At 38.6% G+C, this 117,044-nt stretch overlaps 2 protein-coding genes across 8 annotated transcripts; both read right to left on the bottom strand.

The window, feature by feature from the left end:
* Positions 1–3,852: 3,852 nt before the first annotated feature.
* LOC139728113 (membralin-like) lies at positions 3,853–19,430 on the bottom strand. Its single transcript, XM_071639072.1, has 11 exons — positions 19,212–19,430; positions 15,197–15,608; positions 14,554–14,731; positions 12,978–13,238; positions 12,150–12,260; positions 10,780–10,902; positions 10,185–10,343; positions 9,608–9,691; positions 9,009–9,141; positions 6,868–6,967; positions 3,853–5,928 (listed from the first exon to the last, which is right to left on the bottom strand). The coding sequence occupies exons 2-11, from the start codon at positions 15,569–15,571 to the stop codon at positions 5,128–5,130; spliced, it is 2,325 nt and encodes a 774-aa protein (XP_071495173.1). The 5' UTR covers positions 15,572–15,608; positions 19,212–19,430; the 3' UTR covers positions 3,853–5,127.
* Positions 19,431–26,394: 6,964 nt separating this feature from the next.
* On the bottom strand, positions 26,395–101,496 carry LOC139728138 (dual specificity protein phosphatase CDC14A-like). 7 transcript variants are annotated; one of them, XM_071639098.1, is made up of 18 exons: positions 100,997–101,496; positions 97,961–98,051; positions 94,799–94,874; positions 91,465–91,557; positions 90,642–90,721; positions 67,519–67,648; positions 60,100–60,187; positions 59,119–59,349; positions 54,073–54,211; positions 52,953–53,100; positions 48,884–49,008; positions 46,295–46,342; positions 45,260–45,286; positions 42,953–42,973; positions 39,978–40,103; positions 37,875–37,974; positions 31,772–31,833; positions 26,395–28,114 (listed from the first exon to the last, which is right to left on the bottom strand). In XM_071639098.1, the coding sequence occupies exons 1-18, from the start codon at positions 101,043–101,045 to the stop codon at positions 28,066–28,068; spliced, it is 1,683 nt and encodes a 560-aa protein (XP_071495199.1). In that variant the 5' UTR covers positions 101,046–101,496; the 3' UTR covers positions 26,395–28,065. The 7 variants fall into 7 exon arrangements, with proteins under 7 accessions (XP_071495199.1, XP_071495203.1, XP_071495200.1 ...); XM_071639102.1 differs by lacking the exon at positions 31,772–31,833; XM_071639099.1 differs by lacking the exon at positions 42,953–42,973.
* Positions 101,497–117,044: the final 15,548 nt, after the last annotated feature.

Raw genomic sequence — 117,044 nt, 5'->3', positions numbered from 1 at the left:
ATCAGTTGCAATATCAATATTATGGCATTAATGGTGTACAGAGATGATGACTGCACATGATGCAAAGTTTTTGTCTTTCAAAACCCCAGTCATTTCTCTGAGTAGCCAGTTATCTCAGCACTATCTGTTCACACTTGATTATACATACCTCCCTCCATGCAAATTTACACATACATGTGTATTGCATTTACTGCTGAGGCCATCTCAAATATGGTAATATGCACACTCACACACACACACACACACACACTTTTTTCAATAACCTTAATTTATTGGCATTCCAATCAATACAAACATAGTATTATCAGTTGATGCCGCTGCTCAGACAGAAAAAAAAAGCACACTTTTTTTGGCGCAAATAACAACAGTGTTCTACTTAGGAAGTACTACCACACACACACACACACACACACACACACAATTGTTCAGTTCTCTTCAGAGGCATCGTCAGCTGAAATTAGTGACTAAATGCAAACTCCATCACAAAAGTGGCCCTCAAAATTTGACAGTGACTAATTAAGAATGCTCCTGTAATTTCCCATTTTAACTGCAGTGAGCAGCATCAGAATTTCTTTGAGCCATGAACATCTGACAAAACTGTGAAGCAATGCCATCATGTCCCAGAAATACATTTTCCTGGTTGGGAACTATATCTCTGTAGTACATTTTATCCTGTGAAGTATCCATTTCTTTCGAGCAGTTTGTTGTTCATAATACTATTATAATTGTTTGTTTTGGTTGCAAAAAAACATTTAAATTGATACACTTTATAACTCATTGGATTGGCAACGCATTTAGGTAGATTAATGTTCCTCATTCTTTTACACTGCCTATTTGAAAGAAAAAAGTGACTTTGTGCAGATTGAATTAATCCAACCATTTTAATCTAATCCTTCAACAGCATAATCTATGTTATGAAATCAAGCGACTCAATCTCATGACAAGATACGTTATTGTACGTTTGTTTTTTTGGGCATTAAATTTTGAGAAGACTTAATGGCCTGAATTCACAAAGGTGGTTTAAATTTAGTCCATGGACTAAAATAAGCGTGAAATAGGTATAACTTTGACTTGCATGTATCAAGGTGCAATTGTTTTTGGGCAACTCTTGGCATACACAGTCTGTCACACACACTTATGCAGAAGAAATTTGCACATACAACTGTACCATGGCCTAAATTGATACCATCTTCATGAACTTTGGTCTATAAGGCTAAAACCCTATACATGTACAAGGCCTTTTGTCAGCCACATGAATAAACGTTGTATTACATTACTTTACAAACATAATACAGGAATAGATGCTTGCAAAGGTTGTTTTGGGGTTTTGTTTTGTTTTGTTTTGTTTTGTTTTGTTTTGTTTTGTTTTTGGTAGCTTCACAAACCTATATCTGTGGCGTTGGGAATAGCTTAATCCACATTAACAAGATCTTAATAATCAAATAGGCTCTGAACAGGACAATGCAAAGTCTGACATGGTGAATCTGTAGCGGTTTTAGATTTTTGCCCATAGCTAATGTCTGTTTTGTTCACTTACTTCACTTGATATTCGCTTTTCTCCTCTTTAAGAGGGTAAAATATCTGTACAAAATGGTAAATTCAAAGAATATGGGGTAAAAACTTTTGCTGGAATATAGTCAGACTTCTAAACTTACAGGACTTAGGCATTCCTGATTAAATATCATGCACAAAAGTACAACCTAAATGTAAGTACAAGTTTGTCCTCATGGCAGCACAGTATCTTTCAGCATGCAGCTGACATTTTGCAAATTATATCTTTCTGGTCACACATCCTTACTTCTCACTTCAACATAAGACAAGTCACAGTTGCATACAACTTGCAAATAACAACAGCAGTCAGTTTTCATTTTATTCCAGAGGACTAATTGTTCACAGAGCTGTCATTTACTTTTTCATTTCCCACAAGTTGTAGAAAGTGTTGTTTACTCTTGGACATAAATTGTGAGAAGCTTTAGAACACTGCTGAAGAATGTATCCGTATCATGTCACACAGCCATTTGACAGGATATCTTGGAAAGCTCATTCATAATATATTTTTATACACACGAGCAATGAACGTCTTTTATACGAAATACTGAAACAAGTTGACGTACTGTCTGAAGTGGTGTAATAAAAGAGACCAGACAAATGGTGTAGTTACATAGTTCACAATGAAATACACAGGAAGAAATGAGCCCATATATTCACAAATGGTATGAGGAGTAGATGCTTAGAAGACATAATGAAATGGTTTAGAAACCAAGACTGGACAGAAACAAATGTGACTTTGACACGACAGGAAAATAATGATGTTGTCACTCGGCACATAATACTATCAAAGTGAAAATTTTCCCAATCAAATAAGCGCAGACACAAAAGCGCATGAATATATTTGCTTGTAACAACGTGTAACAATATCTAATCTCTCTGATTCTGCAGGATTATAAACATGTGAAATTCATTTCACCATACTGAGTATGAAAAATTACTTATGTGAAAATTTCCAGTTTGAGAGTAGCCTGGGTTCCTTTCAGCTTCCATACTAGGGACAACAGCAGCATACCGGTACACAGAAAAGTGTGACATAAGCCATGTGAAAGCAACAGCATGGAAAAGAGCTCCTCCTACTCCTACTATTACTCCATGATGTAATGCATAAAGAATACTGTAAAAGTGGAAATTTTCGTGGTGTTGAAATTTTCGTGCATTTCGCGCATCCACAAACTAGCGCGAAAATAAAAGCACGCGAATATTTTTGCTTGCCATATGTTCCTGTGCGTGATGTCTTGATTCCGCGGAATTAAAAACACGCGAAACTCTTCTTACCCGGCCAAGCGCGAAAAATTAGTCATGCGAAAATATCCACTTATACAGTAGCACAATTAGGAGTGTTGAATGGTCGATCATTCATGCATAAAATTGGTTCACAGTTGCAACAGTCAAATTTCTCATTCAAAGGAGATATGCTTTAGACAACACTGAACAACTGAAGTTTGAATCCCACATATTAAAACACCCTTGGCTTTGACAAGTTATCAGGTAAATTCTTAAGTGCCTGATTAATTCTCACATAAAAATCAAATTACAGCAATACAATCTAAACATATAATATTGAACTATGGGGTCCCTTTTTTCAGTTGCAAAGAACCCTAAAATATTGAAATGTTTATATATATATATATATATATATATATATATATATATATATATATATATATATACATATACATATATATATTGACTAAGAATCACTTGAAGAAGAAAAAAAAACAGCTACTAAGAAGTAACCAAACGCATAACAGGGTGTAAGGTCAAAATATGGGAAACACAGTTAACGGCTAGATATGTCCTTGTTGGAAGCTTTTGTGAAGCAATATGACACAAAATAATTCAGCAAGCTTCATATCTATATGCACTGAAAATACAACCTCTTCACTCTCATCTGTGCCTTCAATTTCTTAGCATTACAGAGAACCGACTTGCAATTGTTAAAGATTTGAATTTCCAATCAATCCAAATACACTTAAGTTTCAATTTACCACTCTGAAAATGTCTTGAACTCAACTCTCTAATTGTTTTATGAAAATCTTAAGCATATTTTTATTACAACGGTTATCAGCAGGAACTCCTACAATTGCTTCAAATTTTTAAAATGCTTACCTGATATCTAAAACTGGCAGTAATGTTACGTGTCAAATGAATCTGCCTCAAACATGCCAGATTGAAAGAGGAAGGCAGAATATTCACCTAAGTAGCTATACTGGGGTCAGAAACATCCTCAAATAATGACACTTCCTACATATATTAATCTGTATATCTCCCCCCCCCCCCCATTTTATCATTTACCTTTAACCATGTGATTGGCGTACCAGCATATTTTTAGAGAATGGAGGAAGGAATGTGTTGCAATGATGGCCTAAACAATGCTAGCAAGAGCAACAATTAAGACTGGACACATTGGCACTGACTAGCAAAGGGTCTAATCTTGGGTTGGATAAGCAGCAATTTGAACTCACACCAAAAAGATATCTTCACAACTTCATCACTTGTTTTTGATAAAGTACATTAAAATTATTAATCAGATATTGGAACAAATGTGAACCTAGACATATCATTCCTGTTAGGGGCAGACAAAGAAGAAAATTGCTTTTGTGAAAGATATAGACAAGATATTGAAAGGGTTTGAAATTCTTGCATCTTTCAGAACTTCATAACTACCACTGCAGCAGTTTGACAGTGTACAGTGGGATTAATATCACTTCTCACATGTCCCAGGTAATTCTCTGTTGCAGATAATGGGAGAAAAAAAATACCTGTAGGCATGCCAACGAAGCACATTTCTACACCCTAACATCCCTAAAACTTACACACATATCAACTTAACTTATTGCATTCTGAAATTTTATTAACTGCATTTGTGTCTGGAATTTTCTCTGCGTACCTTTTATCTTTAAATTATTGATTCCAACAAATTTGGGTGAAGAAAGTAACATAACAACACTCCAAAAACAATACTGAGGAAAGAATAGTCAGTAATAAGCCAAGGTGGGCACAATTCTCACTATGGGTCTGACAGAGGTCAGAGGTCACTATGGATCTGACAGACGTCAGAGGTCACTATGGGTCTGACAGAGGTCAGATGTTAATGCAATCCTAAGTTTGCATCACTCTTTCTTGTGTACCTTTTATTTCTGCAGTTGCTGAGGTAAAAATCAATTTCATTGTGTAATACAAAAAAAAAAGAATTAGAGCAATTTTTCTTTATGTGAGTTGCTCTAAACATACTAATTGTCATATCTGCTTAGTTTTGGCTTTGGAGATGATAGAAAGAAGTTAGTTATACAACAACTTTAACACCTTTCAAATGGTAAAAGAGAAATCTGACTTCTGTGGTATTTTGGTTAATGAATTCGCACAAGATATCAACATCTATAGTAATAGACAAATGACTTTCCTTTGTCATAATAATTAGAAGCTTTATTTTTTCCAAGTAAATAAGGTGAATTAGGCTATAATGGTAGCTCATCTCTGTTTCTTAAAAGTCAAATTTCAATACAATACCAGATATTTACAATATAAGGGAAAAGCATAAATTCACTATCTAGCCTATTTCTGAACAACTGAGTACTATCGGCTACTATCAGCTTCAAGCTCTGAAGAAGCCGTGCTTTTGGGCAAAGATATACTCTGTGGCAATACACTGTTATCATTTGAATTACTTGGCTTGTATTGAGTTGTAGGTACGTCATTTTCACTGGCTGGCAAGTTACCAAAACTATTCTCTCTCGCGGTGTTGGAAAAAGAAGAGTCCGCAGTGCTCACTTCACTCTGTGAAGCACTTTGCACGCTTTCATTGGTGCTCGGCACTTCACTCCCCCCTGGTGGTGGCTCTTCATGAATTTGGAGCATGCCATCCTCGTGCGGATCATTGCTACTACTTGGGTTTCTGGCGATTAAATCATTGTCTGTGTTTGTAGTAGCATGACTTGCTGTGGTTGTTGAAGGCGTGGTGGCGGCGGCACTCGGTGTTGGCGCTGCTGCCTGCTGGCTGCTTGATGCTGCGGCAGCCGCCTGCCGACGATTGAGCAGGGTCCCCAGGTAGAGCCCAAAGAGAGTGCGACGTTGTCGCCACACTGGTTGCTGCTGAATGGCTGCAACATTCACAGCTGGCAAGGGTTGAGCAGCCTGCTGCTGCTGTTGTGGCTCTTGTTGATTCTGTGTTGTCTCCACTGCAACGTTTCTCCTGTCTTGGGTTGCTCCTTCCCTGGCACCATTGCCTTGCTGCTGGGCGTTCTCTCCGAGGTTGATGTTGATGTTGATTCGCCCATGCATGCCACCATGTTGGTTGCGTTGCAGCAACACCTGTAACCTGGCTTGCTGAAGAATCGCTGGCAGCTCATAATGATGAAAGAAGTATATCATAGAGTGCTGAAAAGAAACAATGCAATACAGCGCAGAAGTGAGTACACAGCTACTTTAACACAATACGTTTGATGATAAACTTACAAGTCCTTACAATGACCCTGTCACCTCTCACAGCAACAGGAATCAAGACAAAAATAATCTTTAAAACAAAAGCCTTATAAACAGAGCTTAATTGGTGCAACATTTTTGTACCACTTTGTTTCCAAAAGACAAAGTTAACTCCTCACTAGGAAGTGTGCATAGGGATTGCACAAGGCTACCATACCTACATGTAATTGCATATTAACCCAGGAAAAAGCTGAATGCATGTGCTTGACTGCATGAATGACAAACAGTGGAAGGTGAAAGTCTGTGCGTAGTAGGTGCAAATGGGATCCACATGACCAGAGTGATATTTACTGTCAAACACTTTTAGCCCGTTGAGGACGAGTCCCAAGTATACTCGGGCAGGTTTCTATGGAAAATGTGTGTTGTAGGAAAATAAAAACCGCCCTCAACAGGTTAACACTATGAACTGGTAAGAAGGCATTGTACATACAGAATGATCAATGAAATACTCCTTCAATTCAATAAGTTGATGATGATGATGATGACAATGATAACTGTTGGTACGTTTCATTATCAAAATGTGAATGTCTCTGCTATTCACCCACATTTCATCATTCTTGGGAGAGATTTACTTGCTATTTTCCCTTCTCCATACTATCATCATCAGCTGCCAAGTTCTAACTGGAAATTTTGTCTGGAGAAGGTCCCTTTATTTTGAGAAAAAATTAAAAATTGACACTTGATTGGCATTACATGACTCTACATTATATTTCAAATAAGACTACACAAGGACTGGTAAAACCATCACTCAATCGAACATAAGGTCATAAGGAGCAACTATCTCTGACACATCGACATATGATACAAAATCTACATCACATTGATTGACATTACCTGAATAAAGAGCCATGATGTAATTAGAGCTAGACCGCTGTACTGGCCGTTAAAGCGATAGTGGTATGCGTAGAATGCGAAGTGGTAGAGATAGAAGAACCTGCGTGATACAAAAAAGAGACAATATATTCAAAGAAAAGTCACAGGAATAAACAGATAACATGTAACAACATGCACACATGTATTTACCTCAAAGTAAGTCACACATGTCATGAACTATTGGCAGTTCACAGAGTACTAGCTAATCAATATTGGTGAGACTGCAAATGCTGGCCAGTACAGTTGTAAATGAATCACACATGGACTATCAAAGATAAAGGCAATGTGCTGCATATAAGACAACATATGTATCAAATAAGCAATTCAAATTATTTATCTACAAATATTTCAAAATGTTTTCTTTCTTTCTGCTCAGTGCACCATTAAAATTTAATATACATGTAAGACCATGAGCTCATAGACTTCCAATAATAAAACATCATTCTGTTATCCCCAACCACCTTTTCACAGACATATTTCTGCATGTATCTCAAAGGTAATATATTTAAAGGTAGTATTTAAAGGTAATATATTTAAAGGTAGTACATTTAAACTTGGCTACTTCTTAGGCACAACACAGTTAAACTTATCAATGCCATCATGCACAGATGTGGCTGCATTAACTTATTGTAAACAAGGAAAAGTAGAAATTACGCGGTGCGTAACATATGTCCCCGCCGGAAGTAGCATTTTGTAACAAAATGTGCAATATAGGTAAAAAATCAAGGTCAAAGGTCAAAGAAGTCAAAGGTCAAAATTCTGTGTAGAAGTTTTGAAGCCCTCACCTAGTGCCATCACATAAAGCAAATGGAATCGAAATTGGGTTAGAAATGGCGAAGGAGTAGCATTTTGTAGCCAATGTACAATATAGGTCAAAAATCAAGGTCAAAGGTCAAAGAAGACAAAGGTCAAAATTCTGTGCAGAAGTTTTGAAGCCCTCACCTAGTGCTATCACATAAAGCAAACGGAATCGAAATCGGGTTAGAAATGGCGAAGGAGTAGCATTCTGTAGCAAAATGCACAATATAGGTCGAAAATCAAGGTCAAAGGTCAAAGAGGTCAAAGGTCAAAATTCTGTGTAGAAGTTTTAAAGCCCTCAACTAGTGCCATCATATAAAGCAAACGGAATCGAAATCGGGTTAAAAATGGCGAAGGAGTAGCATTTCGTAGCAAAATGTACAATATGGGTCAAAAATCAAGGTCAAAGGTCAAAGAAGTCAAAGGTCAAAATTCTGTGTAGAAGTTTTGAAGCCCTCACATAGTGCCATCACATAAAGCAAACGGAATCGAAATCGGGTTAGAAATGGCGAAGGAGTAGCATTTTGTAGCAAAATGTACAATATAGGTCAAAAAATCAAGGTCAAAGGTCAAAGAAGTCAAAGGTCAAAATTCTGTGTAGAAGTTTTGAAGCCCTCACCTAGTGCCATCACATAAAGCAAACGGAATCGAAATCAGGTTAGAAATGGCGAAGGAGTAGCATTTTGTAGCAAAATGTACAATATAGGTCAAAGGTCAAGGTCAAAGGTCACGACTGAAATTCTGTGTAGAAGTTTCAAAGCTCCCATGTAGTGCTATCATATAAAGCAAACAGAATCAAAATTGGCTCATAAATGACAGAGAAGTAGCAAATTGAAGATTTTGATCACACACGGACGCACACACGGACACACGGACGGACGGACGGACGGACACACGGACGGACACACGGACACACACACGTACGGAGCCCGTTTCATAGTCCCCTGCTCGAACTCGTTCGGCGGGGACAACTAATGAAATCAACTTCTGGTCTTTGTATTGTATACAGCTGGTCTCAATATCAAGCTGATCATCACATCAGGTTTACTGATTACCAAACAAATCATCTCCAGATATAAGGCAATGTCTGATAAACAAACAAACAAACAAACAAACAAACAAACAAACAAACAAGAGCCAACACTAGATACTGCATGACATATGTGGGGGTGGGGTTGGGGAAGGGAGAAAGGATTAGCGATATTGAGTCTTGGATTCTCTTCTCATCAATAAAAGAAGTTGAAGATTAGGATTAGGATTAGGATTAGGAAAGAAAGCTGTAGAGGGAGGATGACAGAACTCACCGTAGCCAGTGTCTCTTGGTGATCTGTGTGTGGCAGCAGATTGCATCGTACTGGTCAGCCACCCACACAATCAGAATGATGTAGAAGGCCGTCGTCGTGTCATTGAAAAACTCGGACATGATAGCCTCCATTCCTGGGCAGAGAGATGAAGCAAAGTTTTGTTACGTTCAATACATCAGCACATCAGTAATGCGAACACACAAACTTTACTACTGATTATAAATTCTGTGATCTAAAATAAGCTTGTGATCTTTAGCACCATCACTGAAATCCATCTTCCTATTCACCATATATTGATAAACATCTACTGTATTCATCCAAAAAGAACATGAATCCAATATATTCCCTAAGTGGGACATCATCACATCAGCACTTGGTCCCAGCTAAAGCCCACCCCACAAAGTGCCTGTACAAAATCAGGGTACCACAAAATCAGCAGCCTGCAAGCAGACATTGCATTGCAAGCTCAAGGCTAAAACTCACACTCGAAAACCACCATAGCATCAAGATCTTGTGAAAGTCTATGAACAAACACAGGAAGTAGCCCTTGACTCTGCCACAAGTCAAAGGTCAAAGGTCAAACTGATGGCTGGACTCACCAACCAAGGCCAAGATGACAGTCAGCAGAGGGGCGGCTGGGAAGGCAATGGTTGTATTCATCTCCAGCATCTGCAGCAGGTCAACTGGACAGAGATGAAGGAGAAATCACAACATTCAAGTTGAGTACCACTTTCTTAAAGGTACTGTTTACCATTGGGAGCAGTGATTTTAAAAATGTTCAAGATAACACATTTGATGCATATGTGGAGTTCAGTTGTATCACAAAACATCCTACCATACAATAATTTTGCAATAAAGCCCAAAATATTTATAAGGAGATATCACTATTTTTCTCAATAAACCATAACTGTAGATGGTTTACTCTGCAAACAATTTTATTATAACTATAGTTCTGATTTTGTATATTAAACAATACTTAACCTTGATAATGCTGATTAACATTTTTACATTGGTTGCTTCTATCCGTAAATCACATTTAAGGACTATGTTGAAGCACTAAATTTGGGTCTTTGTTTCATCTGCAAATGGTAAATGCTGCCTTTAGATATACAGATTATTGTTCAATGAGGACAGCAGACAAATGTCTACACATGTCTTAATGTCCAAAGGACTGACCTATGAAGACGAATATCTGGTGATGGGAGTATCTGAGGAGCATGGAGATAGAAATGGTGAAGATGAGCATGATGAAACCAGCTGCAATGTATGACGAGCGTGCCATCCACATGCTGACAAAACGGTAGTGCTCTCCAGTAACAACATTCCTCAAATAACCTGGGGGTTTCAGCGGAGAAAAGTTGCAACAAAAACACAGAATATTGATTTTTGCCTCTAAGCACAAAACAAAAATATGGTCTACATTTCACAGAGTATCAATTCATGACACACACACAATGTATCTGGAAAAACAATAATAATACTAAACTAATTCCAAATTAAGCTCCAAACCTATCATTCCTGAATATAGCTATCATAAGACAATATCAAAATTTCAATCTCATTGTTAATTAATAACTTTGTAAGAAATAAAATGAAGTAAACACACCACACGAAAAGTAACAAATTACAGCAAAAATAAAATTCTGTTATATTCATGCTACTTTGGAAACTCAATTTTTACCACCACCTCTCCATACTATACCTTCCTGCGGTATGAAAAAATGGGTAGATTTCGGAGAAACGATTAAAGATACATAGAAGAGTATGGTACCTTTATTATCTTCATATTCTGCCAGGCTCTTGACGCTAGACATCAGAATGTCATCATAGCCCAAGAACTCATCCAGGAGGAACCTACTCAAGGCATCACCAAAGCACTCATCTTGTGCTGGGTCTGGAAAAGAATTGGGAGGAAAAAAATGAACACATCCAGGGTGCTACATAAGCACTGATTGCCCGGGGCAAGTGAAAATCAAATTCGGGCAAAGTGTTTTTGAACAGTAAGAACAAATGCTTGCCCTAATTGGCAAGCAAAAACTTTTGAAAACACCTTTTTTTTCCCTTATTCCCCCAAACAAACCCACAAAGTCAACCATACAGAAGCCCAAAGATAATGGCTGTTTAGTGATGCAATGCACTTTATATTTCATTTCAGCAACTTTCCAACACATACGTCTAGAAGCCCCAACGCAAAGCAACGGCAACACTTGATCGGACAGAGTTGGTTACTACAAAGTGTTTAAGCGTGTGAATCAATGTGTGCTGTTTATTCAAATGATTGTGTCTTATTAAGCCCTTGACCTACACAAGATTTTCTATATCATTTCCTTATATTTGGACTTTCTTTTCAGGCAAGTGTTTTGCAGCAATTTTGATAATCTGTTACCCCACCGCGCAAGTGGTATATAAAGTTATGTAGCACCCAGACATCTGAAAGGACCTGGACCTAATATACCAAGACTAATCAGACCAGAGCCTAACAGACAAGACATTGTAATTCTAGACCAAAGTTGACTGGGAGATCTCTACAAGAAAGCAGGTCACATTACTGTTATGATGGAGAGGCATGCCTAAGTAAAAACAGGGGGTCTAGGGGGAAACCCTGTGCCCCAAGTCCTTCTGGTACCGAGCCCTTATGTCATGCCTTGGAACCACCAACAGGGTAATTCTGTATCAAGTTTTGTATCCACATATGACATGCCATCATAGTCTCTAACTAAAAACGTGCCATTACGGTAGAATCTGTTCTTTTTTTTTTACATAGAGTATTTGTTCTACACGAGAACTGTAAGTGCCCAAGTACATGTCAAATTACAGTCAGAGACTAGTCTGTTCAACATGTGCTACTTTGAAGTGACAATGAGCAAATTGAGACATCCAAGATGGTTTGAATTTACTGTTTTTACAGCAAGTCAAACTACTACTAGTAGTATCATTGTCAACTTGTATACATAGTATCAATCATTCCAACCTGCACATTAAAATTAGTTGCTACAGTCACAAAGGGAAATGAGAATGCTGAAACAACAACTGAAATAACAGTTCCTCCTGTAATCTTTGAAGACAAAAACCTCCTATGAAAGCTTCTGATATTACAGCCTCGGAGGGTGAAGTCTCTATCCTGTAGTCCCACATACTCACCTAGCTGTATGACCATGACAGGTATCCCAAGCCGTTCTCTAGTGCTAGGGGATAGTCGCAGAAATCCATACTCCAGAGAATACTCCATAATGTACTCATCCACTGGCCAGACTGTATTATGGAATAGACCACAGTTGGATTGATATATTCATTTTATTTCATTTATTAATTTTTTATTTTTTATTTTTTTTTTTTTTTGGGGGGGGGGGGGGGGGGGGTTGAAGAGGAGAGGTTGACAAAAGAATGAAAAATGCTGAACACTTCCATAACAAAGAATCCACTGTCACAGCATGTACTTATGTAGGGCTTGATAAGAGCAGTGGTCAGGTGGCCAGGGGCCACTAAAAATTTATGTAGAGCCACCAAATTTCCAAAAAGGTTATCTTTTGGTAGCCCAATTGGGCAGCTGATATTCAAAATAAAGTTTTATACTTCACTTTATTTTGGGCTCCTACATTTCTTTTTCAGGTCACCAGAGAAAAAAATGTTAATGCTGAGCCCTGATTTATGTATTTAGATTGTTTGTTACCAACCTGATACATTCGAGGATTTTATAAACACGTGTCTTGGTCTGAGAGACATGTTTCATTTCACACATTCTATGCATCATATAAATCATCTCCATTTTACAGGCAGCTCCTGGTGTTATTTTATTTTTAAGTCATCTGGGCCCCGTTTTATCAAAAGATAAAATCGATTTTAAATTTCCTCACTACACAGGCTGCCATAGACTTACAGTTGAAATCAACTATATAATCAATTTTAACTCTTCATAAACAGGGCCCTGAGTACTGAGACAGAGGTGACAACATGGCCACTTGTACCCACCTGCCCTGGTGAACATCTCAAATTCAGAGACCGTCTCTCGGAAGGGCTGCATGTTCTTCTCCAACGAGTGAGTGTTCGGCAAGTCGCCCACGGTTGAGTTGATGGCCGTCCACAGGATGCCCTGCCAGAGTGACCCCTTGACCATGTCCTCTTTTTCTTCCTTGACCACCTCCTCCCCTTTGACCACATCAGGGTACTCCCAGTAGGTGGGCATCAGACTGACGTTAGCATACTGGGGGTCATCCTCCACTTTAGTCACTCCTGCATCAAAGTCAAATCATATTTAGCAGAATTCCTGAATTACAAATGATGAGATATTGGCAGGGCTGCCAACATTCATCCATCAGAATCAGGAAGATTCCAGAAAGAAATCAGTAAGATACTTGTGTGATATACATATGCATCTCAATGAGAGAAATAATTCTTGAATCAGGTAGATTTGTATATTCTCTAATCTAGACATGAAGAGATCTTGAAATTTTCAGGAAGCCTCATGCAAAATCATGTAGACTTGGCATCTCTGTATTCATATATGGCAGATTCAACCCAACCTCATTTAAAAGAAGTCAAATTTACTTGAACAGAGCATTTCAATTCATTGGGGGGGGGGGGGGGGGGTCAACAACTACCTTCAGAAGGTACAAAGTATATTGAAGCTCAGTGATAAGAAGAGTTTCTCATATATGCAAGACCTCCAATTTTATATCCTACCCATGGAACATAGTGTTTTGGCTCCACGAGATAAAATGGCATGATAACATGCAACAATGTTCAGCTAGACTCTGTGGGACTCTAGCTGATTGTAGCACCAATTGGTACCACTGTAAGTCATGTACACCAATATCTGAAATATGCTCAGGGACCAGGGCTCTTGGTGCGCAGTTCTTTGCAGATTAAAATGAGGGCTCAGTAAATAAGACTTTGAGAGACACCCCAAAGTTTCTTTCTTAAAATATATTACAGGTCAAAATTCCACACCTAGACATGATGTAATTGGCATTTCAAATATATTGATCTAATTGACAACAGTTGAAACATCTTCCTTAGTCATCCAGAAAGTCCACAATAAGACTAGAGCAGGCATGAAATATTACCTCCATCAAGGAGAATATGCTTTAGCTGGCATTGGTTTGTCTGTCTGTTTGTTTGCAAAATAATTTAAAGTTGTGAATGGATTCGGATGAAACTTACATGACAAGTTGATAATACCACAAGGAGCGGATTATCAAACTCTGGAAGTGAACCAGACCAGCATTGGATCCAGGATTCTTAAAGAATATATAATACACTGTATATATTTTTCAAGGATTGCCACTGGAAAAAAAGAGTAACAAAATGAAGGGAGTTCAAGCTGCACATATATGAGGTGTGAATACAAGCACTGAATGTGCGCTAGAAGGGCAACATGCAGGAAGCTGATGAGGGGGCTTTTTCATCATTTGGAGATAGGGCAATTTTCAACATGCGCGTATGGGTGGAAATGAGCTGCTTGGCGGAGGTCTGCACTCTCAAAGTGCTTTTCTAAGTTCATCTTTTTTTCTATCATTAAATTGAATATTTATCCAAAATATCTCACCCTGTATCCTCCTTCCATAGGACACCTCATAGATGGGGCCGTCCGTGCGGTTCCGCACGATCTCCACACGAAGGATGCCCTCTCTTGGCCACTTGTCACGGTAGTCAGCCAGACAGTTGATAGGCGAGCGGGAGAAGGTGCGATGAATGTACGCAAGTACAAATAGTGCAGTCAAAGCCTTTGGATAAGAAAAACAAGGAGTACTGCAATATGATATGAGGAGAGACTGAATGTCTGTAAGCATATCATCCAGACTGGACTTTTGTTTCTTTGTGGGACTTTCATCTTGACCAAACATGTATATTATGTACATAAAATGCATTATGCAAACACTGCACTACACCCAAGGAATGGGGACATGCTGTAAAAACAAAGAAACAAAATTAATCAGAGAATTAAGCTACCAAACCATTTAAATGTTTAAAAATTCTTTAGCAAGTACAGTATTGTAACTCTTCTTGTAACATTTCCTCGAATGCATGCTGGGGAAATTAGACATTGCTCAAAAAGCTGGCCCAAACAAATAGAAAACTATGCAAGCAATGAAGTATTGTAACAGATTTATATGGGAGATGATGATGTAAAGAACAAATAAACAAACAAACGAAACAAATGTGGTCATCTAAGCTGATTGAGCAGATACCTTGAGAAGAATGGCAAATTCAAAAAATCTCCTGATGGGTGGAGGGAATGCCCTGGCATAGGTGATGGCAATCTTGAAGAAGAGGGCATGAAAGAGTCTGTCTCGGACGTTGAGCAAGGGGTTGTTGTTATTGTTGTTGTTGCCACGGCCGTTGTTGACATTCTGGGTGCCTGCTGGAAGATTGGGCAGAGGCTGGTCTTCCTGATGTGGCTGTGCTTGCTGCTGCGGCTGCGGCTGAGGCTGCTGCTGTTGCTGCTGCTGTGGTACTTGTGGCTGCGGTTGATCACTGTCTTGAGGATCCCCTGCTTGCTGTTGTTGTGAAGGTGGTTGCACCCCAGACAGAGGGCCAGCAGGGATGTCAGCAGTGGTAGACATTGTCGAAGACAAGGATTTCAGGAGAGCTCACTAGTTCCTACGTGTAGACAAAGTTACAACAGTATAGAAATTGCACAAATTTGTTAACAATTCATATACAATTTTATACATCTTTCCACTCATGTGAATATAAATTATGCCTTTCTGCTGTATCAGTATACTAAGCAAAGACTTGCAATCATACATGCAAGACTCAATAATAACTCTTTCTCTGGTGGCCAGAAAAAGAAATGTAGTGGCCAACAATAAACGAAACATAACATTTAACAATCCATTTTCAATCTTGAGTGCCTGATCAAGCCATCAAGAGATAGCCTTTTGGTAGCCCATCATAGATTTTTAGTGGCAATGGGCCATTGCTAATTCTCACTATCGCCAATGACGTAAAAAGTACCCGGATGTGGCTTTTTCGTCAAGATGTAGTACACTTGGTAGCAAGGGCACTTCCGGCGCGGAGCATAATTTGCACAACGCTAGCGTGCGCGTACGTATACCTTACCTATAGCGCAGCGCCGACCACGGGTAAAGTACAGTAGGCCCCTGTACCGCCCGAGCCAGCGAGTGGCCAGGCCTGTCATACTCGTACACTGTATAGTCCCCTCCGGCGGCCGGCCGGCCTTGCAGCATTAGCATGCACCACTCTGCACGCAGCGCATAAGCTCACACATACCAGTAGCGTACTGCTTGATCATGCGATCGATGTGCACATCACAGATCAGTCATCTCTGCATACGCTGAAAATATGCTGGAAAATATTCACCCACCTGGATATACAGTATATCGTCATGGAATGCCCATCTTTTTTTTTTATTTGTTCTCTGTCGAAATGTCGCGAACACAATCGGGAACGAACAGTGATGTCGAATTTATCCTGTCTCCGAAGCAACTTCTTCCAAGTAAGTACGTACAATGTACGTAGGCACTAGGCCTACTACTGAGTACATATACTACTAAGTACCACTACTAGCAGCTAGTAAGTCGCGCGTGCACATACTGCGCTGTGGAGTCACCCGCAAACTTCACCCACGCGGCCACGTCACGTCTCGCATGCCAGTAAGGGTCCTATTTCTGCAGATTTTTTTCATTTATTGTCGTGCGAACAACACATGGCAGCTTCGCAGCAACAACCAAAAGTCGTATGAACAGCAATTTCTTAAGAATGGAGAAATTTCAAATCATATTAAAGCTGTAATTCAAGTCGAGAAAACCGGAAGTACACATAGAATACAGTCGGTTGTGTGTGTAAATAGCATTTGTCACGTATCACGCGCGTACGAACGGAAGTGACTTTGCTACCGGACTATCCCATAATGCACCGTAAATGACGCATAAATCAACATCCGGGTACTTTTTACGTCATTGGCGATAGCGAGAATTTCGAGCCCTTCATGGGTTTCCTGTCTACTAGATTATGTGGATACATTCTCTTCATATGTGTTGTGACACCTGGCTTTGGAGTATGGCAAACTCGGGATGCGTTCAAGGGCTCTCCTTAAGCGAACCAAATTGTGCCAAAACCATGCCAGAGGAGCGTTCAAACGCTCCTAAAGCTAAGAAGAGTAAAGTGTGCCTTACTGATAGCTGAATTGAACCAAACCAAAAAAGTGGACCATTTCCCTCGTGCCAAAACCGTGCCAGAGGAGCGCTCAAATGCTCCTAAAGCTAAGAAGAGTAAAGTGTGCCTTACTGATAGCTGAATCGAACCAAGCCAAAAAAGTGGACCATTTCCCGATGTACTCCAAAAGCGTACCGAAAGCATACCAACAGTTTGCATGTGAAGAATGCGCGTAGACATTGCACATCATATAATGCAAAGTCACAAAGAGTTTATTCTCTTTGTTCGGGACATCTGTAAAGTAGTTTAAGTGCACCAGGTGAATCAACGACCCTGTTGCTACAAAATGTGTGACCCCCCCCCCTCTAAAAATAACTCATGAGGTATGCTTTCTTTAGAGACCAGCCAGCATGAGCTTGAACACTCCAAACCTGGCACGACAGTATTATCATACAGAAGTATGGTTCGCTTTGCCTTTGGTGCTTTTGAGCCCTTGAGTGAATGCACACACCAGTTGATTAGTTCACTTGACACTTCCCATCATGTATAGTATTGCCTTACCTTACCTAATACAATCTTGTTTCTATGCAGCTATCATGTCATGCCAATGCAAAAGGATGTGGAGCTTGCCCAATCCCATTTCTGGATTTCTCTAACATTACAGTAGACTTTTAGAGTACATGGTAACCCTACTACATATCGACCGCCCTTATTGAAAGTGACCGCGAAGTACTGGCGCACAGAACGCTTAATAGTACCGGTACACACTTCACTGCGCGCAGAGCACATAAAAATGGATTGGCTTTGACTGTTGATGAGGATGTGTGGGAAAACACGAAAATTCACTGTTCATTAATTGTTTAAATCAAGGACATAATTTCGAATGAATATTTTAACCGAATCGTATATGTAACGTCTACCGGGGTATGAAAGTTCCTAAAAAGCCTCGTACAACACGGTGTTCAATACAACTCGGTTTGTGTGCATTGTCAATGCAAAAACAGCGGTCGATCTCAATAAGGAGTGGTACCACGGGGAGCTGAAACGAGGCCACGCAAGTTCGACGGCGATATTTTTGCACTGAAACTTCGAATTGAAAAGGGAACAACGGCATTTGATAGTGCTGGATTTTCTCAATCACGTAGGTCAAGTTTTTACATGAATTTCAGTGTTAGATATTCTTATCAAGCAAACGGATATTAGGCGGTCGATGAGTAGTAGGTCCAACCATACTAAACGACAGTAACGTGTGTCAAATATAATAGGTCTCGATGCTACACTGTTGACTGTAAATTTAGATGTATGATGGGGGGTTGTTTTTCTGGACACTTAAGTTCGCACGTGAAAACTTGCCTATCTTACATAGAATATGCCCCCTTCTTTACCTCAAAGACTTGATATAGACTCCTCATATACTAGACAACATACTCTGAAAACGGCGTGAGAACCTACTAAATTGTTGGATTTTCCCCTTCAAAGTGACTCCATGTAGGAATGTATCAAAGAGAGTTGTGCACGCGTTGATCTTGTACGGGAAATATATGGGGAGCGAGCGTGCACGGTGTTTACATTCTCGCCGTACGATCGATGCTATCGAACATTCGATCGAACTGGCCTAATGACATATGTGTGTATAAATGTTAAACTCGTAACACCTTGTGAGACTTTCACAGCGTCATTTTCATTACAGACGCACTAAATACACACACTTACATTTTACAATACGCGTCCAGTCCCACAACCTGTCTGGTCCCACAACGCTTGGCCAGTTGGTGATAACATTTTTGGAACAGCAACAGAAGACCATCAATCAGCCCAGCGATTAGTTAAAGTTTCAGGTGCCCAGATGCTATCTGGGCAGGAAATAATTCAATATCCCCATATACTGATATAGGGGACGACTGACACTTAATTATTAATGTGGTTGCTTTACTCAGTTTTACGTTAAAGTACTCTACGCAAAAAGTGTAATGTTAGTGTAGGCAGGCACGGCGTCGTACCATGCGACATTACTTGTGTACACACTTGCGCCCATGACTTTACATTGTGACTTTGTCAATGCGTTATAATGCTGTGTTTACGTACCCTGCGGTATAAAGGGTGAGAATAACCGATGTCCGCTCTCTGCTCCAAAGTTTCGTCAGCTATCGATAAAAATGACGGACAAATGGCGAAAAACCCACGCTAATTATGAGCATTTCCTTCGTCAGTATTTCGTCAGTAGATGATAAGGAAGGGCGATGCAATTTCACCAGACTCTGTCTTCACTAAATTTCCTTCGCTAATTTCTCAATGTGTGTTCTATAGTGGCCATTTTGCGAGTATGAAGAGGACGAGTCCAAGTTGTGTCAAAGGGGAGGACGGGCTTTGCGCTTCGATACTTCGAATATCTTTTGTTTATGAGTAGCGAGCATTTCATTTACTGAGTAATTCGCATGGAGGGTTTTAGGAGCGACTGAACATTTTTGCTTGATGCCAGTTGGACTAAATCACAAACTAGGGGAAAGCACTTCTTGAACTGCCAGTTGCAATGAGAATTAAGGAAAAAAGAGAGAGCGAGAGAGGAAAAAAATACAACCTATAGTATTTGCTGGTAGGGATTGACAGTTGCAATTCCCTTTTATACCTGGCCCTCATAAAAGTTTGGGCTTGATTGCCATTTAGTGATAATTATGTTGATCATATTGACAGCACTCTCAAGGCTTTGCAAAATCTATACTTTCTTAATATTTTACGCAGTGTAGACAATGTATTGTTATAAATTTTTATAATGTACTGTGTATATGACCACAAAAAAAAAATCAAAAGGGTTTGCAGCAAGGGGGACTACACATAGCGCCTAGAGCCATTACAATATATTTCATTAGTTATCTACCAATACTGAGTATTTGATAATGCATTTAATCTATCATTAACTTCTACATTACTAATCTCCAGGTATAGATCTACTTATTGATTTAGTTACATGTAGGCCCTACTGTTTAATTTTTTTTTTTCATTCATCCACTTCTCTTGTTTATCTCTCTATTCATTATCATAACTTTTCCATTTGGATTTTATATTTATTCATTCATCTGTTATTCATTCACTTCCTTATCTACTAATATTTTCTTTCTTTCTTTCTTTCTTTCTTCTTTATACATCTATTTATGATTCATTAATTTCCTTATTCACTTATAAATTTACAAATAGCCTATATTTTGTTTATTCTGCTGATGAAAGTAGCAAACATGCTAATGAACAGTGTGTCATACACACACAGAAATGAAGGTGCAATCTCTTCAGTCTATACCTGCACCAATGGAAAAGTGCCAGGACATGTCAAAAGGATGCCATCAAAAAATAAGTAGCAAAATCTTGTAATGACAAGTTTTATACTCATTAACTGAAACAAAGATTTCAAAACAAACAACAAATTACATGAGCACTTCTGTGGTTCATTTGTCAACCTGAATATTGCACAAAGTAAAGGTTAAACCAAACTCAATTTGCCAATGAAATTAACAAACTAACTTAAAAAATGAATATTCAAGGCTAATAGACACACACACACACACACACACACATACACATACATACAGATGTAAATGTTAAAATGAATAAATATATACAGTTGTACGTATGTATGTATGTATGTATACAATGTATACATACATATCAAATGTATGCCCTAAGTGTGAGGTGTGTTAACAGTGTCATTCTTTCTCCACTCAATTAAATATAAAATAGAAACAAAGGTGTCCACACTCATAATATGCTGGTAGAACAATCTAGGCAGGTCACCCGAATGTGAGAGGGTTACGCCCTTGCTGGATTGGTGGAGGTGTGTGGTTTTTTACTGATGGACTTTACATGGAGGAAATGCAGGTTGTGATGTATATGTAATCTCTTATATTCTTGCCATTTCTGCAATGCAAATACCACTGGTACAGTCAGACAGACAGACAGACACATACTCATACACACCCACACATGCATGACCACAAAAGCACATTCAAATTCTCACCAAAGCCTCAATAGCATTTGTGTAACATGCTCTGGAGGGTTGACTGTGCCAAACTGCAAAGCGGCAGATTATGTCTGCTATAACTAACCTGCACGAAAAGGGGTATGTTGTAATTGTTAATTACAATCACTAATATTCCCCAAACTGCTACTGAACAGTCAATATGAACATGCAAAAAGCGCGCCAATATCAATTTAACTCACAACTTGCCGTATCTTGCCATATAGCTTTTACACAAATGACAAAATCATGAAATTCCTTTTTTTTTTCCAAACACAACTACTTCCCAGACTCAAATATTACTTCTGAATTTGAGTACATTTTCACTAGTGTGATTGTAAAATATTACTTTCTCTTTTTAGAAATTATCTTTAGCTGGTCAAGAATTCCCCTTTAGTAGCATAATGATTTTTGTTCACAAATAAATTTAAAGGGATGTTGTCATTTTCAAAATCTTCATAATCCGCGGGGCTGGCTTTGTATTTTCAATTTATTTGAAAGTCGTAATACAGCTCAGAGAGCCGAGGTCCACTGGTTGTGCTTTTTTTCCCCCTAATAGCGCAACCATATTGGCTAGTCGTATCTTCCAAGCATTTGAGGAGAGGCTGAAAATAAGGACTTTAATACAGACGAGGATTAAACTGAAGACAAGACAGCCTGCACTTTGACAAACACAGCAATGATATTGTACACCTTCTATGAAGTAATTCACAAAACACAAACAGATGAGTCGCTAGGATTTCATGGTTTCTCTTGTAAGATTTAGACCACAAAGTATTTAATAACGCTGCTGTAGCAAGAGTGACATTCTTACACTTTGGCCACATCAATTTGCCACTGCTGAAACCAATACAGAATACGTCTTCCCCCATAAAATCCAACGCCTCTCTCGTGACATGGCATTTGGAGATAAAGCCAATAATTTTCTGACAGATTCTTCCACTGAAATGAAAAACCAGGTTACAAATACTTTCAAAAACTATTCAACATGTACAATGAAAACCATCATAATCTCATAGCATCATTACAGTCAATTCACATTCCTATATACAGGTACACACAATATATATGTCTTTACTTTTGGTTGTTAATTCATAGATACAAAAATAACCTATTTGTGATTAATTCTTCATCTCCTCTTAAACAATACATGTTTTAGTTTCAAGACGCATATACAAGCATAATAGTGGCCAAGCAGGGATGGAAAGCACTAATAAAAAGAAACCTATACAGCCACGTCACACATAAACATGAAATTAGAAGATAAAAATGGTCCCCATATCTGAATGTTCATGCCGAGTCTTCAGTCTCAAGGCCCGGGGTATCATCTTAGGAGAGCCACACAACAAAGAACCTACAGCAATAGAGTGAGCCAAGTGTCATCAAAACACACTTTTAAAAACACAGAGTACCAATAAACCAGAACATCATGCTAAAATGACTACACACAAAGCCAAATTCAGGAAAGAAAAACACAGTTATTTTCAAGATACACGAAATCATCCTTGTGCCCTGTTTTTCTTCGTACAAAGCCAGACATGAGACTGAGGCCGCATTCACTTTAACTTGGGTTGACCGGAATAAAATCAATTTGGACAAACCACTCAATAGCTGGTGTTCCCTAAAAAACAACAACAAACAAACAAACAATAAAACTGGAAATGGGAACCTAATGTTTAGCAGTCACTAAAATGACAAGTCAATTCATACTTCTCACTATTAATTTTCCTGTCTTTTTTTTCCTGTTATATTTGCAAACTTCTCTTTTACAACTACCACACTTGTCATAAATTTGCCTTGAAAAGAAAATATGAACACTTCTGAATAAACTTCCTAGTATTACAAATGTAAATTCAAAACATACCAACAAAATTCGCACCAACACCAGTGAAGCATTGACTGCCTGACATGCACACAGTAGTTTTCTGAGAAGATTTGTTACATTGATTACCAATTACTTGAAATGATGTATGTTATTTGCTTGCTCAAATCAAATGAGTCCATTTCTTGCCTAACCCTGTACCACACCAACATGGTTTTTGAGGGGCCAGTCTATTTTGACAGACAGATATTAAAGAGATATGAAATCAGGGTCATTGAGACACACCATCAGTCCACTACTGTATTATTGAATAAATGTCCTTCACAGTCTATGCAACATACTTTCTGGTGATCAGCACACAGCTATGTGACAACAGATGATCAAATGGGACACCTATGAGCTGTTGTAACAAAACCAGCAATATCATGAGGTGCTAAGACAATAAAAACAAATCCAAATGACACACTTTACCATCACTAACATATTTCTCATCATGTTCTCAATGATACATCACTTTGCAAAATTATATCCTAGAACACAGATTTTACTAAAAAACTGAGCAAAGTTTTACAATCATCTACAGGAATGTTTGCTGCTTTGGCAACATGGAAACTCAAGAATAAATATGTGTATTATTTCCACTTGTTTTGTATTTTGTTTGTTCAGTATGTATCTGGCCATGCAAATAATGGTAACAAGATATAGTAAGTGAATCTACCTGAATAAGTGTCTTATCATGTGATAAACAAATTTGACTGTTTTTGTTAGAAATTGTCTACATTATAACAAAGGAATTATCTTTGACAGGATAGGCAAGACACTGTGTGTTCAATGCAGAAGAGACAAATGTCTTTAAGGATTTTCTTAAACCACTGTAAGTACATTAATGACAAGGGAACAGTGTACTTCAAAATTCTGGCCTTGCAGAAACCTTTATATTAGCTCTGAAGCACAGCTGAAGACAAGAATACGCTCTCATGAACGTACCAATCATGATCGCTCAGGAAGAACAATTCTACACTGTAAATGTTAAAATCTAAACTGTAATTTGTTGAGAATTGCTTAATTTGACAGCTATTGACCGACCTGGATTATTTACTGAAGGAAAGGGTGTCAGCTGTTGTGTAATTAAAGGAAAAAGGATTGTGTGGTTTAAAGAAGACAACTGCTGGTTAAATGAGATACTAGTATACTGTGATTGTAGTCCATGGAACATGGTTACAACACACTGTAATCTCAACGAGTGTAATAACATGGTCACATTGAAAAAGTAAGAAATACATTCTGAAAATTTTAAATGAAAACATGATTACGAGGCAGCAAAGTAAGGTATATCTCATTCCAAATTAAAAAGCATCAAAATACAAAATAGCTTCAAAAGCCATGACAACAGTAAAATTTTCCACACAATCATGAAATCATCTGACATAATAAACAAACAAGTTTACTGAACTGAAAATTGAAACTCATAATTGATCAGGTTCTCAAGTGACAGCAATTAATTTTCCATCACAAACAAACTTTAAAGCATTACATAATGGAAGGAGATATATTTGGTTTTCTTTAAAAGAATACTTGTGTGAGCGTGAATTAGTATCAGTTAAGCATGGATACAAATACTAATTAACTGGCTCTTTTTAATCTCACAAATGCTGAATAATCTCTACAACTGACTTCTTATTGAAAAAGAAAAGAAAAACTCTTACTTCAAACTCAACATAGCATCAACTTAATTCACTGAACATTATTCCACAAATGAAGTGCTATCTTAATCATATACTCTCTCTGAAATATGAACAGCTGATACTACTGGGATATGATTGATTCAAACTGCGATAACTTAGGGGAAAAACGTTGGTCTCATATACATGTACATAAGATGACCCTCTTGAATAAAATCCAGCTGATATAAGAACACGACACCACTGCTACCTGAGAGTATATGCGCTGATGAAGGACTATACTACATCAAAAGCTAATACAAACACACTAGATGAGCAGATCTCAAAGTACAGCTTCATAACAGAAATAAAACCTACATAATAGTGAAAATTCAAAAACTACAGAAACATACAATCAACACTTAGCCACTCTTTTTTTTTTAATATGAGCATTGCAACAGTTAGGTTTTTATCGTATTTCATAGACGAGCAATGCACATCAGTTTGTTGCGCACATTCAAAATACAGCAATTGCTAACTGCTATATGGAATGACCTAAAGTTGCTAGCGATCTAATATTCTGTCTCTCTACTGTCTACGTGGATTGCATTGATCTCTCAGAATTCTGTGTACACGTTTCACACTTCTTACTCTTTACTTCTCCAACTTTGGTACGGTATAAAAATATGTATCACAAGCTCTTTAGAAATATACAACCCTAGGTTCTCTTAGTAGTAAAAGTGTGCAAGACGGACCCACGAAGAGGAGTTACTTGTGTGCATAGACTACAAAGCTGCTCTGGATATATCCTAAATGGTTGTGCCTATACAACAGGCAGAAAGAGAGAGAAACTGAGAGAGCCACACAAAACAAGAACCACATGTATACCATGGTAGGTTTTGCAAAGGACATGGAAAGTTTAGAGCATTGTAGAGACTTAGAATGTAAACATGAGAGTGCATTCATCAACAATCCACATCCTAGGTACATGAAAATAGAATGCTACGTAATTGGTTCACGCATAGGCTCTAATGTGGAAATGAAGACAGAGAATAATGGAATACTAGGAGAGGAAATTAGCTTACAAAAGAGAAAGGAAAATACAAGACAATTACTCAGGATCCTTTCAAAACTTTTCTTCACTTCAAACCTTGGCACATTCATCTCAAATCCTAACAGAGAAAAAAAATCAACAACAAAGAGTTTCTGAATAAAATGTTAAAATCACCCTAAAACTGCAAATTTCCCTATACTCATATTCGACAGCATTGTAAGAAAACTCAACTCCAAGAGTCATCTTGCTTATGTTCTATACTGGAATGACTGTATCTAAAGGCACTCAGTCGTGTATTTCAACTGTCTGCAACAATGATCACAACTAATGACAATATCTTGATATATATATCTCATACCTTACATTTAACAATATTTCATTATCAACAATAACAATTTACCTTGCTGTGTACCTTTTAGAGAATATATGCATTTCCTGTCACATTTCAAAGTTCCCTTAACATTCACTTCATGAAATGCTTGTGCACTGTGGAAAATAGTGATTTTAAAACTAAAACAACAACAGCAATGCTCTAACACAATCTTTGGGTGCTCAAAACTTGTGACTTCTACTTCACTTAATGTAAATTTTGCAGGTCATAAATATTTTAACTGAATAAAGTCAATGGGGATGGCACATGCTTGCACAGGACAAGTGAACATTTTTCACCTCAAAGTATCATTCCTTTCATTAAAGATCAAAGATCAAGTCATGAAATCAGAAACACAAGATGATGACTGTCAAAATCTTTCCTTACAATTATTTTGATATGCACCGAAATGGAAACCAAGTCAGCCTCACTGACAATTTCTCATGTTTCTGTTTTGCACTGCGAGTGACAAAGAAAGCATTATATTAGATGACCACACTCCCTGAAACAGTTGTTTCAGTTGTTTGAACTGCAAACTCAAATGACAAGGAATATCCAATGAATGGAGAGGTAAATAAACTGTTTTGTTCGTAAGTGTACAGAATGGGGAAATTTGGTCAAAAGAAGAGCTTCATTCATCAATGAGTAAAAAACAAAAACAAAATACTTTCACATGACTGGGCACTACACAGCACTCAGCAAAATATCTGGTAAATGAAGGACCAACATTCCTCAGTGTGACTCTTAAAAGTGTGACATATTTGGTCCACCAAGAAATTAGGGGAAACATGCAATGTGTAATTATCAAAAACTTCACTGTACATTTCTACCTGTGTCTCATTACAGAATTGATATAATTGATATATTGATATAATATGCAAAATGTCAGATTTTGGAGTATTATGAGAATTGTAACCTGTAGGTAAGCAATCGCAGGACTAATGACTAATCTCCTCACACAGTACGCACATGCAGTCTGTGACACACGTATACATACAGACTAGGCTAATTGGAGCAATTCCTAAATCTTACTCGTAGGGTTGGAATGTGGTAGCAACATAAAATGTATATTACAATAAGGCTGGACAGCAATTTGATACACTCTGCATTGAAGCAGTACTTGCAAACTCAATCACACCAATATATACTATAAGTTTCTAGTAGAGTCCAGCAACTCTCAATTTGTTGAAACAGAAGAATCGGGACTACTGTATTGTGAACTTACAAGATTCAAACGTTTAACATTGCTGTGATATTACGAGAAATTTTTGAGTAGCATATTTCGAATACTACAAAGCAGTTACCACAACTAATGCAACAAAATTATCTCTTTTTATGAAGAATTTCAGGCCAAAGATTCTTATGGTTGAACATGCAGAGTACGTTTGATATTATATTTGTTCATATCATAGCAATAGACACGTGTCCTGTTAATCCATAATAATTCACAAGGACAAACCAAGGGAATGCGGAAAGAATGTACATTTATTACATGGATGTATTCAACTAAAAACATCCTGGCACAATAAAGGGGAAAAAATTAAGGACTTCAGAAAGAGAATACGTAAGGCTGATAAATTAGCTCAGGTCTCCCATTAAAAATCATAACTTAATCTACTATGTACAGAGCATATATAAAAAGGCAAAAATTAAATAGAAAGGCTATGAGCTGAAATAAAAGTTTGCAGAAAGATCTAGTAAAACAGGGGACAACGAACCCGACAGAAGGACATATACAAGTCAATGGTGTTCAGCTGTTCTACTCTGAGAACATTCACAAGGCACTTTGGGCATAGAATACATCAGCGAGTAGGAAAGAAGATGTGAAAAAGTTGTTGTTTTTTTTTCTCTCTTTCTCTGAAATCCTTGTCAGAGTGTGAACTCTCTCCATCAAAATTCCTGAGAAGATTGTGTGATGTGTGAACGCGAGTCTTGTTCCTCGTCGTCATTGTCTGGAAGGCCACAGCAAGGGTGAAGGAGGAGTGGAGGGAACGCTTAGGAGAGGAGACGGGTCACGGGATCAGGATCAGCGAAGCGCTGCCGACTTAGTAGAATGAATACGAGGGCTTGTACGACTGTGGCATGGTGAGAAAAACATGAAAAGAAAGAAAAAAAATACTTCAGTTAGCCTCTTAATATTATCATACTCTAGTTCATTGATGCTACAGAATTTCCAAAATAATTCTGATAAATGCAATACATAGGCCACTTCTTGGGCCCATTCACATATTACTGATATGTTCTGTTGAAAGTGCTTACTTGTGATATGCAGCACATTTTCTACTTCGATCTAACCTCAAATGCACATACTTTTAATGTCTTTTCACAACTTAATCTTGAGGCATATACACATTGTACAATGTAGCTTTTACTGGTCAATCACAGCAGAGCACAAATAAAACACAACTTCTCCTAGTTGGCTCTGAGACATGATTTCACTAAAAACAACAGATTTTACCAATTTTAAATTTTTTTTTTTTCAGTATAAAAACAAATCAACATCTTTTTCAGTAGAAAAGAAATGAAAAAAAAAAGAAGAATGATAATAAGTTACATGCTTCTGTATTAAAGGTGCATCTTTAAAGGAACTGAGTACACTGACAGCACATCAATCATGCCTGGAAATGACATTTTCTTGTACTTGCCAATCACTCAGTTGGATGGCATGTGAATATGTTACATTGTGCTTATGATAAAGCATAAATGAATAAATGAATACAGAGAAACGGCTGAGGAATCGTGTAAAAAAAAAATCAAAAGGTATGTCTGACATTAGTCAAAGAGATGCAATGCGGCACAAGGAGAGATTTTAAAAAAAGAGAATGACATGTCTTGAAGCTGCGTAAAGAAGAATGCTGAAATGACCTCAAACGAGGAAAACAAAAAGTGTATAATGGCAGCAGAATCTTGTAGCTGAAATGAAGAAATAAATATTGAATGAAGATAAATATTGAATGTAGATGACACATATGAAAACTGGAAGAAAAATAAACTTGGAGGCAAGGCAATGATCAATTGCAACTTGCAGGAACAGTCATTAAAATAGAGGAGAGAGAAAAAATAATAATCGATGGGCAATGTTGCAGCTGTAATTTGCAAAATTATCATGAGAACATCAAACAGATATGCACTCACTGCAATTTTAATGATGACTTAAGTTGTGTAAATGAGTTTTAACATCCAGCTGAGTCTGAAAGGGATATTGACATCAGATACAGTTCATTTTTCAAAGCCAACTGGAAGATGCTTTGAGCATTTAAACAAAAACAAAAGAGAATCCGAGCAATCATATCAATTCACACGTAAACATGCAAAGGGTTGCTCCATTTGGCAATTTGTGCAAGCTACACATTTCGAATGGTCAATGTTATCCACAAACCAACTCAACAGAGTTGACAAGCTTGCTCACAAGAGCTACACTGTACTTCAGTAATCTCAAGTGACAGACGTATGGCTGGTGACTAATCAAATGACACTTAACAAGTGAGCCAATAGGGGACACTCGACTAGTGAGCCATAAGGTGATGCCTAACTAGAGACCAATCAAGTGACACCTGGTTTGTCATCATTCACGTGTCCCCTGACCTATGACCCTTCGCGGTAAGACCTGAAGGGTCACCCATTTCATGCAGATTCAGACTGAATTTAAAAAAATGAAAAACACACACAAAACAAAGCAGAAGTGGCTTGCATTTTCTGAGGGAGGGAGCAAGTTTTCAAGGGAACTAATCATGCAACTACACTAAAGGAAAAAAAAAATCACATCACATCCTGAAAAAGTGGAAATTTTTGCGGATTTCGCGCAACTAGAAAACTAGCGCGAAAATAAAAGCAAGCAAATATTCTTGCTAGCCATCCGTTCCAGTAGTTGACGTCTCGATTCCGCTGAACTAAAAACATGCAAAACTCTTCATACCTTGCCAAGCGCGATAAATTAGTCGGGCGAAAATATCCACTTTTACAGTAGGTTCTAAACATGCATTTGAGTAATTACAGCCAGGTTACACACAAAAATCATGGCCAAAGGTAGCATTGTACACATGCATTTTTTGTCAGTGGAAGCTTTTAAGTATAACACAAGAATGCTTCTAAAGTCAAAGGCATAATACATTTCTCTTTCTCTTTCTTTCTTCCTCTATTCTTTGAATGTTTCATCGACTGGATCAAATTCACCTCAATCAATGCAGTGAACTTGCCCATAGATAGGAGTGGTCGAGTGTATATATAATCAGTTGTGAGCTGGATGAGATAATATATTGGAATGTGGATGAATTTCTGGAGATCCTTCCCAGTTTAAAGGACAAGTTCACCTTCATAAACATAAGGATTGAGAGAATGTAGCAATATTAGTAGAACACATCATTGAAATTTTGAGGAAAATCAGACAATCCGTTCAAAAGTTATGAATTTTTGAAGTTTTTGTGCAGTACCCGCTGGATGAGAAGACTACTGCAGTGTACGAATAACTTAGATGTCACATGCGTACAACAATATAAGGAAAATATAAAGAGAATTTCACAAAACTCCATCTTTTCGAAAAAGTACACATTCCCCTGCCTCGTTACCGACAAATGTTATGGGTAATACTATTCCCCCTGCCTTTAGAAAGAGGCAAGTCAAGTGCTCTTTTATTGTGCGAAAAAAGTGAAAATATGTTGAATTTTCTTTTACATTTTCTTTATACTGTTGTACGCATATGACTCACAAGCTGTAGTAGTCTCCTCATCCAGCGGTTCCAACACAAAAATTTAAAAAATTCATAACTTTTGCATCGATTGTCCAATTTTCCTCAAACTTTCACTGATGTGCTCTACTTATATTGTTGCATTTTCTCAATCCTTATGTTTGTGAAGGTGAACTTGTCCTTTAAGCACTTGATGTAGAGAAAATGATTTTCGTTGAGGTAATGGGGCAATGCGCATACCATACGGCCTTTGATGTGTGTAAAACTACAAAGCAGCCTATGGGCAGCCCTCCCCAAAGTCCCTTTTCAGCTACATGTAACTGTCATGCATGGCTTGTGCAGTCTTTATCACAAATATAATGAGGTAGCCCTTTCGGGAACACATCTTTCTACTTCACTGTAGCTTTTTTTGAATCTGTATCACTTTTATGATTCTAGTAGCAATGTAAACAACCACTCTTATATCCTCTTGTTTATCATTGATAATTAAAAATTGTTTAAAGAAATAGGTGAAATTGACGGTGATAAAAGTGGTGTGAAAATATTCTTATTTAAAATCTCATGTATTGAAAGATTTCTTTTGATCAGATTTGGCAACGAGAGGACTTTGTTAAAAACCTAGCTACTTGCTAAAATCAATACAGACCTTCTGACTGACTTGAAGTGAATTTTGAATACTATGAAGCCTTATTTTGTGGCTCCTCCAGGAAGAACCATGAAGAATGTGTGACATTTCTTTGTGGGAATGATGCACAAGCAAAGAGAGGAGTAATTGGTAGAAATTTTCAGTGTAGATCCTTTTTATGAATCTGAAACTAGGAAGGCATAAGATGTAAGTGAGCTCAGCAGTCAATAAATCAGAGTGAAGCAGGATGCTAAAAGATGTTGGGTTATTTGAAATCATTATGATTGAGATGTAGCTCACTCACTACCTGACTCACTGAATGGAAGCTTGTCAAGTTTGGATGTTGTTGAATCGGAAGATAAATATAGGTGGAAAGGAGGATGAAGGAGGCAGGATTTCCTCCCGTCATTTGATTCCACTCACCCCGGGTACGAGACAGAATATACTTTGTCTCGGGTTGTGCTGGAGTATAACTGTTGGATTACCTGGGAGGATATGACGGGCATTTCAACTCTCTGGTTTCAGATCACAATCGAAATGGTTTCATTATCAAAAGTTGGATAGGTTTGGATACATACATACACATACACACACACACACACACAGATACTTATTGACTGAACAACTGCATGTCAGAATAGTACAAAGTGGATCATATTAAATGGAGTAAATTCTGTGTTAGGGATGATCATTAATGACAATGGAAAATTGATGAGTGACATAATAGAAGGATTGACTATTCTGTTTGCATTTCCTTCAAAGCAAGGTAAATCAAGAGATTTGTGTTGATGAATCGGTACAATAGCTGAAAAAAAAAGAAGCAAATCATATACTGTAAGGATTGCACATTCAAGAATGACTAAATCAACTTAAGCAGAATCTCAAGGTTGAATCGACATGCATACATCCAATTTTGAGAATAGATTTACAGGGCCATGAAATAAAAAAAAATAAAAAATGATGGGCAAAATAAATCACTGGCATCTAATTTTAGCTTAAATGAAATTCTGCAACTTATTGTGAAATAGAGAGAGTAGACACAATACTTGTGATCTTGTGATCATCAACAAGAATACAATGTAGTTTGGAACTCAATGGAAAATAATTACTTCTTCAAATTGCTGCATACATGTACATGTATCACTTCCCATTTAAACCTCCATCAAATGCTTGGCCTTCTTTGAAATAAGGGAACCCCGGGAACTCCAATTCAGAAAACAGAATCAAATTCATTCATCCAAATACTTGAGAAGAGTTCCATAGACAAATGCATTGTAGGTAGCATGTCATTTCCTCTTTTTCTCATAAGCAAAAATCTTTGGACAAAAAAATCATATGTAAGAACACTCATTGTAAATGTTTAACAGAGAATAAAGGAGCAATGTATGCTTACTAAAGAAGTATCAGGCTTTAAAGAAAAGAAAGAGCTCACATTCTCAAAAGGGCAGATTATTTCATAACTGTTGAAGGCATAATTCTTATGTGACAATAAAAAGTGGCCATGCACTTCCACGGACATGAGCACATTAGAATATGTGAGAGGCATTCATGGACACTTCATAAATTTGTCAGTAATATATGAAAACATGTATGGTTACATGTAATGCACCATTTCCTATTTAAAGAAAAAACTGGGGAAGCATGCTCAACCGATGTGTGAGAACAACTCGTTGTAAAACACACATGTACAGTGCAAGCCTTTCTCATGTCAGCTGAGCTTCATGCATGCAGTTGCCATGCAAGGCAAGCCGTGCCTCTTTTACCAAACTTGGACCATTTCGTAGCAGCGGCAAATGGCGGGAGCAACCCGTGATCGGCGCGAGGCCTGCATTGTCCACAAAAGGAAAGGAGCAGTACGGAAAGCATGTACATGTAAGGGGCCACCTCACAGTAATATTTCTGGTAGCAGAAATATTAGCATACAGCAGTCTCTTGCACAGTCAAGACAAACAGGTTGAGTAGGGCTAGCAAAAATTAACAGGACAGCTCCAACTAATCACAATATTCAAGATTTGACAACTGAAACAGAATTCAAGATACCAAGATCAACACTTTGCACGCACACAGATAGATGAAAAAACACAACGATAACAATTCTACACACACAGCCACTGGATTGCCTCTGCCATCTCATGCAGTCAGTCACTAACCATTCTCCTACACACGCGACCCTTTATTCATGTCAGATAAAATTCATAACTCTTGACCTCTGACCTTTGTTCCTATTCAGAAGCACAAAAGAAAAGTGTTCCAGTCTATTTCTGTCTATCATACAGAATAACAACTGACTGAATTTTCTTTTCTACCTGAAGGCTTGGCTGGAAAATTATATCTTCTAATGTTTACTGATTTCTAGCAAACAATCATGGAAAACACATTCTTAAATCATATGAACAAAATCTGGAACATACACAGAGATGAATGGCCCTCTTGGCAGCTTGAAAACGTATACCTCTGACAACTGTCTGTTAAGTTTTCTTCTTTTTATCTTTTCTTTTTTTTGTGGGAGTGGGGGCTGAAGCATGATTACATGATCACGTGGCCATGCTTGAAAGCCACTTCTCTGGTGACGGGGTTCCAGCTTCCTAAAACTACTGCTTGCACCTTCTGATGAATCTAGTACTGAAACTGCTAAATTTGGGTTTAAAAAGCAACAATACATCAATCAACTGGGAGCCTTCTATGATAGGACTCAACTAACAATTTTGACTTTAATTCTTTCATTTCATTTTGTTTCAAAATTTCAACACTACTGTTTGCCTCATCTCCCTAAAGTTTAGGCAGCAAATGTACGATTTCACTGCAGCAAAGCTTTCCAGGCAAGGTTAGATTGTTTTCATCTCCTCTTAGTCAGTTCTCTAGCCATACCTGCATTCATACCTGAGACAAACAACGGAATTAACTTCAGTACAACATCTGACACCAAGCAAGAAGCTGCAAACAAGCCAATAATGAAACGGTGATAATAATGCTTTGCCACAGATATGAGGCTGACCTTCTGAAACACAAAGTATACAGTGCCGAGCGAGAGGGCTATGTAACCAAAGACGAGTGTAATGAGGAAAGACAGTCTACAGAATGGGGGAAAAAATCAAAAGTAGGGATTCTCAGGCAGCGAGACCTTCAAAGCTAAAATCAAAGTGAGCTCGACACAAAAACATGTCCACGAGAAAACAAGGACGACGCCAGATGTACATTTATAGCTCTCTGGCACGCAAGCAAACGTGCCCAACTCATTAGGCAACTGTGATGGCGTACCACAAAGACACAAAACTGGGAGTTTACATAATCTGGGTAGACAGGCTGTCCTGGGTCGTACATGTATATGTATCTCCTTGGGTGGTTGGCTAAGTTGGCCTCGAGATATCTCAACCTGCCACTAGCTATTAGTGCCTTTGTCAGGTAGCGGAGGGAAGGAGAATGTATTTGAAAAAGAAAACGGGTGATGGTTAGAACATAATCTCATACCACGTTGGAGCTTTATTCTTAAATTGCTTTTTTGTTTTTTGTTTTTCTACTGCTTTATATGGCTTTACATTTCTGTTTGAGAGATGCACATGTTATAAACAGCACTGCATTGTTCTGAGGGGTGAAAATTCTATTATTTGGTTTTTTAAAAATGCTTACTTTCCTGCAATGGATATGTGAAGTAATACAATTTGGGAAAGACAGTATTATGGATGAAAGCTGCAGTAATTTTGGAAAAAAAAAATAGTACAAATACTGAAAAAAAGGAAAAATGAACGAGATGGCATCCCTGAGGATGGTTTTACATTTCTGTTCAGATATAAAGTGACAGCTGTTTTATTCATGCATCCTATGCTAAATATCACATGATTCTGGCTAAATATGCGTAGGCTAAGGACTGACACGAATCAGTGTCAAATGCATGCATTTTGGTGATCTACATAAAGCTTGTGGACTTATATGCCTACACAATAAGGAGTGCATATCACACTAACAACATTCATAATACATACATCTACATAAGAGCATTTGAAAATGCTCACGATGGATTGATTCAAGATTTATCTATCAATAGATGATGTTGCCACAATAGGACTGTTCAGTTTTTGGGGGAGTTTTTTCACGATTCATGCACGTTAATCAGTACATACAGGTACAGTGTCTGTTTGAATACAAGGTAGAAATATGTAAATAAACAACAGATGCAGGCCGATGAAAGACTCTAGCAAACTTTACAGTCTTTCAGTTTTGTGCAGGTCAGTGTTTTGATTCCTTAAATCATTCTGCCAGTAATCAGAGCAAAAATGTGATACATGAAGTGATAAAATTGCTAAACTACAATCAACTTCTTTATCTACCACCAACTCATACCGCAGTATATGAACTCTAAAATGTAATCACTGTGACATACAAAGCCACGTGTTGCTCTTAGTAAGCAGTACTGGGAAGGGAGGTATAGGTGACATACCAGCAAAAGAAAAAAGAAAGAAATGTGTATCAAAGATACTTACACAATCTTATCAAGCCTTCATTTATTTTGTCAAATGTTATACCATACAAATTTTTAAAAAGTACATGATCATTTCTCTCTTGCCAACCAAAGCTAAATCACATTGTTATATTCACAGGCAGACCTCCTAACCTTTCTGACTGAAAAATAGGTTTGGGTTTACATGTAGCTCAAAAGTAGGAAAAGAAGAGCACTTCCCATAGGAGTGTGTGGTAAAATTATCAAGAAAAATATGAAAATCCTACTGAAACAAGAGCTGGGAATGGTCAAAATTTAGATTCTTTCCTCCAAATTCAGATTGGTTGGAAAGTCTGATTTTTGTCAGAAATATTTATTCAAATCATCATGGATGCAGGGGTTGGTACTCCTGTAATAAGCACCCTGTAAAACAGATTCAAAACATGGTTGTATACATACACATGGCAGCCAAATAAAATGACAAATCATCAAAATTACAACAAAAATTAATCCGTAGTTAGTGAAACATTATAATTTGTACTTTACAACAGTATAACTGTGCTATATTTCTCCATGGATGCATTCTGTTGTCCTGTTTGGAAAGAAATGCATTGACAATATCAAGATGAACCATCTCCATTTGTTTGGTACAATTCACACATCATAACACATGCAATGTTATCTGTAAGTTAGGCATGGCATATGACTTGAGGAGAGGAGTTAGGAATGAAAGCTTCACACAGGAACTGGATATTAACTCTCTTGTTCAGAAACAATGAAAGAATGGGTGGTGATAAAGGGAAAACAAGTGCATGCAAGATTCAAACATGAAACAAGTGGAATGTTAACTCTACATGTTTTCGTTTGTTAGAATGAAAATAAATGCCATGTCTAGGCAAAATATGTTAATGTACACACAAAAGGATAGATGATTATTGACAAATCTTTTTGGCTATGTTAGGATGATCTTCACAGTGAACAACACTATTAACAAAAAGAGACCCTTAAATAGAAAGGCTTAGATGAAGAAAGTACTGGTAAGAAATAAAGAGACAGAACCATCAAGTCTGAAAAAGCCAAGAAGTACACAGCTGAAGTTGCTTTGTCCATTTTACAACATTAAAAAGGTATGGCATTATTGCCACCACATTAGTTGCAATATTGTCCAGTACAGAGTGTTGCATAGTCAGAAAAAAAAGACTTATCATAGCAACCATCTTAGAGTTAAAGTGGTCCCCCCCCCCCCCTCCCCACAAACACACATACACCTCCAACAGGTTGAATTTTGAAGATGCAATAAGATCCTCAGTTTATTAACCCCATTAAGAAAGCAAAGGAACAATGAAAATCATATTCTCAATGTCTTGTTGCTACTCACTTATCATTTGGCCAATTGACCAAGCCCCACATAATGTTTCCCTTCTGTTTAGTTTTAGTTTAGTTTAGTTTAGCTTACATACTGATTCTTTTTTTTTAATCCTATAGGCCCATTCATCTTGCAATCTAAAGGAGATCATAAAGATTGGATATTGAGCAACAGACATCTGTTCTGTGAAGATTAATGGAAGGAAATGTACATGTATTGTACACAGACAGACAAGAAGACTTTGATAACGGTCTCCTCCACCTGTACACTTTAAGATCTGAAAGGATATTTATGTATTATTTCACATGATTATATATTTGTAATGCGAAATTTTGTTTATATTTTCATGACTTGTGATTAATATGTTCGATATTCTTATATTATTTTCTGTTATGTACAAGTGGAGAAATAAAACTTACTGAAACTGAAACTGAAACTTTGTGTCTAGAGACAAACATGGATGAGACTAAACACCAAAAATAGATATGGTTGAAGGAGGAAGTTTTTCAGACAAAGAGCTCAGATGTGTTAGATATCTAGAAGAATCATGGTTGATACAGCAACACATGCAGTCAGAACAGAAAGGAAGAAATCATCAGAAACATGAACATTAGTGAACACAGCACGAGACAGGATAACCACAGGGGAGTCTTTTGTTAGCTACAAGTAGATGAAAGAGGGTGGGGATGACTGAGGAGGGATGGATGGGCGAGAGGACCACTTACTGGTGTGGAACGGGTGTATTTCAGTGATGAGGACGTGGTACTGGTGGTGTAGTCGCCCGCATTATGTCCTGTGCTATACTCTTTGCTAATCCGGACCGAGCTGTGGCAGAGGGCGCGGGGCGGGGTCGGGTGGAGCGGTACAAAGAAGTTATTCCTTTGTTAATGACAAAGCTCTCACAAAAAATGGTACAACAAGAATGACACTGACAAGATGACGAGAGATTCTTAGATTAGCTGGATGGTTTGCTGAAGAGCAATTAACAGTTTTCACAAGCAAAGGGATAGTCAAACACAAAACACCGTATCTATATTTCAATTTCTTGACAGAAAAACACTAAATGATTCTTTGTTTGCAAGGAGTCACAACAGGTACGGAGGTAAAACTGGTTATAACTTTAGAAGATGACAAAAAATTTGCACATGACGAGTAATAAATGTGGAATGTTTATACACAGCAGCATTTTAATCACTGTTGTATACCCTATATACTGGTCCTTATTACAAGCTTAAGAAAACCTGTCAGTTTTGTGTGAGTTGCATCAAACCATCCAATGTGCTACAGAACACATACATCCATCTAATTATTCTCTGTTAATGTGCTGAGACTCAACATGTTATTAAAAATTTAATGCTAATCAATTATGTTGTGTGCAAAATGTGCATAGACAGGATGTAGACACATTTGTGTTTTTTTTTTAAATAAGAGTGTATTTATCAACACAACACTTAAATTCAGAGGTCAAACTTGAATTTAATACCACCACCACAATCCCATTTCAATCACAAAGGGTAACAGCACTGAAAATGTAATAAGGGAATGGACATGTCAATTTTCCCACACCACACCAACCCACTATTGACAAGACTATCTGGAGTATTTTTCTTTCAGTGGTAAAGCCACTGATGATGCAGAAATATGGAGAAACAGCAAGTTCTGAAAACAGAGTTCACGTTTCATCTCAATACAGAACAGTGTGGGCAGACTGGTCATTGGGAAGAACCACAAAGAAACTATCACTTTGCTGAGCAGCTTGATTCACTTTTCTTTGCAATGCTCTTTCAGCTTTGTAAATGTACATTCTGTTCAAACTGCAATCATTTCAACGCAGGTGGGGTTTTCTTTCTTTCTTTTTTTCATAAAAGGCTGGTGCTGGTTGATAGCAGTGTGCAAATTGAAGCACGAGGTGAATGTCTCATTGCATTTCAACACAGGTGGTGTCAGGCCGAGTTCTGGGCCCCGTTTCATTAAAAATTGATATGATAGCAACTCTTGCTGGGATGGCAATTGTCGTGGTAACGACAAGAATCCAGCTTCCTGATTGGCTGCTGCTATTGGAAGTTGTCATTCCAGCAAGAGTTGCTATCCTAACATCTTTTATGAAACGGGGCCCTGAAGTGCTACGGTGGGAAAGCGCTGGAAAGCTTAAAGGCTTGGAATGAGTGCTGGATTGGGTGTGCATGTGTGTTTAGGGTTTGCAGCACAGTGTGTGAATGAACCTGGTGTTTGGTGATATTGTGCACCATGCCCCCAAGCTGTGTTCGACTAGTGTCTGCATTAATACAAATTTGTTTGTCTTTTTTCCCCCTTTTATCCACTAAGAGTCGGATTTCAAGACTTCATCTCCATACTTTTCTTTTCATTTCTTTGTTACCACTTGCTAACTTTGACATTGCAACTGATTGACAAGTTGCTCTTCTACAACATCGATAAGCACCGATTATTTACTGTTCATAGCAATAGCCATGACAAAAATCATGGACATCATACTCGAGTATGTACTAGAGTACATATGGCCATGATTTTTTTCATGGCTATAACTCTTCACACTGGATTATTGGTGTGTATTCACGTCAACGAAGGGCAGTTTGTCAATCAGTTGCAATAAAACAACTCAATGCAAGAAAGATTAATCAGGATAAGCATATGGCGGGGAGCCGTAGAACTCCCCCACCCCCCCCAAAAAAAAAAACACCTCTCTTTCTCCCTCAATACCCCTCCCCTCCCTCTTGTTAGATAGTAATCATAATGTCATCAATATCTTGTCAGATTGACATTCATAACTGGAAGCATCTGCTGATGCCATATTTTTTTTTCTTTCTTACCTTTTGAGGGCTGAGTTTGCAGCCGCAGAGTGCCTGGTTGACCGCCGCACACTGGACACGTGGGTGGACGGGATGGCCTTGGAAGATTTGGCAGGAGAGGTCGCAGAGGTTGTGGCTGAGGAAATCCTGGATAAGTTGTGAAAAGAAGAAGACAAATGATTTGTAAAAAATTGTTTTACTTCTTTTTAAAGGCAAAGGGGAAACTACAAAATGTACAGATGTTCTAGAACACATTCCACCATAGATTCCATTTTATTGTACACAGAAAACTCTTTCTCTGTAACAGTTCATTTCGATTTCATTGGTACATGTACTCTTCAAATTGATATCAATGCTTAGATGCACATTCTTTGTGGCATTTTATCTGAACTGCTTACAGCTTGTGCTCAGGGAGTTATCGTATCCGTAGCCTAAAACACTTTCTCTGTTCCCTCCAAGAATTCTTCAGTAGCCTGAATTACTTTTTTTTGTTAATTACAAAATGTTAACATATAAACATGTAAACCTTTTTCACACTTAGCCAGCCAATACTATAGGCACAATGAAACATCAGTGAAGTGGAATTAATGGTGAAATATTCTGCAATGAATGTAATGTCCTTACCATACAAGTTATACATCTTTGGCATTTCTTTTCATTAGGCAGTATCAAGTACACTATCACCACGATGACAGATTGATAAATATATGCATATGGATATATATAATTGTATCTTTCTTTGAATGAGAATGGTCAACATATTAAGAGTATTGTCAAATCTTAATGGTGATTTGATAATAATGATATGTATAAATATGCATGCATTTCTCCGTTTACTTTACTTTACCTATGACAAATAAAAATGATGATCTGTGCACAGAATGACACAATGCTCAACAAATGAGAAAAATTATTCATTACAATGTGTAAGTGGAGTTGTTAGAAATGGTAAGGGATGACACAGTATGTTATCTCTAGAAAGAGGCCATCTTTAGGTTTAGGTTTCCATAAAGTGCAAAAAACCAAAACAAAACAAAACAAAACCAACTGATTTTTGCTCAGATACAGACTCAGACATGCTCTGATTGCTATAACACAAATTTGCTACACGCAAGATAAACTAACACTCCAGCTCAGAGCTTGCAGCACATTTTCTCTTTTTCTTTTAAAATTCTATATCAAGATTAATAGAAGTGAACAAACACAAACACACAATTACAAAATAGAAGCAATGTTATTTTTGGCAACTTTTAAGGCACTTTTGCATGCAGCATTTTTTCTTTGCTGTTGTGGTAACATTCAAAAAGGATAACCTGCATGTAAATTTTTTCCTCCTAATTCACACAGACACAGAAACAGCTCCTCTACAAATCTTTCATAAGCTGAAATCAAACACTCAGGACCTTTCTTGTTAAGGTGTTCCTTTATTAGGTTTATACTCATCGTGTATGACATTCAATAAGTATTGTCTCCACCCCCTCCCCCCCCCCAAAAAAAAAAGAAGAATGAATAAATAAATGTATACCTGAGAATCCACAACGACGACTAAAATTTCCCCCATAATTTTTCTCACCTACACTTTCCCTAAGATAAGTGGATAATTTTCTTCCTCAGGAAAGATTAACTGTCACTGTAATAGTTAATTTCTCAGAGTATTAGAGGCCTTCAGAACATTAGATAAACTGGATAGAACTATGTTGTACTATCCTTGGAGATGTTGCCTTTCCCTGTCTGCATCACCTCAAATTTTTCCTAAAATGGGTCAAATCACTCCATCCATTGGTCAACTGACCTCTATTCCTGCTCCTGCACAACCCATAATATAAATCATGTTCAGACGACAAATCCTAACCTCGAGGTTATGAAACCTCAATGTTAAGCTCTTGCCCCCTAACTACGACGTGTGTCCACACGACGAATCTTAACCTCGCGGTTACGAAACCTCGAGGTCAAATTCCTGCCCCTTTGAGTGCGTTGATTTTTGTGTCCACATGGTGCTTAACTACGAGTGGGGACCCCCCGCGGCTCATGGTTAGAGCGATAATCATAAGATTTCTTGTGGCTCTTAACATCGAGCAAACCTCGAGGTTAGCTAACTACGAGTGCATCTTCACGGCCCCTAACTACAAGCGCTAACCTCAAGGTTTCCTACCCTCGAGGTTAAAGGGGAAGGCTAGTAACTGATCAGTGGGAATCAGTGGAAATGCTGGGAGTTGATTGTTCCAATCCTTATGGGATTCATTCAAGAGTTCATTGTATATCTATTGTTGTGTGAAAATGATTTGCTTCAGAATGGTCTCATATTCAAGTAATGTGCAGTTTAATGCTTCCAGGTTAGCGTCCCTGGTCAGTGACGGAGCATTAATCTGCACATTACTTGAATATGAGACCGTTCTGAAGCAAATCATTTTCACACAACAAGAGATATACAATGAACTCTTGAATGAATCCCATAAGGATTGGAACAATCATCTCCCAGCATTTCCACTGATTCCCACTGATCAGTTACTAGCCTTCCCCTTTAAGGCTTGTCGTCTGAACGTAACTATAGATAGATAAACATGATAGAGGATTCATTAAGAAGACCAGTCTAACAACCAGTAGGTTTTGTATATGTTATCCCCAATCAGGCCGGGCCTTTTTGGCTATGCTAAATCAGGGGAAGGCAGATCCCATCCCCCCCCCCCCCCCCAGCCATTTTAGGGTTAATGGTACAGAAATTGTGACAATACTGTTTTTCTGGTGGCAATATACAATTTTGCTCTCCTAAATCTTAAAACTGCCAATAATGTGTAGAGCGAAGATAAATGCAAACCAGCAATGAAATGCATACACAAACAACAGAATTTAAACAAACAATGAAGGCTCACCAAGCAAGATGCTGTATTAATATGAAGCAGCAAACTTTTACAACTTGCACAGCAACCAACCATTTTTGCCCTTTGTGACATACCACAGCAGAATCTAGACGTGACAATCCAAACATTCATTCTTACTTTTTACTACTTGCTTTGCTCCTGTTGCCATGGCGACATCATCGTTCAGAAGGGAAGCAGGGGTATAAGTGATGTAAAGATGATACAATGAGGGGTGTGTGGTGTATGTTGGAAGGTATATGAAATCAACAAGGGGACAAAGGTTTTAAGGTATGTTTGGGGATTATAAAATAGTGAAAGGCATGGTTGAGAAATGGGGGAGGGGGTAAGACAAAAATATTCATGTTACGCCATTTGCAAAACCATTTCCAGACAAAATAGTACTTGATAATTCCTGTTGACAAACACCAATTGAGGTAAAGGTCATGAAAGTAGGTAACAAGAATTAAGTTCTAACTCAAATCCACGCATTGTACCATTTCTTGTTCATGTTTCTTGTTCATAATGAGCAAATAGAGCCATACTGATATTTACTACACATACTGCTAGTGTGTTGGGATGTCAGAAACATAGTTCACTGGAAGCAGAACACTATGTGACATGGAAACATGTCTGTGGATTTAAAAATGGCTAGCAATAACTTACCTACTGTGTCTGCCTTTTGCCATGAAAGCAAATGCAATATTGTCAAAAGGGAAACTGTCTATTGTAAGTTCTGGTACACTGATTAGCGCTAGACTACATTAATTCCAAACCCAGAGTAAAGTTCATCATTAGTTATATTAGGACTGGACATTGTACAATTTTATACACATCACACACTTGCATTCCAACAAAGGGGGATTACAAGTAACCTATGGGTGACTAATGACAGATCTCAAATACGTCAAAGGCATGCTTGGAATTTTATGGTCACTTTTGAGTAGTGAAAGTAGAAGACATTATTTCTTCAAGTGTACAGAAACAATCATTCTCTCCATTAAAATCTCTATTAAATGCAAGAAAGAGAGTATACGTGTTAATAGTATACAAAATGCATTTATATTGTAAACACTAAGCACACACTTGCATGCTACTCTTAATAATCAATAACAAGACTATTCAAACATAACATTCTCCCGTTCATTTACTCTTGTCTTTCTTAACTCTCTGTTAGGAAACACAGATGCCCAAACTCAGATCCAACTAAGCGTAAATCTGAAGGGATGAGATTCTTACAGTCAACTCCCAGGATCCCATATTACATCATGCAAGAATTTGATAGATATATAGATTATACACCACATATATCAATATCTTTACATATAAATAAAGGAAGCTAAACAAAAATATGTACATTCTGTTCAATGACAAAATTAGTGCATTATCAGAATATCCATTTTTTCTTTTTACGTGCTATAATTTGACTCTGGTCACGTAACCATCACTATCGCTCCTTTTCAAAAGAAATATACAAGCAAGATAATTTCTACTTTTAGTGATAAATCCTTCCCAAGCTTTATAAGATATACAATGTAGTTTTAGTAGAGATGCAGGCTTCTCTAAATCTCCTCACTTTCTTCCATTATTGCATTGCTTTGTTTTGTTTTGTATTGGTGTGTGTGTGTGTAAGGGGCTCTTTCTTTGTACAACGGCATATTGAGTAATCATTTCTGTTCTAGGCAAACATGTCTTCATAAATGTGTGTGTTAGCACTCCTGTATGACATTATGTCTGACATTATGTCTGAAATAAAATTGGGATATTTTTCCAGGAAGAGTCGAACAAGAACTCATTTGAGATTTTAGGTCCCTTTCATTTCATCCGTAACCCTGTCCTACGCAGAATAAAGTCTAATGACACACTGAGCTGGGAAGTAAACAGAACGGGTGCTGAGCTGATAGAGACGTATCATGTTAACCTAGCACACCCATTACCACTGTGCTTATAAGTGGTTGTTAAGTCTTTAGTAGATGGTACTGACATATAACTATCTCTTAAACGACATCATTAAAGGTTATTAAAGGAATCTCCACTGTGCCTCTCATGGAATGGTCTCCATTACTTGACATCTACTACCACTATTATGCTGACAATCTACTCTTGAGGGTAATTCTATTCAAAACTCTGCTTAAATTACAAATGGAATTCCACACTTTTACACAGTTCCTCTTCACTGACAGGAAAATGTTATAACTGTAAGTTGAGCATAGACAAAATTTCTCACATATGGCAGTTTGGCCTGTTAGCAAGTTTGATCTAACTTTTATTCAGCATTTTGTCAGTGAGGCTGGCTGCAGTTTATCACTCTACTACATCAAGACTATAATTACCAATCAACACTTGCTGATCAATTTTCAGGGAGTGTGGTGAGTTAAGAGAGTGAGGGTCAGTAAGATGCAAACGAGAAAAATTATTTCCAAACACTTGAGATGCAAAATACAATACCTCAGAAAAGTGCGCAGAACTTGAGGACTGTTATCAAAATCAAATATTTTGTTCAAAGTAGAAAAAAATAACAACAGCAAATCAAAGCATGATTTCACAAAATTCAATTTATGAGTTCTCTGAATACTTTGTGCTGCCATAGGGCATAAATATAACAGAGTGAGCGTTGCAAGAGATGTGAGTACACAAAAAGAAAAGTATCAATGTCAGCAATTGTAATGGATTTGAATTGAAGATTTGATGTAAAGTAATAAGAGAGTAATAACTGCTATTAGACATAGGTAATGACCTTTATAGAAACTAAAAGCATCAAAAATAAAATTGGATGCTATTATAAAACGTCAAATTCCCAATAGCCCATTAACAACTGGCCATCAAATCGAATTAGAAACTGGCCATCAAACCGAATTAGAAACATGTGCAACACACGAATCAGTTTACACAAAGGAATATTGTGAGAATTATTCATATCTTGTGGCCTGCAGTGTTATTCCTGGAGTATCTTCCTCACAGAAAGAAAGAACATTTGGTGAATAATGAGCAATACACACAAAGCAAACAAAAAATAATAATGATAATAATAAGTTGTCCCTTTTCCCCAGGTGCACAGCACTATCAAAACTGTCATGTGCTCAACTCATTTTTAAAATTGTTATTAAGCAATGAAAGTGCAGCCACAATTTTATAGGTCCCATGACTGAAAGGCTTTTATGTTCTCCGTCATCTTCTTTTTTGATGGATGCATAATGACACATGTTCTATCAATACCTCTGAAAATTATCAGTATTTTGTATTCTCAAATAATTTTTTTTTTTTTCTGTGATTAGTGGACAGCACTTAATCAAAAAAATGCATGGTCATTAAGTGCCAAACACTGCATGGTGCAGTAAATGACTGGTGTCAACTAAAATTGAATTCTGCACATTCAGGGCAGACAGCCAATCATAAGCACACCCAACAACAAAGATTCACTGTATTCCACCAGACACTTTACACCACGTAGGCTCGACTACTGACCAACAAATCAATACTAACCTGATGGGCTGCGTGGTTGACCTTGTGTGGATTTTACCGTCCTCCATCCTGGGGAAAAAAACAACATGGATGAAACAATTGAGAGGCTTGTAGTATTCAGTTATGATGGGATACTGCCACTGGAGGAAGCTTAAGCCATGGCAGACTCAATCAGAGTACTTAATACGGTAATGCGAGTAAAAGACTGGGCTTCACATGGTATTGAGAGATAATGAATGGACTTGAAGGTATTTATCAATGAGATTTGGGGGCACACACAAGCTCAGACACAGATAAAAGTGAAGAAGTACATTAATTTATCTTGACTTAACAGACAAAAAAGGAATCTCTTTTGGGCTGTTCTCAGAATTATTCTGACATCACAACACTAAGTCCTGTCATACTGAATGGCAATCACATTTAAAAAAGCATTTTAAAATCTTGCCTAACCTTTCAAAACAAAATCTAAGACACTATTCACAAGATATGAGCCAAAAAGTGCAGAAAGACGTCTATTCAAGATTATCTATATTTTGGTGACTACATATCTGACCTCACATTTCCATTAACCACAAAGATCAGTACTACTTCAAAAGACCTACAGCCTCTCTGTTCTTGTGAGCATATTATGCATGATATTTAAGTATTGCGTAAATTGTTTTTCAGTACCACTGGTCTGAAATCGAACGAACTAAACCACTGAGGGGAATGCGTATACTCCCAACATCTAGAACACTGAAGCATGCTACTCATGTTTGTAGCATCAAATGCCACTGTATCCTTACGTGAACAATACAAATTTCTGCATATCACGATCACAAATGCGATTATAAATTGTGGGAGCAAGTCAGTATTAATTTCTCATCGCCAAAAGATTCTATAATATAACAAACAGTTACCCTTTGATTTTTAGTTCCAATCCATGCTGTCATGTTGCCGTATTTCATTTCTCTCTCTTATTCTTTTCTCTATAACAGTTCTTCTGAGGTGTCTGAGCATGTTGGGGTACTCATGGGAATATGCACTCCGCAAAACATGTGCACTATCACTAATATCACTGTCATTATATTCATGGTCATAGTAACAAATTGTATAATTACCATTATCATTACTACTACCATCATCATTTTCATTATTCCTACCGTTCTCATTATCATTATCGCCATACTGTAAACACAGACATTTTAGTGTGAGAATTTTTCGCTCTGTGTCAGGTAAGATAAAGACAGGTGTGTTTTTAATTCTGTGGAATCAAAGTATAAGATAGTACATATAGTACAAATATATATCAAGCAAAAATATTTGCATGCTGAAATATTTTTCTGTTGTGCAAAGTGCAGGAAAATTGTCACTTTCATCACTGTCACTATTTCTATTATCACTGTTATTTCTATTCTCATCATCATTTCTATTACTATAATTTGGTACACAGAGGCCCGAATTTCATGAAGGTGGTACAATCTTGTCCATGGTTAAAACCATGGACAAAGACCATGCAGTGCCAAGCATCGCATGGAATATTTTGTTACGAAATCAGTAATTTCACCGACGAATTTTGTAATGAAATGATAATGTCGTTAACGAAATGGTCATTTCATCAACGAAATGATTGATTTCATAACAAAATATCCCATGTGACCCTTGGCGCCCAACGGTCTTTGTTCATGGTATAAACCATGGACAAAATTGTACCACCTTCACGAATTCAGGCCAAAGAGTGTAATGCAGCCCAGAGTTTTACCTGCCGAGATGTAACCTCTTCCCAATTATTCCCAGGCCCACAAATATTATTTTCCCAGGCCTAGGGGTAACAGGAGGAAACAGCAACAGATGAGAAAAGGAGAAGAGAATAGAAGAGGTTGAGAGAAAGGAGTGGGATAAACCAGGATGGTTAAAAAGAAAAAACATTTGTACATATGCCAGACTGAACAGAGTCTCCCAATCAATTAACCCTTTCTGTGTCAGGGACCTTAGACAAAGTGTACAAAGCTATGTTGTTACATTTTTTCCATGCCAATCAGAGCTCAAAACACTCAAAAGGTTGTATGAATGAAAACTGCAGGTAATGCTGCAATGAATATGCCATGAGAATATCACAAAGACATCTAATGGAACACTGAGCTATAAAATGAGCTAATTGTAGCATCAGCTTTGGATATTGGACACAGTATAAATCATAGTATAATGTCACTTGCAAAAATCAATTTCAGGGTATCAATATTTATTGGTCAAGCCTTAATAAACAGACTTTGGTTTCTTTGTGAGTGCATTCATATCACTAAGTGTTGGGATGGGGTTATCAGGAACCACTACATTTCACTTGTCATGAAATTGACTATGTTTTTTGTTTTCAACTGCAATATTGTACATGTGTTGAATATATATATACAACATAAAATTACATAAAATCACACTTTACAAGAAAGGAAAGATATGCCACACTTCAACATGGCAATATCACGAAACTGGACATGAAAGGAAAATACAAAACGTGTGATGAAGATTGTGCTTTTAAAAAGAGATATGATGACTGAGACAGAATAAGTTTGCATTTACTTTGAGGAAGAAGCATAACACAAGGTCTGGTTTATATCTCTTCTTCTCTCTTACTTGAGACTTCCTGTGGTCGCCGACCTCGCCTTCCTTGAAACCTTGAGCTGCCGCAGCTTGTCGCCCTGCGTCATCGTCTGCGAGGAGCTGATGGAGGAGCGGAGTTTGTAGGACTCACCAGGTTGCTATGGAGACAAAGGCAAAGGATGACATGGCATAAGGTCACGATGACAATCAGACTTTGCCAATTATCACTTGGCGTTTACGGGCCCCTAATGCACCATGGACAAGGCTCACATGGAGGTGTATCATTGTCCGTTCATCCACACGGGAAGGATTAGTACTACAGGTCAAGGGTAGCATCATCTTGCTGATCTACTCTGGGAATGACTGCAAACTCATTGCAGGTGATACACTGATCATTTCAAGCAAAATATGGTACCAGGTAGAATTAATCTTGTGATAGAGGCATGTACTTTAGTAATAGAAAATAAAATGAAGTTGTTCTCTGAGTTTTTTCTTCTATCTTTTATTTGTGAAATTCTGTTTTCAAGATTTTTGTTCTTGTTGTTCCTACAGCGATGTGTATTACCATAAATTGGGGGTCAAAGGTCATATGACAGGAAACGATGAATCAATCACTCACTACAGGCTTGTAACTCCCACAAGATGGCACACATGCAAGCTGCAACTGGTGTTTTATAGGACATAATTCAAAACTACAGCTACATGGGAGATTAAAGCCCTTGTCACCCGAGCGGACCAACCAAACCTCAAAACATTTCTGGAGTCAGGAGAAAAACACTTCAGAGATACTGACTGAAGAAAAAACTTTTGACATGACATTTGTACATCAAATGAAGTGTTCTCTGCCTCTATCTATCTCTCTTTTGCCCAAGTTATTCACATATTCCAAATGTAAGTAGCAGCAATATTTTTGAAAGATGAAAATTTTGAGTAGGTGACATTGTCACTTGATGTTTATAAAAACAGAATGAATAATTTGATATCTCAATCTCATCAAGACATCAAGGTGGGGTCAAAAACAGAAGGCCTTGCTCTGCATGCAGAATAGTGAAGGATCAGAAGGATCTTGCAGGGCTCCATTTCATGAAATTTGTCGGCCCTGACAAGTTGCCAGTCTCTGAAAATCACCATAGTATTACAGTCAGTGACCAGAACTTCTCAGCCGATCAAAACCCAAGAACTTTACTGACATTGTCAAAAACTGGCAACTTGTCAGGGCTGAAAACTTTTAGGAAACGCTGTCCAGGAGTATGGAGTAACTAGTGTGGTAATATCAGTTGAGGAAAATCAATGAATGACTTGGAAGGGTACAGCAGTGTTCTATTCCCTACCCCACCCCACCTCCACCCCTCCTGCTTGTTTGTTAGACAACTCCAGCTTTGTCTCCCTCTCTACCCTCTTCTCAAGGTAAAATGAAAATGAATGTCATGCACATGTGTGCACCCATTTCTCAGAATAATTCGGTCTCCGTAGTCAGTGCTGTCATCACACTGAGTTCTCCCCATAGGTGTTCTGCATGAGTTAACTCTTCAAGGCTGGATGCACCAAAGACATATCTTCCCCTCTCCTTTGTTCAAACAATGGCATCTTGACCCTCCCCTACAGTTGGAGGCGCCCGCTTGGATGGTATAAAGCACCTGCCTGCTTTTGTTCCCTCACCACTGAAGATCAATGGCTTGCATTCAAAGGGCCCAGTCTGGGGCTATATCATGGTGTGGATGGGTGAGTATGAATGGAAGATATCCCCAGTCTGGTCAGAATAGATAAAGTATGGATTACTTTCCATTGTGTCACAAAGCTGAAGATGCTATCCTGTGTGCCTGAAGATGATTAAGGATGGGTGAAGTGGCACAAGGAGAGGAAAAAACGCATGAGTTCAAAAGGTGTCTCGCTCTGTACAGTGGCTCTCAATAGTGCAACAGATACTTAACCTGTTGAGGAAGAGTCCTGAGTATACTCGGGCAGGTGTCTATGGGAAATGCGTGTTGTAGCAAAATCATACCGTCCTCAATGGGTTTAAACTATGCAGACGGGGACCAAACATTTTTCTTGTTTTTTTCTCCATTTCTCGCGTTAATTCTACACTTCTTCCTTTTCAAGAAATACACACACACAAAATGCAAACTCTTACACACATACGCAGACACAAACAATGCCTGTAATAAACTAATGCTTGCCAAGCCTACTTTGTATCTCTAATCAGTTCTTCATTGTGAATGTGTGACATGTATTAGAGATATCCTACAGTCCTCATTTCAACCCTACCTATTTTGCAACAAGACACCACAGACCTTACTCATACAATTACGCAATCTGCATTTGAGACCATACCAACACTACCTACAAATTTCTGAAAGGTCACATCTAATAGCATGTTTTACAGTCGGTGAACAATGTTGATGTCCCATAATAATACTTCCTGAAGAAATAATCCCTTTTTGCATCTTACCCTCAAGTTGGAAGCATGAATATGGATGAAGATTCTACAGGCTTTTTAGACACATTTTTCTTCTCACTTTTCTCCATCTTTTGCCCTCGAGAAACGTGAAATCCTTGCAAGTTTTCAAAAACAGCCATCAGTAACACTGACACTTTGCAATAATCCTGAATAGAGTGTGCTTTAATGAATATGCCAAGTACCAGGATTATCTGAAAAACACTTCATAGTGGTTGCTATGGATTTCTAAATCCATAATGGATTTCTAAATCCCCTTTTGTGTGGACAAAACATGAAGCCTAACTGAGTCAGCAATGAACCACTCAGTTTACAACACGTTTTCACAGAAGTAAATTCCTACAATTTTTTTTTTCATTTATTTCAGTGGGTTAGGAATGTTCCCATTTTGACGAGTTACGAAGTGTATGCATAACGTCAAAGCTGGCTGTTTCTTCTTTCCAAATGTGACCTAAAGGAAGGTTCGCCATGCCACCTACTGCTGATTTTGTAATACAAGGTCGCTTGTGTGGATCCCTGCCGAGTCCTATGCCCTTGCCAATGTGGGTCTACAGATCACCATACATTTCTCTACATTGCCTAATGCACCTATTCAGCAACCAAGGTTGCAAGCGTTCTATGCCAGGTGCACATTCTTGGAACAGCTTGCATCTGAAGGCTTCGACGTTTTACATACTGTCTCCTATCTTTCTACAGATCCATCAACTGAGTATATCTTTTTTTCAGGTGTGAATGTTTTTCTGAGCATTTCCACTGAATCTCTTCATCTCTCTCCATTTGAATTTCTTTTCATTTCTGCCCATCCATCTTCTTTCCAGCTTGCTTTCCCTATTCTGCATTTCAATTTCTTTGTTCAAGGCTCTCACACGTATTTAAGAACTTGTTGGTTTAAAAACATATACAGAAACGTGTGCCCAAATGTGTATGCTATCAATATAACTTTAATGGGTCTGAAAGCAAAGTTTCATCACATTTTTCCAAAACATGGTCTCTACAGAGGTCTTTTCCATCAATTTGTACGTAATCACGGGTGGCAGGTTTATACTCTGAATGGTTTGACCTCTGTAAGGTGACTAAGGGGTGGAGTTTGACATGACTGCATTATTACTTTCTCCATGGTACATTCACATAGTATACTACTGCCAAGTGTAAGTGTATTCTTCATTGCATATTTTGATTTACAGATTAAAGTTTGTGAGGCAGCTATTATATCTATTTATTTCAACATAATTATTCTGACTAGATTACAAGATCAGCAAATGAATGGTGTTTTACTCCTACTGTAGGTCCTGTACAATGGAAAGTGTAATGTCATGTGCAGTTAGCAGTCAGAAGAAGAGAATTGATTTCAGTGTGTGAACACTCCATAACTCTATACACATTTAGAAATGTGTTTCACATATGTAATTCCACAATGCATTCTGTCGTTCAAAGTGTAAACCCCCTCTTTGGTTCAATATATTTAATTCATTTATTTAGCCTATCAGTGGTATACTAACTACTATTCTTGGGGGTCCTGCAACACTATGAAAAAGTAATAATTTATCAAAAATACACAAATTAATAAATCAAGATTCCATCAGAATTCCAAAGAGTGAATACTAGTATTCCACTGTTTGAATATATTCCCTCCCCTCCTCCACTCACCCCGTACGGCATCGTCCGGTCGTTGTCGTTGATGGTGATGTCGTCCACAGCGCTGAGTATCCTCGACACGCTGTTCTTATTTGCAACCTGTCCCTCTCTAGCCTTCTTCCTAAAGATGTCACCTTGTACCCACATACTGGCTTGCTTCCTGAGAGGGAGAAAAACACACAAGAACAATTACACACACTGTTATAGCAAGCTAAGGTCAGAATACACAGATTTCATTCCCATGCTTCAGAGAGATAATATATTTGTACTCCAGTTTCTTTTTGGGTAGATTTAAGGCATGTTATGACGGAACAGGGAAAACTGTATTCCAGATGACTTTGATAAAAGTGTGCAATCAAACGGTAGTAGAATTACATTTCATTCAAAGTAAACACACTGTAAATTGTTACAATGTATAGTATCATATGTTTTCACTAGGGGCAAAATGTAAGTGGAAACCATACAAGCAAATCACATGCAATGTTATTGCCTCAAAAATCATCAATTGGAGTGTATGCTGTTCTCTAAAAAAAACACCATTCATTTCAAGAAACTGATTAAAAAAGGAGAAAATGCATCCCCTACATCAAATTCATCAAGAGTTACATGAATTCGCAACAATGACTCTACGTTGAGAGAGGTTCACAGTTGCTTTAGAGTCTTTGAAAAAAGTGATTATCCTTTTTAACAGTGAGAAGAAAGATGAGGGGCATTCATTTCCTTGTCTAACTGAATGGCACAAGGTCAGCTGTATCACTGTTGCATAACAATGAGAAAATACCGTACATCATTTAAAGATGTCAACATTTTGCTCTGATTTGTTTGAATTTATACTGTTTCATGTGCTACAGTTATATCATCCCTATAAATAAACCCCAAATAGACTCGTTTACAAACACATTCAAATTCCATGCATATCTTTTACACAAGGATTGTTCCTGGCAACCATAAAGTTTGCCCAAGGCTTGCCCAACATTACAACAATTAATGCATACAGGATGGATACCAAGTACTGAAGTTTATCCATTAGGAACAGTTTAATGGGAAAGCTTGTTACTTGGACCAAATAAACGAAACAATAATAAATTTGACTACATTTGATAGTAAATCAGTCAATTGTATGGATACTCACTCCTCCATATAGTGCTGCTGAGGCCCAATGACAGAGCCTGGCCTACATATCCTAATCCAGGCAATGGTCTCAGCCGCCGTGAACCGGTAGTGCTTCATGATGTAGCAGCCTATCAGTGTGCCTGTCCGCCCAAGGCCGGCTGGAAACCATGGCAACCAAAGAAAAAAAGGAGGGAAAATTCTAACGTCATCCAGAGTTTTGACGTATATCATCAAAGTCGGATAAAATGACCAAACTACAGAATAACCTTGCTCATTGCATTATCCCCTCAATCTCTGCATTTCATCACAGAACTTTGTTATAGACACACTACTGTCACCGCTATATTTTGCAGGGTTTTCTCGCACAAATTTTGCATGCTGTGTGCTATTTGTGAATTAAATAACCAAAAAAAATTACTAGCTCTTATCCAGTTTGTGTAAAATACATATTAAATTGATAAACAGCACAAGAGGTTCTCTGCTGTGTAAACTTTTTGTAATCACCATCCATTAACGAGACTACCAAATCATACTACATAGAATACATAACATTATCGTTTGTGGAAGATTCCCATGCATCTTCTACTCAAGTAATTTAAACAGTTGTGGGCTTACAACAATATACCAATTTATTTGTTCACTTATCACTTATAAACGATGGTCACCTCCCCGTTTTCATAATAAATCACAACCTAAAAATTATTGGCAAACTTGGTAACATACAGGTCTTAATACATTGTTGGAATAAACTCTGCAGCATAAAGTTCTAAAGTTTATACTGATGACATAGTCTGGCTTTGAAGGTAATATTTCTTATCTCAATACAGTGGTACTTCAGATTAGTATCTACTACAATATAGCAAAATACACAATCCAATATTAGTGGAAATAAAAGTAATAACAGCCAGGGTGCTTTAAGCACCCATTTGACCGACAGGGCAGCTACAACTTATTGTCAGGCAATACTCAAAAAATGAATGGGCTCTTGTCTGTTTTAATAAAGTATGGGGCCCTTGCCTGTTTTGATGAAGTATGGGGCCCTTTCCTGTTCCAATACATTATGAGGACCTTGCCCACCTTTACAGTGGGACTTATGCCTATACAATTTTGTACATGTATATTCCACGGGGACCAGTGAAGAAATACACTTGTATTCTTTGTATTGCCAAGTATTAAGCAATGCAATGATAAGTGACCATATCACACCAATTGGATTGCGAGTTACCACAATACACAACTCAAAGAATGGGTGACCAAACAAAAGAAACAATAGAAGGAATTCCAAGAGAACACATACAAGGTCGTTCAGAGAGATTTATACTATTGATTTCGCACATCAAAATCAATGGGTATTTCTCTTGGGATTTCTCACCGATGGGGTGATGCCCAGCATTCTCCTCTAACACTGCAATACAGTGGATGCTAGTGTGCTGGCTTCTAAATATTAAGGTCCAGGACTGCCACTAGATATAAACATGACGGTCAAGTTCCATGCCTTGCTACTCACAGGGAAAGATTCATTTCCAATTCCAAGCGATAAACTATTGAGAATTTCTCAGGTCAATGTTTGTAATAGAGCTGTTGATATCACAAAGATTTTACCCTGAAGGAAACCAGAAACTCTGACCTACTTTGATCATGACCTACAACAGCCTACAAAGAAAAACAAATAACATCTAGCATAGACTGTAATAATGAAGAAAGTTTGCATGGTAACCAACAAACTCAAAGAAGCAACACTATCACAGTGTCAGAAACATGCAAAGATACTTTGATGCTACATTGCACCCCTACAAACGTCTTACATGTGGGCAGAGTATGACATACAAATAGGTTCTGTCAACAATTGAATAGAAATGGAGTTTGGAAACAAAAGAAGGAATAGACTGGAGAGATGCATATTTTCCTATGTGGCAGACAACTGTAGTATCACTTCAACTATATGCCGTTAAAGAATAAGTTACATCATTGTTATGATGATTGCAAACAAGACTGAGAATGGAAATCTTTCATAAGTAAGCGATACTTGCACATTCTTTATTTGATTGACATCTATTCATAGTTTATATTGAGGAATTCTACTTCATGGCACTTAATATTGTATTACTTATATAAATACAAAATGTTTCTATTCACATATTTACGCGAAACTAGGAGGAAAAATAAACTGACACTATCAAATTTAGTATCATGACTAATTTTGTATGTGCTTACATGCACAATAGATGCCCGTATATTTTCCCTCACTCAGGCAGAGGTTGAATTTACTGCTGAGCATCATGCTACACACGGCACACATGTACGGGTATTACACCGCGGTGCATTAATCACACAGCCATTCAGCCTCGTAATGATCAAATTGTGTCACTACATTAGCTCTGTAAAACTCATCTGTGATCTAATGCTTCCCTAATGACAGGAGAAAATACAGAGAGTTGGCGGAGGTTGTGGGAATTATGATTCCCTCGAGATCGTCAAGTTAGCCTGTCCTTCACCTGATGTAAGGTATTAAGCAACTTATGTGAGGTAATACAGCATAACTCAAACTTCTGACACATCAAATCTGTAATTTACAATTATCACTACTATTTTTTAAATGGTCTTCTAAAATGATTACAGTCATAATTTCAATGTTACCTTTCATGATCTTTAAAACCATGTCACATGCATATCAAAGGGCTCTGAAAATCCAATCAGTTTCAATGCCTCTTAATAATTATAGTGTTCCGGTTGCAATTTAAGCTATGACCATTTTTCTATCAAAAAGCTTTAAATTCTGCATTGCTGAGAGTCAGTAGGTTGACCCTAAATTTTGAGGGTAATTGAAATGTCAATTTCATGCAATTGTAATACTTTTCTACACTATGATGCACATGCAAAAGTGTTTCTGATCTTGTTTTAAACCTAACCAGTCAAAAACAATTTCACCCAAGTGCAAACAAGACCCTACTCACTCTAACATGAAGTGTACTATCTCAAGAGATTTGAGCAATCGAACAGCACTAAAATATGGTAAGGCATTAAATACTACGAAGTACCCCAAACACAAGATCAAGAAAGTGTGATATGCAAATATACACTCGTGAGCAATATCCCATGATGCAATTTATGGGGAATCCCAGCTTTGCAGTAGTCTCATTTCAGCTGTAACTTAATTTCTCCAGTCCACCTCTCTCTCTCTCCTCTCTCTCTCTTTCTTCAATTACAAGTTTGTATTTTCCTATCCCTCAACTTCTCATCCTTTTTGTCTTTTAGTCACAGTCTCCTCTTTCCGAAGCCTCTTCGTTTTCCTGTCTGTACACATCAACTTTCTCCATCCATTTCTTTCGTTCTCAATTGCTGAAGACCAGCTGTTCAGTCTGGTTCAGCTATCTTTAGTGACTGGCATTTCCTTACTCATTAATTCTTGTGTCTTTGTCTGGTTACGTTCCTCCACAACTCCACTCCTTGCTATCAATCAACCCTCATCCCGAAGTTTTGTACATGCAGACATGACATTCAAAAGGCTGCATATGATGCGAATGTAGCTACCCCTGTGTCCTTCAGGAAGGGTTGGAGAGGAGTGGAGTATGTGTTAAGACAGTTAACCCGTTGAAGACGAGTCCCGAGTATACTCAAGCAGGGGTCAATGGGAAATGCATGTTGTAGCAAAGTCAGTCTGTCCTCAACGGGTTACTGTAAAAGTGGATATTTTCGCGCGACTAATTTTTCGCGCTTGCCCACGTAAGAAGAGTTTCGCGTGTTATTAATTCCGCGGAATCAAGACATCAACAACTGGGACATATGGCACGCAAAAATATTCGCGTGCTTTTATTTTCGCGCTAGCTTGCGGTTGCGCGAAATGCGCGAAAATTTCAACACTGCGAAAATTTCCACTTTTACAGTATAATGAAGGGGGGGGGGGGGGTCCCCGAAGCGTGTAAGACCCTTTGTCGTAATTATACTACAGAATCCTTGACTGCAGATTTAGAAGTAGCCTAACTTTTGGCTCGACATATATGTATGGGTAATTCCGTGAAGTTGGGACACAAAGTGTTACATATTAGCATACCTCAATACTAATTATGCTATCTTTATAGGCTTTACATTTGTATTGAGACCATACATTTTCCTGGAAATTTTGTGCCATTCACACTCAATTTTGATGAAGTTATTTTTAAAAAATGTAACAGTGTCCTGTAGCATCGTGACGTGTCCATGTAGCATCGTGATAGTTAAAATCTGGTCCTAAACGACAAATTAATGCAATTAGCTCGACCAAAATTTGATATAATATGCATAATTACTAGATTGGTCAGATAGCTAAATATCTTAACTCTATTTTCCACAGTTTTACTTATACAAGAAAATTACACAATGTGTCACTATGCTACACGGTGTCAACCTAATGTAACAAAAAAGGACACCGCGTAGCATCGTGATACATTTTGTAATTTTCTTTTAGAATTAAAACTGTGTACAGGAAATTTGAGATATTTAGCTATCTGACTAATCTAATAAATATGCATATTGCATCAAATTTTGGTCAAGCTAATTGCCATAATTTGTCTCTTAGGACCAAATGTTAAAATTTCACGATGCTACATGGACACGTCACGATGCTACAGGACACCGTTACATATTGTTTAATAACCTCATCAAAATTGAGTCTGAATGGCACAAAATTTCCAGGAAAATGTGTGGCCTCAATGCAAATGTAAAGTCTACAAACAATAAATGTATAGCATAATTAATATTGAGTTATGCTGAAATGTATTTTTCAAATATCATGATGCTACATGGACACTGCCCCAACTTCATGGAATTACCCGTATACATGCATCCCCTCTGGGCACTTGCTTGTTTCATATGTCAGAATCATCCTCTGGTGCTCATTACCCACAAACTAAAAATGAATACTTTGGCTAAATATATGAGCTAGTGAAGTTATCACCCAAGCACTGACTTTCCAAATAGATATATCTCATGAACTTCTGCCATTACACAGTTGAACTGAACCCTATACAACTCAGTGTTAGAGAAGACATCACACATACATGATATAAGAACATCACACCAGCCTCACCTTTACAATGGACTGCAAGGGCTCCCTCAGCATTCTCTGATAACGTGAGGAACTTCTGGAGGATGGCGTCGCTGGGCGTGCTGCCGTCGATGAAGAACAGATCGTAGTGGTCGAAGCCGGCGTCGGTGAACCGCCTGGCGTCGTAGATCTTCTTGTTCAGCCGGACTATCGCTGTGATGTTGTGTTTTCTGAAGTAGGGAAAGTATGCCTCCGGTGCATGGTAGGGATAGCCTATCATAAAGAAAGACGTTTAATGGATACATGGAGAGTCACCTATTACTTCTCGGGACTTGATGTCAGGATCTGACAGAAGTTAATGTATGTCAGTAGTTAGTCTAGTATCCAGGCTGTGGGCTGATCAAGCTCCAATAAATGTCATGCTAATTCAATTTGCATACTTAAATATATTTACAAGTCTTTTTACTTATAAGCCCCTACATATACTAGGTGAGTGGATGACAAAGATGCTCTAGTGTTGTAAATAATGGTAGTGCTCCCCACCTTGACTATGAATGCATTCATTGTAACTTGGGTAAAGAATAAGGTAAATAATTATCTAAAGAAGAAAAAAAAAACCAAGATGAGTCTGGATACTGAGCTGCAACATGGCAAAGACAGTACACATTGGAAAAGGAGTACTCTAGCTTTGTACCCCACTATTCTGCCTCATTCAAAACGATCTCAAAGCATCCTACACAAACAACTCAACATTTTCTATGCATAATAGTTCACTGCCCCATCATGAAAAAGCACTTTGATAATTAAGTAAAAATATGACCCAAGGTTATGACTCTTTGAAATTGAGTTGGAAAAAAAAAAAGACATCCAAATTTACTCTCAGTTGTTGGTACTGCACCCAAACTTCCATTCCTTCATGTCCTCATTCAACCAAGAAATAATCGGGATGATACAACTCAATCTCGATTTCTTTTTCTTTTTCTTTGTAAATATTTGTTGCTGTGTGTGCTTGTTTTTTTTTACCATTTTCAATCTTGCTCTTTGGGTGGGGTCCACTGAAGGCCAGAAATTTATTTGGTACAATCCAGTTGAAGTCGCCATTCTCCACTCTCTGCAAAAGAGCAAGGTCAAAAACAGAGATGATTAGTTATATTGTCCAAAGGATGTAAATTAATTGCTTGAGGTAAAAGGCTGCAATACCATCCAGCACTCAGTCAAGCCATCAAAACACATTATCTATTCAGTTGTTCCCCTAGCTGCTTCCAAATATATAATGCGGACGTCACATTCTAGGTATGCAATCCAATAGAGTGTGATAAAATGAAGAATACAATCAATGGCTTTTGTAGATGGTATCTACACAGCACAATAACTCCACATGCCAGACAGCTTGGTGCAAACCAAACTCAATGCTAGACCTTGAAATCTGAACTGAAGACCTGTTTTTTTCCAGCAACTTTGTGAAAGATGTGTGACACTCTGTGAGAGCCGGGCACCTTTGAATATTATACAGATAAATAGTGAAACATACAAAGCTGTTCATCATCATTATTATCATCCACATTTGTGCACAAACCCAAAGAAGAGTTTTGAGTTTTGGTACATACAGGTCTATTTTTCACTGTAGCAACTATATGTAAATCTTTTTTACCTTACATTTGAAGTAATTGCAAACTTATATTGCACCCTCGTGTAAGTTTATTCATCTATGTTTCCCTGAGAAGATGAGAGAAATTCATGTCGCCACTCTCAATCAAATTTGCCCTGTTGTCCACTGTCACTAGAATTATGTACTGGGCATTCAATGAAATTCAAGAATATTCCAGCACCTGTCTATTTCTTCTAGATCTATGTCACAGCAGTAGTTTGACACTAATTGGTCATATGTTGTATCAGTGATAACCATTAGTATTTAGAGTGCCCCAGAAACTTTAATGGTTCACAGATTTGGGGGGGGGGGGGGAATCATTCTTGAATGCCATTGTGCACTCTAATCACTGTCATACAGAGTATTTTCTTTTAAATGTGTGGTGAAGTACGTGCTAAAGTCAAGGTATGGAGGGTATAAAAAGCATTGTTTACAACTCGGCACATAAACTGCATTTAAAAGCAGTTGAGGGTGGCACTATCTATTCCAGCACTTTTGTTACTGTTGTTGTTGACTTGTCCAATCTCAAGAAAAGGATTTTCTGAATCCCTGCCATGGAATAAGAGTCAAGTGTGGGATTGGAAAGAGAGAGAGAAAAGAAAGGACTGTTATTTGGCATGACAGTTTGTGCAAAATCTTGACATAGTGTGGGAAAGTTTACACAATGCCACCGAATCACCAACACGACAGTGTTTATCTTGAACTGTAGACATGCCTGCTATGAATGAGTGGGCACCAACAATGCAGTGGAAACCAGCAAATTTGACAATTGCTATCCACACATACTGTCCCATAGAAGCTTTGATTGCAAGCAAACCCAAGCGTTGACATCATGTAGAAAAAAAAAAAGGATATACTGGCAAATGTACATTGTTTGTAGTATGGAGCATGTGTGATCTTTATAGGATGTCATCATGCATGCCATAGATGTAGTGCCTATCAACTATAAACATGCCACTTTCAGGTTTTGTGTGGGAGGAAAGATTTCACGTCTTTCCACCATCTCTCAACATAAAATTAGAATGTCTCCTTTGAAGCTCATTATCATACATTGTACATGCTGTGCACATGTGGTGTGTGCTGAATGTGTGTATGCGTGTGTATTTTATATGTGTGTTATACCAAGGAGGTTTTATACATGGAGTTCCAACTGGCTGTAATTTATTCAAACAGTTGTCAGATTTCTATTGATGTACAAAAGAATTCCACCGGTGCACTTGTGCCTTTGATGATCGTTGTTCCAAGCCGCCCTCTTGCTGAGCAATCTGAAGATTCATTTTGAACATTATCATAATGTTGGCTATATTTTGCTTATAAATCTATTTATTACATGAAATGAAATTTCACTTAATAATAAAGCATGTAAAACAAAAATCAATTCCTTTCAGAAATTTGCGCAAAAATGTCAATCAGAGCTGTATTATGTGAAAATGTTTAAAACTGTATCATCCTGGAAAGCTGATTTTATCACTTTTCGACTTTATTTCCCCAAATGAAACTAACATGTAATAATCTTCAAGTATAATTCTTTACTGATAGATATATCAGATTAGTGCCCGCATATGCCCAGTTGAATAATTTTCATTTTCATTTCAGCATTTTTTCCTCAATTTCTGTTCCCGCCTTGTTGAATAGACCAGTGGCTTATCTCGCGCCTCGTGCGATATTCGTGCCCTAATGCACTCACAACTCATAAATTATTCGTATACTGTAAAAGTGGAAATTTTCGCGGTGTTCAAATTTTCGCGCATTTCGCGCAACCAGAAACTAGCGCGAAAATAAAAGCATGCGAATATTTTTGCTTGCAATATGTGCCTGTGCGTGATGTCTTGATTCCGCGGAATTAAAAACACGCGAAACTCTTCCGACCCGGCCAAGCGCGAAAAATTAGTCACACGAAAATATCCACTTTTACAGTACTACACCTTATACGGGAGTTTGGTAAGTTACTACAGTGTACATTGACATTATGTCTGGACCCTAGAGATCAACTGCAGGGTTCTGTGCAAGCATGTCCATGTGTCTTTGTTACTGGGTGAGATTTAAAGACATGTTTTCCTTAGCATACATGAGTTGATTGAGTGAATGTATACCGTTCAGCAATATATGTATTACACATGTATACGTGAAAGTTTGATGAAAATTGAATTATCTGTTCAAAAGTTATGATTTTTCAAAGTTTAAGTGCTGCCATAGCTGGTTGAGAAACAACTACTACAGTTTGTGATGCCACATGCGTAGAAGGGTTTTTAAGAAAATAAAAAGAGAATTCCACCAAATTCAATTTTGTTGTTGTTGAAAAGTACACATTCCCTCGACTCGTTACCGACATGTGTTAAGGGTAATATTATTTCTCCCGCCTTCTGAAAGAGAGAAGTCAAGTGCTCTTGTATTATGCCAGAAAAGTGAAACATAAATTAAGGTGAACTTGTCCTTTAAGGATGGAATCTAGATGCAGAAACACTGGGTGTGCTTACAGTGCTGCAGCACAACAAAACTTTCTAAACTGCATTGATACATCAGCATCAAAGTGATAACCTCAACTGTCCCTGGAACAATATCATCACTAATTCTTTCATTCATTTGAAAGATCAATGTAAAAAAAAACAAAAAAAAAAACAATAGCACAATCAACACAGGTACATTTCAAAATTTGAGTGACACATACATGTGTATTTTGAATATTTCTGAATTTTCTGCATTATCTATAACAGGTACCGCTGTACAAAGTTTCGATCACACTGTGATCGAGATATTTCCCTGATTGATCAACTATACCAGTTTCAACAAGCTTCATTCACAAAACCACTGATAATGCAATGCATGCAGGCCAATACCAGACATGGCTAAGGCCCTCCCAGAGTTCAACGACCAATTACAGTGGGATGACTTCTCCAACAAAATTGCCCTGGGAGGAACCAGCAGTATGCATTCAGCCCCCAGGAAGCGGGATCCGGAGTAGAGACAGCGATGAGGAAACGATGCTGTAGCCAGGGAGTGGGGTTTGATTGTAAAATACTGGAGGAAGGAAATCATCTCAAAATTGGATGCTCATGCACCTTCCCGCATTCCTACACAGCAATCGAGAATTAATTGCGCTGCGCACTTGGGATGGAACGGAAATCAGATTCAGATGCATATCACTCAGCTGGCTGGAGAGGGCATATTTGTGAAATTAACTTGCAATATTTGGGGGCACGTGCAGATTATATGCTAAGGAATGACCGTCTGTAGCAAAATGCACAGTTTGATATTGACTCCTCTGAGGATGTGTAATAGGAATCTGTATGAATCATGAATACAGCCCTGCAGTGGATGGTGTTTTCAAAGAAGCAATCGAACAGGACCATAGATTTGAGGCACTTATTGTAAATGCTTCCTGGGTTGAAAACATGATCACGTTTCAGATGTCTTTTGGTAGTCACATCCACAAATAGCAGAGCAATTTCAACTGACATTATGGGCCATGTTAAAGTATGTGACACATCTTACGATACAAGGTAATTGTGCTACCCTGTACTATGGAAGTGATGCAGTCAAAAAAATCCCCCTTCTTTATACACACTACACATGTAGTAACACCCCATCTACTTTGTCTTTTGATCTATCCTGATCAATTGATTAAATCAATCAAACAATCAATCAACCACTAATCAATACCTCTCTTTCCATGTTCTAGTATGTATGCATCGTGTATAACTATTGAACACATCTATCTCTTTTCCTCTGTCTCTCCTTATAATAATTTTAGCATTTTACATTTTGGCCTCTAGATACATGTACCATTTTTACCCATCTATAGGAGCCAGAATATAGGAGCCAGAATCTTAAATGCTGTGTTGTTCAATAATTCTGATGAAAGTTCAAGTAATTTGATTTAGGCCCTATATGAAATTAACTTGATTATGATGAACGACTGTATCCCTGCATTTGACATTTTATCTCCGTCATCGATGCAGGGTGATACAGGATATTGAATGTAGTGATTAATGAAGCAAAAAAATACATGTTAAGCCCTCAGGCATGATGGGATAAATCCAATGAGGAACATCAAAATAAGAGTTGCCTACTTAGGGATCATTGGGCACAGAAAGTGTAAAGGTGGGTCACAGGGCAGAGAATACTTGGGGGGGGGGGGGGACATAAATTCTTTTTGAAGACTGCTTGAATGTGTCTGGCTGTCTCTGGCATGACTGTAATCTGGTATATTGACCTCTCCTTGTCCACAGGCAGAAGATTCCCGTTTCATTTTGGCAGGATCAGACTCATCCTCTAAATCCATCACCAAAAAATATACTTCATAATGGTTCGATCAAAACACTTCACCCTCTTAATAAAGCTACAGCGTACCTCTACTCATATTTCAGCGGGCACTTATGGGTACAGTAGCATGCACCCTGCAATGATATTTTTGTGACTTTATGAAGTGCTATTTTCAAAGGTAGCTCCCTTGATACTTTTATTACATTTTCCAAGATTTTAGTTATTGCTACAGGCAAAGTGACTCCATCAATGTCCATTTCTGTTGAGGTCCTAACATACTTTTAGTACTGAACATGCACCTCAAAGTCTAAACTATGCAGTGTTTGAAGTCTGTTGTATGAATTGCGTACGACATGTAAATATAGGTCAATAACTATTCTCCATACGTCTTGAGATTACATTAATTTTGAATGAATATATACTTCATACCCACACTTTAGAATAAAAAGCCAAAATGCATAATTAGTCTCCAGTACTAAAAAACAAACAAAACAAACTATAATAACTTCCTATTCTGACACAAAAGTCAAGAGAAGTATCAAATAAAGTCCTTTAATTGTAGTTGATTCCATATTGACATAAATGCCGAGATCGATAGTTTTACATAATTATGTATACTAGAAAAGCAACACGAGATATGAAACTCGTCACTTTAAGATGGCATACGCGCATGTCATGATAACCTAACAAGTATTGTGCAAGAAGACTAGCCGTCACATGAACATTTTCTCCACTAAAAATGATAAAGATATGACATTTAGGACGACGATATGATTGATCATTGGACATCATCTCTAAATCACAAAATGGCGCCTAAATGACGTCGCATATAAGTTAATGCTATGACAAGTTTTCTTTATCGATATATTGACATGAGATCAAATGACTGAAACTTTCATGTTACAGTAATTGGTCAAGTCATTGTAGAGATATAGCATTGACAAAATACGTCAGAAAGAAAGAAGAAAAAAGATAAAACGGAAGATTTATGACAAATGCAAATAGGTGATAAGCTGTAAGCGTATCACCAAACAAGTCATAACCATTAAGTGACCGCAAATAGCTCACTATATGACATGTAAACTGACCTATCTTCATTTATGCTACTATGCAGCATAATATCTAAATGTGCAACAATGGCAGCTCTTCACTTTTCTTCAATAACTTGTGATCATTATTGTGCGTTACGAAACAGAAACTAAACATGAAAACCAAATGCCTTCATTAATGGCCAACACAGAAACTTCTAAAGTCTATGTGTAGAGGGTACAGGTTTCAACCTACAATCTATCAACTTGCATTCTCTATTGGAAAGTGCTCTGCAAAATTATATTTGTATGCTTGCAAGTATGTACAGCAGTTTCCCTATAACAGGGTACTACTCTACTGTAAAAGTGGAAATTTTCACGGTGTTGAAATTTTCGCGCATTTTGCGCAATCGGAAACTAGAGCGAAAATAAAAGCACGCGAATATTTTTGCTTGCCATACGTTCCTGTGCATGATGTCTTGATTCCGCGGAATTAAAAACACGCGAAACTCTTCTGACCCGGCGAAGCGCGAAAAATTAGTCGCACGAAAATATCCACTTTTACAGTAGTTTTAAATGGGGCGCTTCTGTGGGGATAAACCTTGTGTGTAATATTCCTTTGAACAAAATTCAATTTTTCATCTCTTCATCACATATTTGCTTTCACTGATGGAGCAAGTGGAGTACCATACTATATGATCACGGGATAAAGAAACCGCACAGAGTGTATATACCTCTCCCCCCCCCCCCCCAAAAAAAAAGCAAATCTTCCAGTAGTGTGTTGCCAATTTCATAATCTGTTGTTATGTTAGAGGATTATGAAGATTCTGCAACAACACAAAGAATTATATCTTATGAACAAGAATAAAAATGAAAGAACATTTTTGTTTTGATTTATCCTGTGAAACATGTATACATAATGATTATTGTAAAGAGAATATGATTAAATGTACTACGTATTGTACATAAAATCTTGAAAATCAAAATGTACATGTACAGTACCATGTGCACACAAATGCAATGCACTGAAATGCAATTTCTGGGGCTTGCTAGGTTCAACATCACTACTTGCAATGCACAGAAATGCAATTTCTGGGGCTTGCTAGGTTCAACATCACTACTTTTGCATTAGAAATGAAACTGTTCCGCTTGTCCAAATCACAATAGATGGGCCCTAGCCAAGCAGGTTCACTGTACAACCCCTGTGTACTTGCAAGTCACTACACTGTTCCAAGTCTATAATTACTGATAACTTTGAGTTAAATTGTCTGAGGGTAGAAAATGAGAACTTGGAATTCTATCAGTTAGGGTGAGCACATAAACCTGCCACATCACGAGTTAAAGTACTGCAAATTGTTATAGTGTGATGTAATAGTACTAACATCTCTAGCTGGGCAGGGAAAACATGGAAGATATAAGGACAAGTCCACCTTAATATACATATGGATTGAGTGAATACAGCAATATTAAGGTGAACTTGTCCTTTGGAGAGCAAGCCCTCACCTCATAATGTTCATATTCTTCAATGTCAAAGTTCTCAAAGTCCAGGAAGCCGTGGGTGACTGCCTTGTCAATTCCCTTGAGGCAGTCCAGTAACGTGAGGTTGTAGGTACAGGCACCAAACGAAGCATCTCTGCAGTAAAAGAAACAGAATGAAGCACAGTACAAAATGAGCCTTACTATAAAACTTCCAGCACATACGATTTCATTCAACCCCTTAGCAAAGGAAGAGAATGAAGTTTGTGTGCAACTGAACAATAAAACTTGCCAGTCTTGTTTTAGTAGCATCATTTATTTTTTAACAAAACAAAAAAGCAAATGAGTATTGAGTCAGCTGCATAGATTACACTGACAACTGACATAAAGAAGGATTATGTCAATGTTTATTAGAATGTGTACATGACATTTGACTAGGGGTGACTTTTTACATCTCTTTTGATTTTGACTTGCCTTGCACTCTACATTGTATAAAGTCTATCAATCAAAAGTTTGGCATCATCTCTGCTTATAAAAATCCTGAAGTCAAGTGCCAAAAGAAATATATTTGTGTTGGAACATTTCTATAAAATCATTTAGGCATCATACGTGAAGTTTGTGCTTCTTTTGAAAGAGAAAACTGCACATTACATTCCCAACATAAAATCAACATACACACAAACACACACTCCAAATACATTGTAAGTTGATGGCATAGAATATAGTGGAATATTGACCAACAGTGAGTAATAAGCCCAATCAAAAGTCACACAGTTCAAGGAGCAAGCCAGGGAAAACTCCAATGTATTTTATACCATTATGCACCAATAATTATGATTTATGCCAAACACACAAACCATTTCCTGTGCATCTGGAATAAACTACTCTGTCTAGGAAGAGATGTTGACTGGAGTACAGTGTGAATAGATATATTTAATTTCATATTTTTCTTTCATGCTTTTGTGGCACTAAAAATGCACCTGGGTTTGACAAAGGCTAACAAATGATCAAGGATCATTTTGAACAAAACAAGTATGATTGGCACTTCTGGAAACTGATCTACCCATCTAAAAAAAGAAAAAAGAAAAAAAAAAAGGCAGCAATTACAAACAGGTTATTTGGAGAGCTACCATAAGATACAATGTATAATATTCCATGATGGATCCATTGTACATACTTTGTACATGATACTGCAAAGTCAATTCTCCATGTTAAAAGAGAACAGGTGAATAAAACCATAAGAAACAATGTTTTTATTTTGAAGGGATAGCATACATCGTAGTATAGTATTGGCTGAGGTGAGAATTTCAAAGCTTTTAACTTTTCACAATATACTTTGAAACCACTTTATAAATGTTAGAAAGCATACAGTTCTGAGAGGATTTCAATATATATTTCAAGAGAATCCATTTTGAAATGGATATATCCAAAACAAAGTAAAACAAAGCGACCCTAATAAAAGGTGGGTTCCACCTTTTATCTTTTATTAGGATCGCTTTGTTTTAGACATCTCAGCCATTTTCAAACCAATTTTAATCAAATAAACTTTGAATTTCTCTCAGAATCATAAAATGCTTTTTCATATTTCATAAGGTTTCCCATTATGTTTAAAAAAAAATCATCATAAAAAAAAAATTTGAAAACCTCAAGCTCTATCTGAAGCGAAACTGTATCATTCTTTTTTTTAATCTTCCTGACTTTTCTGTAGGACCTGTCAAGATTCAGAAATAATCCATAAAGATCATTTAACATGGCATTTGTTTATTCAATGAACAACATGCTACCTATCTAGATGCCCCAAAGGTGTAACTGAAATGAAACTCTTTAATATTTTACGATCCTCTAGCTGAATTGTAATACATCAACTGCAAGAGGAAATTTATCCCTTATACTTTGTAGATATCATAGTAAAAGTCAATATTTTCGCGTGATTATTTTTTCATGCTGAACAGCTTAAAAACATATTAGTGGGTTCTTGAATTCGTGCTGTGCGCTTGTCAACCCATTCAAAATGTGCAGATAAAATTGTGAAGATATTTTTGTGGGTTTTAGAATCCGCGCTATTCAGAAGTAGCACAAAATATGCGAAAATAAATGTACTGTGAACATTTATGCATTTACAGTATTGACCAAATAGCAAATTGTATGTCATATAAATGATATTTAGAGCTGTAACTGATGCAGCTCCTGTTTGAATCCCATACCATGCACTCAACTGTAGAATTCTAAAATGACACCACTTGATATTTCTTCTTACAAAACCTATTAGCGCATGAAAAAAAAAAATACTTCTCCCGCTGAAAATGAGCATTCAGAGCAAGATCCAATGCTTTCTGCAGGCGGGTGCCAATTCATGTTACTTGCCGAATTGTTATTTCAGGTCACCTCAGACAAAATGGCAATTAGGTTTGTCGCGCCTTTGGTTTGAAGTGCATCTGCAGGCCCTGTGGATTTACAAACTCTTTTGAGGATTTAAATGTGAAATACTATTGACATCCGCTCATGTAGGATGTACAGCTTGTTGGTAATGAGACAGCTAGGAGAAGTGTTTGGCATCAGGGAGCAGCTCCCTGCCTCATCAATATCACTTTGGTATGACGAAAAGAAATACATGGAGTGAATTTTTCCCCCTACCTAAACAAGACGTATTGCTACCAGAAACGGGCCAAGCAGAGTAAAGTTGGGTTGGAAAAAGCATCGCAAGGCAAGCCAGTCTAAGGTGATTGATGCGAGACTAAGGGATTATGTCAACAAGTCTGTGAAAAGAGGCCTATCTGTCAGGAAAACAGATCACAAGATTAATCGTTTCTCAGAGTCTGGTTGGGCCCCATCCTTGAAGACACTGCCAGGATACATTTTGTACACTTATAAATACATGCACTAGACTTTTGCACTGCTTGTCTTACCATGTACTAGTAGTCAATTACTTTTTTTCCTATCAATGTGGATAAACTGGATAAATCAATCATAAGATGTTCCATTCAAGAATACATTTTTTGCTCTTTTGTCCAACTTTAGCCAATTATATCTGGGTGCTGGTATACACAGTGAATGTCCCAAAAAAGGAAACTCCTGTACATACAAAAATATAATTTATGGGCGATTCTTGTGTGAACATGCTTGCTGACAAGACATGAATATCCGTAATCAAATCAAAGAGCTACACATAGCTCCTTGATCCCATCAAGTCTTGGTTTGATATTCTAGCAGAAATTACTATCTTGTTCATTAATTTGGAAAATCATATATTTAGTGAATTTCCTATATATAAAATACATGGAATCGATAGAATTCACTGAATCTGCACAAATTCACAAAAAAGACAAATGTGCCAATTTGAGAGAGAAGTATTGAAATCAATCCTCCACATTATGTTACTGAATTTACTGTAATTGAAACGTTACTAAAATACTGCTACTGTACATGACGAAAACACAGCTCAAATGAAATAAGTTTTACCTTACCCAATGAAATAGTAACAATAAGTTAAAGTAGTAAATTTTGGAACAAATACAAACTGTTCAAAAACACAGAATTCTTTATCTTTGAGACGAAATATGTTAAGGCATAAACAAGCAATATTGCACAAAAATGCTGAGTCATTGCCCTCATTACCGGTATTTCTTTCTCAAAACTCAAACCTTAGCACTGCCAATGAAGCATATTAATGTTTCTTGCATCGATATGTGATTGGCAATAACTGACAATAATTCTGCAGGTTTCTTAGTCAACTAGAAATACAAGATTGAAAGTCTGTGCACAGACGATCTAAAGAAAAAGTAACTATGTGACTACATATTTAATCCTACCATATTAAAAGGTCAAGGTACAGGAGTATGTAAGCCTTAGTTATACACCATGTAGACTGTAGGGTTCTATTACCACATGATACATCGACACTACAGTGCAAGTTTTTGTTTAATGTGTTCTTGTAGATGCCCTTCCACTGACTCTGTGTATTTATGTGTTTACTATTAATAAGATAGAAAACCAACATTCAGAACAGCACTAGGATATTCCCCATTTTGATAATATGCCAAGGAGGAAAAGCCAGGGCTGGCATGGGTGCCAAGAGACATCATCCAGGGTTGGGTACAGGGCAGGTGCACGCCCACCAGATGAACCCAGTCATATCCATTCCTCATTGATTCTGAATACATTCTGAATGCATCCATAGCCATTTCTATCAATGCAGGATATTTGGGTGGGTCAGACAGACTCCACAATCTCAACTGTAACCTGTAGCATATGACCTTTAAACCTTAGTCTGTGTTTAGCCTTAACAACTTTTCTTGTACTGCAACTTTGCTCAATATCAGCTCGCACTTTCTCCCACATCATCCAAGGTCAAGAACACAGTGTGAATGTCATCTTCATTCACATCTGAATGTGAAGAACACATGTACTGTATTCCATATATGTGAAATTGTAATCCATTTTGCTAACTGGAACTAGCAAGACAAGTCACAAGTGGTTTGAATTTGGAATTAGAACCACAATGTTATCTTAAATTTTTAACTTCAAATTTACAGAGGTTTCTGCATTGAACATATCACAAATGAAATAGCAAATTTTTCCATTAAAAAAGAATAAGACATGTACACAGCTACTACATTCAAGCACAACTAAAATTACAAAGATACAGTACAATATTAACAGAATGGAAAGATATGTTGATTATTGAGGGCTATTCAGGATAGCAAAGAAACATTAATCTGACTGAATTACTGTAAAATGGGTTGGTGGATTACAGTAGGCCTAATTGGTGTGAAAATGAGAGTAATTTCTTTCAACAACTCAATTCTCTAAGTTCAGGATGTTATCAAAGCAACTTGTTCTAGTGTGAAGACATCTTCCTGAAAAGTTTTACACATCCTGTTTCCTCAATAGAAAGGCTTTCTGCAATGTGAGCTGCTAATTTGAGTATTTGATTTTCATCTTTCTTCAAAGTTATGGCACCAGTACAATTGGTGAACATGGGAGCACTTGCATAACTTGTTACTGTGGAGAGGTGGCTGCTGTGTGCAGAGTCAAACAACAAAAACAATTGCAGCTGATTGACAAATTGCCCATCATCAATGTAGATAAGGGTTTTGTAGTAGCCATGATAAAAATCATGGGCAAACATGGGCATATTTACATCAATGTACATTGAAGGGCACTTTGTCGATCAGTTGCGATAAAATCACCATGACGCAAGAATTTCAATAATTTGAACAGAAATAACGACCTTATGTTTCCTATTAACCAGTAGCCTCTCGCACTTCAAAATACCACTTAATGTTCACTAAAGAAGTGTGAAGGGGTCTTTGAGAGTGAAGAGTGATAGAGAATTACACCTGCTACATGACTCCAAAGAACGATTAGTTGACAGGTTGTTTGGTACCTCTGTACTTTCCATGACAATAAAAGTGGATCTTCAGGAGGGAAAGGATTGTCTCTGGTGAATGCATTGGCACAAAGGGACTGTTGATGTAAAGCAATCACTCTTTCCTTCATCATCATACTCACGAGGTGTATCAAGTTTTGTTTCATTCATTGCAACTGACATTCAGCGCATAAAATGCTGTTGGATTTTTGCTTCATGTTTGTTGTGTGATGAGTAAACTTTGCCCATCAGCACTCGTTTCTTGTTGCTAATGGGGAGGGAAATCACTACTGATCTACTATATGGCATCAGTAATGCAGAATCAATCTTGCTATCGATACCAGACAATACAGCATGTATTAAAGGAAACCAAAACCCAACTTAGAGAAATGTGGATTGAGCGAAAGCAGTGACATTAGTAGAGCACATCAATGAAAGTTTGAGGAAAATCGGATAATCGATGCAAAAGTTATGAACTTAAAAAGTTTTGGTGTTGAAACCACTGGATAAGGAAACTACTTGAGTTTATAGCATCATGCGTGGACAACAATATAAAGAAAATATAAAGAAAATTCAACATGCTTTCACTTCCCTAGCGTAATGAAAGAGCACTTGACTAACCGCTTTCAGAAAGCAGGGGGAATAATTACTACCCTTAACATATGTCAGTATCAAGTTGATAGAATGTGTAATTTTCATGAAAAATGAATTTTTGTGGAATTCTCTCTATATTTTCTTTATATTGCTGTCCACAGATGACATCATGAACTCTAGAAGTCTCCTTATCCAGTCATTACAACACCAAAACTTTAGAAATTAATAACTTTTTGCACTGACAGTACGATTTTCCTCAAACTTTCACTGATGTGTTCTACTTATGTTGCTGCTTTCACTCAATCCACATTGTTCTTTGTGTTTTGGTTTCCTTGTGTACAATAGTATGACAAGAGGAAAAGACTCTGGGAAAACCACACAATTATGCATTCTGCAAGCAAGCACCAATGCCATTAACATTGAGAACTCATAAGGTGAGCTATCAGTTCTTAAAGGCTCTGCTGTATAATCTGGTACAAGCCGATACTTTTCCTTCACGTTCAAACTATGGCGAGTAGGAAAAGTGCCAGCGGCCAGGAAAGAAAGAAAGACAAGTGAACAGCCATGGGGCCCACAGGGGAGTCAGTGTGTCAGCTACTCCACATCAGTGATTGAGCTGTACCCGTGATTCCATTGCCATGGAAACATAAGTACAGCGGGCAGGACTGGCTGCCAAATATGTCAGATTCGTTTCTGAGAACAGCATCAACAATGCAAGCTTCCATGATCCCTGTGTAGTGTTGTGGTATACTGTTTGCGGTTTCAGAATATCGCCACATTTCCAGACTCAGTTTCCCAGTTACCACATTTGGAGGCCAAAAGCATAATGTTCTGAACAGAGTACCTCGAGCCATTTGTGACTTTTTGGTACTCTCGATTAGAATGTCCATGCATGCCCTCAGTTGTAAAGGAACTGGAGTTCATACAGTAAATTGTCAAGTGTTTTGTTGATAGATATTAGGCCTACTAGGTATACCGCTGAACTGCTGGACTTCACTAGTTGCTAAGTTACTGTTTAATTTGGACATGCCCTCAATGAGGTCAAAATCAAGGCTTGTATGGTCAATTTATCAATTCATATTGGGTCAAACTAAAAACCTGAAGTTCCGTTATGGTTAATGCTAGCGCTGAGGTTAAACCACACTAATTAAAAACCTTGTTTATGTTGTAAAATACATCCTAGCAACCAGTGACTGAGGCATTAGAACCACCACCAACAATTCCAATGATTTGACTGATCTCTTGAAGTCACTGGACCATATTTACCACCACATCAATTGCCACAATGCTCTCCGGATAAGCTAATTTGCCAAGACCTCGGTCTGACAAAGCGCCCCTAGTTAAGTAGCTACTCAAACACTGCATTACAGGGTTGCAGAACACAGGGTAAGCATACGATTACATGCCATTACACAGGTCGTATTAATCGCACACAAGATTTCAAACAGACATTGGCACTTTCCTCAAGGAAGATAAGCCTAATGAAGACATGACATGTTAGCATCGAAATTAGATTAACTGTGCCCTTTCAATGTCAGAACACCATCAATCAACTGAACGGCAGAATCCTTCTCTCTCTCTCTCTCTCTCTCTCGCTCTCTCCTTTCGACCTTGTGCTAATGAAATAAATAGTTAATGTGGAAAATTTAATTTACATATTGCATTAACACCACAGTGTGCGGAAAAAAAGGAACTAAAAGTACTGAAAAAAGTACAAACGACGAGTTGTGGCTTACCATACACTGTAGTTTGCTTGTTCCCCTCCCCCCCCCCCCCCCCCCCACCAACTGATTCCAAGAGCAAAACACTTTCCTTGCTTGAGACATGTAAGGGCTTTTTACACTTGTGTTTCTTAACCCCGGACTTTCTCTGACCCAGGACTATCGTTAGTCCCGTACCAATTTTTTCAGCTTTTTACACTAGCCAATTAGTCCCGTACTATCTCTTGTCCGGGGCTAAGGAGAAAACTGACCTTTTTACACTCGTATTTCTTAGCCCCGGACTTTCCAAACCACATGAATATTCATAATTACGCTGTGTACTGTACGCGTACACGCACGCACCGGCAGCACTTGATTACCTCGTTTCTGATTGGTCAGTGAGGGTCGGACTTCGTCTCCGTCGCTTAGCCCAGGATTATTTTTTCGTTCTGTTTACACTCACTTGCTTGGCACCGCAATTGCGGTGCTAACCCCTGCTATTTTGCAGGGCCAGATAGTACCGTACTATCGGTGGGGCTAGCCCACTTTGGCAAAAACGAGTGTAAACAGAAAGTGGGCTAAGGACAGTCCCGTACCAACGGTGGGGCTAAGGCCCCCCCCCCCCCCCCTTAGCCCCACCGTTGGTCCAGGGCTAAGCAAAAATTTACAAATGTAAAAAGCCCTGAAGTGTCTTCTTACCAGACCGTTGACAACCTCAGCTGGTGAGGTAATCTTATGTCTGACATGACACAAAATACCTAGTATCAACAGGCAGGAATGTAAACATGGGGTTGGATTACAGGTTTCAAGAGTGTCTTATAGCAGCACATTGCAACATTATTCTTACTAATGTGTTTGCCGTATTAACTAACGGTTTTCACATAGGCCTACCTCTTTTATACTGTGAACAACTTTAGCTAGCTTCTAAAGCAAGATAAATTTACACCGCGCTCAGACTTTTTATACTGCCATTCTAGATCATCTGAGTTACGTGCAAGACCAGAATATTTGTCATGGTAACCATCTCCCCACCACCCCCCCCCCCCCACATCAGCCTGCTGTGCTTCCCATGAGCACAAACATTCAGTGGCAGTATGCAAGCTTACTTGTGAGTATGAATGCAGTTCAGTTGTTACATTCTATGCAAAATTCAACCTGTCATCAGCATAATCCAGTATGTACTACACTGATCTATACTTTATACACAATCTTAATAATAATGTCAATATGTTGGCTATGTCCAAAGAGTGAAAAAAAAAAGTTTTCTCAAACAGTGAACAGTGACTGCATAGAATACTGTATGTGTTATACACTATAATGCGGTATAGCGAGGTACCCGCACCTCGTCAGGGGCCCGAATACCGTCACCCCGCTTAAAATTGTTTTAAGCGCACTAAACAAAAATTTAAGCCCGGGACTGTGTTCAGTATGCCTGAAACTTGGCAGGGCAAAGCAAATTTTTGGTGAAAACCGAACAGTTTTTCGCGAAAATCGGAAATTTTAATCGGAATAGGACCCTACGTACGGTATCACCACTGTCCCCGCACGCATCTTTTACGTGTATGTCTATGGGAGCATCACGGTCACCCGCACACGTCTTTTACGTGCTTTGTCTGTGGGAGCGCGGGTGACGAGTTGCGGGCCCCTTCCTTAGCGCACAGCTATTTCGTATCGTTCGCGTTTGACGACGATAGCTGCAAATTTTCGATATCGATCAGTGAGCTTGTGATTCCATTGGAATTTTCAGCATTTTTCCTGTATGTGAGTTGAATTTCAAAGAATTTCAGTGGCGAAATGTGATTCAAATACGCGCAAACATTAACTAGAGAGGGGCCGTCAAAGGCGGCAGACCCACGCCTTAGTACAAAGTCGGGGTAAACATAATGTGCATTCGGTCATCTACCAGAATTCGGCCACTTAATTGCCAGTGTGCTTTATCACCAGCCAGTGAGTTCTACCAAAGATCGTACACTGAAGTGTACGATCTTTGGTTCTACAGTCACATCACACGCAAATCACATCATTACACATACGGTATTAACACTCATTCAAGTACAGGAAAGTCCTTAAGTCTCCTCCAAAAATCCATCGAAAATCCCAAATTCCACCGTCAAAAGTGCAGAATCGGAACTTTTCCAAGCGCGCGCGAATTAAGTCCAGTTTTAAGAGTATTGTCTACGCGACGGGTCGTGGAAAAAGCGCTAAAAATCGAGAAATACGCCGTTACTTTTTCTTGCGGGATATTTTGATTATAGCAAGCCGAGAGTGTGATGATATCAAAGGTCGTATGAGTGTACGATCTTTGATGGTATCCACAAAAGCAAAAAAGAAAAACAAAATTTACGTACCCACTAGGCAATTACCCCTATGATTAGTGTCTACGGGAATTATTCAATGCAAGGGTTGAATGCAAATGTCTACTGCACCAGTATTCGGCCACCAACGAGCGCCGCAACGTCCCCGGTGCAATTTTGCACCAACAGTGTAGAGCGCGATGCATTTTCAGCGGCCTTGCACACGCATTGACATTGAGCACGCATATCGTGCAGTGTGACTGCGACCGAGCAAAATGCTCCTCCAACGAAAAAAACAATCAATGTTAATTTGAAAAATCATCAAATATCAAAGGTCGTATGAGTGTACGATCTTTGATGGTATCCACAAAAGCAAAAAAGAAAAACAAAATTTACGTACCCCCTAGGCAATTACCCCTATGATTAGTGTCTACGGGAATTATTCAATGCAAGGGTTGAATGCAAATGTCTACTGCACCAGTATTCGGCCACCAACGAGCGCCGCAACGTCCCCGGTGCAATTTTGCACCAACAGTGTAGAGCGCGATGCATTTTCAGCGGCCTTGCACACGCATTGACATTGAGCACGCATATCGTGCAGTGTGACTGCGACCGAGCAAAATGCTCCTCCAACGAAAAAAACAATCAATGTTAATTTGAAAAATCATCAAAATACGGGCCAGTTTGTGATGACGGAGAACGAACTTTCATAAATCTAGAAGGACATAGTCCCTCAAATAGGCCTAAACGTAAATTTCGGAATTCTTACGAACATTTGAGCAGCGAAGTCGGATCGTTGGGAAGTTTATGTGTTCGTATGGTAGCGGAAAATCGCAAAGTGAGAAACGGGAAATTTTCGGAATGGTCACTATACCATGAGGTCAAAACTTCAAGGTCACACAGAATTTGCAAGGGTCAACCGATTATCACCAAAATCTAATCGATTCTTTCCTGTCATTATCCAAACATTCCCTGAACATTTCGTGCAAATCCGTTTACCCATTCTCTTGTTATCTTGTACACAAACAAACAAACAAACAAACAAACAAACAAACATACAAACAAATAAACAAACAAACAAACAAACAAACAAACAAACAAACAAACAAACAAACAAACATACGGAACTCTTTACATAACCCCCTGCCGATTTTCATCGGCGTGGGTAACTATGACGAGGTGCGGGTCACCCAAGTATACATACATGTAATGCACAGCACACTGGTGGCAACAGGGAAGTGCCAGATTAGACACGCTTTCTTTGATTATGGGTCAGTGAATTTAGCCCTAGATAAAATCTACATACCTTTTATACTGATGTTAGCTTGGGCCTGAAGCGGACCCAATCTACAACCTACCGAGAGTGGGCTAACTTTAGCTCAGACTACATAGTTTTTGACCTTTTATACTGAGAGATAGGTTAGCTTGCTTCAGGTTTGGACCTGAAGCGAGTTAAGTCCCTGTATAACAGGGGTATCACACGGTTTGGTACAGCGCAGGATTCTACAAGCCACAAGTGCCTTTGAACACAACAGTAAGTGACGAAAGACTGTGATTTTACATGTACATTGAATTCTTGAAATTGACAACCCTTTCCCCAGAATCTGATGAAAAAGTGAAAAATCTGAAATAAACAAAAAGTGACACATTATATGTAATCTAACACACAGTGAACACGAGTACAAATACATCACCTCATCTGTTTAACTTGGCATAAATTCCACCACTGCTAGCGCTAGTGAACACGCTGTACAAAATTCTACCATGTACACTTGAAATTTCATCATCTTTACTATTCAAACAAATTTCATTTATAGGACCATTTTTTATTTTTTATTTTTTTTGCTAAGGCCTTCTGAAATTCCAGTTCTGCAGACTTTTCCTGCATGTATAGTTTTAAACTCACAACTACTACTTGGATCTCTGTAATAATTTCAACAGAATGCAGCAAAACCAAGTATTTGAGACATTCCACAGGATATTCAGAGCTTGATAGTGTCTCTGAATTGTAACTCGTAGGAAAGGCCCGGCTTGAGGTCGAGAGAGGAAATTGACATCTTGGGGCCTTTATTACCACCCCGTGCAGTCTGTCACAAATCTGCTGCAATTTGAGGCCAGGATTAGTCTGACTACAGACAGAGAAACGAGAAATTGAAAGAAGGGAAGGAGATAGAAGGAGAAATAGAGAAAGAAGGGAAGATGCGACTGATGAACTCTATCCCTCTGTGGGGAAGGGTTTGTTCTCAGGGACATCCTCCGGCCATTTCCCTTTGCCCTAGCACCCATCAACCAATATCAAAATGAATCCTTCGCACTGGTCACTCTGGCATTATAGCTTTTATACCCTGTTTAGCCCACCAAGTCTTAAAGGTCATTTGGCCCCAAATGTTTATTAGTAGGACTTGTCTGTGTCATAGAAAATAAGATAGTCATACAATCCATTTCACTAGGTTTAGTGCAGGCTCTACAGCCAAGAAACATCAGTACCAATACATAAAAGAATTTCAAGTCACTCCTTGGACATATTTGATTTAATAGTCACACAATTAAATCTCTTACCATTCTACACCATAGGTAATGCATTTCTACCACCTTTAGAGGGAGCAGGTATCAAATTCACGAAAACACTTTGGTTATTTCCATTCTAATTAACATTTCATTGTTTGTGTTTGGTGGTCAATCATGACAGAATTAACAAATAAAATGTGTCCAGGCATTCGAAAAAAAAAAGAGTGACCACTTCACAGGAATCATGAAAATAACTAGTTGTTTCATCTGGCAAAGTAGTATGACTATTCACACAGTCTGTCAGGTGCTTCTTATTCCTGGCACTGCAGAAGTATTAAAGGGGAAGTCCGGACGATTATCAGCCGTTTCGTGTGTAAAGAACAATATTTCATGAACCTATTACCCTTTTCCCGACGAGAAAAGACCATCAGATACATTTACTATGATTTTTTTTTTAAATAAGGTAATTCTTCATGTTCGAATCCGTCGCGAGCTGCCCTTCGTACTATCTGTCCCAGGATGCACTGCGCGTGACGTATCGGGCGCAGTTTCCTCAGCTGAGAGCACCGCGAGCGAAGCCCAGCTACGCATCGATCTCCCATTGCACTGCTGACTGCGGGCGGTATCTGCATGCCTGCATAGGTGTGCCTTGTCGGCGCTACTGCAGGAGACCGTACACCGATTTAGGAGTGCTGTTGCCAAACGCTGTATTCCTTTATTCAAATAATCTTCGTTATATATCTATATAAAATCTTCAAAGATTAATGTAAAATAGTTGCAATGCTATAACATTTTCGTTTAAATTGAAATATGTATATATATGTATTATAATACTGCCGTACTTATTAGTGTCCACCCCATCACTTACAATGCATTAGCTGTTGTCGGGCTGTGCAGGCATACATTTACGTCTGCTGCTGCCAAGTGCTATCACAATCCGCGATCGTTTTTTCGACTTCTGAGTGTGAACAATCTGAAATCCGTCTGTCAATGTCAGAATTATTGCCTCTTTTGTTGTCCGAGACTGTTGAAAAGTGTGTCTGACGGTGATAAAATACGACAGTATACATGTAACTTGAACCGAGGAAGAAACGCCAGCGCCAGCTTGGTACCGCCGCCGCGCCGCGCCGGTAACTACGACCAGCAGCCCAATACACACAGCGTAATCGGGCTGCGTGTTGTAGCATTCAGGATCATGTAAAGGTAGTATCGTGGATAGATATCAATTTAAAATCGAAATATTTCTTCAATTTGAAGACTTACTAGTAAAGTTGAAGTATTGACAACACCCTAACACTTGACACATCGGCATTTTTTTAATGAAGCAATAGATCATGCCGCGTGCATCCGCTGTGTGGTCAGAGACTGTTGAGCGGTACGCTACTACCGCTTGCTTGGCCCGTATCACCGTTGCTCAAGCAGGGCTCCCCCGAGCCAGCTGACGCTCCAAGCAAAAAGCAATGTGAGGATGAAACGTCACGCTGTCACGTGATCTTTCTCGCCGGCGTACAGAAATCGAACGGTTACGATTCAAAATTAGTGATGCTAAAAAATCGATTGTGGCGAGTTGGGAGGGTCTTTTTCAATGAAACTTAGTCATTATGGTCCTTTATTTATGTAGATTTTGGTTATTTTTTTTCAAAAACGTCCGGACTTCTCCTTTAAAAGAAGCATACATACAAGTATTCTACTTGAACCTCTGTTTTGGCCTTTTCTTTTGACGAAATTCTGACATTTCCTTTTATTTTGGCAATACTAGCATCCCCATGACAGTGACAACCTGAAAAACAATGGTAACACCACAGACAAATCCCAATTTATGGTTCTGTTCACATACTACACTTTTAATACAACATCGCTGGACAGACACAGGGTCTGAACATCAACTAGCTTTTGGAGCTCCGTGGCTAGAGGCAAAATCTTGCTCGCATCTTTTCTCTGTACTTTAATCTGTCAGGCAAAGGCAATGCATCCTAGATTCCATAATTACTGTACTTCCTTCCCTTACTAAATCTGAGCAGGATAGCAGTAGAGGCCGGCATGACAGCAATGACTCTCATTGAAATTAAAATACCAGGTGAAGACAGATTTACTGGCCAATGCAGTTTGCTTTTGTTTTGCTTTTGTTTTGTTTTTTGTTTTTCCACTGTAAAATGGTCAGTATATCTACACTTGTATGAGACTGTCCACATGTCAAATCTAACCTGCGGAAACGTGAGTTTAGAAAAACAAATTAACCAAAAAAATAAATTTATACAAAAGAAACAGATCCGTGAACACATGAACAGAATCAGACGATGCATGTAAATGTTCCTAATATCATAATCTGATGTGGCATTCATTTCGCGCCTCAAAGCAGCTCTTACTAATATAACAATTCAAGACATACTGTAGGAATATCTATGAAGGCAACATCATGGCCACATGGCCAAGATGAAGAGTTCAGTACAATGACATTGCTCACACACTCCTTTCCTCAGTCTCTCACAGGGCACATACAATGTATGCAGTTTTCTGATTGTTACAAATGTGCACTAGAGCTTGCTATGTCTACCGCATTGAGAATACTTTTCACGGATGTCAGATCATTGTATGTCTTTAAAGTGCCTTACCCCCCCCCCCCCCCACAATATGACCTTTTAGAACAATGATAGAGATACTTTGTCCCAAACTTGCTTCAAACAAACAATCCTTTAAAAAAAAATATAACAAAATTAAAGATATTTGGTGAATGTACACGAGGCCTATAGGGTTGTATGCAATGCTGCAGACTACAATACAACACGTACGCCTAAACTTACTGCAAAAGTAGATAGTTTTGCGAGACTAACTTTTCGCACTCACCCAGGTAAGAAGAGTTTCGCGTGTTTTTAATTCTGCAGAATCAAAACTACTGGAACATATGGCAGGCAAAAACATTTGTGTGATTTTATTTTTGCGCTAGTTTCTGGTTGCGCAGAATGTGCGAAAATTTCAATACCACAAAATTTCCACTTTTACAGTACATGTGCTTGAAGGTTATAAATGTTCACTGAAAATTTGTTGTTCTTCAACTGAATGGCCCATTGACTAGAAAAGATGATAATAATAGCCCTTAAAGGGATAGTACAGTATTGGTGGAGATGAGAATTGGGCTTTTAACTTTTTGCGAGATACCAAGAAAACACTTATTATATAGTACAGAGTATACCATTTTAAGAGGAATTCAAAGTTTATTTGACGAAAATCGGGTTTGGAATGACTGAAACATCCAAAAACAAAGTAAAACAAAGCGATCGTGATAAAGTGTGGGTCCCACACTTTAGTAGAATCGCTCTTTTTTGATATCTCAGCCATTTCAAAACCAATTTTCATCAAATAAACGTTGAATTCCTCATAGAATTGCATGCTCTTTCATATTTCATAAGAGGTTTCTGATTATCTCACCAAAAAATGTTAGAAACCTGAAATTAGGTCTCAACCAAAACTATATGATCCCTTTAAACTCTATTGAACACTGTTTCTATTTCTAGACTTAGTGGGGAATGTTACTTGGGAGTGACCAAACTGTCACATTTTGGTCAAGACTGCAAAAACACTTCGCCAAAAGACATTGTGCAAAAAGTCATGGTAGTCATGCTACAGTTGTATGTTTCAATTCAGTTCTTCTTCTAAAGACATCCTTTATGAATTATGACACTCACGAATATCACAAAATTTACCCTTTTACATTTTCCAGTTTGATCACCGTTCCTGAGCAACAATTCATTTCGCTAGAGAATAAAAATTCAATGAGATGGAGTTTTAAAGTCTTGAAAAATAAAAATGAAAGCCATTCAACATTTTCAAAGCATGCACAAGCCCTGTGCTTGCCCGTGGAGCTACTCGTTTGTAGCTCCATGGCTTGCGTATCATTTCAGAGTTGAGTATGCTGCACAAAACACCTACAGCACGGGGGGAAAAATGTAAATAGGCACTGTGTCACAACAATTACGGGGTAGAATTTCATAACTCCAATCTCTCTCAGAGGGCTGAAGGTATACAACTGCCTCAGACAGCCTTTTGTACTGTCAGGCCTGAGAGAAAGGTCACTATCTTCTCCTGACATTTCCAGCACAGGAGCTGTTCTCCCGTATCCCTGGCAGTCTTTGTGGGCATATATCTTCAGAGTATTTGTACAACATTGCAAGCAATCCACAATCCAATCATTATCATATTTGTACCAACATGTATCACTTCTTGTGAGTCCTACAAATTCAAACTGGATATCACGTATTGTGGTTAGTTTTTGTTTGTATTTGTTTTTTTTTTATGTTTGGTTGGTTTTGTTTTTTTATAAAGTGAGAGTGACAGAAAGATATTTTGCAGTTCACTATGCATTTTAGGCCTATTTCCACTTCTCTTAATCTCAGGTTCCTTTTTGAAAGTGAAAATATTTTTACTAAAGAATCTAAAAGTTATATTTCAGCACAGGGGTGAGAGGAACCACCTCCCTGCTTTCAGCAATGGAAAAAAAACACCTTACAGCAGGCCATGTTCTCATGTTGTGGATAATTCTACAAAGTATATGCAATCAACAAAAAAGCAATGCCTACATTTTTCTTTGAGTCAACACTTCCCTGTTTCCATTCCTTTTCAAATCTTGTGAAGGAGTGAAAGATGAGAAAGAGAATTCAGACTCTTTACTTCTATTCAAAATAATGATTCTTATGTCAACTTGTTTTTATTGCAAAAGAGTACAACAAATTACCTTCACTGATGTAAATAAAGTTAAGCACCTATTCAGTGCTAGTATCAATAGTCATCAATGCTAAAAATCATGGGCATTTTAGAAACCCACAACCTGACCGCTAGAGAGGTGTCATTTAGCCAGTAATGGTTCTTATCCGGTGTAAAAAAGGTACTGCATATTTTATTCAAATGAATGATTCTTGCATTGACTGGTTTTTATTACAACTGATTGACAAATTGCCCTTCATTGCCGTAAACGTAAATGAGGGCGGGTCCTCACGCTTAAGTACACTGTATGTATGCATATGATTTTCATCATAGCTATTACTATAAACAATGAATAATCTGTAGGCCCTATGTATTTACAGTTGATGACAGGCAAATTTGTCAATCAATTTGTTTATCTTTACTTCTGCCAGTGCTCATAGCAAAACAGGTTATCCTTGCATTCTTTCCTTTCATACATCATGTGGTTCAAGGACAAAGGAACATGTTATTCCAGTTGTCATGAGAACAAGAAGCTGTGTAGGCTCCAGGATTGACATGTTACAAGGTGAATAATCCATTCTCTGGGGGCCCTGAACGGAGATGGGTAGCCAGTCTCAGGTCTCCCTCACAGGGTGTTCAGACGCAAAAAATTTATTCTAGAACGGTATAGCCATAAGATGAATTTATAAGTCTGAACGCTGACTAGTGAAAAGATGTTTAACGCAACCAATGTCAGAGCATCGTTTCGAACTTAGAACTCAATAATGAATCAGCATTCCATCGTGTCTATTGTGCATCTGAATGTATGGCGACCATAGAACGGTATAACTAAGCAGGGTTTAATGGGAGCGCGCACGAAAGGTGACCCCATAGCTGTTACTCATGAGCACAACAGCATGCGCAGTGGGGAAACTGCACATCTCTGCGACATTTTCCAGAACGGTCGAGATAAGCAATAAGCATCTGAACGGTCTGTAGGCTATACGATGGTTCTTTAAACGTTGTTTCCTTATCGAGTTTTGGTATAAACTGGCTTGCGTCTGAACAGGGGGTCAGTTTATACTCAAGTGGGGAATGTCAACTTGACTCACCTTGACAATAACACATCCGGAAGGGCTCAGGAACACATAATACACATCTAATGGCTGCCTGAGTTATCCTTACACTTTTCTAGCCTCTTATAACCCTTTCTCTCATTGACACGCTTTTAAAGAGCTTGTATTTAGGTATGAAAAACATGGAAATATCATGAATTTTTACTTCTGATGAGTTTGGCATAACATGATTTGTACATCTGAAATTATTAACCATGTTTGATAAACCCTATACATGTATATTTGGAAAGATGTGAGAAAAAAAAAGTTCTATCTTTATGAGGTTAAAAAAAATTGTATGATTCATTTTTCACATTATTCGCCTTAGAGAAAGTTCAGAAAGTAACCTACCAATATCAGCTACAATTTGTTCCACTCTCAGCTTTGAGGAACAGACATTGACTGGAAGTTTATGACAATGTGTGAACTGTTTGTTGCCTGTTGTATCTCGTCAATGTCACTGCCAAATGAGGGGGTGATCACCCAAAAAGCATCATACTCCAAAAATAAATCTCGAAGAATCACGTAGGACTTGAGTTTGTTTATGACTTCAATCTACATTGTATGTCAGCTAAAAGAGTCCTAAGAATAAGCTGGAAGGTTGTTAATCTATCATTGCACATGACAATATTGGTTAATCCAAGTCTATTCCTGTCTAGATTGACGACATTCTTCATGCATGTCTGACAATGACACATGACATTACAAACTCCTTTCTCCATTGTCTACCCTCCCACATAATTCCTACCCATCCCCACCCTATTAAAATGCCGGTACTAAATGCCTGCTGTCTCCTGCCATGCAGTAATTCAAAACTTCTCAGTTCCCTGAAGTAACTGAAAACAAAGCAATTACATTCTTTACATTAAATAACTTTTGAATACATTGTGCATGAAAGAAGCCACAGTGGTATTTAAATGCCAAAGTCTTTTTCAATGGCAATTGCACAAAGTCATTACAGATACATCTATAATCCATGCATTCCTTTGAATATTTCTAAATGGTTTCCAAACTGGACTTACATGTTTCCACTCAAAATGCAGGCTTGATTGTTCATTACACTCCTTTCCTGGAAATTGTTCAACTCACTGCATGATCAGATGGCACATTTCATTAATGCATGCATCTTAAAATTTTCAGCACAAAGCTTCTCCAAAATTCAGTGTACATACAAAGTCATTTGCAAAATCCACAAAGCAAAATGTTACAAGACTGTATGGTCAAATAATGGTCATCCAATTTAACAGTTTTGCCAGCACAATCAGTACATACACAATGTGTATTTCCTTGAAGTGTATCTCATATTCTCACGTGATATGTGAAGAGTCTGTCTTGAACACATCCACACACCCCTCTGCTGTCTTTCACCCTAACAGAACACACATGCCACCCACCTCGCAACACCGACATGATCAGTTATTTTTAGACCTCAGAGACAAATCTGTCCCCACACTACTGCCAATACACTCTGCAAAAAAATCCTAATCCTAAGATCAAGGGATGGACAATACAACGAAGGGCGTGTCACAGCTCCCTGATTATCAGCCTAAAGAAGAATCACAAGGATTGGTCTTCTCAACAGGATGTACAAAGTACATGAACAAACTTAAAGTGTAATGCCATTAATGTAAAAAAATATATGATATGAATATTAAATACGTTGTATAATGTAAGTGTACATAAATGTACAATGTTACAAGTGCTGTAAATTTTCTCACTTTGGCATAATATGTATACACCTGGAAATGCAGTTCTAACCATGTATCACAATTTTTTTTTCTGATTTTATTAAAAACTATAACATTTGTCATGAAACAAAGTATGTATCATACCTGTGAAAGTATAATGCTCAATAGAGCATAAATGAACACACAACCAAGACAAGACAATACAATACAATACAACACAACACAACACAACAAAAATGTTTCCCTGCATCACTAGAGTCCTACCATAACAAGAGCCATGGAAATAAATTACATAGTAAAATAATAATTACATGTATTGAAATCACACAATAACAGGGAAAAGCATTCACAATATAAATTTGAGATAACGGCCGGGTGCCACCATGTACACGATATCACAATTTGAGGGATGGGAATTGTGTGCATTCAGACAATATTGACTGGCTGAGAATGCAAGGCAATGTGTGAGATATAATGTGTATTGGTGTGACATACAATTTGTACAATGTACGTACATACTTATACTATCTATGTGGATTATATTGTCATCATTTCTCACTGCATCTGTAACATCCAATTAATGCACCCTACCACGTGCTACATGCCATCAACTTTCAACAACAGGAGAACATTCAGTATCACAGATTTAAATACTGGTGGGCATGTCACAATGGATTACTACAAAGCATCCTTGTAGGGATGTACATTCTGTAAGCTTACATTGCCCACTGTACATGCAATGCATGAGCAAACATAAAGCAGTGCACTTCCAGAATTTATCACTTCCCACAGATACTTCAGTCTTGCACAAACAATGCTGTTGGCAGGCATTCAATGTTTACAGTGCCAAACTACTGGTATACACTTCTATCTTTAGACACTGAAATCGAAGATGGTTAACTTTTTGCTTTGCCAGAGCAAAACAAAATAAAACAGAACATGCTGATTACTCTTCAGCCACTATCTTAATTTTTCATGTGACTGAACACAAAAACATTTTCTTTTTCCCATCAAGTTTGTTGAATAAAGAGATTCCAACATGTTGCAAGTCAGGGCTGTTTATAAACATTCAGGACAGCTTGAAATTTACACAGAAAACCCATCCTGTACACTGTACATTTTTGTTTGGGTTTTATAACATGAATTAACAATAGATCTATTTCTCCCTTTACCCCGTTTGGATACCAAATTGAAATGAGTTCATACATGACACATCATCAGCCAATCGGGTTCAAAAAATATGCAAATGGTAGGATAAAAGTTGGGAGGTAGAAGTTTGGTAAGTTACAATGTGTCAGGATTTGCTTGTATGGGAGACATGTAACTTCCCTTTTAGATGAAAATGATTCAGTTACATGTATCACCACCTCTAGCTCTAGTCACAACATGAAGGCCCCATGGTTAGATCCTTTCTCTGGGACCTAGGCCACTGGGGTCCACCTGTCTGAATGCCTTGGCAGTAAATGGAGGAAACAGTACCCGGTCCTCTGCTGGAGTAGTCATGTGTGCCTGTGGTTTGCTAAAATTAGCCCAAGGGTAGTAGTAATAGGGCAGCAGAGCTCAGCTGCAGGGTAAGGAGTTCCAACCCCAGCATGGAAGCTACTGTACAGTGGGATTCACACTGATGTGAGTTTGCGGGATACAGATCTCAAGATTTGCATCTTGATCTAAATCTCGATATTTTTGCCTGTTGGACATGGAGATTCATTAAATAGCCTCAACAGCGTCGCGATCAAAATCAAGAAATCTTGTGACTATTTCAGAATTACCATGATAATTTCAGAAAAGCGCGATAATTTTGAGGTGAGTGTATAAATGTTGGAGAAAAAAAAAACCCATGAGATGTTTCATCACAACATTCACAACACACTTCACAAGAGCACACCAACACAAGGGCAAGGGTCACTAATTTCAGCAAGCATTGGGCATGGGCTGTTTGGTCCAAAAATTATTGCGAAGGGCAATTAGCAGGATATTTCTCTCTGTATGAACAGGCCTAAAAAAATATCAGTATTTAGATCTTGATCGACATCCCCCAATTTTGACAGATGCTTACATGTATTTTGCATTACTACTATAACATACAAAAATTGTAGGCCTGCATTGTACAGCTTTATCTGTATTGTAGAGTACCGGTAACACAAGCTGTGAAGGGTTAAACATCAACTACATCACCTCATTTTCCTCAATCCAAATGCAATTGCATCTCTATTTTCTTTAATTGTATATTAAACCATGGACGCCATGATCACTACGTCACATGAAAAGCATTTAGCATCATATCAAATTTATGTTGTTTAGCCATGAGAAATTAGAATGAATCTGGAGTGTCCTCGTCCATTCTTTGATTCTTGGCACATCTTTCAGTTGACTTTAAATAAAATAGAAATTTACATTGCAGACTCTGGATCAAATTCCCACTGAATCTACTACTGATACGGATAATGGCAGTGCAAAACGGAAATAAACCCCAAGAAACGTTAGCTCAGTGCTGGATAAACAGTGTGCACTTATTGATCCTTTGTTTTGATTAGTCCATCCCATATAGTCTTTGGCTATGTGCACTTCTAGGAACATCAAACATGCAATTAAAAGTGCTAACAGATTACATCCTAATTAAACAGTTGTTGTAGAACAGCTTAACCTCACATCACTTTGAGCACACAGATTTATTGCACCACACTTGCAATGTGAAGGCTACAACTTGTATACGTGTGTGATGGCCACAAACAAAATTGAAGGCAGGAATTAATGCGTCGCGAGCTGATGCATAAATTTTCCTTTTCACCAAAGAAATCATTAAACATTACACATTTTGCAGGTTGGCGATTAACAGGACCTGCTTGAAATACTTCATTAAAAAGCACACTTGCTGCTAACCAAGGAAGAAATAACATGAAATCAATTTAATTAAAGGAATGAACTACAATGTAACCAACCAACCGACTCAACACCTATCTTCAGCTCACTGTCACATGCCATTTACAGTGTCCGATCATTTTGATGCCTTACAACATCAAGACTGTTCATCAATTTGCACTCATATACAAATGCACACAACCACGAGCAAACACATGTGTAACACACACAAACACTCCCTCCTATACCTTTGCGTAATCACCGCAAAGAGTAATTCAAGCAGCTGCAAAGTGAGACGTTAGCCACTTCCTCCTTCAAATTCTGACAGTGACAAGATGATTGCTTACCTAAACGGAAGATACGGTGGGTTGGTACCGGCCACCAGCGGCCTGTAGGCCTCCTCAGGAGTACGCCTCAAGTAAATCACCTGTAATGAGGAGGTAATCACTGTTACACCGGCATCCAATTTGTGGCAAGTGTCCTCATTAGCGGACGATCGCAATATATTTGATTAGCAAGACGGCCAGACGGGAATACAATCTTGTTTACAAGCTGCAGGATGCCTGCCTACAAACAAGCTTTTCTATCTCCTTCAGTCTATGCTTTCCCATATTCAATTATACAAGATTGTACGTCCGTACTTGCACCTTGTACGTTCAGAAATAACAATTTCTTCAAGGCTCTGCTCTTGAATTATCAGTAGTGCTATGCTGGCATAATGAAAGTAAAGAGACATCATGGTCAATCTAAACAATGTGAAGTTCATACTCATGGTTTTTATGTACAGTATGCACATACAGTTACTGTATCTAGTGACAAGAATTCAACAGTTACAATGCAAATGACAGCAATTATATTGCTATTCAGGCTATTTTAGGTGCCATCCAGTAGGATGCAAAGGTACAATGTCGGTGACTTGTTGACATTTAATCTTTATTGTCTTGGCTTATTTTTGAGGTTGTGGTTCATGGCATTTTTCCAAACCACCACTAAAATACCTCTTGTTCAACAGCCCTTTGTAATAAATGGAAACAGAAATTATGTGGGATATAATGCTATTGCAGTGGTAAACAAAAGCATGAGTACAAGTACCCTTTTATCATGTGCTCCATTGGAGCATGTACACGTTGTGCACAATTCAAGAGCAGTATAACATTTTGTTTTCTTTACCGAGTAGGCTCCAATGAGATATGCGGCATTTGTCCTTTTCTTGCTGTCAAATGTCGTATAGTGGACGATCTTCTTCCGGCTGAGTGATGTCGACTATGAAAATATGATAATGCACATATGAAAGTAACATTAGAAACTCTGCATTACTGTACATGCCTCCAGATATTGTTCAGACACATCGTATACTATTTTTACAATGTCATCTATTTTCTTCATGAAATTAGGTGAAATCCAGCATAAACATGGTACAAAGTTTGTACATGTACTTGATGGACATGGAAACATCATGGGATGGAATGATGAAATCCTAACTGCCCCTAGTACGTACACATGTACACTGTATGTACATGTACTGTACTCATAAAAAGCAGGTGTTTATCTCTTCACAAATCCCCTCCCCCTAAACAAAAAACATTTAAAAACTGAGGAACTGCAACATGCACTACCAAACATTGAACAAATTGAAGCTATAATTCATCATTCAATAAGTTTTTCACATGGATATCACAAGAAAATACAACTTGAGAGGGTGGTGACTACAAAATGAACATTGTACTCAGCAATAAACTTTTCAGCAGGTTTGGAGGCGGTCCCTCAGGAACTGAAATTGTGATTAGTCAAGTGAAATTGACAACACAACAGTAAACATGACTCCATATTCTAGTGTGAGACAGACCTGCTGATGCATTCAACTTACATTGTAGGCCTACATCGTATTTACTGTATAAGCTGCTATTTTTGTGAGGGTTTAATTTTCATGAATTCACGAATCACAGTTGTATTGCGAATTTAAAAACACACGGAAATATCTCCATGAGCTAGGGTAAGAATGCATTTATGTTAGCCCCAGCGTCGATTCGCGAGAAAATCTCGCAAAAATGCCTATGACCTACATTCTGTACATGTATCATGCACAATTCAAACTTATACAGAACGTTCTTGCAGTTTATTTAGACAATACAATAAACTGATAATAAACATGTAGAATGCAATTGTACATAATGTACATGTACATAACATTCTAAATGTATTCTTGTTCTAGAATACACAGGTACGATATTGTATGCAATGATGGCTTAGAGCGCAATGACTGAAAATTGTGCTAAATTACAACACGTACAAATACATTTGTACTTATTAATAAACTCTCACATTCCATTGCAGGGAATAATTTTCCTGGTATCGCATCGCAATTTGCTATGCATTTTTACACCACTGCTACACAAACTAACTTTTGTGTAGCAGTTTTATTCCACAGAAGTGTACAGGATACCATTCGAAATATTGTTCATCAGCTGAAATTGCTAATCAAATAAAAGTCTGAAAATTATTCCCTGCATTGACACATCTACTATCTCTCTCTTTCTCTCTCTCTCTCTCTTGCTCACCTGCTCGCTCTCACCTTACTAGCTTTTTATGATTATTACAAATACTGATTATTTACTGGGCTTGGTGATTAACCTGCATGTACTCAATTTGTGAATGTACTTAAAAGCGGGTATGCATGAGGGGCAACTCACTCTGTGTTTTGCTGATTGTTGCTACATCAGCTTCTCATTTAATACCAGTTGCCAAGGGTCTGACAGACTATGCGTCCATAAACCCACAATCATTGATTACCTGGATAATTAAATTTTTGTAGTCAACTACACATAGGCTCCTACACGTAGGGCAGTGGGCAGCACTTTGGACTTTTGACTGATCAATAAACTCAAGGAGGGGGGCTAAAGAGTTTGGTGCTCTCTTTGATACACTCAGCTTCCGTGTGTGTGCGATGGACTCGCTGTATACATGACTGAACACATTCTGTATGTTGCCAATCCAACTCTTGCTTTCTTAACTTACATGTACACTTAGAGTATCACCTTTTCATTCATGCATCAGTGAATTCCGCCATGCACACAGCTCCATTTGTTGCAAAGGGCGCTCAGTGGCCCAGTTACTGTGAATGACTATGGCATACAATGCGCCTTGAGTGTTTACTAAAAACTGCAGAAGCATGAGACGCTGAGAGGCGTCAACTCCCCCACTGGGGATAATATGGGTCATTGCCAGCTGCACTGATGGGCATGCACGAATGAGGCGTGAAACAGAATGGAATAGATTCGCAACAATTCATACACTTACAGTCGCTGGATTTCATAAAACTGTCAAATTTCATAGTGTCAGTTCTGATCAAATGCCAAAGGACTGAATTTTTATGAATTAATCTATAGGCATTGATGAGTAATTGAGAACTCTTTACATGCAGCTTTTAGAAAACAGATATGATGAATTTTCTCAAGATTGTCATTCTGGAGAACGGAGTATTCTGGGATTTTAATGTTTGTCATAGGGCCTACAGTTGAAATCTTAACTGTTCTTATGCCCCACATGAGGCATAACTACAGTATCAATTTATTCTTTATCATTAATGTCTCTTGACACATGAGCCATGTGACATGACCTTCAGTCATAATATAATTTGATCCTGTAAATGAAAGAAAACAAGCTTGGGGCACATTTCCACTTCTGAAAACAGGATAAACATGCACTTGGGCTGTAACGTGTTGGCAGTATTCTAATCATAGCAGCAAATCAGTTTTAAATTTGGCTTCATTTTCTGTAATTTGATAATTGTTTGGTCCTCATGTGTATCAGAGACAAGGGCAGATTAAAGTGAAACAGACTGCAGTGAATTGGGGCATGAATTACCAGTGTGTCAGACAGGAAGTCTCTTTTTGCCACAGGTTAAAAGTACACAGCAAGTCAAGCAAATCCACCTTCATATGGATGGACCAGCCTGCTCGCAAGATCAAGTTATTTACTGGTACATCTTTGGATGAGCATGGGTAATGGAAAAAAGACGAAAACAAAAACACATACCGCACACATGACACACAAATAAAACAACAGCAACATACCGCGTATGCAGCGTTGTTGTTGGGTGGTTTGTTTTTTTCTCTCTCTCTCCATGTCTGTTTGTTTGTCTCTCTGTCACTCTTTCTTTATTTATCTTTTTCTTTCTTTCTTTCTCAGAGATGGGAGGAGAATCTCCTTTTACACAGATAGTAAGCTGTACCATGAATACTAATTTCTGAAAAAATCATGCACCTGTACACGTATTTGAAACACACATGAATTGTAATGAATTCAAATAAAAAATTCATTCTGTGGTTCACAGACTTCCATTTCATCACCTTTCTTAACTTGCACATCTCGTAAATAACCATACATCTGTCATCTATTAATAGTAAAATCCAGATATTCCTAGGAAGAAGTAAGCACACTGCTGATTATAAGCAACCGCAAAGCCAGGTCAAAAGCAAGCAAAAAGCACCATGTACATGCTTACCTTGAGTTTCTTGTTCAACTTGCAGCAGTAACGGTATAACAGTGCAAGGTTGAGAGGGCCAAAATCTGCGTAGAAGCTGTTGACAATAAAAATTTGAAAATGGATGAAAATGCCATAGATGAGCATACACATTGATACACTGTGTAGTATACTATTCACTATTCCAAACATACAATGTTGTATCTCTTACTAATCACATACAGTTTAAGAGGAAATTCTTGGTACGTAATATCTGCCATGCAATAAGAATTATAAATTTCATTACACTTTCAAAACTTATAAAAGCAATGTCTGACATTCTTGATTCCAATTTTGTGCCTTCCAATGTATCACTTCCCTTGCATCTTTGTTTAGGCCTACATTTTCTGCTGAAGTATCAAAGACATGAAGCTTTGCTTGTTCTAAACCTTCACTGTGTTGGCTTATTTTGCACTGTGCAGATTGACCCTAAAATAAAGTTCAACCTCTGACCACAGGCAGTTGGTAAAGTCAAGGGTACATGGACAATGTTTGTTCTTCCTTTTTTTTTTCCACAAGTTGTGTAAGCGGGTAAACACACCTGCAATGTATTGCTTAATAAAGGGATCCTACACACATGTGTGTAGTTTTGGTTGAGACCTAACTTCAGGTTTCTAATATTTTTGGTGAGATAATAAGAATCCACCTTTTATTAGGATTGTTTTCTTTACACTTTGTACTTTGTTTCTGGAAGTATCAGCACTTCAAAATTGATTTTCACCAAATAAATTTTGTAACTCCTCTTAGAATGGTACATTGTATGCGCTGTATTATTTCATGCAGTGTAAGTGGTTTCTTGGTATCTTGTAAAAGGTTTAAAAACCCAATCCTCATCTCTCCCAATATCCCTTTAACACTTAATATTCTGCCCACAATGAATGTTTGGGTAGAGAATAATTATTAGGACAGAAAGCATCTAAAATGTGTGTTTCAGCATTTGTATACAAATTGTACGTATACTGACATTTTTGATAAATGGTATAATTTTAAGATTCCCTTGCCTACTATTATTGAAAGTTTCATAATACCTATGAGAATGAAAAAGAAAGTGTGTGAAGAATGTGCATGTACAAGTGTATGGGATCCATGGGGGAAGGAGAAAGTGAGGGGAGAATACTTGGAGGGGAACCACAAGTTGCCCCACGAGAGGTAGAGCTATAAATGAGGAACTTCCCCTCTCCAGGGATGCACAGGGTTGAGCAAAACATCCTGTTCATTAAGCCATCGATACAGACTGTTACAATGAATGTCTTGCCCTCTAAAGTGCAATTTCACAGCTTATTTCAAGTTGGTTTTATTTATACATACATTAAGTGTAAAACAAGATGAACATTGTATAGTACAGGTTTCATCAAAATAAGATATTTTTGCAATATGAAATGTTCATGAACCAGAACATATTACCTTTTCTCTGCATGAAATTTTTGTGAATTGCCACTGATATTCAATGAATAGTGGACAAGAACTTTTGTGTGAGATTTGATTTTGTGAAATCTGGCTCTTGCAAAATTAAAATGCACACAAACATTTCTGGTTTTACAGTAAGTTATTAAATGCAATCTAAGTCTCACATGTTTTTGTGAAATAGTGCTACTAATGCAACTGCATGTATACCACTGAAAAACTGGAAATAGTGAAGATGTCAAGGCCTCATGAGTCTTTGACTGACCTTCATTGAAATCGTCACAAAATTTCCTCTTTAGTGAAGTGAATTCAATAATTCAATAATAAGTCCGTTGTGTCCTTCCCATCAGACATAAATCGTAGTCTTGTAATACCCCAGAAATAGTAACTTTGAATTCAAGATGAGTATACATGTACTGCCTAAAATTTGTTGATCAAATACATTTGATTTGTAGCAATTTCTGTGTAAAATCAAAATCAATGGGCAAGTTGTGAGGTGATGACATTATTACCTCTTAATTTGCATACACTTTTGATCAACAACTGATGCCGTTCTGTGAAACACAAAAACTTTGAAATTCTATCAAGTAACTTTCTCATTTTACAATGTACGTCTGACTTTTTATGAAATCTCTATCGTTAATTTGACAAACCCTATCATTGAAATCTAAATAGTGTTGAATAGTACTTAAAATTTTAGTTGAGCAACACAGGTGAGCAGTTGGACTTCATTGGAGAGTTTACACCAAGTAGCATATTACTCACACATGTATTTTGATAACTGTTGGTGATTGTCTTTGCACATGAAGTAATACTAAAATGACTATCCTTGATGAGAATAGCACTGCAGCCCACTGCAGTCCCCTCCAAAACTGCTTGAAATTCTCATATCACGGGACGGAAATGTGGTACTCTTAATATGGGACTGTATCATAAATTATGAATAAAACGTGATTTAGATACTTTGATGGAGTGTAATCCATGGATGCATTGTGCTCAATTTTACGGTTTATAAGTACTACAATCTACAATGTACAGGAATTTCAGCTAGAATTTGTGCAAATTCATCAGTGGGGCTCATTTTCTGTACAGCCACTATATTTGCAGAGTTATGATTTTGGTGAAACACCCTTTGTAAAATATGCAGTAAAGACGGGGAAAAAAATGCTTTACATGTACCATGTACATACACAACATTTGAAGCAAATATCTCTATAAATACGATGTAGTGAAAGACAATGTTTCATCAGATCTGCAGTTCAGCGGTTCAAATATCAAAATGAAGAATTTTCAATGAAAAAAAAAAGAAAAAAAAGGAAAGGTATAATTGAAAGCATTTGTATACTTGACTAAAGTTACAAAAAATGATGGAAAATCACAATTTTACAGATCATACATTGTAAAAAGCACTGAAAGCTGCTGTTGAATCAATCACAACATAAAATTTCTGAAGAGATTCTTGCTTAATTTCAAGGATTGGTAGTCATTAACATGCTCTGGATGTCACATGACTTTCTTCTTTTTTTTCTTTTCTTTTTTGATGGGAAGAACTGGGCTTTAAAATCAGACATCTACAATACAAATTATAAAGTTCTAGACATCGAGATACAACTTGCACAAACTACACTAATATTTCATATACCGGTAATGACAGACTTGCAATAGGTGTTACAGGACGGACAATGTGCATTGTACTTGCTACAATTTGTACAATACTGCATACTACAATTCAGAACTTACTTTTCATATTGCAGCTCATCATCAATACTGAAGTAGTGTGTGTTTGTGGTGCTTCTTGGTTTGTTCCTTAGTGTTGCAAAGTACAGTCGATCTGCAAGAGAGTACATCGTACATCATATTTGTAGGAAGGTAGAAAAAGGCAAAATTATGACTTGCAATAATCCCTATTTCTCATAAAATTATAATGGCACACATGTGTAGTTCATCCAAGTATAGCTTCTTGGAGCTGCAAGAGCGATTTTATACAGTGAGTATCAAGTATCAATGCTGCATGCATTGATTTTCTTTTTTTTTCTGGTAGCTTCATTATCACATTCAATTTGTTCCTCATTATCTTTACTGACTGTTCAATTTTTGTTGAAAGAAAATACATCAACTGTCTAAAATGAGGGCATTCATCATCATCATCATTACAGTATACAAATACTGTCCTAGGTACAGTAGTAGTCCTGTCGAGACTTCCGGTCGTTCCTTCGGGTTGAACATGATCCTGCCTAAAACTTGGTGTACATAAATGCGCGTGGGTGACTGACTATACATTCTTTAGGGAAGAGAATGGTGTAAGTAGGGAGGATCAGTGCTTGTCAAACCTGGACTTGAAAGTATAAACACAGAAGAATGTGCATGCAAATACAACAGTATGCACAGGTTGGTGCAGCTTAGAGCATCTGGGTATATCAACCTGCAACAAATGTACTCCATTTTGTCTGTCATGATAACATACACGTATGTAAAAGCAACATTCTTTGAAGCATCAATAAAAAAGAAAAAAAAAAGATTTTGTCGTACAGCATAGGGTGTGTAAGTATGTCCAGCATATTTCCTGATTAGAACCCAATTTTTTTTTTTTCCAAAATAAAACACTTAAAGGCAGTACTTTAGTAGCATATAGTCATAGATTCTACTTGTGTAAAATCATCCAGACACTTTATACATTGATCGATTCTTCTTTCCGAAGGTTTCTTAATCCTAAGATGAGAAAGGTTTATTTTCTGAAGGTTCGTTAATGTGAAAGTAATGAAATACCGTTTATTATTCCGGAGGTTATCCAAAGACAACAGATGGTTTGTAAGTCAAAAGAATGTTAGTACTTACCTTTAAATTATTCTCTCTTTTGGATTAAACGAACATACATGATGTAATGGAATAACAAAGATTCCTACCACTTAAGGATTAACTAACCTTCGGAATAACGCCGAACCCTATTTAATTTTTAAACTAACGAACATCCAGGCATATCAAAGCTCATTTCTTAATAACAAACATTTGAAATATCGCACCTTATTTTTTATTAACGTACCATAATAAATTAAACCTAGATCTACCGATAGTTCTCTCCAGAAACGGTCCGCCTTGGATGCAGATTTTGTTATCACAAAAATTTCGCTATATTCAACCGTGATTATAAGCAAAATTTGTACCGGTACCATAAATTCTTAGTTTAGTGACAATAATTGGGACCTAAATTTGTAGTACACTGTGGTTTGTTACAAAATTTTGTAATAGGGGGCCTAATGGAATAGAGAGTTCTATTGTCATGATTGTCTAACCGTGTTTGAACGGGAGTGCACTGTACTGAAGAACATCTCCCACCAAAATAGGCTGATGTCTATATTTTTGTAGTTTACCATTCAAATTACTGTGTGAATGACAGCAGAGGCCATGTTGGAAGTAGGACTCTCGGCGATACAAGTCTTGGTTGGTGAATTTTGAAAGTTACAACACATGATCATGATGATCAGTTTACGCCTTCTACAGTGTACAGTAGATCCTGTGCCATGGGAGTAAACTGACAAGACTAACACATAAAGACTAGACCTACTACTAAAGACTCGTATAAATTAAAGATAGGGTCTAATATCAGTTCGGGAAACCCACTCACAAGGGGGGCCCCTCCTTATAAGTAACCCGTCCCCCTTATAAGTAACCCCGTCCCCCTTATAAGTAACCCCCGGGGACCCCTTATAAGGAGTCTCCACGCTTTTTTGCAATGCAACGCGAAAATGAAAGGACTGCGGCAATTCGCTTGATTATGTCCATAAAGCTTCACAAGTTTCCTAGTTACTCACAAAATTTGAGCAAAATCGGTTTGAGGCATCATATCTAAAAAATTAAATCATGGATTTAAATGCGATGTCAAACGACCCATGCGAATGCTGAAATGCGAGCAATTACTGGCGTGAGTGTCGCCAGGCGCGGCGGCGCGGCAATGCTTGAGTGCAGACGTGGCGACCGAGTACAACTACTCCGTTGCCACGTCTGCACTCAAGCATTGCCGCGCCGCCGCGCCTGGCGACACTCACTCGGTCGCCACGTCTGCACTCAAGCATTGCCGCGCCGCCGCGCCTGGCGACACTCACGCCAGTAATCGCTCTCATTTCAGCATTCGCATGGGTCGTTTGACATCGCATTTAAATCCATGATTTTAGATATGATGCCTCAAACCGATTTTGCTCAAATTTCGTGAGTAACTAGGAAACTTGTGAAGCTTTATGGACATAATCAAGCGAATTGCCGCAGTCCTTTCATTTTCGCGTTGCATTGCAAAAAAGCGTGGAGACTCCTTATAAGGGGTGCCCCGGGGGTTACTTATAAGGGGGACGGGGTTACTTATAAGGGGGACGGGTTACTTATAAGGAGGGGCCCCCCTTGTGAGTGGGTTTCCCGAACTGATATGCACAATATTTAAACATGTTATTGTTATGAACCTCTCTAAAGATAAAATATCAAGAGTGAAATGAAGGTCTTCTTGACAATCTTGTATCACTGTCACAAGTGTCAGCTCAGCTCAGTCTTGTTGAAAATAAATTTTACATCCACTTCCAGTTAACGTTACTTGAGCAAATAAAATTGTTAAAGACACCACAAACTATTGAACAGTTTAGCAATCCAATAAACAGAATCTAAACTTTAATATATAGGGTGAACATCTCATCTTAGTTAATTTTAAACTTTCTCTTTAACCAACTTAACAAGATGAAAAGTCAAAAGTAGGCCTAAATGTATTGAACTAACTGTTAAGTGTCTATTCCTCACCTTTGATGATTTCTGACGCACTCAATAATTCATTATCTTCGGCCATCATGATTACGTTATTTACAGTGACTTGCTTATGTTCAGATAAAGTTTTAACAGTGCCAAGTCGGTGCAATATTTGTTCGATGTTATGATTCCCGTACAGCTAACTCCGATCCACGCACAGCCAGGTTTGGTTCATTCATATGATGCGGATGTGGCCGCCGCGGCTGGAAAGGCTCCAATAGCACGTCGCTGCTGCCTGTTCGAGTGTTCAAGCTGGCAGGGCAAACGCGAAAGATGAGCTTCGCAGATTCAATTTGTCCCAATATCTCCAGGAAATGCGACGGTGAAGACCTTATTCCCCCAGTGACACCTTAATTTCTTGGTAGCTAAGATCTTAAGCTACCAGAATCCTCGTTTCTTTGAATTAATGCGACTTGTTGGCTATGTTTACTCCATTTCTTGTTACTCTTACATGTTGCCAATGTTGTGCTACCTGTTCCCCTGTTCAGCCATGTTTGAAGATTGACGATAATGTGTGACGTATCACTCACATGGAGGTTATTGACCAATGGGTAGCTTGGATACCAAACTTGTCTAGCGATATGTTAATAGAGGTGCCGATAACACGACAACAAAGTAACGTGATTCTATTTCGATCTCTTCGTCTGCTCCATTTGATACCTCCCTGACATTTAATATTTTAACGATAAATCATTTAAACCTAGGTTCCGCTGAGGAAAAAAAAAGAAAGATTAATATGTATTCATGCTATCGGGAAATTCTGTGGTATGTGAAAGCATGTGTGTGCTTGCTTGTGTGTGTGTGTGTGTGTGGGGGCGGTGGTGGCGGGTGTGTGGAGGGGGGGGGGGGGGGGGGTGCTGCGCAAGGTTGCCTGTTGCTGTCGAGATCCGGAACACGGGGCTCGATTGTGCAAATTATGACATGGCATGACCTCGATGCTCACATGAATCTAACATGTATCGGGGAAATGGGGATCGGAAGAAATCTTGGGAGGGTGCTGGGGGCAGATGACACCTTTCCCTGGTGGAGCAAAAGAAACTTATGAAAGCTGGAACGTGCAGGCAAGACAAAGGGTACATGTAATATGATAGAGGGCTCTTTTTTTTTCTTTCTTTTTCCGCGTTCCTATATTTTATTGTGATGTTTTCTGTGGATTGTAGCTGAAGTCCGATATATGAAAGGACCGGCGCATCCGGGGGGTGGGGGTGGGGAGGGGGGGGGGGGTAGGGAGGGGAGGGAGGGGAGGGGAGGGGCCCCTATTTTTTTCTCATAACCACTTGGAGCCCCCATTTTTTATTTTTATTTTTTTTACCCCGGAAGTGGCACCAAAAAAAAAAAATGGTTAATTTGTTATTGTTGTTGTTGTTGTTGTTGTTGTTATTGTTGTTGTTGTTATTGTTGTTATTGTTGTTAGTCGATGTCGACTGGAAGCCGATTCCAAGTTGTACCACAGCAATGTTGTTGCGTTTCAGCTAAAGAAACCCGGAAGTGGCAGCAGAAAGTTAGATGATTTTTTTTTTTGGCTTACTTTAATAGCTGATGAAATCCGGAAGTGCCACCAGAAATATAAACTATCCCCAGGCCCACCCCCACCCCCCCCCCCCCCCCCCCCGACAGAAACACCTTTAAAAATGTGGCGCCGGCTGTGTATGATACAGCACTCATCATTCATTCTTTTACTCGCCAGTTATAAGGGAAATCCATTCCAAATATGTGTTAGCCTTGTAAGAAAGAGTAGGCCTAATATATGAGTTCAACGGTAAATTTTTGAGCGAAATCGGGTGAAAAATAAGGAAGTTATGACATTTTGAAGTTTGGTAAGTTTTCAAGGAAACAGTTCTTGAACGGTCACTATGAATATGCAAATGGAAAAATGAGCAACTCATCCCCTCACTACTTGCCATTACAATTTGTACATAAAATCTTTGACATTTCCAGTTTTTCATTCAAACGCCAAAGGCTCTGAATCGTGGTATGATTCATTGATCACTATTCTGACGTTATTCAACCAGGACTAACATCACATTTCAGACTTCAATGACAGAAACATTGAATTTCTGTCATTTCATTTTTTTTTGTACACGGTCAATGGAGCATTGTGAGGTTATGACATGGTTAGCTCATTCATTTGTATATTTATCACTGTACAAGAACTGTTTTGCAGAAATTAGCAGAACTATAATACAAAATGTCATCATTTTTTCCCCTTTTTTTCATCCGCTGTCAGTCAAATTTTTGCCGTTGAACACGTAAGATTTTACTTTTTTTATCAGACTCACTTATTTTTGATTGGATTTCCCCTTTAAGGATATAGTCGTCATGTGTATATAGTGAGAAGGGGGAGGGCAGTTTTCGGGGTATGCAATAGTGACACGAATAGGCAGTGCAGTGCTTGAGGCTCCTGTGATTACGTAGGACCTGCTGTAGCTGCTTCTTTTTCAACAAAAAGAAACTGGGAGTATTTCAATAATAATATAAATAATACAACATAAAAAATGTTGATGATATTCATGGTGATGTGATAATAATAGAAATAAGAAAAATAATGACGACAGCATTCAGCAGTGATATTGGTACACAATATAGGCCTATAGTGATGATATAACTCATAATATGCAGGAGCGGATCCAGGAATTCCGTAAAGGGGGGGGGGGACAAGAAATATTTCTGGTGCCACTTCCGGGTTTCATTTCATTTTTTTTTCCTTTTGTTTTAACAACAAATAAACAGGGGGCGCGCTCCCGGTGTGCCCCCCTCTAGATCCGCCACTTATGGTAATCGAGATGATAACACTAGGTCCCTAAAAATAGGGCAACATTATAATTGTGATCTAGTCACAATGTCGACAACATAATCCTCAAACTGGAACTACGCCACTTGTTGAGCGGCCATACACCAACTTGAGAGTAAAGTGTACGTTTACCTCCAATCACACCTTCGAAGAGCAAGGGGGAACATGATTCCAGACGACAGAGGGCAGCAGATATGAGGTGTTGCGAACACAGAAAGAGTAAACTGGACAACGCTGAAAATTTGATAGAAATCGGATAAGAACGAAGCCAGGGGAATTAAGGACATTATGAAATTGTGAAGTATTGCTAATATCACTAATTTAAACATTTTTTGAATGGTCAATATTAATGTGCCAAAGATTGAGCTGATGACGTTTACAAAATCTTGTAATTTTTCTCGTTTTTGTTCAAATGCAATTTTGCTACAGCCTCAAATAATGAAATCCCCTAACTGATCATTATTTCCAGTTATTCAGCCCGGACTTACATTATGTTTTTTACTTTTACAACATGAAAATGGATTAGAATCAGTTTTCTGTGCACAATTAATGGAAAAGTAGGAGCAAATTACAGCATCAGCTCTCTCATTTCAGTAGCTAATTGTATATACAACCCTATGCCATCTTTTTAGTAAAAAACTGCGAAATTCACAATTCCATAACTTCTCTAAGCGCTATCAGATTTTCATCACATAAATTTTCTGCTGTGCCTATGATTATTGTGATCTCTCTTTTCCGACTAACTCTTAATTGATCAGGAATTTTTCTATAACTCCGTATGCTTCACTTCCAAAGTAGGCCTACTTTGTACAGATAAATCTATACCATAAATACTATTTTTTATTTTATATTATTATTACTTTTTGAAATGTTACTAGAATATTTTTCATTTGTGGAGAGCATCTACATCTACCATTTGCACTGTATGGAAGTGTGTAAATATGCTCCTCCTTAGGGAAGGTGCATTCCAGTGTATTTCTACTGATCAGTAATTTAACAATGATTGATAGGTGACGTCACTGACTAAACTTTGCTTTGGAAACTATTTCCGGGGGTACAATCTGAAGAAAATTGCTAAAAATAATCATAAAAAATATGTAGATATTTAGAAAGTCTTTTGGCCTCACGGTGATGATGATGATGGTACATAGTGTGGCGAGAACACCCTGAAATTCATTTTTTTTTGAACTTGTATGTGTACGTGCCACTACAACGAGACATGGATAAAGACTATGTATGAGTTCATTTATACTGACCTATGCCTACTCGTTAGATTGTGTACGGTACGTAGAACTTACGTGTGTACTGTGTATACGAACCCTTACACTGCGAGTCCACAGAGTACACTGTATACACTGCTGTCACTCGTACAGCACATGAATCTAGGTTGCCTTGTCTATTAACAAGTAGGGTGGTAATAACAGTTAATATACGGAGGGACGAATTAGAGATTTATATTTGTAGGTACTTACCTGCTTTTCTTGGCATCTTTTCTGGTGGTAGTTGTTATAATTTGCAGTCCCTTTTTGTATTGTCAACGTAACTTACGATAATTCTTCTTCATAGTTGCAAGAACCCCTATGTGTGTAATGAATCAGTCCATATGCAGCTGTGAGAAGGAAGTTGCGCTGAAGTAGCGCTGTGGTAGCGCATTCGCGTTACACTACCAATGAAGAAGTAAACAATACGCGTAAATAGTGTAGAGTACGCGCTAGAGTAAAGGGGCCGACGGGTATAAAAACGCGCATATGCAGACGACTGTTTACTCGACACAGCTGATCTGTTACAATTCAGAAGTTACAGATTTGTTTTCCCTCGTGAATCCCAGCAACGTGAGTAAGAAGATGTTAGGATTTATAGTTGGTGCTGATAGCTAAGAGATAATTAAAGGCCCTTTAGGTGTTAAAACAATATATCTGAATGGTAAGGGATTTTAGTTCACGCAGAACGGGAATATTTATTGGGGTGAACATCTTTTGGGTTTGCTGTTGTTGTATAATTGCTGTATGTTATAATGTGGGTTGCATAGGGAGAGTGAGGGAAGATTTGAAAAAGGGGGTTAGAGAACAAAAATAAATGGTAAAATATAGAATTGTTAGATAATTTGTGGTTATTATGATAGGAAATAATATTCCGGTTAAGATGATATGTTGTTTGGGGGAATTTTATATGAAATTGCAGAAATTATGATTTTTGGCTCTCTTTACCATGTTTTGGGAAATTGTAATACACAGTGGCATATGGAGTTGAAGAATAAAAATTTTAATTAGTACAAATTGGGGGTAGAACTGGAGCTTAGATTGTTCTACACAGTATGCTCATTGTAGTAGTACATTGTGTGTCTCATATCTCTGAGTAGAAGTGGATTTATTGATTTTTGAAGCTCTTTACCAGGTTTTGAGAATTAATTGGTGATTTGATGGGTGACCTTTCAAGGTCTTATACAAATTCCAAGAATATTTCAAACAGAGTTATAATTCATATATAGGAAGATACAGCTGGCTTTACTGAATTTTATGATGTATATTTTGTTTAGAAACTCCATTGCTAACTTCAGTTAGGGATTTTTGGAGCTCTTTCCCATGTTTTTCTAGAATTATGATCTTTGGTAGATATAAATGCCTTTTGATGGATGTTTTAGAGAAGAAATATTTGATGTATTCCCGTGACCTTATTAGTTGATTTTATACTGAAATATGCAATATGGAAGTATAACAACAAATAGAATTATTCTAGTCTTTCTTATGTTTATTTGTCAGTCGAACCAGATAATTGACAACATGGAGGTGGAGTGGAGGGAGTACCCTCCACCTATTACATAGTATGTCTTTGAAATAAGCCAAGCGTACCCTCGATAGGTATACAATGTATTTATAGGGTAATCATTATATAATTTTGTAAATACGTGCACTGTTGTGGTTATTGATCGCTACAGTAAATTGAGCACAGAGATGCTCATCGTGTTCTTTTTATGATGTGTATACCCTTTTGTGTAAATATCAAGATGGATGCTTAATGCATCATACTAGCTTGATGTCGAAGTGACAGTTATTGTGTAATAGGTAGTAAACATGACCAAGGTTCTAATAAGAAGTACATGTATAAGATTTTAATTATCAATAACTGGTTTGATTATTTAATATGAGGAAAATATTAAGTAATACTCGAGTGAGGGAATAGGAATTGCTTCCCCACCCTTCCCCACTCCCCTCATCCCCTGCAACCGTGGCCACTACGTGGATGAGCAGGGAACTGAATGGACTAGCTGGCGGACCAGGCGAGGCCTAGGAGAGAGTGACAATGTCAGGGTTTGCAGCCAATAGAGAGGGTCTCTCTGGTCTGGTAATGCAGTCTAAACCTGGGGAAAGCCGCGAAGTCAACAGATGGGTGCTACTGTGCCAGTGTCTGAGGGCTGGTGTCCACTACCTTTCCCACTCCTTCCCCTACCCCTACCCCTACCCCTTCCCTTTCCCTTCCCCCCCCCCCCTTCCCTTTGGAGTGCTGACACCACCCACTGAGGGCAACAGTGCCGGAGCTGTGTTTACTTATCTGTATCTGAGGGTTCATGGTGACAGACTAGCAGGCCTACTTGCTGCTGAACTGAGCTGATGACACTGATGTCTACTGGGGAACGACAAGAAGCTGTTTACCAGACTGAGTCCAGATCCTTTACCATTCCCCCCCCCCTTCCATCTCTTTCAATTTCCCCACCCTCAGTTAGTAGCAAGCTCCATTCCTAAACACTTGAATAAAGGTTATCTTTTAACTTGGCCTGTTAGTAATTAAAGACTTATAATAGTCAATATATAAGAAAGTAAGCTAATTTGTTGAGATAGCAAAATTTCTTCTTTTTGTTTCAAGAAAGTCGCGGGACGAGTCATGAGCAAGTCGACGTGCTTAGAGGCTTAATGGAAACACTGTAGAATTTTGTAGGCTTTTTGGTGGCAGGGGTAATTTGGGAGTCGTTAGAGACTTGAGGCCAAATTCTGCCGGTGAAGACAGACAGCGACGCGTGGCCACCGACATCGTGTGTGGGGCGCATAATGCTCTTTTGTGTGGTGCAGCAGTTTTATGTTAAGGATTGAAATCCCAGAGGGGTGACCGGAGTGGTTATGAAAGGAATTTATTCTTTATTGCTTTATTCTTTATTCTATTGGAGAGAGTAATGTGCACTTACTTAGAGATGTTATTCGGAAAGAGACGGGTAGGAAGACTTGGAGTCTAAGTGGGTCTACTGTCTACAGGAGTTCGCTAGTAGGATGAGGTTCGCACAGGTTAGCAGGAACAAAAGCACGGAAGAAATTTCACTTTCTGACAACAAATTGGGTCTCAAAATGAGATGTCTTTAAATAACATTGTAGTGGAGTAGTATTTCTTACATAGTAGTCTCCATGATAAAGAGGCAGTCATTATACTTAATTATGGAGAATTATATTTACAATATTCATGTGACTTTGAATGTAACGAGTGGTCTAACTACAGTACCACGTCATATGTGGTACGTTCTGAGCTGGGATATCGTACTCGGTCTACAGCTTTAATGAACCTTGGTCAGATTAAGCTGGGAAAATATTCAAGTTGGTTTTTGTCTCCAACAGGAGATGTTTGAAATGTTGTAAATGAAATGATTTGTATATAACTGTACGAACAGAATTTCGACTTATTAAAGTCTAAAAGTTACAAGTTAAATTCAAACGTTCGGACATCAAGTTTGTAGTTGTACTGCCTGGATGCTGGAATGAATGCCTGTAGACGATACGTGAACAGTGATCAGTGATTGAGGTTGTGGATATGAGATTTAATTAAGTAATGTAGATTAATACAGACACTGGACAAATCTTTGCACCACGTTCATATACTTTGAACAAACGAACCGCACATCGAAGCCTTTTAAACACGTTACCAACAAACGCGAGGTCCTAGAACTCATTGGATAGCCTTGGTGATTGGAGGGAGAGTGAGTGCCCGAGATGTTTGGTATCTGTGTGTGTACACGCATGTAGAAGTCTAGCAATGACAGTTAGAGACTGAGGCTCTACTTTAAATGCTCACTTACACATGATTTATGTTAATTTGGATACAGAGAAGGTTAGAAGAATTCTGACTTAGCTTACCCTAAATGCTTGGTCGATTCTTTGAGGTATTTCCTCGTATAATAGATGAATAAGATGAGCGAATGATTGCCGATGCTAGTTTGTGTGGGCTGTGTTAGACTGGAGTACTCAACTGAGAGTGGTGCACATGCTCGAGTGGCGCGAACATGAGGTATGCGCGCATGTGAGATGCAGTGTGTGCGTGCGCATTCTGTACTGACACTGGTGATGATTAATTATAGGCGTCAAGGTTATACGCAAGAGGAATACCAGTATGTAATGTACACATGCAGCCACAACATTCTTTAGCATAGACATTGTTTACATATAGGGACTCACTCAAGTTACAGATCTCTCTCTCCAAACACGTTAGCTGAGGAAGTTAGTTCTCGACTTCTCAGCAGGGAGTGGTACACCCAAAAATTACCTGGTGGCAGCATACTACAGGATTAGGAGATGTGGATATTCTCAGATGCTCAGTCTCTATTTATTTCCCCCCCCCCCCCCTTCTCGCGTTACATTTTTGGTGGCATGCGGTGGGATTGGTATTTTGTCCGGTGGGATGGTGTTTCACATTTTTTTTTTACACTGTATGAGCATATGTTGTTGAAATGGTATTCTATGCAACCAGGCAGGTACTATAAGGAATTTTTCTATTGAATATGAGTATTTCAACGAAAATAGATAGTAAGACGTACAAAAGAAGTGTTAGCAAATTGCTATCATCATGGATTTAGTTTCCATGGAGAAGTATCCATATGTTGTACGTAATATGCAGTTAATATTTAGCTATTTATATGAAGTCGTACTTCTTACAACATTGTAAAGGGTACGCTTGGTACAAAACAAAACGAGATGAAAGACATTATTGTCTATCATTATACACATAATATGGTAGACCAGAGATGGAAGAAATTGATGCAGTGAGTCCTAAAGTTTCTGAGCAAATGGCCGCGGGTGATGGTCATCATGACGACAAAATACAGACTCGGTGGGCTGTTGACTCATCCGACCCGGAGATTGCAGTTAGAGGAGAATTTGGAGACGCGATTCCAGCTGAGCGACGTCAGACGTACACATCACAAGGCTACAGGCAATCACTGCGATATACTCCAAACAGGCAAGCTACTCAATCCGGCAGTGGCGTGATGAGAGTTGGAAGCTGTCGCGATGTCGTGCCAGAGAAATATGGAGGGAAGATGCCCTGGGCTGATTATAAGCGACACTTTGAAGCCTGTTTGCAACTTAATGGATGGTCTGATTTGGAAGCTGGTCAATACTTGGCTACACGACTACATGGTCCAGCACTGAAGGTGTTGAATAATCTTTCATCTACTACCTGCATCTCTTATGCTGAGTTAGTGTCACAGTTGGAGAGAAGATTCGGACCTGGGGAACAGGCGGAGAACTTTCTGATGGAGCTCCGTACACGGCGTAGACATAAGGACGAATCACTACAGCAGCTTGGGCAAGCTATTCGTGACTTAACCGGTCTGGCGTACCCGGAGATGAGTGCCTCTGCTCGTGAGCGCCTTGCAAAAACTCATTTTTCTGAGGCGATAGATGAGGCTGAGATAAGGGCTGGAATTTTTCGAGCTCATCCCATGACGCTAGACGATGCCATAAGTGCTGGATTGGCGACAGAATCGTTCCTCAAAGCAGAGAGGGCTCGAGAGAGAATCAGGCCATCTCGACTTGTTCGTGCCGTTGATAATATGCCGTCACCCAAGCCAGAACCTGCAGATGGTGAAACAAAGAAAGAAATTGCTGAGCTGAGAATGGCGTTGCGACAACTCACATCCAAGATAGAGAACATGGCATCACAGTCAAATTCGGTTGTCTGCTACTGCTGTAATAGGAATGGTCACATCGCTAAGCAGTGTCCCTACAGAGAGAAGGTGGGAAACGAGAACAGGTCTTCCCAGTGGGCGAGGGCAAGGCCTCAGTACAAGTAGGGCCCGTGCCGCTGGACCATCAACCTAAGAGGAGAGCACAAATTTGTACAGTAAAGGAAATCAAACAAGGACTCTTCATAAAAGGGATAATTGATGATGAGAGACTGGACCTGCTAATCGATACTGGATCTTCAATTACTATCATATCACATCGAGCTTTGTGTAGAATGACATGTAAATTAGCTGACTCGATGGAGGAGTGTGATATCAGACTGCTACAAGCTGACGGTACACCAATTCAAGTGTATGGCGAGTCTAATGTGAGCATTCAAATTGGGGTGAAATCATATGACATCAATGCTGTCATAGCTGACATCGACCATGATGGTATCCTGGGGATGGATTTTCTTCAGCGTACTAATGCATCAATCAACTGTGAGTTGGGAACTATTGACATCAATGGTGAGAGGATCTACTGTACAGACATATATGGTGCGCATGAGCTAGCAAATATCCAACCATCTCTGAAAATGGTTCCTGATCATCTACAAGACATCTATAACAGAACATTGGAGAATGTACAAGGTCATGAGGAAGAGATATCAGCTTTGCTGGTAGACTATCAAGATGTTTTCTCACGGGGTGACCACGATATTGGCAGAACGGATGTTACCCACCACTCTATTCACACTACTTGCCCTGCACCCATTAGACAACGTCCTCGTAGACCTCCCATGGGGCAGCGAGAGGAAATAGAACGTCACGTGAATGACATGCTTCAACGTGGTATCATCAAACCATCTAACAGCCCATGGTCAGCACCAGTTGTACTAGTTAAAAAGAAGGATGGGACTATGCGATTTTGTGTCGACTATCGTCTCCTGAATGAGCACACTATTAAGGATTCTTTTCCCCTTCCCCGTATCGACGAATCCATTGATGCACTCGACGGAGCTGTATACTTCTGTACACTCGACCTTGCCTCAGGCTATTGGCAGATTCCACTTGATGAGGATGCGAAACTAAAGTCAGCATTTGTAGTGACTGGGGGGCTCTTTCAGTTTGAAGTTATGCCGTTTGGATTGTGCAACGCTCCATCTACATTTGAGCGCTTAATGGAGACTATAATGGCTGGCCTGCAATGGAAGATCTTATTAATCTACTTGGATGACATCATTGTTTTTGGCCCCACAGTGGAAGAAGTACTGAGAAGACTAGAGATTGTGCTGCGGAGGCTGCAAGCAGCAAAACTCAAACTCAAGCCAAAGAAGTGCTTTCTGTTTCAGAAGGAGGTCTTGTATCTGGGACATAAGGTATCGGCAAAAGGCGTGAGTACTGATCCTGCCAAGATTGAAGCTGTGCAGAAATGGCCACGACCTACCAATCCCACCGATGTGCGAAGCTTCTTAGGATTAGCGTCGTACTACAGGCGTTACATCAAGGACTTTTCGCGCATTGCTAAGCCACTGACGGCTCTGACTGAGAAGCATGCCATTTTCTTGTGGACCACAGAGTGTGAGCAAGCTTTCGAAGTCTTAAAGGAAAAGTTGACCTCTGCACCTATCCTTGCCTACCCAAGACTAGGAGACGAGTATATACTTGACACAGATGCAAGTCAATTCGCTATTGGGGCAGTATTGAGTCAAGAACGCGATGGGCTTGAACGAGTTATAGCTTATGCTAGTAGGACATTGAACAGGGCTGAACAAAACTACTGTGTCACGAGACGTGAACTACTCGCCGTGGTGAACTTCTTGAAACACTTCCGGCATTACTTGTATGGTCAGCGAGTCAGGGTGAGAACGGATCACAGTTCACTGAGGTGGCTGCTTAATTTCAAGAATCCGGAAGGACAGATTGCAAGATGGATTGAAGTGATAAGTCAATATGAACTCACCCTCGAGCATAGAGCTGGACGGATCCACTCAAATGCTGATGGACTGTCTCGCAGGCCCTGCTCACAGTGCGGCAGACTGGAGGATATCTGCGAAGACAATTAGTAGATTTAAGTGTAAGACATTAGGAAGCATGGTGTGAATGTTGATTTTAATTATATGTGTACATAATTTTATACTGTTTTATGTAGTAAGCTGACGGAAGGAAGAATAGAAGTGTCAGGCTAAAGATGGATGACGAAGCTGAGCTCGTAAGAAGACTGAATGCAGTCACTGTTTCACCTAATACTACTCCTATGGAGATAAGGAGAGCTCAACTGCAAGATGCAGATATCAAGCACATATTGAAGTGGAAGGAAGAAAGTGGGGAAAGGCCATTATGGGGTGCTGTGTCAAACTTGTCATCTGCAGTGAAGTCGTATTGGATAAATTGGGGTCTTCTAGAGGTAAAGGACGGTGTTCTCATGAGAAGGTGGGAGTCAAATGACGGTAAAGAAGTTAGGTGGAAAACTGTGCTACCACGCTCTCTGCGAAAAATTGTGTTGGCTGAACTCCATGCTGCGAATACAGCATGCCACCTGGGGATAAACAAGTTACTTCACAAAGTTCAACAGAGATACTACTGGGTTGGACTAGCTGCGGATGTTAGATCAACAGTGCGAGAGTGTACAGTCTGTGCACGTTTAAAGAACCCACCTAAGAGAGCAAAGGCCCCTCTACAGAGATATCAAGTAGGTGCACCACTTGAGAGAGTGGCCATGGATATTTTGGGTCCCTTACCAGAGACTGACAGTGGAAATCGTTACATCCTAGTAGTGGGGGACTATTTCACGAAGTGGATTGAAGCATACCCCTTACCAAACCAAGAGGCAAACACTGTCGCTCGAGCTTTAGTGGAAGAATTCATTTGCAGATATGGGCTACCTAAGGAACTGCATAGTGATCAGGGCAGAAATTTTGAGTCAAAGTTGATGCAAGAAGTATGTGAACTTCTGCATATTAAGAAGACAAGGACATGTCCCTTACATCCCCAAAGTGACGGATTCATAGAGAGGTTCAATCGCACACTGCTGTCGATGGTAGCGTCTATACTAGATGCTGACAGAAATCAGGCAGACTGGGATGAGCGGGTTCCGTATGCTATGCTGGCGTATCGTTCTTCCGTTCAGGAATCAACTGGTGAGTCTCCTGTTATGATGATGCTCGGAAGAGAGATCACGCTTCCAGTAGATGTCACAATCAGTCAACCTGAAGTGCAAGAAGAAAATGAAGAGACTGGAGATTATGTTCAACAACTGAGGGATAGATTGCAAGACGTACATGAAGCAGCAAGACATAAATTACACCTAGCTCAGAATCACCAGGCCAAGCAATATGATCGCAATTCTACACTTGTGAAATATGAAATTGGAGACTGGGTCTGGCTACACAACCCAACTAGACGGAGAGGTGTGTGTCCTAAACTTCAAGTGAAGTGGGATGGTCCATTCATGGTAACACACAGACTATCAGATGTGGTGTATCGCATCCAAGCTTCACTGCGTACCAAGCCTAGAGTTGTACATTCAGATCGTTTGAAGCGCTACACTGGACCACCACTTCGTGATTGGCGTCAGAATGTTCGGCGAAATCCTGTTAGAGTTAGATTACCACCCAGGCGGTTCAGAGACGAGTTGTAAAAGAGGGCTTCCCAGCCTCAGTCATCATCTCTGGTTTACAACAAGAACAAAACAGTAACAACAACAAAACAAAAGCAAAACTTTAGTCGAAGCAGTAGAATTTAGATTCTAGTACGATAACAATGTTTTGACAAGCAGTTGATTACAAAATTGCCGCTTCTTCGATTTTCTTTTTAGCTTTGTCCTTTCCACATTAACTTCAATCTTTTGTAGATGAGGTGCGAAATATGTGATCTTGACATGGTAAGCCATGTAGGCTACGTCCGTCATCTGGAAGCTATTCACAGTACGACGCTGACAATAAGGTGTGAGGTCTGTAATACAGAGTTGCAGGATCGTTGGAACATGAATCGCCACTATAATCGCACTCATCCTGACAGACGGGATGAGGGAAACTACTTGAGGTTTCAATTGGCAACGAGGGCATACCAGCTTCGTTGGGAGAGGGACCGGCACACTGCAGAGGACAGACGGTGGAGTTCCAAGGGAGGGGGACTAGCAGCACTAATTGACGAAATGGAGAGAGATCTGAAGGAACAAAAGGAGAAAGAAAAGAAGAGGAAGGACGAAGACGAGCAGAAGGCAGAGAAGGAGAAGAAAGACAGGGAGGAGAAAGAAAAGAAGAGAAAGGAAGGCCAAGCAGAAGGCAGAGAAGGAGAAAGAGAAGGCCAAGCAGAGAAAGAAAGAAAGAGAGAAAAGGACGAGGCCAAGCAGAAGGCAGAGAAGGAGAAGAAAGACAGGGAGGAGAAAGAAAAGAAGAGAAAGGACGAGGCCAAGCAGAAGGCAGAGAAGGAGAAGAAAGACAGGGAGGAGAAAGAAAAGAAGAGAAAGGACGAGGCCAAGCAGAAGGCAGAGAAGGAGAAGAAAGACAGGGAGGAGAAAGAAAAGAAGAGAAAGGACGAGGCCAAGCAGAAGGCAGAGAAGGAGAAGAAAGACAGGGAGGAGAAAGAAAAGAAGAGAAAGGACGAGGCCAAGCAGAAGGCAGAGAAGGAGAAGAAAGACAGGGAGGAGAAAGAAAAGAAGAGAAAGGACGAGGCCAAGCAGAAGGCAGAGAAGGAGAAGAAAGACAGGGAGGAGAAAGAAAAGAAGAGAAAGGACGAGGCCAAGCAGAAGGCAGAGAAGGAGAAGAAAGACAGGGAGGAGAAAGAAAAGAAGAGAAAGGACGAGGCCAAGCAGAAGGCAGAGAAGGAGAAGAAAGACAGGGAGGAGAAAGAAAAGAAGAGAAAGGACGAGGCCAAGCAGAAGGCAGAGAAAGAGAAGAAAGACAGGGAGGAGAAAGAAAAGAAGAGAAAGGACGAGGCCAAGCAGAAGGCAGAGAAAGAGAAGAAAGAAATGGAAGAGGAGGTATGGAAGGAGGCCATACGCCAGGCTGAAAAGGAGAAGAAAGAAAGGGAAGAAAAGGCGAGGGAGGAAGCCAGACTACAGGATGAAAAGGAGAAGAAAGAAAGGGAAGAAAAGGCAGGGAGGAAGCCAGACTACAGGATGAAAAGGAGAAGAAAGAAAGGGAAGAAAAGGCGAGGGAGGAAGCCAGACTACAGGATGAAAAGGAGAAGAAAGAAAGGGAAGTACAGGCAAGAGAGGAAGCCAAGCTAGCAACAGGAGTAGAGATAGAGGAGAGAGAGTCGGACAATCCAAGAAAGAGAAAGTTAGTGGCTTACCTTTCTGACAATGCCGACGATGAGGAGGATGAACTTGTGATCAGTGTTAAGCGCCCGAGGATTGGGTTTCGCGTAGTAAAGAAAGTCACGGTTGAGTCCGAATGGTACACAGAAGTGTATGGCCAGGTTCATTTGATGAAGCGAGTAGTGGAGACCACCTTTCCGGAGACCATGCCTGCATATAGTGAGGAGTGACGTTATTGTGGACAATGTTATCGTATCGACGAACAGTTTGGATTTGGACAATTCTGATTGCATTGTATATATGTGGAAGCACTTCTGTGATAGTGCAGACAATTGACGAACAGTTTGGATTTGGACAATTCTGATTGCATTGTATATATGTGGGAGCACTTCTGTGATAGTGCAGACAATTGACGAACAGTTTGGATTTGGACAATTCTGATTGCATTGTATATATGTGGGAGCACTTCTGTGATAGTGCAGACAATGGTTTTTGATAATTAGCAGAAGCAAATTGAACATGTACATGTATATATGTTGTAATTCTACTATGAATGAGTATTTTCACGACAGTGCACATTTAAACCTATTGGTCGCTGGGACAGCGACTTGGTAAGAGGGGGGTAATGTGGCGAGAACACCCTGAAATTCATTTTTTTTTGAACTTGTATGTGTACATGCCACTACAACGAGACATGGATAAAGACTATGTATGAGTTCATTTATACTGACCTATGCCTACTCGTTAGATTGTGTACGGTACGTAGAACTTACGTGTGTACTGTGTATACGAACCCTTACACTGCGAGTCCACAGATACACTGTATACACTGCTGTCACTCGTACAGCACATGAATCTAGGTTGCCTTGTCTATTAACAAGTAGGGTGGTAATAACAGTTAATATACGGAGGGACGAATTAGAGATTTATATTTGTAGGTACTTACCTGCTTTTCTTGGCATCTTTTCTGGTGATAGTTGTCATAATTTGCAGTCCCTTTTTGTATTGTCAACGTAACTTACGATAATTCTTCTTCATAGTTGCAAGAACCCCTATGTGTGTAATG

This window comes from Diadema antillarum, unplaced genomic scaffold (genome assembly GCF_040938485.1).
Source record: "Diadema antillarum isolate AM-2024a unplaced genomic scaffold, OU_Dant_1.0 seq00000166_RagTag, whole genome shotgun sequence".
NCBI classification, from domain to species: domain Eukaryota; kingdom Metazoa; phylum Echinodermata; class Echinoidea; order Diadematoida; family Diadematidae; genus Diadema; species Diadema antillarum.
The sequence above is the reverse complement of the archived record's forward strand: the minus strand, read 5'-3'. Positions and strand labels throughout refer to the sequence as shown.

Excerpts from the sequence above, each read along its gene's own strand:
- LOC139728138 (XM_071639098.1), bottom strand. The coding sequence starts at position 101,045 with ATGATGGCCGAAGATAATGAATTATTGAGTGCGTCAGAAATCATCAAA. Across the intron at positions 49,009-52,952 it reads ACCGGACGATGCCGTACGGG|CAACCTGGTGAGTCCTACAA; the intron begins GTGAGTGGAGGA and ends TTGTCTCCATAG. Across the intron at positions 42,974-45,259 it reads GTTCTGCGCACTTTTCTGAG|GAGCAAAGCAAGTAGTAAAA; the intron begins GTATTGTATTTT and ends CCATGGCAACAG.
- LOC139728113 (XM_071639072.1), bottom strand. The coding sequence starts at position 15,571 with ATGTCTACCACTGCTGACATCCCTGCTGGCCCTCTGTCTGGGGTGCAA. Across the intron at positions 12,261-12,977 it reads TGAGATGTTCACCAGGGCAG|TCTGGCCAGTGGATGAGTAC; the intron begins GTGGGTACAAGT and ends TCCATAATACAG. Across the intron at positions 10,344-10,779 it reads AGAATATGAAGATAATAAAG|GTTATTTGAGGAATGTTGTT; the intron begins GTACCATACTCT and ends TGAAACCCCCAG.